Genomic DNA, 142,711 nt, shown 5'->3' with positions numbered 1-142,711 from the left:
TCGTTTCTTATCAAAAGATATAATTATCAGTTGAGAGTTATATTCTATCACAATGACTCAAGCTACAAGAATACTTGAGCTACAAGGACTCTCTACTCTACCTATATAAATACCAAACTATTTTTCATTCAGAACTACGTTCTTGAGACTTGATCCCATCGATAATTTGGGTACGTAGGCAACCGCAAGGTACAGTCTCATCATTCCCCCGATCACCATCATTTTTCTAATTACTTTTCTACGTTCTTCATCTCTTTTATCAACACTTGATGTTTTAATCATATCTGGTCGAAACATAATTGACGCCGTCCGCTGTTCTTATGCAAAACCGACGATCACGTTCTACAAAAGTTATGACGAATACTCGATGAGCCTAAGTTCTCGATGCACTTACTGACGATCATCACGAATGTCGCGGTTCAGTCAACTTGGCAGTATCGAACTACTCCCTCCTATTCCTTTTCAACATCCGATTGCATACGACCCGGCTACCGTTCCACCGATGCGCCAAATTATTCAGCACGAAGTTATTGCCTCTGACAATTCTTCGTCATCTGTTACGGATAATGTCAATCATATATCTCGAGGCATTCTTGTATTAAAAATATTATACTGGCCTTCTTTCATGCTGTCAGACATCTTAAGCTTATTTCAAAGAAGGAATAGTCAAAGTTTATACTTGTCGAATATCCGCTGTGCAAGTTTTTTCGCAACGTCTACGGATCGAGTCGCAGAATGAAAAAGTTACCTTAGCATTTACAACATTGTCTCTGACACTCATACAATTAAACAGAGACAAACTTTGGTTTCTCTAATGACTGATTTTCTTATTGATGATATTCCTATGTCTAAAGCATTACTCGATGAGGAAAACGTCGATCTCTAATTGTCATTACCTCCCGGGGGCGATGACTTGAAATATTTATCGAATATATCAGCTACTTGCTAGATTTACACCGATAGTTCGCATAATAAGTCTGCCTTCGGTCTTGTTTGTGTCATATTGAAGCTGAATGAAGACATAATTGAGAGGTCTCTACATTGGGGATTTGACGCGTCAAATAATATGGCCAAGTCCAAAACTGTCATTTGTGGTATACGCACAACTCTTCAGTTGGGGGCGACTAAGTTACGATTAATTATTCTAAGCTAGTCGTTAGCCAATTTGAATGATAATATGCGGCTCGCAATGATAGAATGGACGTTTATTTAGACTTCGTTAAACGAATTGCATGAAATTTTACATTTATCATTATTGCACAGTATCCGCGTTATGATGTAAGACATCCTGATTCTATTGCATACTTATCCGTAGAAAATCAAGTCGTCACTGTTATGACAACACTAGATTAACCACTTATGTTGTAAGATGATTCCAACGAGCTTGGCACTGATAATGTCTCGGTATCTACCGACGACTATCATGCAGCTGACGATGCTCAAGAATTCCTGATGACTAAAAAACTCTATCACAGCAGCACAAGTCTCAATCCTATCCTTCGTTGTTTGGGCAGAACGAACAATTTACTAGGCCTCGAAGGAATTCATTCAGGACTATGTGAACACCACTCCCGGGGGCGAAGTCTCGCTCACATAGAAATGACCCAATGGTATTGGTGGCCATACATGCCAAAGGATGTTAAGCGTTTGTCCGAGAAGTGTGTGCCTTGTCAAACACATGATATATGATATGGGTCAACTTCCCGACGGGTTACGTCATCCAATCCATAAACCTTGGTCATTTGCGAAATGGGGCTTTGACATTGTTGGTTTATTTCCGACAGCCCCTGACAGTGTTCGTTTCTTGCTCGTCGCAACAAATTATTTTACTAAGTGAGCGGACAAAATTAACAAGTTGGACGAGAAACCAGACAAAAATTTGTTAGTCTGTTTCTAGTTCAATAGTTTCTTTTCTGTTATCATCTTTGCACTTTTCAAGATTTGGTGATCAATAAAGTCTTTCTTTCACTTCAGTTATAATGGCATAATTTTGTTTCCATCGCAACATTATTATCGCTACGGACAAAATCTGACGAAGTTACCGCGTTTAGCTTCGTCAGTCTAAGTTTGAACGCTTTTACACTTGCTTAGTTCGTTACTATCTCTACGACAAAATCTGACGAAGTTACCACGTTTAATTTCATCAGTCTAAGTTGAACGCTTTTCCGTTCGCTTAGTCGTTACTATCGCTACAACAAAATCTGGCGAAATTATCACGTTTAGCTTCATCAGTCTAAGTTTGAACGCTTTTACGCTCGCTTAGTTCATTACTATCTCTACGACAAAATCTGACGAAGTTACCACGTTTAATTTCGTCAGTCTAAGTTGAACGCTTTTACGCTCGCTTTGTCGTTACTATCGCTACAACAAAATCTGGCGAAATTACCACGCGTTTAATTTAAATGGATCTAAAGATGAAGCGGAACGCTTTTACGCTCGCTTAGTCGTTACTATCACTACAACAAAATTTGGCGAAATTACCACGTTTAATTTCGTCAGTCTAAGTTTGAATGCTTTTACGCTCACTTAGTTCGTTACTATCGCTACAACAAAATCTGGCAAAATTATCACGTTTAATTTCGTCAGTCTAAGTTGAACGCTTTTACGCTCGCTTAGTTGTTACTATCGCTCCGACAAAATCTGACGAAATTACCACGTTTAATTTTGTCAGTCTAAGTTAAACGCTTTTATTCTCGCTTAGTCGTTACTATCGCTCCGACAAAATCTGACGAAATTACCACGTTTAATTTCGTCAGTCTAAATTGAACGCTTTTACGCTCGCTTAGTCGTTACTATCGCTCCGACAAAATCTGATGAAATTACCACGTTTAATTTTGTCAGTCTAAATAATTTCGTCAGTCTAAGTTGAACGCTTTTACGCTCGCTTAGTCGTTACTATCGCTCCGAGAAAATCTGGCGAAATTACCACGCGTTTAATTCGGGCCTAAGTTGAACGCCGTTACGCCGCTTAGTCGTTATTATCGTTATTTAAAAATCTGACGAACTTACCACATTTAATTTCGTCAGTCTAAATTGAACGATTTTACGCCGCTTAGTCGGGTTACTCGTGCTATGTCAACATCTGATGAAGTTACCCGCTTCGTTTCGTGGAGTCTCGCGTCGAGCATTTTTTCGCTCAATCTAATTTTGCAAGCTTAAAGTTAGTATTGGGGGAGTTTCATTCTATTTCGTGTCATCTATATAAATCAACAACATTGTCAGTTTTACACAGATATGTTATCAGACATTGCAACTATATTCAATTGCCAAAACATACTTTATTTTTATTTTTCATCAAAAGAAGTTTTAGCTTTATGGTATTACATTCACACAATTACCTAATCAATTGTCTTATGGTTGTTCGATTAAATCTTCATTTTCTTCTTCGAAATCTGCATTCGCTTCGCTTAGCGCTTTCGGTTAACTATTTTCCGCAGTCATTCTTTTTTCTAAGGAATTATGCCGATCTTTCTACGAAAAAATTTCCGAGCGAAAATTTTCGTCAGCGTCATATATTATTTTTTCTAAGGCATTCTGCCGATCTTTCTACGAGAAATTTACCAAGTGAAAAATTTTGACAACTTCATTATTTTTTCTAAGGCATTAACAACTTCATTATTTTTGACAACTTCATTACCAAGTGAAAATTTTTCGGGCTCAACTTTCTTCGGCTCAACTTTCAACCGTCATTTCCGCCGTTTCTCCTCATGCGGCAAAATTTGCTTTTACGCTAACTTTGTGTTTAAAACTTTATTCAGCTTATTTATTTATTTCTCTACGGCATTGTGATCTTTCCGTTCGAAATTTTTCGTCAATATCTTTTTCTCGTAATTCCGCCGTTTCAACCTACAAAGAAAATACAAATCTTTTATTTAATCTTTCAGACTTAACCAAAATTTGAAGCTAAATGGAAAAAAATACTGACATACCTGTTTCATGTTGTCGAAATTTTTTGCCACCGCTTTGTCATATTCTCCGAACTTTTCTCCGTCTTCTTCGGCAGCCCAAAATAACTCAATAATTGCGCAATTTCTTTGTTTAACGAAATTGCACTCCCGCAACTTAATTGTGAGTAAGTCGTTACTACTTCATTTTCTTCGATTTTCGTTTCAAATGCATACACTTCGTCCATCTCAAATCTCTCGAGTACTAGTATTTTCCGTAGTTCTTTAAGTGACCATCGCCGTGGCGTAGTGCGTTCGTTGTATCTGTCACATTCTTTCCACCTCACCAAATCTACGATCGTCATCGCGTCTTCTTCTTCTCAATTATATTTCGCCCGTATAGTACGGTCGTTTCTACCTACAAAAATAATAATAAAAAAATAAAAAATAAATAAAACACCGGGTCAGATTGTTCAAAAACCGGATTTATTAACTTCAGTGAACCGGGTTAGTTTAAAGCAAAACAGGTACGGTGCCCCCCCTTCCTGGCGCTGCACCGTATCTTGTTTGGTTGTAACATGAACTTCTGTATACTGGCGCCATTAGTATTGCCACCTCACCATCTTCTCCACCAGCCGATCTTCAGAGGGTCACTGCAAACAAACCAAAGTTAGTATTCTTTTTGTCGAGGAACTTGTGTATACACGCCTGTCACATCTTGCTGTTTCAGGCAAAAAGCATTTGAGTTTTAGACTTCCAGCTGGTTCGGCAGCACCACCAAAGAGTAATTCCCCAAGTGTCTTGAAGGGGTTTACTTCATCTGGTCCTAGTTCTTCTATGTTAGAAAAGCAATGTTAAGCCAATTTTCGGAAGCCGGTCACAGTATTTCAAATCCTACCATATCAATATCAGATCCTGTTCCAGATACTTTGATCAAACTCATGGAATATGGGAATGACAATGATGACCCCGAAGAAGAATCACAGAAAAGCAATGTTAAGTCTGAAGATTCGGAAGATGATGTGACTTTGTCGTCAAAGTTCCATTTGAAGTCCGGTGCAGGTGCAGGTGCATCTGTTAAGAAGCCATATGATTCTGATGAAGATAAACCTTTATCTTCTAAAAATCAGCAAAATGGCTACTGCTGCTATCTGCATCACCAACGACTGTCGTCAACTCACCACATCGATCAAGCTCCGAGACTTTACAGTAACCCTCCTGAAAATACTGCCAAAAATCGATACTTAAATATAGTTGAAAACGTCCAGTTCATATTTGTGCAGTTCTTATCCAGTTAGGAAAACGGTCCAGTTCATATTTGACGTACCAATTCTTATCCAGTTATCCAAAACAATTTAACGTACCGTGGGAGACTCGCTGGTTTATCTGTTATCTAATTCTTTTATCCTCATCTTCCAATTTCTCTCTTCAACGTGTAAGTCCAAAATTCTAGGGGCCCATATTCTAGTCATGTGTCTTTCCTATTCAAATCCAACTTCTTTTGGACAATAGCGCCATCTTTTTTACAATATGATAGTGAAAGTATATTTTGAGTAGTTTAGCATTTATTTAGCTGTTATTCATTCACGTGTGAATTCCACTTCCATGACTTTGCTGACCAACTTTACCGCTCTTAATTTTTCATTTCATACTATTGTTCGTCTACCGCTTTAAAATCATTCTGTTTGTCTACCGCTTTGCAAATCGTGTGTTCGTTCTTTTTTCTTACAATTTTTCTTTACATTTTTCTTCTCTTCTTTGCCATATGAACTTTGTTCGCATGTCAAAGAGGGGGCGGTGTTTCGACCCCCACCTACGTGGCGAACGTCCATTGGTAGGAATCTCCACTTTATTCGTTTAATCGACAGGGCTAAAGCCCAATTCGCAATACTATGAATCGATGTACAGGCCCATTAACTCATGTGTCTAAGGCTGAACCTTAGTCACATGGCTTGCCACTAATGTACGTTAATTTATGTCCAGATTCGTTTCTTATCAAAAGAGATAATTATCAGTTGAGAGTTATATTCTATCACAATGACTCAAGCTACAAGAATATTTGAGCTACAAGGACTCTCTACTCTACCTATATAAATACCAAACTATTTTTCATTCAGAACTACGTTCTTGAGACTTGATCCCATCGATGATTTGGGTACGTAGGCAACCGCAAGGTACAGTCTCATCATTCCCCCGATCACCATCATTTTTCTAATTACTTTTCTACGTTCTTCATCTCTTTTATCAACACTTGATGTTTTGATCATATCTGGTCGAAACAGATATCATGTACAATTATTATTCCTTTAGATTGTTTGAATGTGATGTTGAGATTATTCCACCCCAATTTCTAGGTATGTCCCGCCGAAAGGGAGTGTTGACATATATGAGTCTCTAATATATAAATAGAATTGACACTTCACATATATAAGTTTGGGTTTATGGAGAAATTGACAATTTAACATGGTATCAGAGTTTAGGTTTATAAGAGTTCTCGGGTTTAAGTCTTGCCAGGTGAAAGTTACACAAAAAATAAAAAAGTGCTCACCTACGCTGATGGAGAGTGTTGAGATTATTCCACCTCAATGTCCTGCCGAGAGGGATAAGTTCGAGTTTATGGAGAAATTGACAATTTAACATATGAGGCTTCTCTTTTTTAATATTAATACACCAAATAAATTAACTATATATCTTTATGAAATGGCTTATTTTTTCACACTGTAGTGGCAGGATGCAGCACCGGGATATCAATGGTGAGATGGGCCGGGTCAGCATAACACATAAGTCCGCGATCCACCAGATCGGGGTGACAGCGTGTGGTCGCGGTACGGAAACCCTACACATGGAGATAAGAGGACCGCGAGATGGAGGGACAGGTGGAGGGCTATGATGGATGAAAAGAAAGGTATAAAGAGAAATAGTGGGAGAGAGAAAAAAGGGGGTGGAGCCATTAACCTAAGAAAAAGAAGACCTAGGAAAGAAAAGGGGAGTGAGTAGGGCTGAGAAGGAGAATAGTGCTTAAGAGCTAGGGAATAGTGCTTGTAAGAGAAAAAGGGTTGTAACACACACTAATGTTGGCTGCAGGCTACATGCAATAATGACTTTCTAATTGAGCTTTCGATTGAGAAAACATTGGACTACATTTTGGTCCCTTTAATCATATAATTTTGAGCCCAATAAATCAACATACCCAAAAGTCATCTTTTGGCCATTAAATAAAGCAATCTCAGTCATGGGAAATGCAAATGCATTAAACTAACTTCAAAAATTAATTAAAAGGAAATCGGAAACTAGATAGAAATGCATTTAACTAACCTCAAAGAATAATTAAACTGTAAATCAAAAATTGGATGCAAATGCATTGAATTAACCTCAAAGAAGAATAATAAACGGAAAATCGGAAACTGGATACAAATACAGTGAATTAATCTCAAAGAAGAATAACTAACGGGAAACCGAAAAATGGATGCAACTGCACTGAACTAACTTGAAAAAATAATTAACGGGACATCGGAAACTAGATGCAAATACATTGAAATAACTCAAAAAAAATTAACAAGAAATTAGAAAATGGATGAAAATGCATTAAACTAACCTCAATGAATAATTAATAGGAAATTATAAACTGGATGCAAAAACATTGAACTAACTTAACTAAATAAATAACCATAAAAGACAAGTACTGATTTGGGGAACTTGGTAGCGAGATAACATAACCTACTTTGGTGATCCTGCGCTCCCTTTCTTTACCGTTTTAGTAAAAAAATAGTTGGTGAATAGCATATATCCTTTCAACATCCCGTTTTCCCTCCATTTCAGGAAACAAAAAAGCGATATCGAGCTCTTCACCTCTTCACAATTTTTGGTCTTTCCCGTGAAATCCCACTCCCTCCCTGAGTGCTGCTCGAAGAAGACCTTACGCTTAGCTTTCTCTGGCTGGAAAAATCCTCACTATATCACAGTATCAGTTCGCCCAAGACAGCTACCACTCTCTTTTGGTTTCCTTCACGGTAAAATCCTCCACTTCTAAAAGTGTGAGTTCACAAGGTAAATCCAGTGTAGCTTGGAGGTTCTAACCTTCCTTCCTGGGTTAAGAACTTATGGCTTCCTCAAGCAATCCGATACCCTCCTCAAAGTCGTACTAGTAATGGGGGACAAGAAACAACTCCCGGAGTTCATTGTTTGGTCGAAATGGTTTCGTTAAAATAAAACCACAGTGGCATTCAAATCTTTTTCACCTATCTTCATAGATGGTATAGCTCGGTTCCCCACGATCTCATTGAGCAAGGTATTAAACAAATGGGATGAGTATCTTGTTGGATATTTCCTAGACAAAAGGCTATCCTTTCTTACAAGAAAGGAAGTTCGAGAGAAAGAAGTGGAAATTAAAAGGCTCCTTTGATCTCACCACTGATAAGGAGCTCTTTTATATGAATTTTACGAGTTCCGAGGACCGACAGATGGTGTTAGATGAAGGACCAATCTTTATTGCGAACTGAGTGTTTGTGGTTAAACCATGGACAGTTGAGGTAGGGAATTACAAAAACAAGGTTGCTTCAATCCCTCTCTGGGTGAAGCTAATGGATGTGCCGAAGGAAATGTGGACATTTGATGGGTTTTCCTACCTTGCAAGCCTGGTTGGAGGGATGCCAATGTTTATGGACGACGCAACAGCGAAGAGGAAAAGATTATCCTTTGCAAGGTTCTATATCGAATTCCCTGTGAACTTTGAGTATAAAGACTCTTTAAAGGTTAAGGCTGGAAATCGAGAGGTTGAAATTCCACTTGAGTATCCATGGAAGCCTTTGTCCCTGCTCAAAATGTAATAAGTTTGGACATGCCATCGATAAGTGCTCTCGCGTAACAACGAGGATATGGCAAATGAGGGAGGAGAGAGCCAAATAGTGGTCTTTGAAGCACCTCCAAGTCAAGCAAATGAAGGCAGAGGGTCAAGGCATGCACAAGGGGACATTTCGAATCGAGAAGCAAGATCTTGAAGGAGCAAGCTGCTCTAGAGATAGCAACAGCAAGTGATGAGCAAGCGGTGACTATCGAATCGAAATCGAGAATGAGCTAGAAGCTTATAATAGTCGCAGAGGTTGGGCTACATAATCAATCAATCCAAGTGAGATGACTCATCATCAAGTATAACTCGGGTCTCCCCGGGCATATTGAGTGTAATTTTGATAATCTTAATCTTGAAGGAGCTCAAGCGGTTGTGCAAACACCTATTCAACAAATAAGACCAATGCACCCCGATGAAGGTAATTTTTGCATCGAAAGGAACATTTTCAAGGAGCTTGCAGATTTGGAAGATGATGATCTCTGATGTCGAGCTGAATCGTTTGGGGGACAAGGACTCCACTCCACGACCAATCGCTATAACCCGTGTGACTGATTCAAGTACAAACAAGAGCTCGAAGAGAAATGAGGCTGAATAGAAAAACAAATCCCGAGAAGAAAGGTAGGGGCCGACCAAAAAGGGAGTGGGAAGAAGAGGAGACGGTAACCAATTCCAATAATTAAAATAAGCAGTTGGAATGTTAGGGGGTTAAATGACTTCACAAAGGCAAAACAATTGAATAAATTTCTTGTTGAGAATAAGATTAGTTGTATGGGTATTTTGGAAACTAAAGTACGCATGGAGAAGTTTAGAACCATTGCAAGTTTGGTATGTCCTTCTTGGGCTACAGAGCATAATTACTCTTTTGATGAATATGGTAGAATCTGGATCATATGGGATAGAAATTTTTTGGAAGTTCAAAAGGAGGTGGAAGGGGATCAATTCATACATTGTAAGGTTACTAGTAGGCAGCATGGGTTTACCTTCCCGCTAACTTGGCCGGTTTATCACGAAGAATAGCGACCATGAAAGACTAATTATATGGGACGAGTTAAAAGCCTTAAGTGCAAGGATCTGTGGACCATGGTGTGTAATGGGAGACTTTAATAACATCTTGTACTCACATGAAAGAATTGGCGACACGGCAGTTCACCCTAGAGAGACGCAGCCTTTTGCAAGTTGCTTGAATGTAGCAGGGTTATTTGACCATTCGGCATCAGGGTGTTTTTTCACGTGGAACAGTGGAGGGGGAAATACTAGGAAATGGTCGAAAATTGACAGATGCCTTGTCAATGTAGCTTGGTCAGCTATTGTGTTGGCTACAAAAGTGGAAATCTTAACACAAGGATTTTCAGATCATTGTCCGCTGTTGATGACATTCCAAAGCTCCTTCAAACCCCCATTTCGATTTTGCAACTTCTGGTTGAAGCATCAAGATTTTGAAGAAACTCTTAAAGTGTGCTGGGACATAACAAATCATGGCATCCCCCGTATATGTTAACTAGAAAGCTGAAAATTTTGAAGCTAGTTTTGAAAGGTTGGGCAAGGAGTTTTTGCTATGATACTCAGAAAATAGTGACTGAAACGAGAGTACAATTGAAGCAAGTCCAAGAAACACTTCACCAGAACCCTCTGGATTGCTCCCTCAGTACAAAGGAGTTTGAGTTGAGAGAAAAGCTTTGTTGTTTGATAAAACTGGAGGAAGCTGATCTTTTCCATAGAACTGATATTGACTGGTTGTCGTTCGGGGATAAATGTAGTGCCTATTTCTTTAATGCACTAAAGGAAAAGAAGTCTCGAAGCCATGTATGGGATGTCATCGATGCGCATGGTATTCGAAGAAAGGGAAGAGAGCCAGTAGCTAATGCTTTTCTGCAGTACTACTCAAATTTACTGGGAGTCCCCTCTGTTGCCTCCTGTGACTCTGGGTTTTTCTATAATTTGCAAGTGAAGGAGATTAATTAGAGTACAAGCCGATTTCTAGAGTCTCCGATCACTGATATGGAGATAAAGGAAGCTCTCTTTGCCATGGAGGATAATAAGTCGCCTGGACCAAATGGCTTCAATGCATGTTTCTTCAAACACAGCTGGGCTACTATTGGGGCTGATTTCACCAGCTCAATCAAATACACATTTCTTCAGAAGAAAATGACAGGAGGGATAAATTCCACTCTTCTCTGTCTTGTGCCAAAAGAGAAGAATGCTACGACCGTGGGCTCTTTCAGGCCCATAGCATGCTGTAATATTGTCTACAAGTGTGTATCAAAGGTTCTAACCAAGAGAATGAAGACTTGTATATCCTCCTTAATCTCAAGTACACAATCAATTTTTATACCGGGGAGGTCGATTCAAGATAACCTGCTATTAGCTCATGAGCTACTAAGGGGGTATTCTAGGAAACATGGTCAGAAGAGATGTGCTATCAAGCTCGATATAAAGAAAGCATATGATTCGGTGTCTTGGCAAGCAGTAGAAGCTATTTTGCATGCTTTTAAGTTCCCCCTCTTGTTCATTGAATGGCTACAAATGTGCTATGCTTCTCCTTCGTACTCAGTACTGGTAAATGGGACTCCGAAAGGGTATTTTGAAGGGAAAAGAGGTCTCCGACAGGGCGACCCAGTCTCCCCTTATTTGTTTGTACTAGTCATGGAGATCTTGAGTGCTCTTCTCTACAAAGGGCTTAAGTAGAAAAAAAAAAATCAGTGCGCACTCCAAATGTAGGAAACTAGACATAACACATCTATGCTTTGCCGATGATGTCCTAATATTCTGCAAAGGTAATATGGAATCTATGTTGGCTATAAAAGACATCTTGCAGGACTTCTCTCAGGCTACAGGGCTTCAATTTAGCAATGAAAAGACTACTCTCCTAACGGGTAGCATGTCAGAAGAAGAAGGACGAGAATTAGCGGCAGTTATGGATATTTCTCTTGAAGCTCCCCCTGTTACTTATCTAGGGCTGCCTTTTACGGCCACTAGACTGGGTATAAGAGAATGTTTGCCTCTTATCGAAAAGATCACTAAGCGAATCTCAAATTGGAAGAATAAAGACCTAAACAGAGCCGGAAGAATACAATTGGTGAAGTCGGTTCTAGCATCGTTCCAAACCTATTGGGTGAAGACATTTGTGTTGCCAAGAACAGTGATTGAGAAGGTGGGGAAGCTGTGCAATAGGTTCATATGGGCAGGGCCAAATATGGAGAGCAGAATGCATCATGCTAGTCATGCTACTCTCAGATTTGACAAGGATCAGGGAGGGCTTGGTCTTGTGGATCCAAAAGTTTGGAATCAAGCTGCGTACTGTGGTTTGGTGTTTAAACTTGTGTAGAAATCAGATTGTTTGTGGGTTAGATGGGCATGGTAGCAACACATAAAGCACAAGCAGTTTTGAACGATGAAGGTGCCGAGGGATTGCTCCTGGGTGTGGAGAGGGATTTTGAAACATCGAGAAGTCGCATGGAAGTTTGTCCAATATTGTATAGCGAATGGCAATGGTACTAGTTTCTGGCATGATCCATGGTGTTCGGGGCCTCTATACCTGAACAACCAAGCTAGAAGCTTGTTAGGCAACATCGTCCCAGAGGATGCGAAGGTTTCTGCAGTTTTAAGAGAGGGGAGATGGTCAAGCTGTATCATTGATATGCCGGAGGGTGAGGTAAAGGAGTGGATTCTGGGAACTGAGATAAACTCCTACATCGATGAGGATCAGGTGACATGGACCCCAAGCAGTACAGGAAAATTCTCTACTTCCTCAGCCTACTCTGTACTGAAAAAAGTGAGAAGTAAGGTAAAATGGTTTAAGATTGTGTGGGGGAAATATTCAGTACCGAAGCACTCCTTTACCACTTGGCAGCTGTTTTTCGGGTGATCTCCCAACTCATAATAGGTTGATGGCCAAGAGGGTGATAGCGCAATCAAAGTGCTGCTTGTGTGGGTGTCACGAAGAGAGTTCAGCACACCTCTTCTTTGATTGTCCGTTCTCAAAACTGGTCTGGCAGAATTTCAAGATAGCCATGGGACTGCCAGAGATGGTGCGAGCATCGCATATTGAATGGTATTACTTGATGAGACTTTGCAGAGCGAACACATTAACCACGGCGATAAGAGCCTTTACTGTCGCGGCAAATCAAACCATTTGGAATGAGCTAAAACCGAGGTTTGAAGAAAGACAGATTTTGGTCAGCAGATGTTGTGAGCCAGAAAATCTTGAGCAGCATGAAGATCTATATGGGTAAAACACTGGAGCAGGTAAAGGAGGAGAAGGCTGCAAAAGTGCTGCTAGCAAAACTGGGAATAGGAGTTACTCTAAAGCAAAAAGATGAGGTATGGGTAAAATGGAGTAAACCACCTGATGGGTTAGTAGTACTGAACTCAGATGGATCGGTACAAAAGGAAAGGGACAGCTATGGTGGAGCGGTAAGGGATTGGAATGGAGATGCTCTAATGGCATATAATGGCAGCTCAACGAGAATGTCAGTTATGTACCATGAGTTATTGGGAGTTCAAAAAGGGCTAGAAGGTGCAGCAAATATGAGGATTAGCAGAATTCAAGTGCAGTCGGATTCTCTAAGGGCGATGCGGATTTTGGCGAAGGAGGAAGAGGTGCCATGGCACTGCCGGAACATAGCTGCTCATATACAAGCGGAGATTTTGAAGTTCGAGATGGTCACTTTTAAGCATGTTTTTCGCGAGGGTAACCAAGTCGCAGATTATCTATCTAAGCTAAGTAGGAACTTTTGTAATGAGTGTGTGTACTTTATACCACCGCTGGATCACAAACTTAATGATTTGATCTTGGCGGATAAGGTAGGGAAGATGTATCTGTGAGTTTCTTAGTCCCATATATAAAGGTTGGGGAGTCCAAAACCCCCTAGATATTTCAAAAAATAAATAAATAACCATAAATCATAAACTATATGCAAATGCATGAAAATTTGCATAGAACTAACATCAAAGAAAAATAATTAACGGGAAATTGGAACTGGATGCAAATGCATTGAATAATCTCAAAGAAAACTAATTAACGGGAAATTGAAAACTGGATGCAACTATATTGAGCTAACCTCAACAAAATAATTAACGGAAAATTAAAAATTGGATGCAAATGTATTGAACTAATATAAAAGAATAATTAACAGGAAATTAAAAACTGGATGCAAATGCAGTTTTTAATTTCCCGTTAATTAGTTTTCTTTGAGATTATTCAATGCATTTGCATCCAGTTCCAATTTCCCATTAATTATTTTTCTTTGAGGTTAGTTCTATGCAAATTTTTGCTTAACAACAAAAATAAGGATTGAACTAACTTCAAAGAATAATTAATGGGAAATAGAAAACTAGATGCAAATGCATTAAACTAATCTCAAATAATAAGTAACGAGAAATCGAAAATTGGATAGAAATGCATTTAACTAACCTTAAAGTATAGTTGTATTATATGTAGTGAGAATGTCTCGACAAACATAGTTTTACATTTAAAATGGTGTTTATCATATATCTTTTCGTATGATTGGAAATGTCTTGCTATTCAAGTAGTTTCAATATGAACTTTGCCTTATTGGGCATTCTCACAAAATTTCAATCAAACTTCTATTCTTAATAACAAAAATAAGTCGAAGGGTTTTATCAAAGAGAGGTGCTTTCTTTTTATGGAGAGTGGGGTTTTCACATTGCAAGAAATTTGGATGAATAATCAATTATAATATTAATATCTCATAGCTAAGCACAGTTGCAAATATTTTTTAAAATAATTTAATATAATAGCACCGTTCATTGGACAGGTTTGATAATTCAAACAGGAAAACAAGTATCATCAGGTAAACTAGTCCAAGTATCATCAGGTAAACTAGTCAAATCAAGTTCTTCGTGATTGTTCGTCAAATTCTTCGTCAGACTCCATTTGATTTTATAAGAGTAGGGTTGGACATGAGATGAAGACTGCTTTCCATTTTAAGTGATCAGAGATAAATGGGACTCTTTCCTCGGTTAAAAAGTTTTTCAAGAAAATCTAGGGGAAGGTTGCAAAGGGTTTGGAATCAAGATCTTGTTGTGAAACTACAAGAATAGTAATAACCAAGCAGTCACCAATACCACATAGATCAAAGGACAACTGCATCATTTGGACTCCGAAGTCAGGACTATAAAGTGTGCATACTTTGGCAATATCTCAGACATCCGAATTTAGAAACCAACTGCACATTTTGTTACACACCTCAAACTAAATATTCAACGGCATGCTGAAACAAAACCAAGGACTACATTCGAGGAATTCAACTTGGGCACAAAAGATGACCCTCTCAAAATACATGCAGCGAGTACTAGGACTGTAATGGTAATAACAATAGTGTAAAGGTGTGATATGGTTTTCCCTTACAAACAGTCTTTAGGGGACTGGAAATAGATAATTGGATGAGACCGAGTTCGACTTGAGAGCGAACTGCCTACGTATCTTACTCTGGGTTCCAAGGGGGAGAGTAGAATCATGTCTGGCGTAGTTCATAGGAGAGGTATTTATAGAGATTGAGCGTGTATCCTTGCTCTCCACGTGTAAAGGGTGTCCTAAACGTGAGGTGGAGATTAGGATGGCATGTGAGAACTGTTCTCATAGGTCTGCTGTAATGATGTGGAGTGGCAATCTGTACAAGTAGCTTGCGGCCGTGATCAGTGGTTGACGGTCAAGATATGTATAAGTACTCTTTAGTCATGATTGTTTATGGATAGGGGATCTGTGTCACTTCCTAGCGTAGTTCGCCTGATATTGCGATCTGGCTATAGCGTTCTACTGGCTCATGGATGCGACCTGTCTCCATAGGTCGATGTGTTATTTCCACCATGTTAAGCGTCTTTGGATAGAGAATATCACTCCCCTACACAGCCCCCTCTCAGTAGGTTGTGATAACGACCTGCTGAGAGAGATCGGTAGCGCGCGTGGACTATGTGAGAGGTGGAAATCTCCCACGATCTGTGAGGAACGGCTCGTGTTAACCATGTGAGCTAGTGGGTGCGAACGTTTGACGTGTCGCGGCCGCGTGGCGAGGATCTGGCGATTCTTGAGAGAAAGAAAACGTATTCGTTTTCTGGGATGTGAAAAGACAGGACAGTTGGTTGGAAGTCGTGGGCAGCTAGGGCTAGGGTGTAATCATGATGCCTTGGAAACTGGAGGGGCGGTTGCTCAAAAATTTTACTTGCTCTGTTGAGACTTCATTTAGCTGCTTCGTCTGGTAGACAGAACTTCATTACCGCATCATCCTTCAGGTTAGTTCTCTGCCATTTTTGAACCTCTTCTTCTTGTGTGGTGCTACGCCTCTGTGTTAGAGTTGTTAGGATCTGTTTGTTAGATACTAGTAGCTAGATTTGTTAGGTTTAGAAGAGAAAATGTCGACTCCGATGACACTTTCGATCTAATGAGGTTAAGTGAAGTGTCTCTTGGTTGGGATAATGAAAGGTGATGATAAAGATGAAGTCCGTGTGTGTGGATGGATGGGTGAGTGATAATGAAGGCGCGCAGGCTGAAAAAAGGGGTCGGTAGTGAGGAAGATGTGGCTCGATCTGCATCTGTAGCTGCTGAAGCTAGCACTTCAGGTCGCGGTGAGGGGTCGTCTTCTTCAAGCGGTCCGCCGCCTAGGGCTGTGGATAGACATGCTGTTAGGGCGTTCCCATATCTGCGAAAGAAATATGGGATAACCATAAGCGATCTGGAGATCCATGAGCCTGATCGGAACGCTCTGGTTTTTAGCGAGAGGTATACCCCCCCCCACATAATGGGGTGATCATCTGTGAGGGACAGCTGAGGGCGCACATGACGATACCGTTCTCCAAGCTGGTTTGCGAGTTCCTGAACCGTTGTGGCAAGGCGCCTGTTCAGTTTGTGGGGAACACATGGCGACTATTTAAGGTTTTTGATCTCTTGAACGCCAGTGGTGAGTACCGGATCGAGGTCGCTGATGTAATCGAGCACTACCTCGTAAAGCGATCTAGGTCGCTGAATTTTAGCCCCGCAAAACACGAAGCTACTGTTGTCGGGCGTTCTGGACGGTAAGAGTAACGAGTCGTGGGACAAACGACCGCTGCTCCTTGTAGGACGCTACTGTGCTAGCGGGTTTAGTGTGAACCATAAAGTATGCAACTTTACTGGTGGGTGGAAGCGCGTTGTCTGATTAGGCTAACTTGATTTCGTAGAACTTTTACTAAATCTGTTGTCTTGTTGGTTATGCAAATATTCGCCTAAAAAATGAGTCAAGTCGACAAGTGATCGAGAAGTTCGCTTGCTTTTCGCGAGACGAAAAACAGGCTAAGCTACCAGAAGTTGCGCATTTCTTTGAAGAGTGTGGAGGACCTGCCATCCGGGAAAAAAGAGTAGAACAGAAAGCCCGAGCGCGGGGTAACTTGAGTGGGAATCCGTCGAAGAAAGCTGTGATGGAGAAGCGTAAGAGCGATCTGGTGACGCGGGAAGACAGGCAACGGAGCCGTACTAGGGTGAAGTGACCCACTGGGAGTGTTGGGGCTTCCGGGTCTGGAGCAGGGAAGGGGCGAGAGGACGCTCCTTTCGATCTGGATGACGCTCTCTTTGACATCCCAGAGTATCGACCTGCGAAAGCTGCTCGGGTGGCTGAGACCGCACTGGGTGGTGAAGTCCGAATTGGGGGAAGGGCAGCTCACAACCCGAGGGCGAGGCCGATGCCGACCAGCGTCCCTAGGTGAGGGCGCCCACGGTTGCCCCGAGGTCTTCGACCGAGGGTTGTTGGAGATCCCTCTGGCAAGATGAAGGGAAAGGTTAGTTAGCGAGAGAGGCGGTAAAGGCGATCCGATCTTGGGAAGGACGAGCTGGCCGCAACTTGATGTACATTGATGAGGTATCCGGGAAGAAACGCGTTATGTGAGGAGGTCCGATTGCAGCTACAAGTCCGCCCTATAGTTGCTTTTGCTGTTTAGAGGGATGACCACTAGACGCGGTGATAGGAAAGACTTGGATCTGCGAAGAAGCCGGAGTCGAACCTCGAAGGGGATGGACAAGGCGATGTGCCTAGTAAGTATGTTTTGCGCTCTTCTTGACTGTGTTATTCATGCTGATTGCTGTTGTTTGATAATGATCTGATGTATGGTGCGATCATCCGCAGTTGATCGCCGGGGTACCAAGTGAAGACGGTACTTATTTCTTGAGATAGCTGAATTGGAGAAGGCGGACGTTGAGTCACCGAGGGACGAAATCCGAATCTGCCGGGAAATTTGCAAGAGGTAGAAAAAGGCCAAAGCCGATGATCTTGTGAGGCCTCGGCTCCGCTCGACTCGGAGAAGACCTCTGCGGTGAAACGAAATCGATCGAGTTGAAGCATGAGGTGGAGGTGTTGAGGGGCAACTAGCCGCAATGGCTTAACGCTTATCTTTGAGAGCGGTAAGACTTCCACTCTACAAACCAAAGAGGCCTATCTACGCCATCCGTCTTTGAGGTGGAGAGCTGGAAAGGAAAATGGGCGACTGCGGGAGGCCGAAACGCCGGATTCGAGGCGAAGCTCGAAGGTAAATTGGCTGAAGCGGCCGCCCCCTATTCCTACGCAGTCGTGTCACCCTCCCTCATTTGGTTTGCCGAGTGAAGCAGCCGAGGGTCCAGCCCGATCTCCCCCGTGGTTGGTCTTGTGATCACGGTTGTAAAATCCTCCGTTGGTGCAAGCTCGTAATGCATTTTGAATGTGATTCTTGGAGAAGGTTTAGGCGAAAATGTTTAAGATACCTGTTTATTACATGCTGTTGTAATGGGCCTCTGGCCGTAAACAATAAAGTTGGTTTCCTGGGTTGACCTGGGCAGCTCGCTTGTCTTCGTTGTTATTGACTGTGATACTGAATGTTTAATTGTCTTTGGATTTCACGAGTATTCTCGGACCGCAGTTAATCTGTGAACTGGGGTGTTCTTGTTGTTCGTTAGGTCGCTACCTGTTTCAATGTGAATCTTGTTGCTCTTTCATTTTATGCCTTGTCTTGTGTATGAGAGGAATATTTATATTTGTAAGCGTGTGCCTGCTATTATGAACTAAATGGTGCAGGTCGTTCATATCGATGAGGACGCCGGACGTTCTGTACTCTGGAGCGGCCTGAACTGCATTGCGTGCGTGGCACGTGTCGGAATATGGGCGGTCAGGGGGTGTGAAATGATGGCTGCCAGGTTGGCTGGCGTTTGGTGTCTCGATGCCATAATGGTGTGCATTGGGAAGAGACGTTTCGTGAGTTTAAATACGACCGGTCTAGGGAGAGCAACGGCATTTGCTTCTTCTTGTTCTTCCTACTGCTGCTGCTCTTCTTCCTACCTACTTCGGCTTCTCTCTGCTTTCCCTTTACTCAGGTACGTTTTTCTGGCTTTCGTTTAGATTGTGACGTAGAAACTACTGGCTGCTCTAAGCGTCTTTGTGTTGTTTTCTGTGTGTAGCATTCATTATGGCTCGGTGTGTGCCGTACGTCAGAGGAGAAGGGAGTGTAAGAGCGAGTTCCCCTCTGCTCATGGAGGAGATGGAGTTCCGTCCTCATGTGCATGGGGACCGTGGTAAGAGGAAAGTTGTTGTATCTGGTGGCAAGAGGAGCAAACGATCCAAGGGGTCGGGTCGCTCGACGGGCGGCATTGTGTTTAGGTCGCCGCAGCGAGCGGAAGGCTCCCCTCGGGCTGCTCATGGAAGTGATGACCTGGAGCAAGGTCGTCACGTCGCTAGTGAGAGTTCGCTCCCTCGCGTCGGGGACGTAAGGAGTGAGTTCTACTACGTTGGGAGGACGGGGAAGAAGCGTGCTGTGAAACGTTCTGATTGCAGCTTCCACTCGGCGCCCATAGCGACTAGCTTGCTGAAGGGGATCGTGTTAGATGGGGACCGAGCTGAGGTCGAAGATGAAGACATGGACACGCTGCTGGGGACTATGGATATGGCGAGTTGTTTGGTGAGTATCTCTCTATCAGCTTTCGCTTTGTTTCTTAAGTGATTCTGATTATGACTCGTCCTTGTAGTTTCGGGGGGTATGATAAAAGCAAGGACGCCGCAAACATGCCGATCTTGATGTCAACTCCCCGGGTCGAAAGGGATGCTTGCAAGCTGCACAATAGAGGCGACAAGAGGAAACTGGAAGCGATGACTGCGAAGCACCGTCGGCTTTCGCGGAGGATGAGAACGCTAGGGACCGGTCGCCATGATGGCTGAGCTACGAGATGGAAGTGGCGGAAGTCACCGAGTATGCTAAGCGATGTCGGTGGGTTGCTTTCATAAAGCTCAAAGCGCGTACTACGGCTGTAGTGAGTATGCCAAATTTGGGCCGTATTATTGTCGGTGACTAAAGCGGATGGGGCTCAAGGGACGGGTTATCGCAGCGTTGTTAGCGAGTCTGCGAGGCATGTTCCTTCGACTATGCACTCTCCGGGACAAACATGTGGTTGATGCTCGTGATGTTGATTCTGCTTTTGGTAAGGAATTTTGTTAGTGTTTGTAATGATCCCCTTGTTCTTTTGCCCCCACGAGGGTTAAACATTAAGAATCTTTCGGGCTTGCCACGAAAGCGGTTCGCTTTTTTCTGAAGAGAACCGGTTTCCACGAAAGTGGTAGTTCGTTAATTTTTCTTACTTTGTTCCACGGTCCGATCTGGATTTCACAGGTGCACCCGCCAGATCGGTGGGTTTGAACCGTTATCTGAAACCCCTGTATATCTCCATGGTAATTGTAAGCTAATGTTTTCCTTTTGCTTGATTGGATCGCGGACTAGTGCTAGCTTATTTAGTTTATTGGGCTTGTCTGCGGGATGTGTTCTCATTAAAGCGTTATACTTGGTAACTCTTGTTGGAAGAAGCGATCTAGGAGTATAGGTTCACAACGAAGTAACACTTTCGAGGGCGAGGAGCCCCAGACGCCTCTGGCGTTACGCTTCGCGTGAGGCGTGTATAGCCCCCGAGGGCGTCTTTGCTCTCGAGGCGTTCTCACGAAGTTGATCCTAGAAGTATAGGTCCTCAACTTAGCGAGATTCGAGGCGATGAGCTGGCTAGCCTCTGAGGCGTTAGAGCTTCTCGCCTAGAAGTATAGGATGAGAGGCGTGTATAGCCCCCCTCGAGGGCGTCTTTGCTCTGAGAGGCGTTCTCGCTGAGTTTATCCTAGAAGTATAGGTCCTCAACTTAGCGAGATTCGGAGAGGCGATGAGCCCCCAGAGGGCTCTGAGCGTTACGCTTTCGCATGAGGCGTGTATAGCCCCCGAGGCGTCTTTGCTCTGAGCGTTCTCACTAAGTTTATCCTAGAAGTATAGGTCCTCAACTTAGCGAGATTTGGAGAGGCGATGAGCCTGTAGGCTCCTGAGAGCGTTCTGCTCGCATGAGAGCGTGTATAGCCCCTGAGGGCGTGCTGCTCCTGAGAGCGTTCTCGCTGAGTTGACCCTAGAAGTATAGGTCCTCAACTTAGCGAGATTCGGAGAGGCGATGAGCCTGTAGGCTCCTGAGAGCGTTCTGCTCGCATGAGAGCGTGTATAGCCCCTGAGGGCGTGCTGCTCCTGAGAGCGTTCTCGCTGAGTTGATCCTAGAAGTATAGGTCCTCAACTTAGCGAGATTCGGAGAGGCGATGAGCCTGTAAGCTCCCGGAGCGCGTTACGCATTCATGAGGCGTGTATATAGCCCCGAGGCGTGATGCTTTTGGTGCGATTGGTTTAGCTTGGAGACTTGAGTAAACAAAAACCGCAGTTTATGATGACAATCTTCAGTAGCTTACACTTGAACTTGTAGTACATGTGGACATGAATTACAATAGATAATGCCGTTATTGGTAAAACTGTTTTAGTAAGTATGTGTTCCAAGGTCGTGGCAGCAACTTCCCTTCCTGGGTTTTAATCCAATACGCTCCATTGCCAACGACGCGTTCTACCATGTAAGGGCCTTCCCACGTAGGCTCTAGCTTTGAGTCATCTTGAGTTTTCTTCAAAACTAGATCTCCCGGTTGAAAAGATCGGGGGTGCACTCTTTTGTTGTAGGAGCGCTTTAGGACTTGTTGGTAGGATGCTACTCTGATAGCTGCTAGATCACGCCGTTCCTTGAGGATGTCAACCTCTCGAGCTAACACTGAGTCGTTAAGGCCTGACTCGACAAGCTCAGATCGGGTTGTCGTGATTGTTAGCTCAGTGGGGATGACGGCTTTTGTGCCATAGCATAAGGAAAATGGCGATTCGCCGGTGCTGGAGCGAGCTGTGGTGCGGTGAGCCCATAGTATGTTTTCGAGCTGATTTGGCCATTGGCTCTTGTTCTTTTCAATCTTTTTCTTCAAATTCTCTAGAATAGCTTTGTTGCTGGCCTCAACCTGACCATTGCTTTGAGCGTACTGGGGAGTGGAAAATGCGTGAACTATCTTCCACTTGGCCAGGAACTCTCTGACCGTTTTGCCTTTGAACTGGGAGTCGTTGTCCATCACTAGTGTGTGTGGTAAGCTGAATTTGGTGATGATATGAGTCCAAATGAAATTCCTGACATGTGACTCTTTGACGTGTGCCAACGGAATTGCTTCGACCCACTTAGTGAAATAATCTGTGGCAGCAAGAACGAAGCGGAAGCCGGTGCTCTTCTGAGGGATGAATGGTCCCATAATGTCCATGCCCCACATGTGGAACGGCCAAAGGCTCGCGATGTTGATCAATTCGCGGGCCGGCTGTATAATGTTAATGACCAAATGTTTGACATTTGACACGCGAGGACATACGATTTGGCATCAATCTGCATACGGGGCCAGAAGTATCCTTGGGAGATCGCTTTGTGGGCCAGTGAGCGACCTCCGACATGATTGCCACATTCTCCTTCATGGATCTCGGCGAAGATTAACGACCTTTTGTTCGGTGATGCACCTCGGATGAGTCCTCCTGCGGACTTTCGGAATAACGGTTATTCAACGGACAATAGCTACGTGCACGGTGTGGGACCTTCTACGGCTTTGATACGCTCATCCGGAAGTGTCGCGTCTTTGGATGTATTGTATAATAGGCTGCATCCATGTTTGACACCTCGATCTTGAGAGTGGAGCGCAATTCATGATTGCCAAGACATGGTTTTGCTTGGTAAGGTGGTCGATCGACCAACTTCAATAGTCGATTGTCTAGGGGCACAATTCGATTATGCGAGTGGCTAAGTATGACGGATCACTTGGTGCAACGTGGACGGTACGGCCTGCATCTGATGTATCCACCGTCGTCCTAGAATGGCGTTGTAGGACGACTTGGTATCTAGGACGCTGAAGCGCGTGTTGAAGCTGACTTTGTCTTCCCGGGAACCCACTGAGACTGGGAGTATGATGTCTCCTATTGGATCGGCCCTGGAGCCATTGAATCCGAAGAGGGGTGCGATGGGGTCTATGAAGACCGACTTTGGCAAGTTCATCTCTTGGATCGTGTGGTAGAACAAAATATCGCAAGAGCTGCCGGGATCGATCAAAACTCGCTTGACGGTCCAGTCACTGATTTTGACGTGGACCACTAGTGCGTCGTTATGCGGGAGGCAAACCTTGTTGAGGTCGGCTTCTGAGAAGGTGATGTCTCCTGTTCTACGCCCTGAACTGCGTGGCGCGGGTGCGGCTTGTGAAGAAAAGTTGTACACTTCATGGAGGGCACCGACGCGCCTTCTTTTTTCCCGCGAACTCGAGACGGAATCATCCTGGAGTGTGATCATGTGGATGGTTCTGTCGTGCTCGCGACCTCTTGATGGCTGACGGCGATCTTGACGGACGCGTTCTCTGGAACGTCCTCTGCTGTGAGGGCGACTTTGAGACCGCAGATCGCTCCGTCGGGGTGGGGACCTGCTTCGTATTCTGCGGGCCATGAGTTTGTGGCGCAGGTCGCCGTCAGGTATATTGGTGTACTGCTTGATGTGCCCAGCTTCGACCAGGTCTTGCAAGTAATGCTTGAGCCCCCAGCACACGTCGGTCTCATGGCAATTGGCGCGATGGAACGCGCAGTAGGGCTGGTCGGGGCGATCTGCCGGCTGCCTTATCTCCGGTCGGTAAAAGGCAGCTCGCTTGATCTTCTCTAGTATGTAACTAGGAGATCTGGTGAGCACGGCGAATTCTCGATCATTTCTTGGTTTGGGTTTGGAGGGTTGCCCTTGTTGTCGGGGTCGTTTCCTAGAGGATGATGCTACCTCGTAAACCTCTCCTTCTTCTATTTGTTCTTCTTCTTGGTTCTGCATTTGCAGCCCCTCTTGCAGCTTGATGTATTTATCAACTCGAGCGTACAGCTCGGCCAGCGTTTCTGGCTGGTCTTTCAGGAGCGATCTGGTTAGGTCGGTATTGCGGGTGCGACAAGCGGTTGTGAAAGCCACTGCGGCAAATGATTCTTTGAGGCCACTTTCCATGTCCAAGAGTTCTGTTTTGAATCGGCTTAGGAAGGAGCTGTACGTTTCCTCCTTGCCAAGAGCGAGCTGGAAGAGTGAATTGAGATCACCCTTCTTACGTCTGTTGTGTACGTACTGGCTTGCGAACAGGTCGGTGAGCTGTTCGAAGCTTTTTATGGAGTCTGCCTCGAGGGAGAAGAACCAATCGAGTGGGCCATCTTTTAGACTCGCCGGAAACAGTCTGCAACGGAGATGGTCGAACTCTGGTGCGCTGTAGAGTGCAAGACTTTGAGCATATCGTGCTATATGCTGGCCTGGGCATGTGCGGCCGTCGTACATCGGGAACCGTGGTTGGACAAAGTCTGGAGGAGAGACTTTGTGAAGTACTTCAGCAGCAAATGGAGATGCGCGGTAGGTTTTCAACATCTTTTGCACTATCTGGGTGGAATCTTTCTTGACCGCATTTTTGTCGAGCCTTTGGTTCAGCTCGGTGATCTGTTGACTGACGTTGATGACGTCGTCCTCTGCGGTGACTCCTAGTGGGTTCTGTGTGTCCACCTGTGCGCGGAGCGTGATGTTTTCTTGCCGGAGCTCAGCTATTTGCTCGTTCACTGTCCCTAGTTGGCCTGCTAGATGGTGGAGTTGAGCTTCGAGGCTTGCCATGCTTCGTGGGCTTGAGAATTTTGGTTATAAGTTTGTTTGGAAATGGTTTGGTTACTCAAGTGATCGAGACCACAGACGGCGCCAATGTAAAGGTGTGATATGGTTTTCCCTTACAAACAGTCTTTAGGGGACTGGAAATAGATAATTGGATGAGACCAAGTTCGACTTGAGAGCGAACTGCCTACGTATCTTACTCTGGGTTCCAAGGGGGAGAGTAGAATCAGGTCTTGCGTAGTTCATAGGAGAGGTATTTATAGAGATTGAGCGTGTATCCTTGCCTCCACGTGTAAAGGGTGTCCTAAACGTGAGGTGGAGATTAGGATGGCATGTGAGAACTGTTCTCATAGGTCTGCTGTAATGATGTGGAGTGGCAGTCTGTACAAGTAGCTTGCGGCCATGATCATTGGCTGACGGTCAAGATATGTACAAGTACTCTTTAGTCATGATTGCTTATGGATAGGGGATCTGTGTCACTTCCTAGCGTAGTTCGCCTGATATTGCGATCTGGCTGTAAGCGTTCATCGGCTCATGGATCGAATTGTCTCCATAGGTCGATGTGTTATTTCCACCATGTTAAGCGCGTGCTGGATAGAGAATATCACTCCCCTACAAATAGTAAAAGAGAAAATGACACATCTTTGATCAACCAATGCTGAGCCTTATGTGGCTTTATTTGCAATTTCATCTGTTTCTTCGCTATCATCAGAATGTTCACAATTGTCTATCTGTTTTGCCACGCTGCCTTCCTTTTCCCTATTATAAATACATAGATAATCCAGCAGCCTGTCAATATCATCAGTTGACATATGACTGGGATCCCCAAGTACTCACAAACTCCTCTGTTTTCTCAGCATCTCCCTGCTGTTTCAAGTATTCCAAACAAGCAGTCAAAGTATCACGATTTGGCGTCCACCTTGGCCGTCTTGCCAGGAATGCTGATTCCATAGCCTTCAATGCCTTGGGAAACTGATTAGCCTCAACATAACAAGTTGCCAAATAATCCCATGAATTTGCGAAAGGCTTCTTCCCTTTCTCAACCGTCATGTTTATAAGCTTTTCAGCCTTCTCTACAAGTCCATATTTGCAATAAGCAACAATGAGCAAGTTGGGAACCCGGATATCATAGAAAGTGTTTCCAGATTCCCATTCCTCTAGAAACTTTTCTGCACCAGCAATGTCATCCTACTTCAGAAGCGAGCCTATCATTTGAAGAAAAGCTACGTTACTAGGTTTCCATGATGACTTGTAGAGTTTCCAAATTCTGTACAAATCCTCTTTGCTCCTAGCACCTACATACCCCGTAAGAAGAGAAACATATGCTACTCTCCGTTGTTTCATTGTGATCAATTTCTCTGATTTCTTCAGAATTTCTAAAGCCTTGCCAATAAGTCCAACTTTGATGTAGCCATTGGCAGCAATGACATAACAATTCCAGTCTATAACGATATTGGGATCAACTTCCATACTCTGAAAAGCTTTCTCCAGCCCCTCAATGTTGGAATTGGCTACATAAGCAGACATCCGTATGCCAAGTGTGAACTTGTTGGCGTGCACACCCTTCCGTTTCATTTCTTCCAATAGGGTGTCTAGTTTCTCATACTGTCTGTAGGGGAGTGATATTCTCTATCCAGCACGCGCCTAACATGGTGGGAATGACACATCGACCTGTGGATCCAGGTCGCATCCATGAGCTAGTAGAACGCTATGCTGCATCGCAGATCACGGTATCCGCGAACTACACGAGGAAGTGACACGGATTCCTATCCGAAGCAATCATGACTAAAGGTGTACTTACACATATCTTGACCGTCAGCCACTGATCACGGCCGCAAGCTACTTGTACAGACTGCCACTCCACATCATTACAGCAGGCCTAGGAGGGCAGTTCTCACATGTGATCCTAATCTCCACCCCTCATTTGGGACATCCTTTACACGTGGTGAGCAAGGATACACTCTGAATCTCTATAAATACCCCTCCTATGAACTACGCCAGACCTGATTCTACTCTCCCCCATACAACCTAGAGTAAGATACGTAGGCAGTTCGCTCTCAAGTCGAACTCGGTCTCATCAAATAACCTATTCCAGTCCCCCAGTGACTGTTTGTAAGGGAAAACCATATCACACCTTTACATTGGTGCCGTCTGTGGTCTCGATTACTTGAGAAACCAGACCATTTCCAAACAAATCTGTAGCCAAAACTCTCAAGCCCACGAAGCATGGCAAGCCTCGAAGCTCAACTCCACCTTATAGCAGGCCAACTAGGGACAGTGAACGAGCAAATAGCTGAGCTCAGCAGGCAAGAAAACATCACACTCCGTGCACAGGTAGATACACAGAACCCACTAGGAGTCACCGCAGAGGATGACGTCATCAACGTCAGTCAACAGATCACCGAGCTGAACCAAAGGCTCGACAAAAACGCGGTAAAGAAAGATTCCACCCAGATAGTGCAAAAGATGCTGAAAACCTACCGCGCATCTCCATTTGCTGCTGAAATACTTCACAAAGTCTCTCCTCCAGACTTTGTCCAACCACGGTTCCCGATGTACGACGGCCGCACATGCCCAGGCCAGCATATAGTCCGATATGTTCAAAGTTTTGCACTCTACAGTGCACCAGAGTTCGACCATCTCCATTGCAGACTATTTCCGGCGAATCTAAAAGACGGCCCACTCGACTGGTTCTTCTCCCTCGAGGTAGACTCAATAAAAAGCTTCGAACGACTCACCGACTGATTCGCAAGCTTCAATACGCCCACAACAGATGTAAGAAGGGTGATCTCAATTCACTCTTCCAGCTCGCTCTTGGTAAGGAGGAAACCTATAGCTCCTTCCTAAGCCGGTTCAAAACAGAACTCTTGGACATGGAAAGCGGCCTTAAAGAGTCATTTGCCGCAGTGGCTTTCACAACCGCCTGCCGAACCCGCAATACCGCACTAACCAGATCGCTCCTGAAAGACCAGCCAGAAACGCTGGCCGAGCTGTACGCTCGAGTTGATAAATACATCAAGCTGCAAGAAGGCTTGAAAGATCAGAACCAATAAGAAGAAGAAACAGAATAAGGAGAAGTTTACGAGGTAACATCATCCTCTAAAAAGCGACCCCGACAACAAGGGCAATCCTCCAAACCCAAACCAAGCAATAACCGAGAATTCGCCGTGCTCACCAGATCTCCTAGCTACATACTAGAGAAGATCAAGCGAGCTGCCTTCTACCGACCGGAGATAAGGCAGCCAGCAGATCGCCCCGACCAGCCCTACTGCGCGTTTCACCGTGCTAGATGCCATGAGACCGACGTGTGCTGGGGGCTCAAGCATTATTTGCAGGACCTGGTTGAAGCCGGACACATCAAGCAATACACCAATATACCCGACGGCGACCTGCGTCACAAGCTCATGGCCCGCAGAATACGAAGCAGATCCCCACCCCGACGGAGCGATCCGCGGTCCCAAAGTCGTCCTCACAGCAGAGGACGTTCCAGAGAACGCTCCCCTCAAGATCGCCGTCAGCCATCAAGAGGTCGCGAGCATGACAGAACCATCCACATGATCACACTTCAGGATGATTCCGTCTCAAGTTCGCGAGAAAAGAGAAGGCGCGTTGGCACCCTTCATGAAGTTTACAACTTTTCTTCACAAGTCGCACCCGCGCCACGCAGTTTAGGACGTAGGACAGGAGACATCACCTTCTCAGAGGCCGACCTCAACAAGGTTTGCCTCCCGCACAACGACGCACTCATGGTCCACGTCAAAATCAGCGACTGGACCGTCAAGCGAGTTTTGATCGATCCTGGCAGCTCCTGCGATATTTTGTTCTACCATACGATCCAAGAGATGAACCTACCAAAGTCGGTCTTCATAGACCCAATCGCACCCCTCTTCGGATTCAATGGCTCCAGGGCCGACCCAATAGGAGACATCATACTCCCGATCTCGATGGGCTCCCGAAGACAAGGTCGCCTTCAACACGCCGCTTTCAAAGATCCTCGATACCAAGTCGTTTTACAACGCCATTTTGACGACGACGGTGGATCCATCAAATGCAGTGCGATCAGCCCACTTTGCACCAAGTGATCCGTTTTCCGGGCCCAAGGGGAATGATGGAGCTTCGAAACAACCAGCTCGAGGCCTATCGTTGTAACCAGATCATCGCAGCAAACAAGATCGCCGAATCTACCATCACCGTCAACAACGAGTCCACCAGCTATAGAATGGCCAAAGACTTGGTGGCCGAGATGAGAGCCAGCACACCAAAACAGAACGCTGGGGGCTCCAACAAGAACTTCCTCTCACCAGCCCGGATCCCAACCTCCACCAAGGCAGCTGTCGTACCAGCATTACAAATCCTTGAGGTCCCCCCACTGGAGAACGTCACGTGCAAACAAAACCTCGAGATCGCCCCACCAGCTCTCATACAACCAAATGGAGTTAAAGCAAACCACCCGGCCGTTGTCACGGCGCAAGTAATCACCTTCGACTGTTGTTGTCGTGAACCACGTAAGACGGCTCCAGCTACTACGGCTACTCCAAACCCCATCATCAAAGACAAAGATCGCAAAGTGCAATCCTCCAGAGAGCACTCAAAACGCACAGAACCAAGCACCGACTCAAGAAAAGCAGCAAGTGAATCTGGGAACCGAAGACGACCCTAAACTCGTCTATGTCGGGGCTAACCTCGACCCCACACTTAAGGCTCATCTTGTAAATTTTCTGTCCATGAATAAAGATGTGTTCACTTGGTCGATATCGACGCGTTCGGTATAGACCCTAGCGTTGCATGTCACCGGTTAAACGTCAACCCGGGCGCCAAACCAGTTCGACAACGACCTAGAAGATTGTCATTACGTTTTCAAAAAGCAGTCAACGATGAGGTCGATAAACTCAAACAAGTAGGTTTCATCCGGAAGGTCGATTACAAAGATTGGATAGCAAACATAGTGGTCGTTCCAGAAAAGAATGGTACAGTCCGCCTGTGTGTCGACTTCACCAACGTCAACCAAGAAACTCCAAAGGATAGCTTCCCACTACCCAGAATCGACCAACTTGTCGACCAGACTTGTGGGCACGAGCTGCTATCATTCATGGATGCATATAGTGGGTACAACCAAATACCACTCGCTGAAGAAGATCAGGAGAAGACCTCATTCATCACTTTGCAAGGAATTTATTGTTACAATGTTCTCCCGTTCGGACTGAAGAATGCAGGGGCGACATATCAACGACTAGTAACTGACATCTTCCAGGACATGTTAGGAGATACCATGGAGGTCTACATCGATGATATGGTTGTCAAAAGCAAGAAAGCAGGCGACCACCTTACTCACCTCGAGCAAGCGTTCTCCAGACTACGACGAACCGGCATGAAGCTGAACCCGAGAAGTGCCTTTTGGAGCCGCCCTCCGAAAATTTCGGTTATCAGGTCTCGCAAACGAGGTATCGGGTTTAATCCGGACCAAATTCGGGCGTTCTTAGACATGCCCGACCCACAAACAAAGAAACAGATACAAAAGTTGTTAGGCATGGTCGCTGCACTCAACCGATTCATATCGAGAGCATCAGATAAATGCCGACCATTCTTACAGATATTAAAAAAAGGCGAGCAGTTTTCATGGAACGATCAATGCCACCAAGCATTCTCCACTCTTAAGGAATACCTCACAACACCCCCCGTCTTAGCTAAGCCGACAAACAGAGAAACTCTGGGGCTTTATCTGGCAGTATCGGACTTCGCCATCAATTCGGTCCTATTCAAAGAGATACACAATTCAGAAAAGCCGATCTACTTAACAAGTAAGACACTTACTCCAGTAGAGATGAATTACTCCTACGTAGAGAGAGCAGTCCTTGCTTTGTTATACTCGGCAAGAAAATTCAGACCTTACTTCCAAGCCCATCCAATCAAAGTACTTAGAGATCTCCCGTTGAAGAGGATCCTTCACAAGGAAAATAAGACCACTAGGATGGCAATATGGGCCGAAGAATTGGGCGAGCACCACATAGACTTCGTCCCCGCGATGTCAAAGACGTCGGTCGTCGTCGTCGGTCGTCCGCAGATTTTCCAGTCGACGACCCCAATTGGGAGTCAGAAATAGAGGTCGCACCCACAAAAGTGAACATAAAAACAGTTTGGTCCCTCTACGTCGATGGTTCCAGCAACCCCGGAGGCAGTGGCATCGGAATCATTTTAGTATCCCCGAGGGAGCTATGATAGAGAAAGTACCGCGATAGACTTCGCGAACTTCCAATAACGGCAGAGTAACGGCACTAATAATGGGAATGTGTGGCAATCCAGCTCGGTGTAAGGGAGATCCAAATCTTTAGTGACTCGCAACTGGTCAATCGCCAGATCGCAAAAGAGTACACTACCAGCGAAGGTAACCTTTCCAAGTACCTTCAAGTTGTTAATGATTTGCTTCCTTCTTTTAGCAGAGCTACGGTACACCATTTTTGCGTGATGAGAACCGTCACGCAGATAGCTTAGCATACCTAGCCACTCAGACACTAAATTGTGCCCCTAGACAACTGACCTTTGAAGTGGTCGATCGACCAGCTTACCAAGCGGACCATGTCTTGGCAATCACGACTGCGGCTCCACTCTCTCAAGATCGGATGAGTCAAACATGGATGCAGCCTATTATACAATACATCCAGCACGGCACACTCCCAGATGAGCGTACCAAAGCCAGAAAGGTTCCACACCAGGCACGTAGCTATTGTTTGGTAAATGACAGGTTATTCCGCAAGTCCATGAGGGGACCTCATCCGAGGTGCATCACCCGCAGCAAGGTCGGTTAATTTTCACCGAGATCCATGAAGGAGAGTGTGGCAATCATGCCGAGGTCGCTCATGGCCCACAAAGCGATCTTCCAAGGATACTTCGCCCCGTGATACGATTGATGCCAAATCGTGATGTCCTCAAGTGTGTCAAATGTCAAACATTTGGTCACAACATCATACTGCCAGCCCGCGAACCGATCAACATCGCGAGCCCTCGCCGCTCCACATGTGGGGCATGGACATTATGGGACCATTCATCCCCTCGAAAAAAGTACCGACTTCCGTTTTGTCTTAGCCGCCACGATTACTTCACTAAGTGGGTCGGAAGCAGTTCCGTTGGCACACGCCAAAGAGTCACATGTCGAATTTCATTTGGACTCATATCATCACCAGATTCGCTTACCACACACACTAGTGATGGACAACGGTTCCCGTTCAAAGGCAAAACGATCGAGATTTCCGCCAAGTGGAAGATCGTTTTCATGCATTCTCCACTCCCCAGTACGCTCAAAGCAATGGACAGGTAGAGGCCAGCAACAAAGCCATTCTAGAGAATTTGAAGAAAAAGATTGAAAAGAACAAGAGCCAATGGCCAAATCAGCTCGAGAACATACTATGGGCTCACCGCACGGCTTCGCTCCAAAGACCGCTTAATCACCATTTTCCTTATGCTATGGCACAGAAGTCGTCATCCCCACTGAGCTGACAATCACAACAACCCGATCTGAGCTTGTCGAGTCAGGTCATAATGACTCAGTATTAGCTCGAGAGGTCGACCTCCTCGAAGAACGGCGCGATCTAGCAGCTATCCGAGTAGCATCCTACCAACAAATCCTAAGGCGATCATATAACAAACGAGTACATCCTCGATCTTTTCAACCTGGCGATCTAGTTTTGAAAAAAACTCAAGATGACTCTAAGCTAGCGCCAACGTGGGAAGGCCCTTACATAGTGGAACGCATAGTTGGAAATGGAGCGTATTGGATTAAAACCCAGGAAGGGAAGTTATTGCCACGACCTTGGAACACATGACATTTGCTAAAAAGCAGTTCTACCAAGAGTTGCATTATGTATTGTAATTCATATTTCCATTTACTACAAGCTCAAGTGTAAGATACTCAAGATTGTTATCATAAACTGAGGTTTTTACTCGCATCTCCAAGCCACGCCACTCGTACCACAAGCACCATCTACACACGCTCTCAAGCGAGCAGAATGCTCTCAGGAGCCTACAGGCTCATCGCCTCTCCGAATCTCGCTAAGTTGAGGACCTATACTCCTAGGATCAACTCAGCGAGAACGCTCTCAGGAGTAGCACGCCCTCAGGGGCTACACACGCTCTCAAGCGAAAGCGTAACGCCTCGAGGGAGCCTACTGGGCTCATCGCCTCCAATCTCGCTAAGTTGAGGACCTATACTCCTAGGATCAACTTCGCGAGAGAACGCCTCAGAGCAAAGACGCCTCAAGGGCTACACACGCTCTCAAGCGGAAGCGAGAACGCTCTCGGGAGCCCTGGGGCTCATCATCTCCTCAATCTCGCTAAGTTGAGGACCTATACTCCTAGGATCAACTCGGCGAGAACGCTCCGGGAGCAAAGACGCCCTCGGGGGCTACACACGCCTCGCGGAAAGCGTAACGCCTCGGGGAGCCTACTGGGGCTCATCGCCTCTCTGAATCTCGCTAAGTTGAGGACCTATACTCCTAGGATCAACTCAGCGAGAACGCTCTCAGGAGCAGCACACCCTCAGGGGCTACACACGCTCTCAAGCGAATAGAACACTCTCAGGAGCTTACAAGCTCATCGCCTTTCCGAATCTCGCTAAGTTGAGGACCTACACTTCTAGGATCAACTCAGCGAGAACGCTCTCAGGAGCAGCCCGCCCTCAGGGGCTACACACGCCCTCGAAAGCGTAACGCTTTCAAGAGCCGCATGGGCTCATCGCCTCCGAAGTCTCACTCGTTGAGAACCTATACTCCTAGAATCAACTACGTAAGAACGCTCTAAGCGAACAACACGCCCTCGGGAAATCACAGGGCCACGAGCCCCCTAAGTCTACACTAATCGGACACCTACATCTCCTAGATCGCTCTCCCGAGCAATACTACACAAGCATAACGCTTTACGAGAGTACATCTCCGAAACAAACCAAATGAACAGAGTAAAAGAGTATTAGCTACAAACAGTCAAGCAAAAGTTAAACATTAAGCATAAAGTTACCACGTAGCATTATGACCAGTTGCAGGTAATCAGTTCAAACCCACCGATCTGCTGGGTTTACCCAGGAAATCCAGATCGGATCGATGAACAACAAAAAAAAAGGGGCGAACTGCTCAGGCAAGCCTGAAAACGCAGCTCTAATGTTTAACCCTCGTAGGGGCAAAGAACAAGCATGATCATTACAAACACATGTTTGTCCTGAGGAGCAGTGCTGGTCGAAGGAACATGCCTCGCAGCCCACAGAACAACGCGCATACCCGTCCCTTGAGCCCCATATGCCTTTGTCAGCTGACAATACTTCTCGCCCGCCTTTGGCATACTCGCCAGGTGCCGTGGTATATGTGCTTTTGAGCTTTATGAGCAACCTACCGACATCGCTTTAGCGTACTTCGGTGACTTCGCTACCTCCATTTGCAGCTCACCATCGCAAATGACCCCCTTAGCGTTTCATCAACAAGAAGACGGTGCTTCGCCGTCATCGCGTCAAGTTTCCTCTTGTCAGCCCCCCAGGCAGCTCGCAAGCATCCCATCTTAACCCGGGAGTTGACATCAGTATCAGCACGTTGCACAACGTTCTTGAGTTTATCATACCCAGCCAAAAACTACAAGGACAAAGTCATAATCAAAATCACTTAAGAAACAAAATGACAAAGCTGACAGAGAAATACTCACCAAACAACTAGCCATGTCCATGGTCCCCAGCAGCGTGTCCATGTCCTCATCCTCGACTTCAGCTCGGTCCCCATCTAACACGATCCCCTTCAGCAGGCTAGTCGCTATGGGCGCCGAGTGAAAGCTGCAATCAGAACATTTTACAGCACGCTTCTTCCCCGTTCTCCCCACGTAGTAGAATTCGCTCCCCACGTCCCCAACACGAGGGAGCGAACTCTCACTAGCGACGTGACGACCTTGCCCTGTGTCGCCGCTTCCATCGTTGACCCGATGGGAGCATTCCGCCACGCGCGGCGATCTGGAACACAATTCCGCCCGTCGGTTTAACGATCCTTTGATCGTTTGCTCTTCTTGCCACCAGACACAACAGCTTTCCTCTTACCACGGTCCCCATGCACATGAGGATGGAACTCCATCTCCTCCATCAGTAGAGGGGAACTCGCTCTTACACTCCCTTCTCCTCTGACGTAGGGCAAACACCGAGCCATAATGAAAGCTGCACACAGAATACAAAACAAAGATGGTCAGAGCGGCCAATAACTTTTACGTTCACAATCTAAACGAAAGAAAGAAAACGCACTCGAGTAAAAAGGGAAAGCGAGAGAAGCAAGAGCAAGTAGGAAGGAGAGCACCGGAAGAGGGAAGAACAAGAAGAGCAAATGTCGTTGCTCTACCAAGACCGGTCGTATTTATACCCACGAAACGTCTCTTCCCAAGGCACACCATTATGGCATCGAGACACCAAACGCCAGCCAACCTGGCAGCCATCATTTCATACCCCCGACCGCCATTATCCCGACCGTGCCGACGCGACTATAACTCGAGGCCGCGCCAGTACGAAACGCCCGGGCCCTCACCGAGATGAACGACCTGCACCATTTAGTTCATAACAGCATGCACACGCTTACAAATATAAACATTCCTCTCATACACAAGGCCAGGTATAAAGGGAAAAAGCAACAAGATTCACATTCATACAAGGAGCGACCTAACGACAAGAAGGACGCCCAGTTCATTGGTGATTAACCGTTGCCGAGAATACTCGTGAAATCCAAAGACAATTAAACATCCAGTATCATAATCAATAACAAGGAAGAAAAGCGAGCTGCCCAGGTCAACCTAGGAAACCAGCTCTATTGTTTACGGCCAGAGGCCCATTACAACCGCATGTAATAAACAAATGTTCTAAACATTTTCGCCTAAATCTTCTCCAAGAGTGACATTCAAAACAGAGACGGAGCTTGGATCACCGGAAGACGCCACAACTGCCTCAGCACCAACCACATGGAGATCGCTGGACCCCTAAAGCTACTCACTCATCAGACCAGCGAGGGAAGGTGACACGACTGCAGGAACAGGGGCGGCATCTTCAGGCAGTTCGCCTTCGAGCTCGCCCGAAGTCCGGCATTCCCGCTCCTCCTGCAGGTTGTCCATCTTCCTTTCCAGCTCTTCCACCTCAGCACGGATGGCGAGATAGGCCTCTTTTGCTTGCAGAGTGGAAGTCTTTCATTATTCAGCATAAGTGTTCGCCGTGGCTAGTTGGCCCCTCAACGCCTCCACCTCATGCTTCAAATCGATCGACTCGTTCACAGCAGAGGTCTTCTCGAGTCGGGGGCTGAGCCGAGGCCTCGGCCAAGATCGATTCGGCCTTCTTCGCCCCTCTTGCACCTTCGCAGATTCGACAAATTTCGTCTTTAGTGACTCAACGTCCGCCTTCTCGGTTCAGCCGTCCGCAAGAGCCGTCTTCAAAACCCGGTACCCGATCACCGCGGCAGTCACCACAACATATCACATTATTACCAAACAAACAGCATGTAACGCGATGACACAGTCAAGTAGCACAAAAGGGTTACTCACCAGGCACATCGCTTTGTCCATCCCCCTCAGGTTCGACTCCAGCTCCTTCGAATCCAGGTCCTTCCTATCACCGTCCAGGGTCATCCCCTCCAACAAGCAAGCAGCTATGGGTGCAGACTTGTAGCTGCAGTCCGACCTCTTCACATAGCGCTTCTTCCCAGTTACATCATCGATGTACATCAGGTTGCGCTCCAGCTCGTCTTTTCCAGCACTGGAGTGCCCCTTACCAGTCTCTCTTGCACCAACCTTTCCCTTCATCTTGCCAGAGGGATCTCCAACAACCTTGGGTCGAGCGACCTCCGGGGCGTCCTCACCTAGGATGCTGAAGTCGGGCATCGGCCTCACCCTCGAGCTGCGAGCCGCCCCTCCCCCAGTTCGCACTTCACCACCCAGTGCGGTCTCAGCCACCCTCGCAGCCTTCGCAGGTCAATACTCTGGAATGTCGAAGAGAACGTCGTCCACATCAAAAGGAGCGTCCTCTCGACCCTTCCCCGCTCCAGACCCAGAGGCCCCAGCACTTCCAACGGGTCGCTTCACCCCAGTACGGCCTCGTTGCCTGTCTTCCCGCGTCACCAGATCACTCTTACGCTTCTCCATCACAGCTTTCTTCGACGTATTCCCACTCAAGTTACCCCGCGCTCGGGACTTCTGCTCTACTCTTTTTTCCCTAATTGCAGGTCCTCCGCGCTCTTCAAAGAAATGCGCAACTTCCGGTAGCTTGGCCTGTTTTTCAGCTCGCGACAGGCTAGCGAACTTCTCGATCACCTGTCGACTTGACTCCTTTTTCAGGCGGATATATGCATAGGCAATAAGACAACAGTTTCAGTAAAAGTTCAACAAAACCAAGTTGACCTAATCAGACAACGCGCTGCTACCCACCAGTAAAGTTGCATATTTTATGGTTCACACTGAACCCGCTAGCACAGTAGCGTCCTACAAGGAGCAGCGGTCGTTTGTCCCACGACTTCGTTACTCTTTACCATCCGTAGCGCCCGGACAACAGAGCTCGAGTTTGCAGGCTAAAGTTCAGCGACCTAGATCACTTTACAAGGTAGTGCTCGATAACATCAACGACCTCAATTCGGTACTCACCACTGGCGTTCAAGAGATCAAAAACCTTGAATAATCGCCACGTGTTACCCACAAACTGAACAGGCGCCTTGCCACAATGGTTCAGGAACTCGCAAACCAGCTTGGAGAACGGTATCGGTATCGTCAATAAGCCACCGGTCCCTCATAGATGATCACCCCATGATTTGGTGGGGTGTACCTATCACTAAAAACCCGAGCATTCTGATCAGGCTCATGGATCTCCAGATCGCTTATGGTTATCCCATATTTCTTTCTCAGATATGGGAACGCCCTCAAAGCATGTCTATCTATCCAATTCTAGGTGGCGGGCGCTTTGAAGACGCGGCGACCCTCACCGCGACTGAAGTGCTAGCTTCAGCAGCTACAGACGCAGATCGAGCCACATCTTCCTCACTGCTAGCCCCTTCAGCCGCCTCGCCTTCATCATCACTCTCAACCATCTCACACACAGACTCATCCTTTTCATCACCCGCTGTCATCTCAGCCAAAAGAAACTTCGCGAACCTCATTAGATCGAGTGTCATCGGAGTCCGACATTTTCTCTTCTAACCCTAACAAGTCTAGCTACTAGTATCTAACAGGGTATCCTAACAACTCTAGAACAGAGGCTTAGCACCAAACAAGAAGAAGATGTTCAAAAATGGCAGAGAACTAACCTGAAGGATGATGCGGTAATGAAGTTCTGTCTACCAGACGAAGCAGCCAAATGAAGTCTCAACAGAGCAAGTGAAATTTTTGAGCAACCGCCCCTCCAGTTTCCAAGGCATCATGATTACACCCTAGCCCTAGCTGCCCACGACTTCCAACCAACTGTCATGTCTTTTCACATCCCGAAAAAACGGGGCGCCACATTTTCTTCTCTCGCAGAATCGCCTTTCGGATCTCATCACGTCGCGACACGCGTCAAACGTTCGCACCCACTAGCTCACATGGTTAACATGAGCCATTCCTCACAGGTCGTTGGAGATTTACACCTCTCACATAGTCCACGCGCGCTACCGATCTCTCTCAGCAGGTCGTTCTCACAACCTACTGAGAGGGGGCTGTGTAGGGGAGTGATATTCTCTATCCAGCACGCGCCTAACATGGTGGGAATGACATCATCGACACGTGGATCCGTGTCCATCCATGAGCTAGTAGAACGCTACAGACAGATCGCAGTATCACGCGAACTACACGAGGAAGTGACACGGATTCCCTATCTAGAAGCAATCATGACTAAAGGTGTACTTACACATATCTTGACCGTCAGCCACTGATCACGGCCGCAAGCTACTTGTACAGACTGCCACTCCACATCATTACAGCAGACCTAGGAGGGCAGTTCTCACATGTGATCCTAATCTCCACCCCTCATTTGGGACATCCTTTACACGTGGTGAGCAAGGATACACTCTGAATCTCTATAAATACCCCTCCTATGAACTACGCCAGACCTGATTCTATTCTCCCCCATACAACCCAGAGTAAGATACGTAGGCAGTTCGCTCTCAAGTCGAACTCGATTTCATCCAATAACCTATTCCAGTCCCCCAGTGACTGTTTATAAGGGAAAACCATATCACACCTTTACACTGTCCAACCTTAGAGTAGAAGCTTAACAGTGCATTGTAGGGACTTGGTGACGTCGCAAACCCCAACTGCATCATCTGCTGCATTAAAGCCTCAGCTTTTTCAATGGATTTCGTATTGGAATAGCAATCGAGAAGGTTATGGTAGACTGGGAACTTTTTTACGTTCTCTGAAAGGTTACTAAAATACTTTTCTGCTTTTTCAATGTCGTAAACCCTTGAAATCAGTTCAAGCCTGACTAGCAATGTCAACTACTGAAAGAGGAATGTACATTTTCTCGCTCATCCACTGAGATATCTGAAATAAAAGACAAAGAAAAGTGTAACAAGATCTGCTGCTGCTGCTGCTACTACCACTACTACTACTATTATTATTATTATTATAAATTCTAACATCTTCATGGTTGCGGTGCAGTACCTCAATCAAATAAGATTCAGACTGTGTTGCAGAAATAATATGTCCACACTCAACGCAAACTGCAAGGTGGACTGAATTGACATGGACTCGATCCCAGATTATAAAGATAGCTATTCGTAACAGCATGACTAAACATACATAGAATAAATGAACTAATCTAAAGCATCCTACCATCCATCTAGATCCAATAATATGTTCCCAAATCAAACTTAAACGGAATAAATACCATTTCAACCCACTATATTCGAGTCACATGCATCTCTTTGTATTACTTTTGATAATCCCATCACTATGGTAGTCTAAAATGGCCAAATCTGGGCTTCCTAAGACCACCAAGTTTGGCCTAGTTCAACCTTTGTTAGCTTTTGTTAAGACCTGTTTGTTTTGTTAGATTTGGGCAACGAGAAAGTGGGGAAGATGGAGGACAGACACGGTCATATACAAAGAAAAATGTTTTTTCCTCTCCTAATCAATGAGACCTACCATAGATAATTATGTTTCTTCTTCCAATTCAAACAGTGAACCGATCTTGTAGGCTTGTTCAAAGTACTCCATTCTCCATCTCTACCAGGTCTTCTTGCTTGCCCATCATAAGGAGTAGCCAACAGAGCTTGGTACACCAAAACAATTAACGATGATGGGATCGAAAAGCGTCACGCAGTGTGGTTCAATTGTTAACACAAAATTGCACAACCGACCATGAAATTTGAATTTCAGGCTCATCTATTTTGTTGGGGGAAACTGGAAATACGGAGAAGATAAGAAAGATGCACATTTGTTGTTTCGATCCATATCACCTAACAAAAGTCCACTTTCATGATTCCAAGGTTGTTTTTAAACCAGCATTGTGAATGTGAACTCCCTCCAAATTTGCATGTTCATCTCCCTTTTGCTCCAAATCACATGTTATGCTTTTGTGGGTGTTATCAGAATTTTGGTCTTTTCCAGATAAAAGCTTTACAGATGCAAGAGGTTGAGCATGATGTGCCTTGCAATGTCATGCAGTAAAAGCTTGATAAGGCTTCTTTCCAAGTTCCAACATGAGCAATCTGTTTTGGGTTATCACGGGTAAGGTGGTCTCTATGGGGCATTCCATGTGGTTGCCACTTCTCTGCCCTTACATAAAAATCAGGTTTAGGAAGTTCGTAAACCTGATGTTTTCTTTCATCGCAAGGCAGGGGATTGTTTTGGTTGGTGTAGCTAGTGCTACAAACACGGATACAACAAGATGCTTCACAAGCCCTACTTTCTTGATTTCAATGAGCAGCATATAAACCATCATGGTTCCCTTGCAAACTGTGAAGAACGCATAAGGATCTATTAATGTCTTCAGTAAAACTATATTATTGCTACTGCAGAAGAAAGTCTGGAGAGAACGAAAAGTGAGAAAACGTATATGACCTTAATTATATTCGGCCTTCTTTTAGACTCTCATACATCTTTACTTAGAAAAATAGCTATGTAACATGGAGATGCCATATTTTGAAAATAATCCGTGTCAGACAAATATTCTATATGATATACTTCAACTTTTGAAAATTCCCCGTGTCACGGACCCGTGTCAGTATAACTTATAAAAAAAGTAGGGTTTACATCATAGAAACATAAAAAATGTCCCAATTTGCCCCTTGGAACAGTAACACCTTCCTTCTCCATGCAATTTTCAAGAACAATCGATGATTTGCATTGGGCTGCGAAAGCTCCACCTACCAGGAGGGACTTTGGGCTGAAAAAGCTCCACCACAGCCTAGGGGTTGACACGAATCCACAAGCTCTCCATGAATTCATCATGACAATTCAACCAAGAAGGAAGTAAGCTATGATACCAAATTGATGTATATTGTTGATGAAAACTTCAATAGTTAAGAACACCAATGAAATAATTAATCGAAGTTTGGAGGTCTCTTAGGATTAGGGGGGAAAATAACAAAGATGGTTGTCCATCATCAAACATTTGACCTGTCACAACCCCCACCCTTTCTCCTTCCTCTTCTTCTCTCATCTCCAATCTTATAATTTGGCAGAAATTAACAGAAAACCTCTCTAATCTTCCTCTCACTCTCCCTTCCCCAATTTTTGATCACCAGCCAACCAACCAACCACCAAATCCCCTATCCCTTTCTTCTTATTCTTCATCTTTAATAGAAGGAAGAGAGTGCACGCCCCTTCTCATTCAATGGACAGTATCCACTGTTTGTACAGATTGTTTCTAATTTGTTTCTAAATCTCTACTCACATGTATAGTAACAATATATATGGATTGATAGATTTAGGAACTTGTAAACTCTATATATACCATTGTGTACTCTCTGTAAAAAAAAAAAAAAAAAAAAAGTAATATATTCTCTTCATTCTATTCTCATTCTATCATGGTATCAGCCTAACTACGATCCAACACCCTAACCATAACCTCTCACAACTTCCGCCTCTTAATGGCCGAATTCATCAACACCAATACCAATGCTAACTCCTCTCCAGGATCCAATGATCCCTTTTATCCCTTCTTTGTGCACCATTCCGATAGTCCCACGACTGTTCTGGTGTCCCCTATGTTATCGGGTGACAATTATCCTACATGGTTGCGATCTATCTCTAGAGCAATTCGAGCAGAGAATAAATTTGGTTTTGTCGATGGCTCTATCTCGCCACCCTCTACTCCCAAAGAGAAAGCAAAGTGGTCACGATGTGATGATCTCGTTGCTTCCTGGATTCTCAATTATATTACTCCAGACATCCGTGGAAACATTCTCTATGCCGACTCTGCATTCGAAATCTGAAAGGATCTCGGTGACCCTTTCTCACAGACTAACGCACCCAAGGTCTTTCAACTGAAGGACTCAGTCACTCTACTCAAACAAAACAACCGTCCGGTATCCGTGTATTTCACTCTACTTAAATCTTTATGGGATTAATTAAGTTCACCGTCTACTATTCCTGCTTGCACTTGTGGTCATGCATCCATTTCTGCCAAAGAGATTGAAGATGGTCGTTCCATGAAATTCATGCAAGGCCTCAATGGCCGTTTTAAATCCATTTGCAGTCAGATTCTCTTAATGGATCCCTTTTCTCGTATGTCAAAAATTTATTCTTTGATTCGACAAGAAGAAAAACAACAAGAAATCCATGCACGATCTCTTCCTTCTGCTCCAGACGCTACTGCCCTGAGTACTCACTTTAAAAAGCCCAACTAGACCTCTTCTACAAAACCTGGGCAGTACAATTCTCGGCCAAGCAATAGTGGTACGAAACTCACTAAGGGGCGCACACCCTATAATTCAGCACAACTCAAGGGCGCACGCCCCTTCTCTCCAACCAATCTTCTTCCACATTCATCTCCACCACCCACAACATTAGCACCTCCTCCGACACCACCTGCACCTTTGGAACCTTCTCAGGCACCACCACTTCATCCTCCTACATCCCCTCAATCTACTAGAGTGCAAAATCCTCCACCACTTCTTATCAAGGATTATCATTGTCCTACTCTCACTAAAACAACCAAAGTCCCTCGTTCGTCCAACCTCATCCAATCGGACTCTAAGATAACATTGTCTTCCACTCCATATCCTATGACTTTATATGTTTCTGACACTAATTTTTCTACTTGTCATAAATTTTTTTTTATCTAAAGTGTCTTCTTCAGTAGTTTCTACACTTTTTTCTTAAGCTGTCAAAATCCCAGAATAGCGAGCTGCTATGGCTGCTGAAATTGCAGCCTTGGAAAAGAATAACACATGGACTCTTGTTTCACTATCTTCTCATCATAAATCTATTGGTTGTAAATGGATTTTCAAGATTAAATATCATTCATATGGCTCCATTGAACGTTACAAAGCTCGTCTTGTTGCTAAAGGTTACAATCAGATTGAAGGATGTGACTACCATGACACTTTTGCTCCTGTTGCAAAACTAGTCAATGTCAGATTACTTCTCTCCATTGCTGCTATCAGAAATTGGTCCCTTCATCAATTGGACATTCACAATGCTTTCCTCCAAGGTGATTTAGATGAAACTGTCTACATGACTTTACCTCTTGGCTTCGCCAAACAGGGGGAGCACAGGGTATGTCGCCTCAATAAGTCCTTATATGGACTTAAGCAGGCTTCTCGGCAATGGTTTGTCAAACTATCTACCACTCTTATCACTGCAGGATTCACTCAGTCCAAGTCTGATTATTCACAAATATTCGTGGTTCTAATTCTACATTTGTTCTTGTTTATGTGGATGACATACTGATCACCGGTAACAATCCATCTATCATTCAAAACTTGAATCAATTTTTAGAAGCAAAGTTCTATATCAAGGACTTGGGACGTCTCAAATATTTATTGGGTATCGAAGTGGCTCGCTCTAAAGAGGGATTATTCCTTACGCAACGCAAATGTCTCTTGGACATTCTATCGGATTGTGGTACCACTGGTAGTCGTATTTCGGAGTTCCCTATAGAACAAAACATCAATCTCAATATAGACGATGGAACATTACTTCAGGATCCTACAGTCTATTGTCGCCTGATTGGGCGCTTACTATATCTCACGATTACGCGACCAGATATAACCTATTATGTTCATTATCTCAGCCGTTTCATACAGTCCCCACGGACTCCCCATCTAGATGCTACTCATCGTATACTCCGATATCTTAAAAGTTCAATCAACAAAGGGATTTTATTACCAGCTGCTAGCTCTTTACACATCTCTGGCTTCTGTGACTCTAATTAAGCTGGCTGCCCTATACTCGTCGTTCTACTAGTGGCTATTGTACTTTCCTTGGTTCTAGTCTTATATCGTGGAAAACAAAGAAACAAAGCACAATGTCACGCTTTTCCGCTGAAGCAGAATATAGATCCGTGGCGACCCTTGCCTGTGAACTTGAACGGTTGAAGTATCTTCTGAATGACTTAGGTATATCTCACTCCTCTTCGATGACAATGTTCTGCAACAATCAAGCAGCTCTTCATATCTCTTAGAATCCAATTTTTCATAAACAAACAAAGCATATCGAATTGGACTGTCATTTCTTACGCAAAAAGATACAAGCCCGTTTATTATCTCCTAAGTTTGTTCCATCCTCACATCAAGTTGCTGACACATTCACTAAGCCTCTGGGCAAGGACAACTTCTTAAGATTAATTCACAAGTTGGGAGTTCTTAGCATTCACTCTCCATTTTGAGGGGGAGTAATAGAAGTAAGGGGGCACACTCCCTATAATTCAGCACAACTCGAGGGCGCACGCCCCTTCTCATTCAATGGACAGTATCCACCGTTTGTACAGATTGTTTCTAATTTGTTTCTAAATCTCTACTCACATGTATAGTAACAATATATATGGATTGATAGATTTAGGAACTTGTCAATTAAACTCTAGATATACCATTGTGCACTCTGTAGAAATAAAAAAAAGTAATATATTCTCTTCATTCTATTCTCATTCTATCAATCTTCCCAACGTCTAATTTCCCAACGTCGTCGGTGTTCTATTTATATTATATAATACCTAAATCAACCTTGAAATATAAGTATAATTCTCTCAAAGAATATTAATTTAATCAATAACAACCCTCTAACAATAAAAGCTTACCTTCAAAATAATAAAACAACTACTAAATCAAAAATAAAATTAATAAGTCCAAGAGCATGCTTAGTTGGAAAAGTAATAAGAAAGATAAAATATTACCTCAAGAGCATGCTTGAATCGTTTGAAGCCTCTGAGTTGCTTAATAATAGCAACAAGTTCATCTTTTATGACACTGTTTCCTTCTTCCCGCCATTGTTCAAGAATTGGAACCATTGAAACACTGTTTCCTTTTATAACACTGTTTCTGTAAAGATGATGGGCTTTAAGGCTTTATATGCCAAATAGCCCATCACTCAATGGGCTTGATTTGGGCCACCGTTCAAAATGAAACAAAATTAAGGTCTAGATTTTAATAAACAAAAGGTGATCAACAAACAAACGTCAATACGTGTTACGAGTTAGGAACTTTTAAGACTGTAATAGTAATAACAATAGAAAAATGAAGAATATGCATCTTTGATCAACCAATGCTCAACCGTATGTGGCTTCATTTGCAAGCAATCTCAGAATGTTCACAGTCGTCCATCTCATTTGCCGTACTAACTGTTAGGGACATAAAGTGTAGTAGGAACTATACACAGAAACTGCTAACTCTGAAACTTATTATGTTTCACTGATAATGTATGCTCTTTCTGCTTTTTTTTTTTTTTCGATGCAATACTACTAAGCTTATATAAAACCACCTAAAGGTGAACAGGAACACATAGAGCGTCAACCATACACTTCAGAAGATCAGAACTACCCAGCTGATGGTTAGCCCATTTTGCTAGGGAGTCTACATCCCCATTTGAAATCCTACTGATCCAGTTAAAGTTACATGAACTAAAATTCATAACTAAAGAGTTTATGGAGGTCTTCAACATTTCCAGAGGCCATGGACAATCTGATCCTTGGAGCACTTTCATCACTTCCAAATTGTCACCCTCCAAAACATAATAGTCATAGCTGAGCTGCCTTGCCAACAGAGCTGCCACTTTAGCTGCTCCTATTTCTGCTTCCCCAATTTCCTGAGCCCTGAATCTCCGAACTGCTGCTCCAATAATGTCCCATTCACTATTGCTTGCAATTGCTCCAGCTCCAGCCCACCCTGAGTTCCTGTTGAAAGATGCGTCAAATCTAATCACAATACTATCATTTGGGATTTCAGGAAATATATTATCCATTAGATTATTAAAGAAGTTAATTGAAGCTCGAGAGGTTAAGGAATCTTCTCTGAAAGCAGCATAACACTTGTCTGCCAATCCTTTGCTCTGCCTGATGATACGGTCCCTATTAGCCTTCCTTTTTTCAAATTTGATCTCATTTCTAGACCTCCATATGTGCTGGATCAGGTACATAATGTGAGTCCCAGCCAAACATAGGTCACTATCCTTGCTATAGCACCAAGACAGGAATAGGTCAAGTCTTTCCCTCAAGCTGTGAAGCTGCTGTTTTGGATTAATTCTCAGCCCCACTTGGGAGCTAAACCATATTGCTCTAGTCCAATCACAGGTGAAGAATAGGTGTTCAACTGTTTCCAGTTCTCTATTGCAAAAGGGCATGAGAAGTCCCCTTTCATTTTCTTTTCTGCTAGCCTATCTCCCAGAGGCAGCACATGCATGTATACTTTCCAAATAAACATCTGCATATAGGAAGGCAAAAGGGTTGCCCACAACTGCTTTATAGTTTTATAGTTCACACTAGAACTTTGTCCCATCTCAGTGTTCTTTTTTTTAAAGAAAATCATATGCAGACTTAACAGTAAGCTTCCCAAACCTTTCCATTGCCCATATCATTTTGTCAGCTGAGGTAGAAGCAGGTCTAACAACTATCTCCTGCATCAGCTGATTTATGAAAAGGTGGAACCAATGATTAAGCTTTGCTGGATCCCAGCTACTTCCATATGTCAGAAAGAGGTCTGATACATGAAGATTATTCAAAGAGTCATCCACCACCCCCAATTCTTCTAGAGTCACAGGTTTATTTAAACACTTGATCCAGGGATCCTTCAGAATGGAGATGGTGGTTCCCTTTCCTATTCTCCAAATAATACCCCCACTAATGGAATTGAAGACATTGTGAGTACCCTTCCAGAAATAGGAAGCTTGGTTAAGTGGTTTAAATACATCACCTATCCAATTCTTGCCATATATACTAAACATGGTTCTAGTCCACAAAGAATGGACATCAGTAGCTGCCTTCTAGGGGAGCTTGGCTAACATAGTCATATTCATGTCTCTTGTTTTCCTGAGACCCAATCCTCCTTCTTGTTTGCTCTTGCAAATCTATTCCCACCCTATGGTGTGAACACTTTTTGATTATTTTGTATCATTCCACCAGAAATCCCTACATGCCTTGTCTATCTTATTGCATGTTGTCACTGGCAGCAAATAAGTCGACATGACATATAGGGGGGTGGCTTGAATCACAGCTTGGATAAGAGTAGTTCTCCCAGCCTTAGATAAAACCTTAGCTTTCCACCTTTTAACTTTTATGTGGATTCTATCTACTAGATAGTCAAAGTCCTCTGACTTCTTTCTAGAGAGCATGATAGGAACCCCTAGATACTTTTCTTTTGGATCAAAATTTTTCATTTTCCAGAACCTTTTGAGTTTTATTTTCTGTCTATATTTGACATTCCTACTAAATAGCACACTAGATTTCTCAAAATTAATTTTCTACCCAGAGGCACTACAATAATCATCCAGAATTTTCTTAAGCTGTCCACTTTCAGCAAGGTTTGCTTTGGTGAACAGGATCAAGTCATCTACATAGAGCAGATGAGTAAGAGCAGGAGAATTCCTCCTTATCTTGACCCCATGCATCTCCTCCTAGAGCTTAGCTTTTGCAATCATCCTAGAGAGAGCCTCTGAGACCAAAATGAAAAGATATGGGGATAAGGGATCTCTTTGTCTCAGCCCTCTCTCAGGGATAAACTTCTCCAAAGGAGAGCCATTGAGCATGACTTGGAAAGAAACTGTGGAGAGACATTGGTGAATCATGTGTCTCCACTTATTGTTGAAACCAAGCTTTTCAAAAATGTTATCTACAAAAGCCCATTCCACCTTGTCATAGGCCTTGGCCATGTCCATCTTAAGGGCACACCAACCCTCATTCTTAGATTTCATGTTTTTCATATTATGGAACACCTCACAAGCAAGACCTACATTGTCCCCAATGCTTCTCCCTTTGATAAAAACTCCTTGAAAAGGGAATATAATCCTATTCATTAGACCTTTCAGTCTATTCGCAAAAATTTTAGATACAACTTTGTACCCAAAGTTGCATAGACTGATAGGTCAAAACTTATAAGCATGATTAGAATTCACCACCTTGGGAATCAGGGCAATGTAGGTCTCATTGAACTAGGGATTAAGATACCCATTGTTGAAAAAGTCTTGCACAAAGGAAACCACAGCAGGCCCAACAATATCCCAACATTTCTTATAAAAAACACTTTGAAAACCATCTGGACCAGGGGATTTAAAATTGCCCATCTTGTTAACAACCTTCCAAATATCCTCCTTGTTAGGGATACTAGTGAGAATCTCATTCTCCCTCTCACTTACAATACTGTTAAACAAATCCATAATCTAATCATCCCTTTCAAGTTGATAAGAAGTGAAAATCTCAGTAAAGTAGTGATTAAGAAAAGTTCCCACATCAGTTCTACCTTCTTTCCAGTTCCCTTCATCATCATTTATCTTATCTATTTTGTTTTTCCTCCTTCTATAAATAGTGGAAAGATGGTAGAATCTGATATTTTTTCCCCCATCTTTGATCCAATCAGAGGAGGATTTTTCCAAAAATCCTCCTACTTATCATACCACCCCAGCAAAATACCTTTCACTTCTTTTGCTTTGTTATAGTTCTCTATGGAGAAAGGTTAAGCCAAGACTCTATCCAAATCCTTATAAGCAGCCTTGATGTTTGTAAAAATGTTCCCAAAAACAAACTTGTTCCATAGCGTAAGGTCAGTTCTAGTTTTATGCATTTTTTGGATGAGATTACTATCAGGAAGATCATGGGTAATAGCATTTCAGTCATTCTCAATCACAGGTCTACAAGCATCATTAGTAAACCATATATTAAAGAATTTGAACGATCTAAAATTATTCTCCTCATTATCCAGTTTGATGATTAAAAAAATATGGTCAGAGGAGGCATTAGCAAAAGTTTGCACAAGGGCATGAGGGAACAGAGATATCCACTCAGCATAGGCCAGAGCTCTGTCCAACCTTTCAAGCACATGATCAGTTGATCTCCGATTATTGCTCCAGGTGAACTTTGGGCCTTTAAAACCCAAGTCCACCAAACCAAGATCATTTATCATGTTATTAAACTCATGCATATTTTTCATGATTTTGCTTCTCCCTCCAATCTTCTCATTTAACTGAGTAATAGCATTAAAATCACCAAACAAATACCAAGGTTCATGAATCAAAGGGACTAATCCCCTCAATTCATTCCAGACTTTATTTCTATTGTGGGCAGCAGGTTCTCCATACACAAAAGAAAAGAACCAATCATCTGTACTGAAATAATTTGCAATTTTACCTGTGACTTGATTTCTAGAAACCCCAAGAATCTCCAGTTCCACGCCTTCTTTCCAAAGCATTGCCAGACCTCCACTGAGACTTTGAGCTGGAACCGCAAAATGTCCATTAAGCTTGAGCTTCTTACTGAGATAGCCAACTCTCTCCTTACTAACTTTAGTTTCTGCCAAACATACTATATCTACATTAAACCTACCAATCAGGTCCTTTAGTTGTTAAATTGCCGTGGTAGTGCCTATCCCCCGACAATTCCAGGCGTGGATCCTCATGGATACCAAGGCAACTGTGATGGGACAGCTACCGCGAATCCTGGAGGAGAAGACAGACCCCCACTGTAATGATCCCCACTGTTATGACCCCATATGTTGTATTCTTCATCAAATCTCTGTTGCAACTCTGAAGAGCTTTGCCCAACATTCTCCTGATTCTTCTTTCATTCTTGTTTCTCTTGAAAGGCACTACGATCCACACTTGAATCATCCATAGCCAGCGGTGGTGGTTGATATGTTGGTTGTTCCCCATCTGCCTCATAACCCACTAGTTCACTGTGGTTCTGGTTCTCTGTGTCATTTACCATCTCATCCTCATCATCCGAGAAGTATACCTCCATTGGTGCCTGATGCTCTCCATTCAGTTCTTCTAAGACCCCAGATTCATTTGATGTTGAATCATTTGTACCTTCAGATTCTGTTGGAGTTGGATTCATAGTTGAAACTATGTCTATGTGTTCCTCCGAAGAAGTGGATGCTGCTGAATCACTGGATAGTTGCACTATGTGTGCATTCCTTGGTATCAGAAGATGCCTTTTTCCTTGACTCCTCATTTCAACGACCATTTGTTTGGCTTTCTTTGATCTTTGTTCAACCACTCGTTTACTTCTTCGTACCCATCCATCTCCCTCATTCATCACCATCTCGCCTTCTTTCTCTTCATCGATCGACCGAGTTTCGAAGTTTTTTCCTTTCCCCCCTTTGAAATTGATCTCCTTGCTCCCTATTATCACTTCCCAGCCTAGTTTTGATCTCAGCTCTAGAACCCTTATCTCTTCTACCTCGGGAAGCCATGACTTTAAAGCCTCTTCCACGTGTAGGCTTGTTATGGATTTGACTCCCAGGATTTGCTTGGTACTCTCTCTGTGATATCTTGTGGGTTAGCTCAATTCTTGTGTGGCTCGAGACACCATTGGAACCTGAAATTTCTTTTGTGGTTGTTGGAGATTCAAGCTGGGTGATAGTCTGATCGCAGCTTCTAGGAGCCTCTGACCTACTAATAAGACACCTGTCATTCATCCCCTCATCTTGATGAGATTTCTTGTGGTTGTTCGAGATGTTAGTGGGATTATCAATATACACTTCCATCTCAGTATCCCATATATTTTCAAACACCACTAGGCCCAACTCATCACTGTTATCCACCATAGCCAGGTCTAGACCAACTCGTTATCAGTTGGGCTTTTTTTTGTCTTTTGCCCAGGTTCCTTTTCTAGTTCCGACCCATACCCCATCTCGTCTGATCCTTGGGCCTGAGGACTAGACTCTTGTTCCTCAATTGGGCTTGGTGTTTCCAACTCAGAGACCGTTTGAAATCTTACCGTTAGAGTAGTCGTTGTGTCTGATACTGTGGGCTATACTCCAGTCCCCACCTCTGCTTTCTTGTTTTTGTCCCTATGCTCTCCTTCCTCTGCTGACGTGGAGCCATCCCATCTATTCTGTCTTGCTCATAAATGTGCTTTCTGGCTTCCATCCGCCCATTTCTCCCTTTCCGGCAGCGGAGTTTCTTCAAAACAAAGCTTTGAGGGTGTGTCTGCTATGGTATAAGCAACCCCATTGTAGAACTTGTTAGCTTTCATCTGACTAGTGAAGTTAGGCTTAATATCCTTTATTGTTCCTCCACATTTGATTAGATCATAGCAGTACTGGTTCCGTATCCGACAAGCAAGATGGTCGTGGCCAATGACACCACAGAAGTAGCAAAACACCTCCAATTTTTCATACTTGAGTCTGACCACTAGCTCTTCCCCAGTCTCTAGCTTGATCTGTTGATCCTTTTTTAGTCTTTCCTTAACATCCATTTCTACGCGAACACGAGCGACCGGTCGGTTAAACTCAGGTGGACAAGATATATCAGCTTCCATAACCATCCCCAATTCCGCATCAATCTTCCAAACATTTGCTTTGTTAATCCTGTCTTTTGGGAGATCCCATATCTGTACCCAGAACTTAACGAGATCAAATCTGTACTCTTCCAGCCTTTTGCCTCTCATCCATTCCTTTACTGAGAAAATATACCCTCCCAACATCCAAGGTCCATTAGTAATCACATGTTTACATTCCTGGATGTTTTCAAATCTTATTTTAACATGGTCTCTATCGAGTCGCTCAAGTTCTATTCTTCCTTTCGTTTGCCATATTCTGTGTACATCCTTTCCAGCTTCCTCCAACTTTAGAAGATATCCTCCATGCATCTTCCCAACCAGAGTGAGCTCATCATTTATAGTTTCTTCTATATTGAGACAATTGATCTCTATGATCGGATTCTTTGTCCCAAAGAACAATTTTTTCATATTCGGTTGTAGGTCCTCGATCTGGCTCTTATTGCTGCTGGCTTCCTGCTGAGCTCTCTCAATATCTGTGGATCCTTGCATTATTCCTATCTCAACTAGACTCTGGGATCCAACGCCCAAGGTGAACCAGGGTAGCTGAAACCAAAAGCGAGTGAGAATAGGTGGTGAGGGTTAGAGGAGGTGGGGGGTACATCTAGACCACTACTTACTTACTTTGACTCAACATAAAAATGATCAATGACCCTTCCACTTCCTAGATTCATGAATACTTAGATACATCAATACATGCTCAAGGACTTTCTAGAAAATGACAAATTATTATCGAACAATTTCTGAAAAAGCTCAACTTCTCCACTGAAACTGCTTTGATGAAGATATATGCAAATAGATCATTTCTGTTGACATATTCCATTTTAACTTCTCCATTTTTTACCAAAGCCCGAATGAAATGATACCTTAACTCAATGTGACGCGAGCGACTATGAAAGACAACAATGAAGAATTGTTGGATTGTCTTGTTTTTGCTGCATGTAAGAGAGTATTCTCCTTAGCCAAACTGCTTCACAAGCTCCATCTCTGGTTGCAATATACTCCGCTTCTGCTGAAGACAATGCAATTTGTCTTTTGCTTCTTTAATGACCAAAAACACCTTAGCCCAAGCAAAACACATGGCCGGATGTACTCTTTTGATCATCAAGTGAACCTGCCCAATCACTATTTGAGTATTTGTGAAACCAACCAGCTTATTGTCTTCTTCTTTGACATATATCAGCCCAAAGTTTTTCGTGCCTTGTAAATAACACAATATACGCTTAGCTGCCGCAAAGTGGAGCTTACTTGGGTTATGCATAAACCTTGAAAGAAAGCTAACTGAATGGACTATATTAGGCCTTGTGTTTGTTAGATATATCAACGAACCAACCAAACTTTGATAAGTCCTTGGTGCACCATCATACAGCTGCAACTTTTCATTCATCGCCAATGGTGTAGATATTGGCTTGCAATTAGCCATATTAAACTTGTTGAGCATATCAGAAATGTATTTTTCTTGAGAGATACAGATCTCCCCTTCTGATTGTCGAACTCTCATCCCAAGAAAATATTTCCTAAGTCCCAAATCAGACATCTCGTACTCCTTCATCCTTGCATTTTTGAATTCCTGCACCATATTTCTATTCGTGCCTGTGTAGATTAGATCATCTACATAAAGGCAAACAATAAGAAAAACACGTCCTTGCTTCTTCACATAAGGATGGCTCACTTTCACTTGTTTGAAAGCCATTTTGCCGAAAATACCTGTCAATCTTGTTATTCCAAGCTCGAGGCGCTTGTTTTATGCCCTACAAAGCTTTGCTCAATCTGTAGACTTTATCTTCCTGCCCTTTCTTAACATAGCCTTGAGGTTGCTCCATGTACACTTCTTCATTCAATTTCTCCATTCAGAAAAGTTGATTTCACATCAAGCTGAAAAACCTCCAACTCCAGTTGAGCGGCTAATGCTAAAACAGTTCTGATTGTTTGCATAGAAACAACGGCTGCAAAGGTTTCAGTGAAATCAATACTGGGCTGTTAAGAATAGCCTTTTGCAACTAAATGAGCTTTGTGTTTCTTAACAGATTCATCTTCATGGAATTTGGTCTTATAGATCCACTTCAAACCTATGATGCCTTTGGGAGGATCAACAAGTTCCCAAGTATGATTCCTTCTAATGGTTGCAAACTCATGCATTGCTTTTCGCCAAATTTCTTCCTTTGCAGCTTGTTCATAATTCTGAGGCTCAATGGAAAAAAATGCAAACTCACATGATTCATAGATGTCCTGTATATAAAAGCATCTTTCTTGGCTGTGACTCAGAGTCTGAAAGATCTTTACTTTCCGACCTCTCATTGGATGGTGGCATTTCTTCTTCATATCCAGATTCAAAGAATTCATTTGAGCTCGGCCTTTGACTAGATCTTTCATCCCAACTCCATGTGGACTGCTCATCAAATACCACATCTCTTGAGATCACAAGTTTGTCCAAGTCGGGATTATAAAGCAGGTATCCCTTGGACTCATCACTATAGCCAATCAAAATGAATTTTTCTCCCAAGTTGCTGAAATTGTAAACCAAATCAAAAGTCTCAGCGACACAATTCAAGATGAAAGGATTGTTGAAAAATTACTGAGAAGTTTGCCTACTAAATTTGATCATGTGGTTGCTGCAATAGGAGAAGCCAAAGATTTATCTACACTTACCTTACACGAACTAATGCGGTCACTTGAAGCACATGAGCAGAGAATGAGCAAGTTCTCAAGTCTGCCGCTGGAGCAATTTACTATACACAGAAAGTCATGTATACATAAAATCCAGCAGCCTCTCAATATTGTCCGTGAACATATGAGCTGGAGCCCCAAGGAATCTCACAAATTCCTCTGTTCTCTCAACATCTCCCTGCTGTCTCAAGTATTCCAAACAAGCACTCAGAGTATCACGACTTGGCAGCCACCTTCGCCGTCTTGCCAGGAATGCTGATTCCAAAGCCTTCAATGCCATTGGAAACTGATTAGCCTCAACATCACCAGTTGCCAAATGATCCCATGAACTTGGTAAAGGCTTCTTCCCTTTTTCAATTATCCGGTTTATAAACATTTCAGCCTTCTTTACAAGTCCATTTTTGCAATAAGCTGCAATGAGCAAATTTGGAACCCGGAGGTCGTAAGAAGTGTCACCGGATTCCCATTCTGCAAGGATGTTTTCTGCACCAGCAATGTCATCAAACTTCAGCAGCGAGCGTATCATGCAAAGATAAGCTGTGTTGTTGAGTTTCTCTGATGACTTGTAGAGTTTCCAAATCCTGTTCAAATCCTCTTTGCTCCCTGCGCCTGCATACAATGTAAGAAGGAAATCATATGCAACCCTCTGTCGTTTCCCGCTGATAAATTTCTCTGAACTCTTCAGCATTTCTAAAGCCTTGTCAATAAGCCCAACTTTGATGTACCCTTTTGCAGCAATGGCGTAAGCATTCCAGTCCATGACGATCTCTGGATCAACTTCCATACTCTGTAAAATTTTATCCATCCCATCAATGTCTGAGTTAGCTGCATAAGCAGCCATCCATATGCTAAGTGTGAACTTGTCTGCACGCACACTATTATCTTTCATTTCTTCAATTAGGATGTCTAATTTCTCATACTGTCCTACCTTCGAGTAGAGGCTTAGCAATGCATTGTAAGAGAGTGGTGATTTCGCAAGCCCCAACTGCTTCATCTGCTGCATGAAAGCCTCAGCTTTTTCAATGGATTTCGCATTGACATAGCAATAGAGAAGTGCATTGTAGACTGGGAACTTTTTTACTTTCACTGGAATACTATCAAAATACTTTTCTGCTTTTTCAACGCCCTGGACCTTTGCAATCAGGTCCAGCCTGCCAGCAACGTCAACTGCCGAAAGGGGAATGTAGCTTTGCTCGGTCATCCACTGCGATATCTGAAATGAAACTCAAGTGTAACAAAATTAATTATTATCTTATATATAATGCCAAAACTTGCTTTTTGGATTAGTTCCCATATTTCTGGTTTTAAGCAAAAGTTTTAAATCGAAAGGGTACCGGAAAGTTGGGCAACCACTTTCTTTTTGTTCTTCACTAAAAAAGGTAAATTTGTCATTATGAGTGTCTTGGAAAAAACTAGAAAACTAACACGAAGTAAACCGCGCCGTTTTGACTACTTCTCTTGCCCACTCCAAAAGACCAAAACAAATTCCAGAGAGACGAAATTTAGAAAAACTATTTCTATCAAAACCGCTTCGCCACCATCATTGAACTTGCATTAAAAGGTTAGTATGTATTTTTCTTTTCCCTTCCTAGTTTCTTAATTCAAACTCAATTCTCAATTCCCTTCAATCACTTAATTTCAGCGCTGCTTTGCTTTAGTATTCTACATTTAATTTTTTTTGGTTTGTTGTTGCGTGCACTGCAACATTCAAGTGGCAATTCATTGTGCGCTCCTCTTCATTGTCAGAGGTGCTTTCGGTTTGTTTATTATTTAATGTATGTTTTTCTGCTTCATACTCAATAATCGATAAGCTGCGTTAGCATTTCCTATTTACAAAATCATTTTTCCGATCATAACCCTGAAGATTTAAACGTAAGTAGATCAGAATAGCGACCCAAAAACAGGCGTAGGAGAAGAGTTCCTGAAAATGCTCAACAAAGACAGCGTCATTGTTTCAATGCTACAAAGCATACGTTAATGAAGGTTCGTATCAAAAATCATTTTATAGAATTAATTTTTAAATTTTCAGATTTATTCTTTTGAAGTGATTGGGTAGCCTGTTTTAATTTAATAAAATTTCTTTGTCTCAGAGTCCCATGAACAGTCTGTTCAAATGAACACACGCCCACCAGTTACAAGAATATCTAAGTTCAAGAACGTTCCTCACAGTTGTGTAAACTTAGGTGACGTTTACTGCGTGCGATCTTTCTAGACAATTTTTTTTACATTTTTTGTTCTGCATTTAATTTTTCTTTTACACATCCTCTTTCTGTTGTATGAGGTCATGCATGAAACTTGGTGCAAATTTTTTCATAGATTATCCATAAGCAAAATCACTCCCTGTGGTTTGAAGTATAGCATTTAAATTACCATTGCCTGCACTACTGGAGTCCATTTTACCAAGCGCCGAACTCATTCAATTACTTTAATTTCATATTCGTTTGCATGGCTTAAGTTTTGTATATTGAGTGATTCAATTTTGAGTTGCACTGCTTCCCATGGTTATGATATTAGTAAATGATCAACAGCAATTGATTTATGTGTGATGAACAATATGGGTAGAAACTTCTATCGAACTTATTTGTACAATTTTAGATTTCGCACCAAAACACAGTTTCCACTATAACCGACCCTTGCAGTTTCTTTTTGAAACATCACCCTCAATTTTTCTAAAATGCTTATGCACAAACTTCTTCATTATCTTTGCCTTAGGAACGACAATGCCTTTCAATGTTTATTATTGATTAAAGAGAAAGCAATGAAATAACTTTTTTATGGTAAATAATTCATCTTCATTGGATTTTCGTCAAGCTTTGGAACCATTTTACCAAGTCCAAAACTCGTTCAATAAATTACATTGGTACTTCATTTTCAGTTTCTCATTTTCATCCTTCTGTGACAACCAATCTAATATTTACTGTTGTTGTTCCAATTTCTATTATCAGTTTTGTTAGTTCATTTGTTTGTTCTATTTTTTTCAATGTTTTTTGGTGGATTAGGCACGTAGGTGTGACTCTTTATGCTTGATAGAAAGTCTCATTAGGTATGTCAATTCATACTCTCGATTTGGGCATGGGGCAAAAAGGGTGTTTCTGTACGTATCCATAAGAAAGTGCCCGGACTAACTTTCTTACTTTTGTTTCTAATTCGGCGTCTAAATTGGGAAGGTATTCCCGGTACATTTCTACTTGGATGAAAGGGTATGTAAAGTTCTGACACTTCTGAAAATTTCTCTCTCATGTTTTTCTTTCAAGTGTTGGACATTAGACTTCTCAATTATCCATAGCAGATAATACAAAGATTGGTTTATGGTTTTCAAATCCAATCGATCATACGTTTGATTTCCAATGAAATTTAAGATCACTATTTTTTGGATTCTCCACAATCGTATTCTAAAGTAATTATCGTTCCAAAGATAACTGGAAGGTTTCCATAATGGAAAGACATTTACTCATAGTTTCATTTCCTATCTATAGTTCCTTTGAGTGGGATTGCCTTTATGCATTACCTTCGCCTGTTTTTATATCTCTCCGGTCATGTGGACTACTTTTGTTATGCAATTTTGCTTTCGAGGCACGTTTTGTACTCTTTTTTATACATATTTGAATGCACCTTTCTTAATAGGTAACGAGCTTCACATTTTTATTAAATTCATATTACGTTAGGCAAAAAACAACGGAGGAAGAAAAATCCCCTAACTAACTTAAGTTATCTAAGATTGCCATTGGTTTGATTGTCTGAACTTTGAATTCCACTTGCAGTATGCATGAGGGAATTGCTATGCCTTCAAAAACTTACTGATTTAACACACAAAAATGTAGGTTATGAAACAAGGATAATCATCCCTGTATTGACATTTTAGTTTCCATTTTCAGGTTATTGTTTTTATTGATATCGAAAACGAATCCGTTAATTGTGATACCCAGTCTTGCTTTGTCAGTCTCAAGCCTAGAGAAATGGAGAGATGAGTGGTGGTAACAATGTTGTATGAATGAGTCGAAGTGCTTCATTGTATTTGACGTCAAACGAGCTACTGTGATAGGTAATGATAGTACTTTTACTTCCAGTCTTATACCTTTTTCTAATATTTTAGTTTTGTCGATACGTCATATTCTTCAAATCGTATACGAACTATAGATGAAGAACAAAATTTTATGCACTAAGGTGGAAGAGGTTTGAACCTATCTATTTGTTTATGTTCCTTAAGTATCTACTTCTCCATATTTGTAGGACCCTTTTGTTTAGAGATGAACTATGTTCTTTGTGATTCTTAGGCACGTCACCTAATGGGAAAAGTAAAGATTCATCAGAGTTAAACTCAATTTGGAAACGAGGTGGATATTTAATTTTCACCAGATAGTCACCAAGGCAGCAAACCTACTATTGACATCCTTTAGAGAAACTCTTTTCACATTGGACACGATATCGTTAAGGAACGTATGATCTATCATTTTATTCGTTTTGCTTTGGTGCTGGGCTTAGAGTATCTACTACTACATTTTCCACACAGGATATGATCTGTTAGTGATGGTAAACAAAGTTCAAGATATCACAAAAAGGAAAATGAGATTATTTTTGTGACTCTCAGGATTGCTACCTAAAGGAATATCGGCTTCTACAGGTAGGACTTGTGCACAGTTCAAGGGATCTTGGATTCTTACCAATTTTGATGTATATAGTTTTGTTAATTTAGATACTCATGGATGACCTAGAATGCATACTCTGTTGTACACTTGCAATGCTGTAAAGGCACAAAAGTTTGTTTTAGAATTTCTGTTTAGAAGACTGTTTCAGTGTTTTAGAATAGAAGGCCCCTCAACCAAGTAACACCGTTTGGTCAAAATATTAATGAAGACTTTGTGTTTATTTCCATAGGTTCTGAATACCATCTAATTTTATAGTGTACTGCTATCTGGATGTTTACACCTGATGCTTATACAAGTATTACAAAGCAAAGATTTGCTCCATTTGAGTACACCTAACTGACAAAGCCACATTCGTGTGTATATATATTCTTTAAGGGGCCGCAGCTTCTACAAGTAAGACTTATACACAGTTCAAGGTAATCTTGAATTCTTAGCCATATTAGCGGATTTTTTTTTTTTTGTACAACATACATGCCTGAAGCTTTTTATTCTTATGATGTAGGACTTTTATTCGAGTGTCTCAAATGCTAGCAGCATCTTTAGCAGATTAAGCAGCGAGTTGTTCACCGAAACATTCTTCACATTGAATTCATTGTCACCAGGGCGAGCCTCCTAGAGAGATTAATGTGGGCATCTCAACCCTTAATGTGATCAATCCCACAGTAACTTCTCACAACATTACCAACAATGTGAAATTCTTTTTCTATATGGCTATGCCAATGTCTTTTACGTAATTAGCAGATTAAGCATTAAACTGTAGTTTATTTGCAAGAATTTGCATGAGCATACTAGATTTCAATGTAAATGCAAATCTTTGTGGTTTTGGTAAGAAATGCAAATCTTTCTTTGTATTTTTTAAAGCCGTAAACTATATGATTATGCTCAAAATTTTCTTGAGCATACTGGATTTTAGTGTAATTAAAGGATGAGTAAGCAAAGAACATGTGTTTGTTCCCATTAGATTAGTGTTTGTTCTACAATAGTTTGGTGTAATTTTTATGTTTGTGGCTAACATATAATATCATTCCCATTCTTCTTCCCAAATAAAAATTCATTATCTTTGTAACACGTGCCCGTTTACTAGTATATTTAATAGAATTACTATACTACTAAAAGTTTAAAACTACTACTACTACTACTCCTATTGTTATTATTATTGTTACTATGTTAAGTTGGATTGGTCATAATGTCTTCATGGTTGCAAGTTGCAAGGCAGTAACCTTAATATAATAAGATTCAGATTGGGTAGCAGAAATAATTTGTCAACAACTCAACACAAGACACAAGCTGGACTTAGTTGAAATGGACTCGATCTCAGATCATTATCAAGCTAGCCTTTCATAGTAGCATCTGTAATAATCTAAAATATAACTTATTTTAAGAAAAATATGAACGCATTTAACATATGTTTTATGGACATGCCGTATTTTAAAAATAATCTGTGTCGGACAATATATCTCAATATTTAATATTTCACTGCACGTGTTTGACATTTTTACATTTGGTAAAGCAGAGGGAAACCCAATCGAACCTAACTTAAATCAACAACAAAACAATATATCTAGATTTTGATAGGCAACATAGATTTATCTTTTGATCACGATAAAACAGCATTAATTACTCATCACCAACTGTAAATTGTCTTCTTAAGAAACTAGCAGAACCCAAAGAGGAAAAAAGGGAGGGGGCAAAGGGTGGTTATGTAACAGGATCACGGATAGGAAAGCAGTCTAATATCCAATGCTGACATAAGATTGATAAAACCAGCATTTAGATGGATTTGTGACATGGATCAATTAATTTGCAATAGCAGATGCATCAAACTCTTAAAACAAACCCCACAAAATTTTTTGAAACCCAGGGAAAAAGAAAAGGAAATGAACATTTACCTCAAGAGCATGCTTGAATCGTTTGAAGACTCTAAGTTCTTTAATAATAGCAACAAGTTCATGCTTCCTGAAAAATCTACCTTCTTCCCGCCATTGTTCAAGAATTGAAATCATTGAAACTTTTTGACCAGCCAATGGAACAATTCTTTTGTACAGAGTTTCTGTGTTAGACTTGGGTGTTGTAGTTTGGATTTTTGTTGTATCAGTTGAGTAGAAACGAGGGTTTTACTGGGGTTTATGGCTGACAGTCAAGTTGGGCTGGGCTGGATTTGGGCCTTTTTCATCTATGGTTTGACTTTTACTAGGTTTAAGGCAAATGTCTGATGATTTAATGGGCTTTATTTATGCCAAAAGCCCGAAATTAGTGTTCATAAACCAATTCAAGAACTCACCATAACTGGACATAGAAGAAAGGACAACTATATTAGGCAACCCTTAGTCCTTAGACCTTAGTGACAAAGATTAAAAACTGTGCGCTTTCGCAAAATTACATTAAAATTCAGAAACCACGGCACATTTTGTCACAGCCCTCAAAGTAAAGATTCAATGGCATAGTGATAATAATGGAAAAGTTATGAACAACTCGGCAATGTTATGGTAGGAAGATACTGCAGCTTTGATCAACCAATGCTGAGCCTTAAGTAGCTTCATTTGCAATCTCAACAGTTTCCCCATTGTCAGAACTTTTAATGTCGTCAACCTCTTTCACCATACCGACTTCTGCTTCTGCATTGTGAATATATATATAATCCAGCAGCCTCTCAATATCGTCTGTTGACATATGACCTGGAGCACCAAGTAACCTCACAAACTCTTCTGTTTTCTCAGCATCTCCTTGCTGTTTCAAGTATTCCAAACAAGCACTCAGAGTATCACAATTCGGTGTCCACTTTGGCCATCTTGCCAAGAATGCCGATTCCAGAGCCTTCAATGCCTTAGGAAACTGATTAGCCTCGACATAACTGGTAGCTAAATGATCCCATGAACTTAAAAAGGGTTTCTCCCCTTTCTCAATCGTCATGTTTATAAGTTTTTCAGCCTTCTCCAGATGTCCATTTTTGCAATAAGCTGCAATGAGCAAGTTTGGAACCCGGAAATCGAAGTAAGTGTGTTCGGATTCCCATTCCTTTAGAATCTTTTCTGCACCATCAATGTCATCCAACTCCAATAGCGAGCTTATCATGGAAAGAAAAGATGTGTTGTTGAGTTTCTCAGACGACTTGTAGAGTTTCCAAATCCTGTACAAATCCTCTTTGCTACTGCTTGCACCTGCATACATTGTAAGAAGAAAATCGTATGCAACCCTCCCTTGTTTCCCTACGATCAATTTCTCTAAACTCTTCAGCATTTGTAAAGCCTTTTCAATAAGCCCAACTTTGATGTACCCTTTTGCAGCAGTGGCATAGGATTTCCAGTCCATAATGATCTCAGGATTAACTTCCATACTCTGTAAGATCTTCTCCATCCCATCAATGTTGGAGTTGGCTGCATAAGCAGCCATCTGTATGCTCATTGTTAACTTGTTTGCACGCACACCATTCTCTTTCATTTCTTCCAATAAGGTTTCTAACTTGTCATATTGTCCAACCTTAGAATAGAGGTTTAGCAATACATTGTAAGAGGCTGGTGACCTCGCAAAGCCCAACTGCTTCATCTGCTGCATCAAAGCCTCAGCTTTTTCAATGGATTTAGCACTGGCGTAGGAATGGAGAAGGTCATTGTATACTGGGAACTTTTTAAATTGCATTGAGATAGTATCAAAATACTTTTCTGCTTGTTCAAGACCATGAACCTTTGCAATCAAGTCCAGCCTGGCAGCAACATCAAGTGCTGAAAAAGGAATGTACCTTTGCTCGGTCATCCACTGAGATATCTGAAATAAAACTCAATGAAAGTGTAACAGGATTATTCATTGTTATTTTTACTAGTATTATTATACTACTGCTATTACAATTAGTCTATTATTAATTTAAGTGGGATGGATTATGATATCTCAATGGTTGCCAGGGTGGGGTTGCAGAAATAATTTGTCAACAAATTAAAAAAAAAAAAAAAAAAAAATGACAATTACCTCGAGAGCATGCCTGAAACGTTTGTAGAATCTAAGAGTATTAATAATATATATGAGGTCATCTTTGGTAGCATTTCTTCCTTCTTTCAGCCATTGGTCAAGAACTGGAACAATTGAAACACTTTGATCCCGTACTGGATCAATTCGATCGTATAAATCATACCTTAGGGGCGTTGTATCATTTGTATAGAACAAAGCCCTGGATAGCCTAGGTAATAATACCTTAGGGTTTGTTAAAGATTTGAATCTATTTGAAATGAGATAAAGCTTCATTTCTTCTTTAGTGACCACACAAGGTTTAAGAAGGGTGGGTTTTAGACTTTTAGCAAAGAGATGTAGGATATGATTTAATGGGCCTTGTTCCAAAAGCCTAAAATGATGAGCTGGATATGGGCCTTTTCTATTCCCTGGTTTTTTGAGCTATACTTAATAACTGCAAGACAAGACAGTGGGAGCGTGAGCATAGGTGGAGAGAGATGAGTTTGTAGTAGGGAAAGAGAGAGTTGGGCTTAGTTGAGAAAGGAGGGAGAGGGGGAGGGAGAGGAAGAAGAGGAGGAAGAGTGAAAAAGGGAGATTGATGACAAACATAAACCTACCAAACTACTTTTTGTCCCACGTACCCCCCTCAGCCTAGATCGTTCGCTCGGCTCACTTGATTAGATAAATTGTCTTTCGCAAGATTACAGAGAATCAGAAACCACGGCACATTTAGTCACAGCCCTCAAAGTAAACAGTCGATGGCATAGTGATACTAAATCAAGGACAAGTTCGAACAATTCAGGAATGTCATGGTGATAAATAGAAACGATAGTAAATGGAAGATAATGCATCTTTGATCAACCAATGCTGAGCCTTAAGTAGCTTCATTTGCAATCTCATCAGTTTCCTCATTGTCAGAACGTTTAATGTCGTCAACCTCTTTCTCCATGCTGACTTCTGCTTCTGCATTGTGAATATATATATAATCCAGCAGCCTCTCAATATTGTCTGTTGACACATGACCTGGAGCTCCAAGTAGCCTCACAAACTCTTCTGTTTTCTCAGCATCTCCTTGCTGTTTCAAGTATTCCAAACAAGCACTCAGAGTATCACGATTCAGCATCCACTTTGGCCGTCTTGCCAATAATGCCGATTCCATAGCCTTCAACGCCTTAGGAAATTCATTAGCCGCCACATAACCGGTAGCCAAATAACCCCATGTACTTGATAAAGGCTTCTTCCCTTTCTCAACTGTCTTGTTTAAAAGCATTTCAGCCTTTTCCACAAGACCATTTTTGCAATAAGCTGCAATGAGCAAGTTTGGAACCCGAAATCGTAGGAAGTGTGTCCGGATCCCCATTCCTCTAGAATCTTTTCTGCACCATCAATGTCATCTAACTTCAGAAGCGAGCCTATCATGCAAAGAAAAGATGTGTTATTGAGTTTCTCGGACGACTTGTAGAGTTTCCAAATCCTGTACAAATCCTCTTTACTTCTTGCACCTGCATACATTGTAAGAAGAAAATCGTATGCAACCCTCCGTTGTTTCCCTGTGATCAATTTCTCTGAATTCTTCAGCATTTGTAAAGCCTTGTCAATGCACCCAATTTTGATGTACCCATTTGCAGCAATGGCATAGGAGTTCCAGTCCATAATGATCTTAGGATTAACTTCCATACTCTGCAAAATCTTCTCCATCCCATCAATGTTGGAGTTGGCTGCATAAGCAGCCATCTGTATGCTCATTGTGAACTTGTCTGCATGCACACCATTCACTTTCATTTCTTCCACTAAAGATTCTAACTTCTCATATCGTCCAACCTTAGAGTAGAGGCTTAGCAATACATTATAAGAATGTGGTGACCTCGCATAGCCCAACTGCTTCATCTGCTGCATGAAAGCCTCAGCTTTTTCAATGGATTTAGCACTGGCATAGCAATAGAGAAGGGTATTGTAGACTGGGAACTTTTTTATTTGCAGTGAGATACTATCGAAATACTTTTCTGCTAGTTCAAGACCATGAACCTTTGCAATCAAGTCCAGCCTGCCAGCAACATCAACTGCTGAAAGAGGAATGTAATTTTGCTCGGTCATCCACTGAGATATCTGAAATAAAACTCCGGAAAAGTGTAACAGGATTATTCATTGTTTATGTTATACTACTACTATCAGTAGTTTACTATAATAGCCATTATTATTGTCGTTAGGTTAAGTGGGATGGATCAGATATCTTCATGGTTACCAGGCAGTAACCTCAATCAAATTAGAATTAAAATGGGTTGCAGAAATAATTTGTCAACAACCCAACACAAAACGCAAGTTGGACTAGTTAAAAATGGACTCAATCTCAGATCACTATCAAGATAGCCATTCATAATAGCAAATGTAACAATCTCATAAATCTATTTAATAATTACATTAAACCATCTTAGAGTCATTTTCTATCGGTACTTACATCATTTTTAAGTTAAGTACATTGGGTTTTACTCCCTCTCTGTGTCCAATAAAATGCTTTCATATCAAACTGGAACAGAATAACTACCATTTCAAGAAGAAATTGAATAGAGTAGGAAGAATGTGTTTATCCATTCCCAACAATAAATACCTATCAAGAATGAAGGAAAAAAAGCCTCTATTGGAGCATTGAAGACGGAAAAAAGAAAAGTGCCATTCAAGAAGTTTAAAACGACTGAACCACAAAGATAGACACAATCGAATCTAACTCGAATTAACAGCAAACAAATATTTCTCGATTTTGATAGGAAACTTTGATCCCATGTCAGGGGCGTTTAGGGATCTGGTTATGTATTGGTCAGGGGAGATCTTGGGTCAATGAGTGGTTTACATGTAAGGGGCATCTGTCTGTATTGGGCAGATATGAAGCTTTGAAAGACGAACTCACCCACTATTGTACTTTCATATCTCACCCTTTGTACGTTTCTATTATGCTTATGCACTTATCCTCAATAAAAATAACTTATCAAACAAAAAAATAACTTTGATCCCATGTTTTGGTTGAAACACAGCAAGTGCATCAGGTATTCATCACCAATTGTGAATTGTCTTCTTAACAAACTAGCCAAACCTGAAGAAGAAAAAGGAACCGGGGGGGAGGGGGATAATGGTGGTCATATAACAGGATTACTGATATGAACGCAGACTACTAGCTCACATAAAAAGACTCGTATAAACCACCATTTAGTTTGATTAGTGATAAGTAGGATCACCCAATATTAGTATATTACCACCAAATATATAGGTAGAAGATGCATTGAGAAGTGAGTGAGACATGTGGATTCTAGTAATACGGGATGTATCAAGATATTCAAGTCGAGGAATTCACCCAAATTCATCTTCACCAGTCACAACACATTTTCATTTTTTATTTTGTAAGGAACTAAGGATGTATTTGCGAACCCCAATACCTTTATTCTACATCAAATGGGTCTGCCAAAATATGTAATCGACTAATTGAGCATCTCAAAAACAAAACACTAATAATAACAAAATAACAAATAAGCCTACATTTGGTAAAACCTATAAGAATGTGTTTGGGGCTTAAATTTACTGATCCATTTATCATAACAAGACAAACACGCTAACCAAATCATACAAGTATGAACTCTAACAAAAAAATTGAACTAATTAAAAAAGAAATGACATTTTTTTTTTTTTTTTTTTTACCTCAAGGGCATGCTTGTAACGCCTGTAAACTCTAAGTTCTTTAATAATAGAAATAAGTTCGTCTCTATTAACACTTTTCCCTTCTTCAGCCCATTTTTCAAGAACTGGAACCATGGAAACATTTGGGTCACCTAATGGAGCAATTCTATGGTATAAGTTATCTCTGCTATTGCTTTGGTACTTAGGCTTTGCACCTATTGGGGTTCTAGTTCTACTACTACTTGTTTCAGTTGTGTAGAATAAAGCATTAAAAACCCTAGATAATTTAGGGTTTCGTAATGATTTGAGTCCATTTGAAAGGAGATGCAGCTTCATTTTTTTTTTTTTTTTTGTTCTCTGAAATGAGTGAAAGGGTTTAAGAAGAAAAGGGTTTTAACTTTTAAGCGTGATTAAAATGGCTATGGCATTTTGACGACATGTCGTGAAATATTGAGGAACGTAGCGATATCTTCCGGTTATCAAATACTAGTTGGCGTCTCACTGTCTGCCACGTGTCCAGGCTTTCTAGAGAGGTTATTACTTGCAAGTTGCAACTGAAATAATAGATGAAAAACCAAATAAAAAAAATCTGCTATTCTAGTTTATGTTACTAGATTTTGGACCCGCCCGGGATCTATTAAATATTTTATGTGCTTAAAAGGCTTTACAAAATATCACATGCAAATTTTCGAATCAAAATATATTTTTATTGAAAATAAACCAAAATACGTTAATGAGCAGCGATTATGGTGCATAAGTACTTGAGAACTAAGGGATCAAATTGGGATAGTCTCTTCACTTTGTGGTTTAGGATATTAATCCATAATTTTCAAATATAATTATCTCAAACTTGATCTAGTTTGTATAATAATTTTCTTAGATTTATAGTAATTTAGTGTCAAATTTTCGAATCAAAATAGATTTTTATTAAAAATAAACTGAAATACGTTAATGAGCAGCGATTATGGTGCATAAGTACTTGGAAACTAAGGGATTGAATTGAGATAGCCTCTTTACTTTGTGGTTTAGGATATTAATCCGTAATTTTCAAATAGAATTATCTTAAACTCGATCTAACTTGTATAATAGTTTTCTTAGATTTATGGTGAGTTAGCGACAAATTTTCAAATCAGGATATATTTTTATTGAAAATAAGCCGAAATACGTAAATGAGTAGCGATTATGGTGTATAAGTACTTGGAAACTAAGGGATCAAATTGAGATAGCCTCTTCACTTTGTGGTTTAGGATATTAATCCGTAATTTTCAGATGGAATTATCTTAAACTCGATCTAGCTTGGATAATAGTTTTATTAGATTTATGGTGATTTAACGGTAAATTATCACCGCTCGGCTTACGTACTAATGTGTACAAATCTCTAAAACAGATTGATTGTTTCCATATCCTCAAATAATACACTACTCCTACTTGAAAAGATTTATCACATGAACGTGTCCTACGAACGGGTGTCGTTATATTAAATTATTCTAAAAAATATTAGCAACTATGCATAGTTATGAGATATGAAAATTATATTAATTACTCATTTAAATTTCTTGCACCACTTTCTATAAAAAGAAAGCATCAAACCTTGATAAAATTCATCGACTTCTTTTTATTGTTAGGTTTAACAATTGAAGTTTTGTGAGAATATCTATTGTGGCGAAGATAATATTGAAGCTACTTAAATAGCAAGACATTCCCAATCACAATAAAAGAATTAAGATAAACACTACTTAAAATGTAAAACTATATTTGTCGAGATATTTATTTCCCCTACATATAATATAAATATATTTTAGGGTTATTAGTTCAATGCATTTGCATCAAGTTTTTTTATTTTCCATTAATTATTCTTTGAGGTTAATTTAATGTAATACGTTGCATCCAATTTTCAATTTCTCATTAATTATTCTTTGAGGTTAATTCAATGCAGTTGCATCAAGTTTTCGATTTTCCGTTAATTATTATTTGAGGTTAGTTCAGTGCAATTGCATCCACTTTATGATTTTATGTTAGTTATTCATTAAAGTTAATTCAGTACAGTTGCATCCAGTTTTCAATGTTTCGTTAATTAGTATTTGAGATTAGTTCATTGCATTTGCATTCAGGTTCCAATCTCCCGTTAATTACTCTTTAAGGTTAGTTCAATACATCTGCATCCAGTTTCTGATTTATTGTCAATTATTTTTATAGGTTAGTTCGATAGTTTACAATTTCTACACAGTTTGCATACATGTAAGAGTCTGTTTTTATAAACTCACTTTCATTTTGGGTTCCTAATTACTCGTATTTATGTTTTGAGGTCAGTGCGATGCAGTTACATTCGACTTCCGATTTCCAGTTAACTATTTTTTTAGGTTATTTCAATGCATTTGCATCCAATTTCTAATTTCCCATTAGTTAATATCTGATTTTAGTTTAATGCAGTTGCACTCAGTTTTTGGTTTTCCGTTAATTATTTTTTGAGGTTAGTTCAATGCAATTTCATCCAATTTTCGATTTTATATTAATTGTTCTTTGAGGTTAGTTCAATGCATTTGCATCAAGTTTTCGATTTCCCGTTAATTATTTTTTGAGATTAGTTCAATGCAGTTACATCAAATTTATAATTTCCCGTTAATTATTCATTTAGGTTAGTTCAATGCAGTTTCATTCATTTTTCAATGTTTCGTTAATTAGTCTTTGAGATTAATTAGTTAATTGCATTTGGGTCCATTTTCCGATTTTCCATTAATAACTCTTTAAGGTTAGTTTAATACATCTACATCTAGTTTCTGATTATTTATGCTTTGAGGTTAGTTTGATGCAATTATATTTGGTTTCTGATTTCCCGCTAATTATTCTTTGAGATTATTTCAATGCATTTGCATTTAGTTTCCGATTTCCCACCAATTATTCTATGAGGTTAGTTCAATGCAATTGCATTCGGTTTTTGATGTTATGTTAATTATTTTTTGAGTTTCGTTTAATGCATTTGCATCCAGCTTTCGATTTCCCATTAATTATTATATGAGGTTTGTTTGATGTATTTGCATACCGTTTCCGATTTCCCATTAGTTATCTGACGTTAGTTTAATACAATTGCATTTAGTTTCCGATTTTTAGTTTATTTCTTTTTGAGTTTAGTTTATTGCATTTGCATAAAGTTTCCGATTTTTCGTTAATTACTCTTTGAGCTCAGTTATGTATTTGAATCTAGATTCCGATTTTATTTTAATTATCCAATGTGGTGTGTAATACCAACTTCTACTGATCTATCTGTAGTGCACAAACATAACATAAAAAGTAAATTATGCTTGATTTACTATGTGAGATCATCAAAGATTATCCAGTTCCCGATTTTCCATTAATTATTCTTTAAATTATGCATGACTCACTATGTGAAATCTTCAAAGATTATCTACGAACGGGTGTTGTTATATTAATTATTCTGAAAAAATATTTGCAAATATGCATAACTATTATATATTAATATTATATTAATCACTCAACCAAATTTCTTATAACGTGAAAACCTTACTCTCAATTAAAAAAAAACACACACACACTTTTGATAAACCTTTCAACTTCATTTTGTTATTTATAATTAATAAAATAAGTTTGATTGAAGTTTTGTGAGATTGCCTAATAAGGTGAAATTCATATATATTGAAGCTACTTGAATAGCAATGAGTTTTAAATCATACGGAAAGAGATAAGATAAACATTATTTTAAATGCAAAACTATACTTATTGAAACATTCCCACAACATATAACCCAACTATGTTTTGAGGTTAGTTCAATGCATTTGCATCCAGTTTATTTTTTGAGATTAGTTCAGTGCAGTTGCATCCGGTTTCCGATTTCCCATTAATTATTTTTTTAAGATTAACTCCACGCATTTGTATCATATTCTAATTTATAATTAATTTTTTTTTTTAGGTTAGTTAAATGCAGTTGCATCCAATTTCTGATTTTTCTATTAATTTAATCTTTGAGGGTTAACTCAATGTATTTGCATCCAGTTTCCGATTTTTCGACAATTATTTTTTTTATGTTAGTTTGATATATTTGCATCCAAGTTTTGATTTTCCTTTAATTATTATTTGAGGTTAGTTTAATGCAGTTGTATCCATATTCCAATTTTCTATTAATTATTTTTTAAGATTAGTTTAATGCTTGCATTTGCATCCAATTTTCAATTTCCCGTTAAATATTATTTGAGGTTAGTTTGATGCATTTACATCCAGTTTTCGGTTCCCTATTAATTGGTTTTTTACGTTAGTTTCATTCAGTATTATATATTTTTTAAAATATTTGTCATTATTGCTTTGTTGTTTTTTTTTTTTTTTTTTTTTTTTTTTTTTTTTTTTTTTTTTTTTATTTTCTATTATATATTTTGTGATGTTATTTTTTGTATAATTGTTTTTAACTATGTTTTGAGGCTATGTTAAGGATATATTTGAAATAAGTCGTTGCTTTATCATAGACACTAAAATTGTATGATTTGTAATAGGGAATTAGTTTATACAAATCACATATTTTTTAGCAATTTTTTTATTTGATTAAATATATAAAAATTGGAACACTAAAAGTGTTTGATTCGTTATAGGAAATTACCTTTTACAAATCACCTATTTTTTAGCAATTTTTTTTTATTTTATCAATTATATAAAAATTGGAAATACACTCAAACTCTCCAAATATAAGAATTAGAAATATACTCAAACTCTCCAAACTCCAAAGACGTTCTATGTATGTAGGATTGTACACTATTAGAAAAGATTATCTTTCATATTATAGTGCCACATAGGAAAGAACAAAAAACTAACTCTCATATTAGAGTGCCGGAGAGAGAGAAAATCTTCCATTAGAGGTCTCTGTTTTAGTATATAGACTAGATTTTGGACCCGGACATACGCCCGGGATCTATTAAATATTTTGTGGGCTGAAAATGCTTTACAAAATGTCTCACACACATTTTCGAATAAGAATATATTTTTATTGAAAATAAACCGAAATACATTAATGACCAACGATTATGGTACATAAGTACTTGGAAACTAATTAAGAGATCAAATTAAGATAGCCTCATCACTTTGTGGTTTAGGATATTAATCTGTAATTTTCAAATAGAATTATCTTAAACTCGATCTATCTTGTATAATAGTTTTATTATATTTATGGTGATTTAGCGGCAAATTTTTGAATTATAATATATTTTTATTAAAAATAAACCGAAATACGTTAATGAGCAGCGATTATGATGTATAAGTACTTGGAAACTAAGGGATCAAATTGAGATAGCCTATTCACTTTGTGGTTTAGGATATTAATCCATAATCAAATAGAATTATATTAAATTCGATCTAGCTTGTATAATAGTTTTCTTAGATTTATGGTGATTTAGCGGCAAATTTTTGAATCAGAATATATTTTTATTGAAAATAAACCGAAATACGTTAATGAACAGCGATTATGCTGTTCATGGTGCATAAGTACTTGAAAACTAAGGGATCAAATTGAGATAGTCTATTCACTTTGTGGTTTATAATATTAATCTGTAATTTTCAAATAAAATTATTTTAAACTCGATCTAGCTTGTATAATAGTTTTATTAGATTTATGGTGATTTAGCGGTAAATCATCACCGTTCGGCTTACGTACTAATGTATACAAATCACTAAAACAGATTGATTATTTCCATATCCTCAAATAATACAATACTCCCACTTGAAAAGATTTATCATATGAGCGTGTCCTCTGAGCGGGTGCCGTTATATTAAATTATTCTAAAAATATTAGCAACTATGCATAGTTATGAGATATGAAAATTATATTAATTACTCATTTAAATTTATTGCACCACTCTCTATAAAAAATGAAGCACCAAATCTTGATAAAACTAATTTTTTTTTTTTTTTTTTTTTTTTATTGTTAGGTTTAATAATTAAAGTTTTGTGAGAATGCCCAATCTTGTGAAGATAATATTGAAGATACTTGAATAGCAATGTATTCCCAATCACAATAAAAATAATTATAATAAACACTGCTTAAAATGCAAAACTATATTTGTCGAGACATTTATTCTCCTACATAAAATACAAATATGTTTTAGGGTTATTAATTCAATGCATTTGCACCAAGTTTATGATTTTCCATTAATTATTCTTTTTGAGGTTAGTTTAATATAGTATGTTGCATCCGTTTCTAATTTCTCATTAATTATTCTTTGAAGTTAGTACAATGCGAATGCATCAAGTTTTCGATTTTCCGTTAATTATTATTTGAGGTTAGTCACGGTGCAATTACATCCACTTTATGATTTCCCATTAGTTATTCATTAAAGTTAATTTAAATGCGCATAGTTGCATCCAGTTTTTGATGTTTAGTTAATTAGTCTTTGAGATTAGTTCATTGCATTTGCATCCGTGTTCCAATCTCCGTTAATTACTCTTTGAGGTTAGTTCAATATATTTGCATCCGGTTTCTAATTTTATTGTTAATTGTTTTTCTAGGTTAGTTCGATAGTTTACAATTTCTATACGGTTTGCATACATGTAAGAGTCTGTTTTATAAACTCACTTTTATTTTGGGTTCATAATTACTTGTAATTATTCATATGAGAAGGCTAAAAAGTGGATATTTATGCCTTGAGGTCGGTCGCGATGCAGTTACATCCGACTTCGATTTCTAGTTAACCATTTTTTATGTTATTTCAATGCATTTGCATCAATTTTGATTTCCGTTAGTTAATCTCGATTTTAGTTTAATGCGGTTGCATCCGGTTTTAGTTTTCCGTTAATTATTCTTTTAGATTAGTTCAATGCAATTTCATATAATTTTAGATTTTATGTTAATTGTTCTTTGAGGTTAGTTCAATGCATTTGCATCAAGTTTCGATTTCGGTTAATTATTTTTTGAGGTTAGTTCAATGCGGTTACATCAAATTTATAATTTCCGTTAATTATTCATTTAGGTTAGTTCGGTCACGGAGTTTCATCCATTTTTAATGTTTCATTAATTAGTCTTTGAGATTAGTTCATTACATTTGGATCCAGTTTCCGATTTCCCGTTAATAACTCTTTAAGGTTAGTTTAATACATCTGCATCTAGTTTCTGATTATTTATGCTTTGAGGTTAGTTCGATATAATTATATATATCCAGTTTTTTATTTTTCGTTAACTAATTTTTGAGGTTATTTCAATGCATTTGCATTTAGTTTTCGATTTCCCACCAATTATTTTATGAGGTTAGTTCAATGCAGTTGCATTCGGTTTTTGATTTTATGTTAATTATTTTTTGAGTAAAGTTCAATGCATTCGCATTCAGTTTCCGGTTTCTCATTAATTATTATTTGAGGTTTGTTTGATGTATTTGCATACCGTTTCCAATTTTCCGATAAATATTTTTTAAGGATTTGCATTCAATTTCTAATTATCCTTTAGTTACTTTCTTCGTCATTAGTTTAATGCAATTTGCAAAACTTTATGATTTCCCATTAATTACTCCTTGAGCTCGGTTATGTATTTGAATCAATTTTCCAATTTCCTTATAATTATCAATGTGGTGTGTAATACCAACTTCTATTGATCCATCTGTAGTGTCCTTGAAAACATGACATAAAAAGTAAATTATGCTTAATTTACTATGTGGGATCATCGAAGATTATCTAGTTTCCGATTTCTCGTTAATTATTCTTTAAATTATACATGACTCACTATGTGGAATCTTTAAAAATTATCTACGAATGGGTGTTGTTATATTAATTATTCTAAAAAATATTTGCAAATATGCATAACTATTATATATTAATATTATATTGATCACTCAACCAAATTTCTTATAACGTGAAAACCTCACTCTCCATTAAAAAAAAAACTCACCTTTGATAAAATTCATCAACTTCATTTGTTTTGTTTAATAATAAAAGTTTAATTGAATTTTTGTGAAATTGCCTAATAAGGCGAAGTTCATATATATTGAAGCTACTTGGATAGCAAGAAGTTCCTAATCATACGGAAAGAGATAAGATAAACATCATTTTAAATGCAAAACTATACTTATCGAAACATTCCCACAACATATAACCCAACTATGTTTTGAGGTTAGTTTAATGCATTTGCATCTAGTTTCTGATTTTTCGTTATTTATATTTTGAGGTTAGTTCAATGCGGTTGCATCCAATTTTCAATTCCCATTATTTATTTTTTGAGATCGGTTCATTAAGGTTGCATCAGTTTTGATTGATCGTTAATTATTCTTTTAGGTTAGTTCAATACATTTGCATCAAATTCCCAATTTTCTATTAATTGTTCTTTGAGGTTAGTTCAATGCATTTGCATCAGGTTTCGATTTCCGTTAATTATTACGTGAGATTAGTTTAATGTATTTGCATCAAGTTTTCGATTTCTGTTTGTTTATTATTTGATAAAGTTGCATTTGCATTTAGTTTCCGATTTCCGTTAATTATTGTTTGAGGTTAGTTCAATGAGTTTGCATCGGTTTCGATTTCCGTTAATTATTTCTTGAGGTTTTGCATCCAATATATTTTTGAGATTAGTTCAATGCACGGTTCATCGAGGTTTCGATTTCCGTTAATTATTTTTTAAGATTAGTTTCGCATTTGCATTATGTTCCCAATTTATAATTAATTTTTTCTTTGAGGTTAGTTCAATATGATTGCATCCAGTTTTCGATTTCTGATTAATTTAATCTTTGAGGGTTAGCTCAATGCATTTGCATCAGGTTCGATTTTCCAACAATTATTTTTTGATGTTAGTTTGATGTATTTGTATCCAAGTTTTGATTTTCTGTTAATTATTCTTTGAGATTAGTTTAATGCGGTTGTATCCATATTTTGATTTTCTATTAATTACTTTTTAAGATTAGTTTAATGCTTGCATTTGCATCCGATTTTTTCGATTTTCCGTTAAATATTATTTGAGGTTAGTTCGATGCATTTGCATCCAGTTTTCCGTTCCCCATTAATTGTTTTTTTGTCGTTAGTTTCATTCAATATTATATATATTTTAAAATATTTATCATTATTGCTTTGCGTTATTTTTTTTTTTCATTTTCTTTTTATATATTTTGTATAATTGTTTTAACTATGTTTTAAGCCATGTTAAGGATATATTGAAATAAAGTCGGTGTTTTATCATAGATACTAAAATTGTATGATTTGTAATAGGAAATTAGTTTATACAAATCACCTATTTTTAGTATTTTTTTATTTGATCAAATATATAAGAATTGGAACACTAAAAGTGTTTGATTTATAGGAAATTTCTACAAATCACCTATTTTTTTTTAGTAATTTTTTTTATTTGATCAAATATATAAGAATTGAAAATACACTTAAACTCTCAAAATATAAGAATTAGAAATACACTCAAACTCTCCAAAAGAGTTCCATGTATGTATGTAGGAGACTATTAGAAAATATTATCTTTCATATTAGAGTGCCACATAAGATAGAAAAAAAAACTAACTCTCATATTAGAGTGCCACATAGGAGAGAGAAAATCCTTCTTTAAAGGTCTCTGTTTTAGTATATAGATAGTAGATAGTAGATTTTATACACTTCTATAATTTACACTAGACCAATTCCTTGCAGTCTGCCATTTTCTTTGTTTAACACTGTACTTGGCTGGATAGAATGATAGAGCATCTTGAAGTGCTCAAAGCAAGTTCATTTTTCATCTATTGTTGTTGTGAATTAGACTTTTGGCCCTCAGGGATCTCTCAGCAGCCCATCGCATACGTTGTTCTTACTTAACAAATTCATTGCTGAACATCTATATTGTTCTTAGATATCCATATCACCCATATCACTGACATAGGACAGGATCAAAACTTCACATCTTAGCCCCAAAACACCTTTTTTTTTTTCCTTCGAGAGAGAGGATCAAGGAGTGTATCAAGTCCTTAATGTCTGAAAAACACAATGCAGTCCATCTTAAATGTTGCTATATTCCCTACCAAAACATCTCCATCTGTTGGTGATAATCGATTGTGTTAAGACTTAAGAGACAGACAACACGTACAGTATCTCTGTCCATTAGATTTTAGAATCCTTCCAAACTTAAAAAGGAAAACGATAACACAGTTATCGTACACTACTTGTGGCTCCTATATGCCAAATAGCTTGTTAGACTCCCCCTAATTATATAATATATGTTTGACGAACTTTCCATGACCATAGGAGCTCACTTCTAGTTGTATTCCTAATGCGCAATTGGGAAGTCACCCCTTCACCACTGACCACTGTAAGGAATAGACAAGATTTTTAAGTTTACTGAAATTTTGAAGAGACCCAAAAGCTACAAGATTTATCGGGATTTTGACAAATTCTGGCAAAACATTGTCAGAAACGGTTGTATATCGGTGTCAAAGTTTTGTCACAGTGGGGATTCCTACGAAGTCTACTTCCATGGTGGAAGAACGCAACGTCATATCTCACAAGTTCATTTCTTTATTACTACTAGATAAGTAGGTTTGTCATGCATCCAGAATTCTCATACAGCAGGTTAAGTGAGTGATTTGCTAGCTTTATGACAGCACAATCGTAGAAATATATAAGATCATAACCAATATAATAACTACTAAAACATTACTTTCTTCCACCTACGCATATAATGATAGTGACCAATAGGTTCTCAAAGGGTTACAAACTAAACCAACCAAAAGAGAAAACAACGTAAAAGAATCAAACCTACACCCATCTACAACTAAACCATCTAAGGTAGTACTGACAGACTAGTTAGTTTCTCCATGGAACTGGGGTAAACCAAAATGAAGGCGGCCACACTGGTTTAGAATCAATTGGATAGATTTCTTTGACACTTTTGTCTTCTAAGCTGAAAATGCCTATATCATGGCGTATAGGTTCAGGCATGTAATCATACGGCACCATACTGTCTGTGAAGTATATGGAATTTGGTTTGCAACCCAAGAAATCAGACACTGAAACAGAGAAAGAGCTGTTACAACCCCCCACGAAGAACGCATTATCCCCTATGCTTTCAACCTTTTGCCATGCTTCAAGATTATTACAACCAGGACAGTTTCTGAACTTAAATACTTTAAATCGAACTGTTCTATAACACCTTAACGATTCAAGTAAGTCAGAACCATCAGATTCATCACTCTGATCACTTTCATTATCAACTTCATCATTGTAATCATCGTCGTTTTGGCTCTGCCCACCTAGAACCTCCTCACCGTCACCACCAGCAACACCAAAAAAATAATCATAATCATCACTATCACTCCTATAAGTATTATCTGAATCAAACTTACAGGTCCTTCTAAGTTGGAACAACTCGCCTTTTGATTCTACCAGGTACCGACTCTGCCAAAAAAATTCACCGGGTGGTGTAGGAGCATAGTCAGTCATTGTTGGGTGATCAGGATCAGCAAAATCAATAGTTACAATTCCTCCAGGGTTATAGACAGCAAAAAACTTCCCTTTGTAGTATATGGCATCTACATGCTCTCGGGGTACTTCAAATTCTATAGAAGTCCATGCTTCATCTCCAGGTTTGCAATAGGCCAATCTTAATCCACCACATATGGTTAAAACGATTGTCCGATAGGACGTCGAGCGACTAGGAGCACAGGACAAGATGGCTTTACTGACGCTGTACTTGCCAAAATTTCTAAAGCTTGGCCTTGATGGAGGGAGGGTGGTTGATGAGGGGAGTTGGATTTTCTCTCCGGAAATTGGATCAAGCAACTGCATATCCAAACTTTCATCAACCAGCACCAGCCAGCCAAAACTAGCTCCGCAGCAATAGTAACGATGAGGCACTGATAAGTTCAGTGGAGCTCTGTTACTATTCTTGTAGTCACATTGAAGTGGTTCAAAGAGACGCCGCGTTTCACTGTCCATGGTTACTCCAGAAGCAATAAGTCCAACAAATTGGTGTGGTAGGTAACGCCCTTCTTCAATGGCAACTAATCTCCAAGATGAACATACGGAACTAAATCCCAAATGATCAGAAGGAAATAATCTTCTGTAAATCAATTCTAACAGCGGCTGCGGTAATTGAGACCAATCTGCAGTCATCATAGTTTTTACTTTTACTGGAGGATGTTTCAGAGAGATATGAGTTGTGAAAAATTGAGCTAGAGAGTTCATACTGTTTTTCCTGATAAAACAAGAAAAGAAAATATAAAACCAATAGTAATTCCAATATAATATGACGACAAATAATGGTTTTCTGTTGCCATATGTGGTTGAGTATAAACATATTTCATCAAAACCCAAATTACTAATTCATCAATTAATCTTCACATTTATAAAAAAAAAAAAAAAAACTAGTTTAATTTACAACTCAACTTTAAATGATCAAGAAGAAATATATAAAAAAAATACATATGTAGGGTTACTTACTTGCTCTCTCCTCTAAAGTCTAAACAAGCGTCAAGACTCAAGAATGTCCGAAAAAGGACGGGCCCTCATATTTTATTTATAACATCGCACGTGCGTTTCACGCGGGAAAACATTTTCTCGAGTGTCCCACTTAACCTCATTTTCTGATTTCTACACTCTCAAAACCTTCAAACTTGTCCAGCAATGAATAAACTGAGAGCTGTATTTAGCAAGGCCCAAAATTTCGATATCGGTTAATATATCGGTGTACCCAAAAACCGAGATATATCGGATATATCGGATATCTCGGTCTTTTGGTGATTTTCAAAGTTTCTAAAATATCGGATATTCATCGATATCGGATATCTCGGATCTCTCGCCGAAACTCGGATATATAGGATATTTCAAACAATATTAAATTATTAATAATTGGTCAAAAAGTCAACCGATATATATCGATTATGAAATAATTATCTCGGCGATATAAACTTTCATATCGGAAATTCCGATATATCTCGGAAAAAAGGGGTTCAATATTCTGGATATATTCGATATCGGTGTACCAATTTACCGAGATATATCGGCGAGATATCGGATATCTCGGCGATATTTTGGGCCCTGGTATTTAGTGGAATGCCTCAAAAGAAACCAACTTTGTATTCAAGAATTAGTCCACTTGGTAATCCTAGAATTAATCTTGTTCCTGTACTTGATAAATGGGTTCAAGAAGGTAACAAAGTTCGTTATACAGAGCTTCAAAACCTTCTTAGAAATCTTCGTAAACGAAGGCGATACACCCATGCTTTACAGGTATGTTTTTATTATTTATCCTATTAATTTACTGGTTTTATTTTGAGTTTACATTTTTAATGGTGTTATGTAAATGTGGGTGGCGTGTTGATTGTGAAATTGGGTTTTATTTGTTGGGGATTGAAATAATGTTGTTTTTTTGGTGTTATGTTTGTGATTTTGAGTGGGTATATGGTGTCGTAAATGTTCTATAGTAATCCAAGTAATGTTGCGCTTTGGTAATATTCCCATCACTCCTTGGGACCTAGGCACTTGTCTCCATATACCATAGGTAATCGACAAGTTTAACCATGCAACTAGCTAGGCCCTTTCATCTTTTGCTTCAGCATACAGCCTACACAAAGGAAACCAAGTAGGAAAAGATTGCTAGTCAAAATATATGGAAGACACGCTTAACTTTGTCATGTTAAATCAACAATATCTTTACAGGGAGGAGATTGAGGGTATAAGGGTGTGGTTATGTCATCGTCTATATCTCAACCCAAAGGTACGGTATGGTTTTACTGGTGTGTATAATAAGCGCGTGTATGGCTCTCTGCTAGGAACTCTAGTGAAGTTTTGATGAACAAACCTAGGTTTACATTAGGTCTCTCTATGAGTACGACCATATATTGCACAAAGAATGTTGGGATTGGTCAGGGCCTCTGCTGATAATTAAAAACCCATTTTCAATTAAGTTAGAAATAGTTCTAAAAACATCAACCTTTAAAAATGGCTCTTCTTGTACTAATTTCTTTTCGCCAAAGGTGTAAAGAGCAATTTTTCTGGTTGTGGATACTTTTCTTCTTTTCTCATTTATATGTTTTGAAGTAATATTTCTTTGACCTCTTTCCATATACTTTACTTTGCAGATTTCTGAGTGGATGGGTACGACAGGTGTTTGCACGTTTTCATCAAGCGAACATGCTGTCCAGTTGGATCTGATTGGTAGAGTACATGGGCTAGAGTCTGCTGAGAGCTACTTCAATAGTCTGAGTGACGAAGACAAAAGTGAAAAAACTTATGGTGCGCTCTTGAATTGTTATGTTAGAGAAGGACTAACAGGTAAATCCCTGTCACATATGCAGAAGATGAAAGAAAAGGGTATGGTTTCAACTGCTCTCACCTACAATGATCTCATGTGCCTCTACATTAAAACTAGTGAGTATGAAAAGGTCCCTGGCTTGTTAAACGAAATGAAGGAGAACGGTGTCACTCCTGACAACTTCAGTTACAAGATGTGCATCAATTCATATGGGAAGAGATCCAGTATTGATGAAATGGAGAAGGTTCTCGAAGAAATGGAAAACCAATCCCACATCTCAATGGATTGGAACACATATGCCACAATAGCCCACATATATATGAAAGTGGGTCTCACTGACAAGGCAGTTGCCACCTTGAAGAAATCAGAGAAAAGGCTAACTAAGAAAGATGGGGTTGGGTACAACTACCTCATCTCACTATTCGCAAGTATTGGGAATAAAACTGAGGTGACAAGGTTGTGGGAGCTTAAGAAGACTGCTTGTAAGAAAATTATTAATATGGACTACATGACTATGCTTGGTTCACTTGTGAAGCTTAAAGAGTTGGAAGACGCAAAGAAGCTGTTGAAGGAATGGGAGTCATCTGGAAATATTTATGATTTCCGTGTACCAAATGTCCTCCTCGGTGCTTATACTAAGAGTGGTTGTACCGAGAAGGCCGAAGCAATGCTTGAAGATCTAACTAACAATGGGAAGGTTCCGATTCCGAATAGTTGGGGGATATTGGCTGCAGGATATGTGGAAAAGGATGAGATGGAAAAGGCACTGGGGTGTATGAAGAAGGCTTTCTCAGTTAATAAAAGTGATGGAGGTTGGAAACCAAATTCTACAGTAATTTCTAGCTTATTGCATTGGCTTGGTGATACATGTGAAGTTAAAGAGGTGGAAGATTTTGTCAGGTCGTTGAAGGATTTAATCCCCATTAATAAAGACGTGTATTATGCGTTGATCAAGGCAAATGTTAGAGAAGGGAAAGATGTGGACGGCATTTTGGAAAGCATGAAAGCTAATAAAATAGATCTAGATGAAGAGAATGGGAAGGTTCTGAGCTTGAAAGAAGAGGGAGCTGAATATATTGCTGCTACTTAACTACTGTGAATCTGCATCTTTGTGAGTGGAAGTTTCATATCTTCTCTGCCAGTTAACTCTGATCTGCAAAGAACGGAAAAGAGGTAGTCCTGTGTCTCAGCATACTCTCTGGTACTGCAACTCATTTTCAACAGGTTGACGTATTAAACAATTTTTAACGTGTAATTTGTTTGTTTCTTTTATGAAGGTATAAGCACTTGTGCCTTTCCCCCTTTTAATAGTGTCTTGGCCAGAAATGTTTATGCTGATTGCCGCAATAGTGAGTATAGTTATTGTTTATAGTTCACAGTAAATGGCGAAGGAGAGAACACTTTCTCCATATGGCGAAGGACAGCAAATCTCCTACTTGCTAGTTGCTACTTGGGTGCAAGTGTGTTGCCTTAAAATTTTCGGAACCAAGTCTTTTAAACAGTGCACGATATGGAGGCCCTCTAAAAATTAAGCCTCAAATGGCAAGGCAGAAAAAGTTCAGTTTTTGTTTAGGGCGTTGTTGTCTGACTTGCCGGTTGCAAGATTCTAGCAAAAGTTCCACCCAGTTTGATTTGTTTAAGATGAAATTAGAGTTGCGTGCTTATCATCAGTTGTGCCCCTTGTGCAACAGCACATCGTTTGAAAATCATATATCTACATGGGTGATAGAAGAAAATTTCCTCATGGCGTGATTGCTTGTTTATGCTTTTTGCATCAGGAGTTTTCTTATCTAGACTTGAAAGGCATTTTGTCTATGCTTGTTTACCTATAAATATTTCGAGGTACTTTTAAAACACCACATGCGTCTAAGTGTGTTCAAAGGCACTTTGGGGATCGGAGTTCAAACTTCAAACTACACTCTATATTTATGAAAATTTTAAATCTGGCTTTCAGTTTGCAAGTATTTGGTGGGTGTTTCCCTATACCCTGGAAGCCTGTATTAAAAACCTCCATGCTGACCAAAATGCCAATGCTTAAAATCTCCGCATATACTGTATATATCAACAACTGTACAGACATTGCAAGTTTCAAGTTTCAACATAATAAATACCCAAACATAATTTTCAACCCCAATATCTCACTAACTCTGGCATAGCATAAACCCTAAAACTTAGTGGGTGTTTGGATCTTATCTTTTCTTAAAAAGTGCTTTTTTGAAAAAAAAAAAATCTAAAAGCAATTTTGAGTAAACATGTTTGGTTGAGAATTACAGTTTATCGGAAATCGACAAAATAAATAAAATAAAAAATAAAATTGATGCTTACACGTGCGTTACACGTTCTTGATTTTCTTTCAATTTTCATGTAATTATGTTTGCTGGGAAACATTTTCTAGTTTTTAACCCGGGAAAAGAGAGTCCCGCTTACTTGTACTCACCTACACTCTCAAAACCATCAAACTTGTCCAGCAATGAATAAACTGATAGCAATATTTAGTGGAATCCAACCAAAGAAACCAACTTTGTATTCAAGAATTAGTCCACTTGGTAGCCCCAGTATTAATCTTGTTCCTGTACTTGATAAATGGGTAGAAGAAGGTAACAAAGTTCATGTTGCAGACCTTCAAATCATTCTTAAAGATCTTCGCAAACATAGGCGGTACGCCCATGGTCTGTTTTTACATATTGATGTTGGTTTCGTTTGTGAAATTGGATTTTACTTGTTTGGTTGAAAGGGTTTCTTTTACAATGTTGTTATTATTATTTTTTTTTTGTGCTAATAAGTATATGGTGTTTTTAATCCCTAGTGGCAAATGCTCTAGTGAGATATAGGAACTAGAATACCATACATGGTGTGGTGAAGAAACTTATGACTGAGGAGAAATGTGAGGGGGAAAGACACAGTTGTATACCAACACAGACTGAAAATTGAGTGGTGAAGACGGAGAATTTACGGATGAAGTTGAAGAATGGAGTGGGGATGATGAAGAAGGGGACAAGCACAGTCTGGACGCAAATTTGTTAATGGCGGAAACGGTCAGTGAGATTGTTTCTCTAGTGGGTGAATACTGTAAAATCATAAAAAATCATTCTATGTTAGCATGTGTCTTTTAGATTTTGTATGTGATTTACATAATGTATCATTAGTTGTCTATTGCCATTTATGGGCTTGTAATCTCATTATCTATCTGATCTCCTACCCACACATTGTTGCGGTTGATAAGAAATTCACTCGGACAGTCTTGATAAGAAATTTATCAGTATGGTTCTCTGCTTGGAAGTCTAGTGATATTTTGACAAACAAACCTAGGTTTACGTTAGGTCTTTCTCTGAGTATGACAATAAATTGCACATAGAATGTTGGGATTGGTCAGGGCCTCTGCTGATAATTAAAAACCCATTTTCAATTAAGTTAGAAATAGTTCTAAAAGCATCAGCCTTAAAAAATGGCTCTTCTTGTACTAATTTCTTTTCGCCAAAGGTGTAAAGAGCAATTTTTCTGGTTGCGGATACTTTTCTTCTTTCCTCATTTATATGTTTTAAAATAAGATTTCTTTCGCCTCTTTCCATATGCTTTACTTTGCAGATTTCAGAGTGGATGAATACGACTCAGATTTGCACATTTTCATCAAGCAACCATGCTGTCCAGTTGGATCTGATTGGTAGAGTACGTGGGTTGGAATCTGCTGAGAGCTACTTCAATAGTCTGAGTGACAAAGACAAAAGCGAAAAAACTTATGGTGCGCTCCTGAATTGTTATGTCAAAGAAAGACTAACAGATAAATCCCTGTCACATATGCAGAAGATGAAAGAAATGGGTATGGTTTCAACTTCTCTCGGCTACAGTGACCTCATGGGCCTCTACATTAACACTGGTGAGTATGAAAAGGTCCCTGGCCTGTTAAACGAAATGAAGGAGAACGGTGTCAGTCCTGACAACTTCAGTTACAGGATGTGCATCTATTCATATGGAAAGAGATCTTGTATTGATGAAATGGAGAAGGTTCTCGAAGAAATGGAAAACCAATCCCACATCTCAATGGATTGGAACACACATACCACAATGGCCCACATATATATAAAAGCGGGTCTCACTGACAAGGCATTTGCCACCTCGAAGAAATCAGAGGAAAAGCTAACTAAGAAAGACGGGGTTGGATACAACTACCTCATCTCACTATTTGCAAGTCTTGGGAATAAGACTGAGGTGGCAAGGTTGTGGGGACTTAAGAAGACTGCTTGTAAGAAAATTATGAATATGGATTACATAGCTATGCTTGGTTCACTTGTGAAGCTTCAAGAGTTAGATGATGCAGAGAAGCTGTTGAAGGAATGGGAGTCATCTGGAAATCATTACGATTTCCGTGTGCCAAATGTCCTCCTTATTGCTTACACTAAGAGGGGTTGTACCGAGAAGGCCGAAGCAATGCTTGAAGATCTAATTAACAATGGGAAGGTTCCGAACCCGAATAGTTGGGGGATAATGGCTGCAGGATATGTGGAAAAGGATGAGATGGAAAAGGCACTGGGGTGTATGAGGAAGGCTTTCTCAGTTAATAAAAGTGATGGAGGTTGGAAACCAAATTCTACAGTAATTTCTAGCTTATTGCATTGGCTTGGTGATACATGTGAAGTAAAAGATGTGGAAGATTTTGTCAGGTCGTTGAAGGATTTAATCCCCATTAATAAAGACGTGTATTATGCGTTGATCAAGGCAAATGTTAGAGAAGGGAAAGATGTGGACGGCATTTTGGAAAGCATGAAAGCTAATAAAATAGATCTAGATGAAGAGAATGGGAAGGTTCTGAGCTTGAAAGAAGAGGGAGCTGAATATATTGCTGCTACTTAACTACTGTGAATCTGCATCTTTGTGAATGGAAGTTTCATATCTTCTCTGCCAGTTAACTCTGATCCGCAAAGAATGGAAAAGAGGTAGTCCTGTGTCTCAGCATACTCTCTGGTACTGCAACTCATTTTCAGCAGGTTGATGTATTAAATAATATTTTATGTGTAATTTGTTCGTTTCTTTTATTAAGGTATATTCGTTTTACCTACTATACGTCTATACGATAGCAAGTGGAATTTAGTGGTTGCTTACTTCAAATTATCCGTTTTTGTTTCTACGCTGTCTTGTGTAATCTAGCTCATGCCAAATATTTGCCTTCAAAGTCAACAGCTTATCGAGTAGAAAAGCAAATCAAGATTATCAACAATAACGGCAAAACAATATCGATCATAATCTCAAATGCCCAACTGGAGTTTTGTAACTTCGGATTTTTACCCAGATTGTCTAAATTTTAGCTAAAGGGTTATTTGTGGAAAGAAAAATGGATTAGGAAAAAAGAGACCGGTACCCTACATTTTTTTTTTTTTTTTTTTATTGGCAAATCTGTTTTAAATGAGATCCTATTTTAAATGGATCAGGAAAAAAAAGACCCGCACCATACATATTCACTTGTATATATATTGGGATTCACTTGTATATATGTTGAGATTCACTTGTTTTCAAAGGGCAGTAGAAGGAGGGGGGGGTGGTATTATAAAGAAATACCATCAAATATATACATACGAAAAATGAACCGCATTGCTTTGGTTTATATACACTTATACAGAATATTGTGAAGTTGAATAACTAAGACAGTGTTCAAGTTTTGTACCAATTACAGTTTATCGCCTATAAGCAATCTAGACCTTATTCCATCAAAATTGAGCTACCTTGTCAACCAAACTTAAAACTTCCAAACCCGGCATCTCGTGGCATATATCACGCAATTCCATGGCATTTTGCAACCAAGTATAAACCCTAATAAAACCTTCATTTCTTCGAAACACTCTCAAAACAACAAGAATAAAAAAATGAAGTCAAAGTTTCTGTCGATCATGAAACGTTTGAACATATCATCAACTCTCGAATCAAATATCAAACCATTTGAAAATTTCGTGACAATATCAAGTAGGTCAGTATACACTGGGAAATTTCGTAAGAAAAATCTGTATTCAAAACTTAGCCCCCTTGGTGACCCGGGTATTAATCTTGGTCCTGAACTTGATAAATGGGTTGAAGAAGGGAAACATATTAGATTTGTTGAACTTAAACGCATTATTCAAGATTTTCGTAAACGAAGAAGGTTTACACAAGCTTTACAGGTTTTTTTTTTTTTAATTTTTTATCAAATGATGTTTTAGTTCTTTCTCGTTTTGATTGGTAAATCTAATATTCTCATTTAGTATATAAAAATACAGTAAAATGACATTGATGCTCTTCCTGGTGTATGTGATTCCCATCACCTCATGGAACCTAGATGTAAGGGATCCCCAAGTACAGAGTTTGCTAATCGAAATGGATATAAAGATAAAGTATTTTGGCTGATTTGGTTGTCTAGAACTCTAGATAAGTTAAAGTCACCAATTGATTGAAAATAAAAAGCAGTTGTCCTAACAGAAACTAGATAAGTTAGTAGCTATACTATGGTTTTCTTGTTTAATTATTCATTTGATATGTTTTGAATTACTTTTAGCATGACCTTTTCGCATGGTTACATTGTTCCTCAGGTTTCTGAATGGATGGAAAAGAAAGTTGAGTGCACATTTTCATCAGGGGAACGTGCTGTGCAGTTAGATCTGATTGGAAGAGTACGAGGTTTGGATTCTGCTGAGAGCTACTTCAATAGTTTGAGCGATGAAGACAAAATTGATAAAACTTATGGCGCGCTCTTGAATTGTTATGTCAGAGCAGGCCTAACTGATAAATCTGTGTTCCATCTGCAGAAAATGAAAGAAAATGGTTTTGCTTCAACTCCTCTCTGCTACAATGACCTCATGTGTCTCTACACAAACACTGGTGAGTATGAAAAGGTCCCTGGCCTGTTAAATGAAATGAAGGAAAATGGTGTCGTCCCAGACAACTTCAGTTACAGAATATGCATCAATTCTTATGGGGCGAGATCTAATATTGATGAAATGGAGAAAGTTCTTGTAGAAATGGAGAGTCAATCTCATATCTCAATGGACTGGAGCACATATGCTACAGTGGCCAATTTCTATATTAAAGCTGGTCTCACCGACAAAGCAGTTGCCACCTTGAAGAAATCAGAGGAGAACCTGTTTAAAAGAGATGGGCTTGCATACAACTACCTCATCTCACTGTACGCAAGTCTTGGGAATAAGGCTGAGGTGACAAGGTTGTGGGAGCGTAAGAAGATTGCTTGTAAGAAGTATATTAACGTTGATTATATTACCATGCTTGGTTCTCTTGTCAAGCTTGGAGAGTTAGAAGTTGCAGAGAAGCTGTTGAAGGAATGGGAGTCATCTGGCAATAGTTATGATTTTCGTGTGCCAAATGTCATCCTTATAGCTTATTCTAAGAGTGGTTTGACTGAGAAGGCCGAAGCAATGCTTGAAGACCTAACTGAGAAAGGGAAGATTCCCATCCCAAATAGTTGGGGGATAGTGGCTGCAGGATATGTGCAAAAGAATGAGATGGAGAAGGCCGTGAGGTGCATAAAGATGGCTTTCTCTGTTAATGAGAATGGAGGCTGGAAACCCAATCCCAAGGTAATTTCTAGCATTTTGAGTTGGCTTGGTGATACATGTGAGGTTGAAGAGGTGGAAGCTTTTGTAGGTTTGTTGAAGGATTTCGTCCCCATGAATAAAAACATGTATCATGCCTTGATCAAGGCAAAAGTCAGAGCCGGGAAAGATGTGGATGGGCTTTTGGATAGCATGAAAACGGATAAAATAGATGAAGATGAGGAGACAAAGAAAATCCTAAGCTTAAAAGAAGACAAAGCGGAATGATTGAGCGGTTAGTTGGCTACTGTTTATCTGCATTTTTTGGACTAAGAACTTCAATATCTTCTCTGATGTGCCTTTGCCATGCAATTTAGAAAGGCAAGTTTGTATTGCTTAGACGGGATCATTATGTGAAGAAAGTTCAAGATTAAAGCGCTTTCACTCAAAAAAACAAGAAACTGCCTTCTTAATTCTCGTGCCTCAGCATACTCCTTGAGTACCTTGCATTTCAGCTGGTTAAGGGAATAAAATCTTTTGAAATGTCGTTTTATAATTTGTGGTGGCTTAACCACCTCCTTCTTCTTGTTCTGTATTCCTTGTATTCCTTGTGCTGGTTGGCGTGGTACTCTAAATACCGATTGTCTAATTGTTTAGTTTACAATAAGGGTTGTTTAGGGTTTGGCCCTACTTATTTAGGGGTATTTAGGTTTTAGTTCTAAAATTATCGATTATTAGGCTTTAGTCCTATTTCTATCTATTGCCTTTGAGTCGTCTCAGTTGACTGTGGTCAAATTATTTTATAATAATATGTTTTTCGTTTTTTTTAAATGGCCAAACTACCCTTCATCAGCGTATCAAAAATTTGAAGCATTGTTCCAATGGCCAAAATTAGAGAGTTGTTGGAAGTTGTCTCTTTGCTGTACTATAAGAGAATGCTACAACACTCACACTCTTCACTCAACAACCTGAACACTTCAAATTTGTTGATCACTGAAACAAAAACATGGGTGGAGCTCCTATTCGAACTTTCATTGTACCAAAATTATTTCATCAACTTAAATTTACCAAAGGTATTTCACGAATTTAAATTCAAACTCTTTAATGGCAGAAAAGTAGGACCAAAACCTAATTAACTCAAATACATGAGGGGTTAAATCTTAAAAGACTAATTCTATGTTGTATCAAATTCTAATTTTTTTTTAACTTGGTTTATTGACACTGTCAGCTATGTGAGCAAGAAGGCCACACTGCTCCAACTTGTCCCTACTTTAATAGGAGATGCAGGGAGGATAATTGCAAGGGCATCATGTATTTGGTCAAGAGTTAGGATAAAACAACAGACAAAGTCGTTGGAATGTGATTGCAATGCGATTGGGTTGGATCATTTAGTAGGGAGATGCAATACATTGACTGCAACTAACATATGCTGCCTACTGAAAACAAGACTACACTTGTCCTAGATTGTAATGCATGTGGCAATGAGTGTTGTTGTGTTATTGAATAGGGTATCCCAAGTGAGATTCTATCTAATATAAGGCTTAATTTAAAAGGATTCAAATAAAGGTTCTTGGTTCTGACATGCCTACACTATATATTGATTACCTACAACAATTCAAATCTTAAACTCAGCAATGTCAGTCAGACAATATTCATAAGGGTACTAAAACAATGTCAGCATCTGATAACAATCCAAAGAAAGGACCGCATACATAACCTGACCCAAAATGAACAACATCATATAGACCATTTCTCAAGTATATATATGTAACACAAAATAACAAAATATTCACTAACAAGCCCCAAAAGGATTCAAATTTACGAACCAACTATTGTGTAAGTGGCTCTCCTGCTCTCTGATTTGCATTCACTGGAGGAGTTGATGGAGTTTCTACATTGTCATCACCAAACAACAAGCCATACAAGCCATAGAAATCTTCCTTCCCTTTCCCTTCCATTCCCTCATCTTCCTGTTTTGCCTCCTCTTGGCCTTCCTCTCCCTCCCCTGCCTGGAGCTTGTGGTTCTTGCACTGGGGCTCCTCTTCCTCTTCCTCTCCCTCCTCTACCTGGAGCTTGTGGTTCTTGTACTGGAGCTACCTCTTGCACTGGGGCTCCTCTTCCTCTCCCTCCCCTACATGGGGGTTGTTCTGCTTGTGGTTCTTGCATTCGAGTTGTCTTTTGCAATGTTCCTCCTCTTCCTTTCCCTCCCTTGCCTCTCCTTCCCCTACCTTGTGTTGGTGCCTCTTGTTGTTGTTGTACTTGGGGTGGTGGCTGTTGCTGACTTACTTCTTGCTCTGTTTGGGCACCTTCTCACTTATTGAATTAGTATTTGCATAAGGTAAGGTTTATGCAGTCATGCACTAACCATACTCATGCATTTTGCTTTCAATATTCAACTAACATACCTTTACTTTTCTTCCCTTTCCTTTGCTGCATTGGAGGTGCATCTTCTTGCATTGGAGGAGCTTGTTGTTGCATTTAAGGTCCATCTTGCACTTGGGTTGCTGTGACATCATGAGTACCATTAGACATATGAAGGATATATCACATTAGAACCAACTGTTATTATACCTTTTATTTTCTTCTTCTTGCCAAATTCCCCTTTTTTCCTTGCATCACATGATCTAGAATTGTGACCTTCTTTTTGACACTTTGCACATTTCTTCTTTGACTGAGGCATTTCATCATCTGCCCTAATTCTCTGCTTCCTTGGTCTCCCTGGTTGTGTGGTGAGTTCAGGAGGCAGTACCAATTCTTTGTCCAAGGTCTGTTAAGAAAAATACATTATATTACAAATTACATACAAATAAAACAAATTACTAAATAACAAAAGTATTAGGAAAGGGGCATCACTCACTATATATTTATGACCAATCCTCTATATTATCAAGCGGATACAAATAACCTGCGTAAGTTGCTTTGAAGGCCTCAACATTAAAATAAGGACTACAATATCTGCCATATAATGAAAAAAATGTAAAGAAAGTACCCAAGAAACTAATACACATATAGACATATATAAACACAAGTGATTTACCTAGACCATATATGGTTCCCTCCTTGATCTGAGTACTGCAATTGCATGCACACAGGGCACTCCTGACATTTGCCACTCAATGCAAGAGCATTCTAGCTTTTGGATTTCCGGCCACATTATATTTCTTCCCAGTTAGGTGGCTCATTGCTAAATACTGAGTCTCAGTTACACCTCTGATCTCATAATTGTAATACCTCTCCTCTCTCTTCTTAATCATGTACAAAACATTTGGAACAACACCATGTTCAAATGAATCCATTGACAACATTCTCCTATCATAGATGGACTTCAACAAAAGCAGGTTATACATGTCTATAAACTGGACCAAAGGTTTATCTCTTATTTTCAAAATCCATGAGTTGAAAGACTCACTGAAATTGTTAGTCAACTCATCACACTTTGATGTCCAATCAAAGTGTGCTCTAGCCCAACACTCCCTTGGCTCACTATCTAACCAATCTAATGCTGCACTATCAGTTTTGTTTATGGTTCCTAAGATCCTAGTCAATTCTGGTAGCTTGTATGTTATTGCAGCTTCCTAAGCAAGACTTTCCCATAGTTCACCAGGAAACTTAGCTTTAAAATCTTTATACATATGTCAGAAACAAAATCTACAACAAGAAATACATGTACAACATTAGATGTGGAATCTGGCCTATAGTAAATATTGACAAAAATGCATAAGTTAAAACCTAAGCAGTTAAAATCGGTTTTCGAAACTAATTGGTCGATGAGCGATATGCGATTAATTGGTTAATCGGTGATTTAATCGGTTATATCGGATGTATATATTTGATATTTTCAAAATATATATTAGTATAATCATACCAAATATTTCTAAACAGTGATTCGAGATACAACAAAAAATATCAAATTCTCATAATCACATCTAAAGCTCAATTTTGGAGTACTACAGATATGTCAAACACAAAAATTATGTTAAATATTTAAAGGAATAAGGGGATCGAGAAGCGATAATATTTATTGGAGAGATAATACAATAATTTGTATATTTAACTTTCGTTAAGGAGGGAAAAATAAGTAAACTCTTAGCTTTGTGTATTGATTGGGTTCTATTATTATTAATACGGTTTAAGAATCTAATTCGTTAATTTTATGTATTTTTTTGGATGGGAAACCGATATTTTCAATAATTTTTTTCTCGGTTTAGCAAGAAATCGGTCATCTCGGCCGATTAATCGGTCAATTCGGTGATTAAATCGGTTCGGTGAGAAAAAGTTAAAAAATCGATAAAAACTAATCGGTTTACGAGCGATACACGATTAATCGGCCTATTAATCCGATATTGATATCATAGGTTAAAACAACAACATGTGATTGGAATCTGGAAAGTATTCTGCAACAGCTGGTACCAATCTCTTCTGTCTGTCACTAATGAATGTCAACTTTTCCTTGTGCTTGATGAGATGTGGCTTCAATTCAAACAAAAAAGGCCTCCATGTATCCTTGTTCTCACCTTTGCACACATAAAAACTAATAAGGAAAAGCCCATTCATGGCATCCAGTCCTATAGCAGTCAAACAACACCCACCATACTTACCTTTGAAAAAAAATAGTCATCAAGCCCAATCACTGGTCTACACCCATTCACCCACCCATCTAGTGAACCCTTGAATGCAATGACTACACCAACAAATGTTTGATTGCTATCTTTCACAAACCATTTAACAAGGCTACCAGGATTGGACTTCTCTATCTGTCTACACATCTCTGGGACTACTACATACCCAACTTCATAATTTCCATTAATTTTTTCTAGCATCAAAACTCTACTAGACCAGGCAGTCCAATAAGATATACTAACTCCAAACTCATAAAAAATCTCTTTCTGTATATCCCTTGGTTTGTAATCAGGATGATCTCTCATTTTGTCAACAAGTGTTTTAGTTACCCATGGTGATGTAGCCTGTGCATACTTGTTTTCATCATATGTCTCACATGTATGCTGGTCCAAAAGCTTACTAAGAATGAATGTGTGATTGTCTCTTTTGGTAACAGAGGCACTTACTTTCCACTGACAATTGAAATCTTTACATTCTAAAATGAGCCTCGATCTCCTTGTCATTCTTCAGATGTCTATAGCTAAACTTCTTTCTAATGGCCAAATTTCTGAAAAAATCCCTACAAGCCTCAACTGTTGGCCAACACATTTTAGGCTTCAAGTCACACATAAAAACATTTTCAACTTTTGGTCCTGCAAGTTTATCCATCTCCTCTGCCTCAAATATGTTTGTATTGACGACCTTCACAACATTAGACAAGTCACTACCTTGTAGCTCTTCTTCTAAATTTTGTACTTCTTCTTCCAACACCATTGGTTCTATGTCATCCAAGGCCTCATCATCAGTACCACATACTGAGTAGTCACTATCTGAAGGATTGTAGTTGTAATCTTCTTCATCCTCATCTTCAGCACTCCACTCATCATTATTTGTGACAGTCTCAAAAACTGGTCCAAAACTGTAATCATATTCATACATCTTGTCACCTTCATCATCACTTCTAATCTCCCTGTTATCTAATGCATCACCATCACCATATGTAAATGTCTCACCTAAAGTAACCTCATCAAATGTTTCTGGATCAAGTGAACCCAATACATGTTCCCAGTCATCCACAACATCATTGACAGTGTAAGCAACTTCAGGTTCTCTATTTTTAACATGCTCAACTTCAAATATTTCCTCAACTTCATCATCAGAAGAAGACACAAGGTCCAACATCAAAGTCTCTCCATTAGAGCCTACAAGTGGTTTCAACTTTTGCAGCCTACCTGACCTTCTTAAAGGTTTTTCTTGCTTTTTGGTTGGGTGTTTCACAGTAGGGGGTTTCTCAGTAGGTTGGACATTATTTGAAGAACTTTGTTTGTATACAGATGAATCTGGGGGATCTTCTAAATCTAACTGCCTCACTCATTTTTATACTTTTGTTGGGGGCTGTTGGAAGTACAGAAGTGGTGGTATAAGACTTGGTGGTGGTATAGGAGTGGTGGGAGTAAATCTGGGGGATTTTCTAACACTCTCACTTACTTGGACACTTTTCTTTTTGGGGATAGTGGGTAATGGGTGGGCCTTAATTTACTGGTGTGGACTTAACTGGTTGGGCCTTTACTGGTATGGACTTAACTGGTTGGGCCTTTACTGGTGACTTCATTGGTGGGAGACTGTTGTCAGAAGCAGTGGTGGGGATTACAGGAGCTCTAGTGGGTTTAGAACTTGTTGGAGCTGGAAAGACATACATGTGGTATTTTTTGTCTCTATCAGGTTTAAGCTCATACCACATATGTAATAGGTGTTCATTTTTTGTTAACCTGCAAATATACCCTTGAATGATACTTGCCATTTGAAATTCAACTCCCACACCAACCAAGTTTTGCACATCTTTTTTCAAATCAAACATACATAATTCATCCCCATCACATTCCATAGTAATGCTTCTCCTACCACCTTTGTAATCACTACCCTTAATCTTCCCAGAGGTAGTTGTCCCCCAAAAACCACCATAATGTACAACAAACTGTTTCACACCTAGCACCGAGCTGGCCATAGTACTGGACATAACAAAGCAACAAAAAATGCTGACATTATACACTTATCAACAATAAAATCGTTCTACTTTTAAGAACATTCAATAACAAGAGTACCCTAAGAACAAAATACATGCATATATATCCACCCAACCACCCACACAGCAGTCTTCCTATAAAAAATGTTTTTTAAACATAGGGTTCAATCGATACAAACAAATAATGGAATTAATGGAATAAAAACACAATTTTTATAAACACACCTAAAGATCCATTTACACTTAAAAATGCATGCTTTGACGTGTAAACATACAAAGTTTGAACTGACTTACAATGAGCAACTCCGAAAAAATCCACGACCACCACAAGAGAGATCTCCACGAACAAAATTCGACGACCAGCTAGCTAACACTCATAATTCCAGTTGAAGTTTTTTCAAAGATTCGTGACTGAAGGTTAAGTGTTTGGTAGCAATCTTCAAGTTATCATTTTTAATGGAGAAGATTAAGTGTTTAGTTTGATTAAGAGAAGACGAACTGTCGTAGTGTAAGTGAACAAAATGGGGGAGTGCGAAGATTTTTCCCTCCCTATCTCACCTATTTCCTCGAGATACGAATAAGAAATGATCGAATGGCTTATATAATTTCATCTCTCACAGTTTGACACGTGGTGTTCCAAAAACAATTCAACATAAAGTAGCTTGTCAAGCACGCTAAAGGGTAGTTTGACCATTTTCATAAAAAATGAAAAATATATTATTATAAAATAGTTTGACCACGGTCAACTGAGACGACTCAAAGTCAATAGATAGAAGTAGGACTAAAATAGTCGATAATTTTAATTAGGACTAAACCTAAATAGTACCTAAATAGTAAACCCTAAATAACCCTTCCGGAAAGAGAACGTTTTGTTGAGTCACTTGGTTATTTTTCTGTGGCTGTTCATAGTAATGCTCCGACGTAATTTTCCTACTTGCAAGTTGCTAACTTCATGTGCAGCAGTGCTGTCGCACATCTTTTTTTGCCAATTCAAAACCAAGGAGGTATTTGTTATCTTGGTTGTGCTGGTTAGAGAGCTGATTACTATTAACCATCTGATGTTGTTTCAAACTTATTAACTCCATTTAACAGATTTCTTCTCAGAAATATTAATACCTTGACAAAAGTACACATGAAAACTGGTCTTTTTAATGTAGCAAGACTACCAGAGACCTATTCCAAAAAATAAATGAATAGACCAGACAAGTCCAAACTCCAAAGTCACTTAGTGACTGCAGGTGTTGAACCATCTTATCAGAGCCATGTTACGTTGAGATGGTGAGGCTGGACGGTGAAAATATGGTTTTTGGTTTCAATGATGGTGAGAACTTGACTCGACAACAATACGAAGTTCCTTCAAAGTTATAAAAGGTTCTTAAATTATTTACAAGAATTGGCCGTGTATGACCAAGAACAAACGAGAAGAAAGTCTAGAACTGATTGAGAATCATCTCCATCAGTTCATGACTTGGTAAGCCAAAAAATCATCAAAGCAAGAATTGAGTTAACAGTCTAGGACTCTAGGGCATAGAGAGGGAATATGGGAACGTCGACCAAGAACCTCATTTTTTTAGCATGAGGGTGGTGTGCTAAACCAGCTTGTCGATTGCCCAACTTCTGTAATATATAGTTCCTACGTAAATTGATATTTGTTAGGATGAGATTAGACTATTTGGCTTCAGTTGCCACTTCGTGTGCAATGCATCCTTGTACGTATGAAAATTCAGGACCATACAAAATTTCCTCATTACTTCATAATAATACGGAAACATCACTATATCAAAGATCATGCGTTGAAGGCACTTAAACACTAATGAAGATGTAAAACACAGGCAAAACTTTAAAGTATGTAGTATATCATTCAAGTCCAACTTGACACAGACGCGTGACACTAATAAAATCAAAGTCGCACAAACATTATTTAAGAAAACTATCTCTGCTTGGGGAGTCCCCAAAAGGCCTACTCAGCAAGGCTAGATTTGAGCTCGCCGCTGTTTTTTAGCTCTAATACAATATCACAACCTCCTACCAACTCTCCATTATGGTAAAGCTGAGGAAAGGTTGGCCAGTTTGAATACGTCTTCAAGCCCTGCCTCACTTCTTCGTCGCTTAGAATGTCGAACGACCCAAATTCCACACCATCCTCTCTCAGAGCATTCACAACCTTAGAGCTAAAACCACATCGTGGAGCATCTGGAGTACCCTTCATGAACAACATTGTTGGTGAAGAAGAGACCAGTTTCTTTAACCTGTCCTCAAGGGTCTCTTCTGGCAAAATCCCTTTCTCAATTAAAACTCTTTTGAGCTCTCCACTCTTCTGCATCTCCAACACTATATCGGATCCTCCTATCAGTTCACCTTTGATATATAGCTGAGGGTAACTGGACCAGTTCGAGTAAACCTTGAGACCTTGTCGTACTTCGTCGTCCTCAAGAATGTTAAAGCTCCCAAAACTTACATTCTCCTGTCGAAGGATCTCAACAATTTTGCTGCTAAATCCACACTTGGGTTCCTCTGGTTTACCCTTCATGAACAGCATGACAGGGCTCGAACTGGCAAGGGTTGCTAGACGAGAGCTCAAGAGCTCACTCAAGCCAGTGGCGTCAGAGATTCCACCCTTCCCAGATGAGAGATCAATGGCTGAAACTTTCCCTGGTTCAGTCTCTTCGGACTTTGTAAGAACCCCATAGTCACTAAAGACTTCCTTTAGTTCACCACTCTCATGCATAGCAACTGCGATATCACATCCTCCAAGAAGTTCTCCCTTGCAGTAAAGCTGGGGAAAGGTTGGCCAGTTGGAGAACTTTTTCAACCCTTCACGGACCTCATTATCTGATAGAATATCAAAGCTTCCAAACTCAACTCCTTCTCCCTTCAATATATCGACCACCTTCTGACTGAAGCCACATTGGGGATTTTTAGGATTTCCCTTCATGAAGAGCATCACTGGATGAGAGCTCACAAGCTGTTCTAGACGCTCCTTTAGTGAACCCCCAGAACCAGAAGAAGATATACTCTCCTTTTGGGAAGAACCATTTCCCTTTGCAAGCTCTTTGACAGTTTCGAGGACAGCAGGTCCAGCAGCCATCCCAAGGCTAGCAGGAGCAGCAGACTCCTCAGAGTTGATGGGCCCTGCAACTTTTGCAACTTTGTCTGCTAAACTTGATGGGTTTGCTCCTTCTAATGTATCCGTTACTTTACCATCCTGAAACAAGAAGTCCAAAAATGTTGGAATGAATGATACTAAGAGCAGGCCGCGACCCAAATCACTTCCACCAAATTCTGGGAATCCATGGCAAGTCCAAAGTTAGCTTAGAAATTAAATCAATTCTGACTATTTCTTCTACTTTTTTGGAACACACAATAAAACCGACACCACCAGAAATTCCATCAGATTGGGTACGCAATAAACAAAAAAAAATCCTTAAAAACTATACATACATTTTCCATGGACCTGCACCACCCCGCTCCCACACCTCCCCCCCAAAATGAATAGTAATAATAGTAACAACAATAATACTATAATGGTAATAACAACAGTAATAATAATAAAGAAATCTAAGGAAAAAAAAGAAAGAAAGAAAGAAAAAATGTGCAATCAAATAACTCAAATATACAAGTTCACACTCTGAAAACATATGCTGCCACAGTTTGCCAATATACAAAAACAAACAGATGTGTATATCGTGGAAGCAAGTAAGCATCTGCATTTCTGTTTGGGTTACTAAATAGAAACTTTTGTGTACCGTCCATTACTAAAAGAGTTAAGAAGATGGCACAAGCCAAAACACACACTTTGATTTCCTCCCTCTCCCACACCCCAAAATTGTGCCCGAGTTAAAGGTGATTTCTAGAACACATCTACTAATTTGCATAAATAGACAAACACCTTATGCAGGATTACCCTCCCTAGTAGCATGAACATGAATCACTGCCTATTTGAAAATTCTATTATTCCTGCAGCAATGTGACTTGCCTACTACTGCTAACCAAATAGCGTAGTCATAGTCTCTATGTTTCTAAAAAACGTTAGTGAATGATAGTCCAGTACCAGTAGATGTATATTGTTGTCCACAGATATAATTCCCACAAAAGTATGTACTTATTTGTGAGGTGATATTTCTAATAGTTTATGTATTTCAGTTAATGAAAGGCTTACATTTGTATGGAAGTTATTTTTTTTCACACACTTGGCAGTATCTCACAGTTTACTTCAAATTACAATATCGTCCACCATTATGCAATCATAATTGCAGAAAAATTAATACAACATGGAGACTACTGATCCTCATAGTAATTACTTAAGGTAACAGCAATTATCCAATACAAAACGATCATGAGTTCAGTATACTGAGTTGTCCTATTAAAGCACAATGAAGGACCAGGTAGAGGTGTAGTTTTCAATTTGTCATGTGGATACTTTTTTATGTGCATGGAGCTTAACGAGTTTCTACTCTTAAAACACATATGGGAAAAAAGAAACATAATAAAGTCAATTAATTTTTTACCTTCAAAAAGACAAAGTAAGGCACTGCAGCAACTGAATAAGCTTCAGAAATCTCTGGTTGCTCCTCAGCTTCTACCTGCAGAAATTGTTACATATGGTGTTAAAATTGCTTCGGCATCTAACATCTGAAATTACTGGTGCGGAAAAAGCAACATGAAGGAATATTTGGATTGCCACTTTGCTGTGAATTTGTAGTTTCAAAAGCTTTTACACTATGAAACACAACTGTTGGGAAGAAAAAAGACATTTTGGGGTAAAACATACATATGGGTTCAGATTTGCCATCCTTAATGGCATAGTTAGTTAACATGACGCATGTAAAAAGTACAAGTTTATAAACTTAGAGAGGGAGGGAGGGAGCAATATGCACACATGGTGAAGATAAAAGAGTCAATTTTCAACAAAAGCACTGAGAAGGAGAGAGAGAATATGCGCACATCAAGATAGATGGGGCACAAAAACAAAAATACTCGGAATGTGTATTTCAAAACTTTTTAAACAAGACAAATCTAATAACCAAATACTAGGAATCCATCATACAAAATTAAAAAGGACATAAATATGATCTTTATTACTCAATGTCGAAAGCACATAACGCACCAGGCACACCAAAATGTGCTAAATTTTTATGGTAAGGCTGTAAGCTTGTACAAAGCTCCGTCTCTTGGAAAATTGCTTGTAGAGGTATGTGTGTATGTATAGATGTATACCCCAATAACTTTTGAAGGATGATGATATGAGTTATTGATACCATCTCTTAGAATATATGTATGCAATACATGGAATTACCATATAATAAAAGACACAAATTCACAGGGTCGACAGGGAGAAGATGGCTGATTTTGGATGGAGATGGAGATCGATGTAACAAAAAAAATTAAAAACAGCTCACTCAAGCATGCCTCACCTTGCCAAAAGAGGGCCAAAAATTCTGGACCGCTAGATAAATCCAATACATGGAAACAACTTTTGACAAGGTAGGACAGTTCAAAATGAACTTAATTTTGGTGAAGATCCATGGTGTAGAGATGATGTTATGTGTCGAAGGTGGTCCACAGACCACGCTTTCACCAACTATCTTTTATTAAAGTTTTCATTTGAATTTTGTATTTCAAAAGAGGATTAGGGTTTGAGAAAACGTTTTAGTAGCTACAAACATAAGGTCCCTGGTCAGCAAGAAACCATTTCAATAAATTAGCATGGGAGCCTTTTTTGTGATGTTATTTCAGCTTTGAGCTTATGAATAAAAGTTTAGCCTTGTGTGTTTCTTTGAGTGTGATGCTGAAACCCTAAATTTGGGTTACTATAATGCTGGTGCTGTAATTGTGAGAAGTCCATCAATCAAATCAACCAAATTACAAGGCACCATTAAAATAAACACAAATCTAGGATTGTAGCATCTGACACAAAGAAAACACATAAAAACTAAACTTTTATTTGAGAACTCACTGAAATAACCTGATTATAAAGGGGCTCCCTGAGGCAATAGCGCAATTCACATCACTCCCATACCTTATTTATTGAAAGGGTTTCTTGATAGACAAGAAAGCTTATTTCAGCAACTACTTAAAAATTTCATTAAACCCTAAAACACTTCTAAACAGAAATGTAACATTAAAACAATAATAAAAGATGTCTGGAGTTCGTGGACCACCATTGACACATATACACCAAGAAATCATCTCTACCTCTCCACGATAAGACCATTTTCACCATGGACAAACTAGCCTTTGCACAGCAGTGGATAAAGTTTTACCTCTGAGTGGGGTTAGAATTACAGAACACCCCACACACACACATACACACCATTAATATAGACAACAATCACATGTGTGAAGAGGGAGCACAAAACAATTAGCATTTACATTAATGTTCCAGAAAGAAAATTTTGTTGGTTTAATACATATATAAATACATATTAACACACACGCTACAATATATATAACAAAATCACGATATCTGTTTTTATATATCAAGATACACGATATGTTAGCGATATATTACAATAATACTGGTATTTTAAGGTCTCTTGGTATCAATATTATCCTAAATATCAGTTCTTGTATTTTTAAAATTACCCATATATTCCCCAAAACGGTATTTTGTACTGTGCATACACACATATCAAATTGTTTTGGCTCCGGATACAAAAGTGTTTGAAAATATAAGTATGTACTGTGCTTGAAAATTTGGGGCTCAGACTGTGTAACTGTGTATACAGCATTAGCTTTGAAAGTGGTGTTGGTATTTGCTCTCCCAATTGAAAACAAAAATAAGCATGTCAAAGGAAGAGTCAACATCCCACTCAACAAAAATCTTACGGTCTAAAACTATATGCAGTTACAGGTGCAAACACTGGCTATGTGTACGGGGTGAGTCTAGAGCCTAGGCGAGCTGTTAGACGACCTTCTCTTTCGTGTACAACAGCCGTCTCTATCTATCTAATAAAAAGGAATGGTGTGGGGCCCGCAGGACCTCCATCTTGCGGCTCATATATCGTTTCTCAAGTTGTGACATGGCACTTTAAAGTGAGCTAAAGTAGACTGCTGCATCTCTGCGCTGCAAACGGTTCCATTGTATCCCTTTTCTCTAATTTAGGGTAAAGAGAGAAATTTCCTTCATTCTCCACCGAGATCAGATCTGACGCCTCTCTCTCTATCAGGTATGATTCACTCTAATGGCTACTTTCTCCTACTTTTATTTTTCTCTTCTTTTTCACTAACTTGCTAAGGTTGGTGAAGTATGTACCTTTAGTGGAATTGCTAATGTTGTTTGATTATATCCTCTAGGTTTGCTTCGTTGTACCGAAAATATCTATTATTGCTGCCATTTTGTAGGTTGCCATGAGTATGCCACTGCTGATCGAGTTTTGAAAAATGTGGCTTCAAGATATGTGCTTTTTACCAAGGGAAAACAAATATCCGTACGTATTTCTAATTATTTAAGTCCATAGTGTATATAGATGTTTGTCCTGTCCACTTTGAGATTGGTGTTGTATAAATTAGTGTTAGTTTTTTCAGGTGTTCATGTTAATTGATCTATCCGCTCTGAGATTGGTTACACATGATTCTTCTTATATGTTTTGTTTTTAAATTAATTACTTTCTCATACAACTTTCAGATTGTCAGCTCATAATTCTGTTGGCATGTCATTTGCGTCCTATTTTATTTAGGGGCACCATTAAGTGTGACGAGGTATACAAAATCTTTTTAAAATATATTATGTATAAGTAATTTGTTGGGAAGTATGTGTGTATGTGATTGAGTGTTCAAGCAAGTAGGGGGTTTTAGTGGTTTTGCACCACAATATGTTTCTCTCCTTCTAGCTTTTCAATCAAATGGTTTTCTTGGTGCATCTCTGTCAAATGTTTGTTGTGCTACATTTTATATAAGCAAATCTTTTTTACGATTTTTTTGGATTTTGCTGCATGGACTTGGTTTACCTATAGCAGTACTTCTCATAATATGATTCATTTTTTGTATAAACGGATTTCATTGGCTATTCTGACTCTCACTTGGTTGGAATTGGTTGTAGTTTCTTCTTTCTTCCTACCATAAAAATGAAATCCACTAGATATTTGCAGTGTGCATATATTTTTTTACATTATATTGTCTATGCATGTGTCCAAGTCATGAAAGATTCCAGATGTGTGTAAAATTGTTTTTGCATTAATGATTTAATGTGGGGTTTTTTTTTCTGTGATTTGAAGGAATGTAATTGGAATTATTACCAAACGAATGGGGTATAACCCTACCTTATTATCTTCGTGGAAATGTGTTCATCTAAGTTTTGATTCATAGATGGAACTGTAATTATTTTTTTGAGGATTTGTGGGTGTACTCTGATGGGGTATGAATTCAATGTGTTGGACTATGAATTGTGTCTGCTTACCCTATTATATAAAAACCAAATAGATCTTATATGACCCTATTATTTGTAGAATTGTGTTCGCTACCATATTTAGTCGTAATAGTATTCATTTTCGCATTGGATCATATTAATCAAAATTTTGCTATTTGATAGGTTCAACAATGTGTCGAGGACCAAAAGATAGTGGCATCCACAATCATCTATTCCCTGCATTAGGAAGCCGCGATGACTTCAATTTTTTATTTGCTTTCGCGTGTATTGTCCCTATTCTTATTGGGATTAAGGTCTTGTACTGCGGTTTATGAAAACTTAATGGCCATGAACAATTTTTTGTACTTTCGGCATTCTTTTGTTTAATTTTTATTCAGGTCTTACAGATCTTACATTTGTGGTTTGCTCTTAGAGAATCTCCCCTCAACATTTATAATTTCAACAATTGAAAAACTTATTTTGGGTGTCTACTTTGTCGTAATGTTATAAATTACTATTATACAATTTTGTGCATGCTAATGGAGTCTGATGACAGGTATAGTGATCTTTAGTTGTCTTACCAAGCATGACATAAAAAAACAGGGGATACACTGCTAACACAGGGGATGCCGAGCCGCCGAAAGCGTGGCGAGTTTATCTGTGCCAGAAGGCACGGGCATATACCCTAGTTATTATAACAAAACTTAGTAGGTTCTTGCAACAAAAATACTCTTACAAGACAGGCAGTGCCTTTGTTTTCCATCATGTTACTAACTTTGTAAGTGTTAGGCGCATCCCTGCTCCTAAAAGTACATATCCTACATTTTACATTTGCATGTGCTATTAAAGTGACAATATTATAAGATAGATTATAAAAATACTCTAACTAAAGAGACAGTTTTGTGATAGACCCTTTGAGTGCTTTGCTAGGATTTTATGCCACAGTAGATTTTATCTGTCTTTATGTAAAAACCATGTAAAAGGAAAAACAAGCTATGAGACAATACAGCAAAAGAAATATGCACCTTGGCAGAAAGAGCTTTCACATAAGAAATGAAGATAATATGTACTCACCATATTCTTCTTTAAGAAAAGGAAAAATAAAATGAAAATGAAATACATGACAGACTTCAAATGTCATTTCAGAAGAGTTGTCGATATCCATTAGATGGCAGTGGCACCGATGTTAAATAAGTTAATATTATTTAACAAAAAGGTATGGGGTGAGCCAGAGCACAAGCTATGTATGTCAAGAAGATCATCATAGGTGTTTCACAAGGTGCATGTTTTATTCCCCAAATATAGATACAGAATGCAAGGTAGGACTTTCGTGAGGCACAATAGCATGAATTAATATTGGTGAACAATTAACTGACTTACTGATATTGGCAAAGCACTTAAGTGTGTGTGTGTGACTACATGTTCTGGCTGAACAAATTTAGTGGTGGTTGAGATAAAAAATAAATAACTAAAAGATAAATAAATAAACTAAGTGGAGAATTCACACTAACACGTGTGTGTGACATGTTAAAGCAGTAAAGTTAACATACAATGTTTTCATCGAATTTGAATAGGGTTAAGAGTTGTATAAAAAACAAAGAGATTTATCAGTATTTTTTATTTTGGAAAAGATGTCTTCACAAGCTACACCATAACCAAACAATTTTAAGAATTTCTATTCTTAAGACTGTCTCCAACCATAACAATAATCATATGTTATCCCCCTAATTTTTTTTTCAAATACAGATAACAGTATAACAATTTTGTCTACAACCGAAAGAAAGTCCATACTCCAACTCACATGGAGTGTGAAACATGTAAACACCACACTCCAACTCATGTGGAGTTTGATTATTTCCTTTACAACTATACCTATCAAAAGGGCAAATCAGTAATTGGAGAAATAGTGATTTGCGGGTGTGTATTTTGGAGTTCACATTTCACATCATGTGGAGGTTGACAGACTCGTGTGGAGTGTGTTGTTGCCTTCCATAACATATGGAGTGTGAACACTATGCTATTCTGTCAAAACTGGTCGCATATATGAGAATGATTATAACAATATTACATGTTTCAGATTGACAGGATGACTAGTTGCCGCACGGTTGGAGATCGGTTGCCGCATCTATAGAAATTAGATACACAGTTGGAGTTAGTCTAAGACTATCTCCAACAGTCCACCAAATTGTTTTATTTGGTGGAACCTCTCCAACTGTGCGGCAAAATGTCGTCCTGTCGACCTCAAGCATATGGCACTGCCATAATTGTTCTCTCTGGCCAATTTTGACAATATAGCAAAGTGTTCACACTCCATATTATATGGAGAGTAACACCTGATGTGGAATGTGAGACTCTCAACCTCCATATGACCTGGAGTGTGAAATCCATACGACCTGGAGGGCAACACCACACTCCACATGATGTGGAGTTGGTGGTTTACATAACAATTCATTTCGGTTGTAGACAAAATTGCTATACTATTATCTGTATTTGAAAATTTTGAGGGAATAGCATCCAATTACGGCTACGACTGGAGACAATCTAAGAAAAGGGTTATTTATAATTTACAAACACACGAAACAGAGCCAAAAAATATCAAAATAACATGAACTAGTGCATCATTGATAAAAATATACTGTAGTACCCAAGGCATGCAGACCAACTAATAATTTACTTAGGCTAAGTCCAATGGTTTGGTGCGCCATCCCGCCAAACCACAATAGCATAGTGTATACAGTTAGCGGCTTAGCGTTTCCCAACCCAATGGTTATTTTCACAACCGCCAATGCCTATGGCGGATAGATTTTTTTTTTTTTTTTTTGGGACTCTCCAACCGCCATTCCCACAGGCGTGTGGGAAAAAAAAATAAAAAAATGTTTTTTTTTTTAGGACTCTTAACCGCCAGTGCCTATGGCGGGTAGGATTTTTTTTTTTTTTGGGACTCTCCAACCGCCATTCCCACAGGCGTGTGGGGAAAAAAAATCAAAAAAAGATTTTTTTTTTTTTGGACTCTCCAGCCGCCATTCTCAAAGGCGTGTGGTTTAGATTTCTTTTACCCGCCACTTTGAGTGGCATGTAAACTTGACGCTATCTCGTTAAAACCTGGCGCTATATATAAGTAAACTTATACCGATAGCGTTGGCGGGTTAGCGTTTTGACGCACCATTGGATCAAAATGTCCGTGATATTTGGTGTTTTGCCGCACCATTGGACTTAGCCTTAGTGCCTATCAACAAGCACAAGTCAATATGACAATATGAAAAAGTAACAAGTGCATATAGATTGATGTCAAGTCTCTAACATGCAAATTACAGTATACTATTCTAACATGGCACGACACTAATATTAAACATAGAGATGAATAGGACAAATATGATATATTTTTTCGCATAAAAATTGAAACTTGAGAGAAAAGAACAAACCCTGAAGAAAAGGGTGTGTGGGAAATCAGTAGAGAGATGGGAAAAAACTTGATCCATCTGTTTAGAAGCTTCACACCATGATGCCCAGAAGTTAAGTATAACAGCGCCACCATGATGACTAACAGTCTTATCCAGCTCTTCTTTTGATACTACGTCTTTCACTGTACCACCCATTTTTCTTCTTCTCCTTCTCCTTCTTTCTCTCTCTCTCTCTTTCTCGTTCTTGTTACAAATTTTGAGGGGAAGACTGGCAATGAGAGTTTTTTTTTTTTCTTTTGTTTCTTAATTTGTATGAACCGTCCTTTGGTCTTATCGGAATCTATTCTTTTCTCGGTATATATATGTATGTAGTTTATGAGAGTCGACATATTACGATATTTCATAGAAACTCTACATGACGAAATTAGGCCGTACAGGCACTACCGCAATTGAGCTTGGGCAAATTACAAAACTTCAAAAAAAAATTTGACAGTATACACGAAAAATTTACAGTTCACAGTTTGGGGCGTAGGTTGTTTGATATAGAACTATAAATACATGGTTTATTGTACTAGGGATAATTATTCTATTATAAAATCTTTTTGGGTTTTTGTATTTTTGAAAACATATATAATGCAGAAAAGTCTAACATGCATGCGTGATTATGATTACACTAAAAAATTAGAAATGTAAAGTATGTAAACAACTATCTATACATACACATATGAAATGTGTGTGGGTGTTTTTTTTTTTTTTTTTTTGTTAGAGTAAATATTTTTCTCAATTTAAATGTATCTCTAACCATATAGAGGTTTTAATAAGAAGATAAAATTATACGTGAATTCGGTATCATTTTAGTTACTCCGAGGCGTATAATTTTCATTTTTATATCCTCTAGTTTTGAAAACTATAGAGAGATGTTTTAAGATACTCATACTAAAAAGAGTTGTGATTCTTAATGCTAGTTTTTTAAAACAAACCGTAATTGATGATCTCAGGCAACTTTCGTGTCGGCTCTTTATTGAACCCAGTCCTAGTCAAACTGTGTGGCCGGTTATGTGTGTTGGGGTACTTGTGCAAGACGACATAACTGAAGGGTTTAGCTGATTGGACACTAGTGGGTGGTGGAACTATATAGGTCTCTTTAGTGGATTTTAGTAGTCCTGGTTAAAATGGGATGGGAACCAATACTCTGTTATGATTGTTGTAAGTATGTTGTCATTGTCTGAATGTATTTGATGATTGACGTGATGATATGTTGGTGAGCAAAGGACAATTGGTATTTACGTGGTTTAAATTGAGACAGAAAGTGCATAGTGATATGGGAAACATTTAGTAACACATAACTGATCCTCAAACCGCCTTTAGAAAAATGGAGATTGCGTACTTCTAAGGGTTGGTCTATGTGGAATCTATTGCCCGTTTTGTTTTTGGAAAAATCACTTAACTATTGATGTATCGAGAATCATTTATTATAAGTGCGGTAAAAACAACAATTTTATTAAATAAATAAATAAACATTTGTTTTTGGCTTTTTGGTTTTTATGTTCCTAAATTATTATGACAGAAAAATATAAACTATAAAACTACTAAGAAAAATCACTATGACGAAAGTGATCCTCCTAATAGAAGATGTTTGAAATTAAGTGATTCTAATTGAGAACTTGCATGGGGTTTGGTTTGCCCTAGATTGTGCACTTTTTATTTGTTTTGCAAGAAAGCGAATCTAGTAAAAAGGACTAGCTCTATTGCTAGGTAATCTAGTATCTCCTCTTCTAATCTCTAGTGAGCCCTATTTTGTAGCTATTCCAACCAGAGAGAGACGAAGTTCGAAACAATTAGAAATCACCCATAGAAAGAAAAAAAAATCAAAATCAATGGCTCCAGCTGCCAACCATACATCCCACGGTATGGCATGCCTATGGAAAACAAGACATGCTAAACAACCATGAGAGACAACCATAAGACACCTTCACTCAATCCCCATCGCCCTCTCTGCTTTGTTTCACATCTCTTCTTTATAGAGGAAAGACTACTTAACGTCAAAGGTGAAGATTGAAAGAAAAATGCTTATGTAAGACAGAAAACATAAAAATAGAAAGCAAAGAAATTCAAATAAAAATAGGAATTGTAAATGACAGGAATAGAAAAGCTATTATAAAAAGAAATGTAAAATAAATAAAATAAAAATTATATACTTGCTCTATAGGGGTACACTACTCAAACTATGAGTAAAAGTGCTAACGTTGAATGTGTAAGATATAATGTGGACTTAAGACTCCGGCACTTACAACCACACCCTCCAAGTGGAGAGGTCTGGTTACCTTAATGATGGAATGCATCGAGAAAACATAACGTGAATAGTTTATAGTCAGATATTCAAGACTATATGTGCGGGGTCGTTTTAAGTCAGATTCCCCAAGACTATGCATAAGATGGATAATATATTGTTAACTATATACTAATAGTCTAAACAGTTGGGGATCTTTATTGAAAAAATATATAAAAACATACACCCCCAAACAGAATGAAATGATGTATTTGGAGTGTAAAATACAAAATGATAGAAAAATGTTTGTGTAACCCATCATGGAACTTATGCAATAACCCGTCATAGTTAAATTATCTAAATTTGTGAGAGGTTGGTAGTAGTTGTCCTTCATGAGGCTCAAATGATGGGGAATATGACATACCCGGTTTCTTGACTACTAAAATGATGGACTCTTGTGTTTGTTTATTGGGCAAAGTCTCTTTACTGGGAAGATTTAGAAAATTATAAATGATCTCAAAGGCAATTGGCATAAGTGTGAATTTGAGGTTTATTTGAAATGATTTTATGGTGAGGTCCTCAAAAATTGGTGGATTTTTTATGAATAGAGGTTGGATTTCAAGAGGTGTTATTTTGGGATGGTGATGGCTGGGTGGTGGTTCTTCACATGATCTCGAGAACTCAGAGAATTCTTCATCTAGTTTTGGCATTTCCACAATATTGTGGTTCATATCTGCAATAGTAAGGATGTGACAAATTTGTTCCATCGATAAGTATTTAACGACCAAACTAAATTGAATTCCACTTTCCACCATAGATTATACTCCCTATTTTCTAAGCACTTTATTTTCTTTGTCCTATCTTCCTAGAACTTCATAAATTTTCTCAATGTCATTTTCCAAGTGTGTCGAGTCCAATACATGTTCTTGAGTTTCTTCTGCCAGAGTTTTCTCATTTATGGGTGATGATGCATTAAGGCATGTGAGAGAAAATGTGATTTCGGGCATATAGTCATTGTCATAAAATCTGGAATTCTCACGATGTGGAGGTTGATAGGGATTTGATTAGTCATGAGTATCAGGATGGGCTTTAGCAATTGGCTTTGTTATAGCAACATCTTGTTTCTCTTGTTGGATGGGTTCTGGACTGGTGGAAAGAATATTAGTCTCAGATGTGGTTCTTTTGAATCGGATTGGAGAAAACACAAGGTAGTTGCTATTTGCTGAGTTAATATTGTTTGCTTGACCATTTCTTGGTAGAGTTGGCCTGTGATGGATGGTGTACTAGAATATAAATTTGATATGGATGGTGATGTGAATGGTAATGGGTTTTAGGTGAAACTGTACTCTAACTGACCATATGGATACATTAATGGTGGTTGAATATTTGTGGTAGAACTCCATGAATTGTTGACATGACTGTAAAACAGTGTATTGGGTACTCGGGAAGTTTGAAAATTGAAGTTCATCATTGAAAAGATTTCCCGTAGTAGACTGGAATTCGGTATATGATGGACAATGAGATAACCAATGATAAGGACTACCTCAGAAAGAACAAGATTATGGGTTTGCATTATAATCCCATGATGGTTGCGATACATATTCCTAAAACATGAATGCTCAATCAATGATGATGCACAAACAGTAGAAATTTATTTGTTTGGATTTTTGTAAAAAAATTTGCTTGGTTTATAGATTACTATGCCCTGTTCAAGGGAACAATTGGGCGCGAGACTAGGATGTCTCTACTACACGTCTCAGAAGAGTAGGCAGTCACTTCATCAAATGGTGTACCACCAAAAATCTCACTCACGATGAATTTGTGCGGAGGGAAGTTAGGAAAGGTAGTTGGTCTACCGGAATCTAGTAACTGATTACTCTAAATCCTCGTGGCTATATATTTTGTACTTTTCTGGAGGAGCGTGACTACTTTGGGCTTTAGTTGATTGATTTTAATTATTTTTTTTAGTCTAAGGCTTTAAGAATCAAGCAACGTCCAATTTACCTACACTGGGGAATGACTTCCCAATGGTTGTTATGTGGCTCGGGTTCAGCCTTATGCGCGAATTGCAGTGTGAAAATTAAATTTTAAACAATCATGTAAGCATGCTTAAACACACAAGGTATCCTCTTACTTGGGCTTCGAGGAGGTTTAAAATTTACCTCTCAAGCCGTGCTTACACGCTGCTTGAGGAGAAGGGTACTTCGGTTGGTGCCTGATCGATCTAAGTATCAGGCCCAACCTTTCGAGCTTTACCCTGTTTTAAGTTACAATAAAGTCCCATTTAAAAGCCCACAAGTTGGGCTTTTGATAATTTAGACAACTTTGCCTTCAAGGGCCCAAAACTTAAAATTAAATAATACTATACTAATCTACTAGATTAATCTAATATATTAACTAGTTAAGATTGATCACCTAGATTAACTAGAGTCAAATAGACTTAGAGTGTTGATTACCAAGTTGATTCAAAGTATGTGAGTTATGATTCACAACTTGCCTCACACACTTGAACTTTTCAAGGCAATGAAAACTTTAATCCCTTGGTAAGTATACAACTTAAACCAAGTTTAACTCATGTTCATCATAATGAATCAATAAAAACTCATATTTTCTATTTTCTATTTTTTTTTTTCATTTTTCTTATTTATCTTTAACTATTACAAACAAGATCCACTGATTATACTACTTTATTACAAAATTTGAGCCTGGTGTTCAACTATTCATCAAAAAGCAACTAAACTGCCAAAAAACTGAACCCCTTGTGCAGGAAGGTGGTAGGTCGCCAAGGTGTCACCCTCAAACTCTAGTAAAGTTTGGTCGATCTTTTAATTTTGTAACCCGACTCCTCTCCAGCTTGTTGGTCCCGAACCCTGATTTGCAAGAAAGTAAATCATTACTAAAAAATAACAAAATAAAGCAACAAAAATTAAAAAATATAAATGGAAAGATGAGAATGGTACTTCCTCTTTCTATTCTCAACCAAGCACTCTTGCTCCTTCAATCCTTGGCAGCGGTGCCATTTGAAATTGTGTAAGTGGTGTGTAACTTCAAAAGAGTAGTGTAAGAAGTGAGATTTATCCTAAATTGTTTAGAGTTTGAGTGTGGGAGGTAAGAAGAAGAAAGGTAGACTATTGGTAAAAATTTGTTTAGTTTAAGCTAATGAAAACATAAAAACTCAAGTTGTTGGTATGTAAATGACATGAAAACATTGAAATAAGCATTGATTGAAGATTGAAACAAGAACAACAAAATAAGATTGATTGAAATAAACAAAGCAAAATAACAAGATTTAAATAAAAAGAAATGAATAACAATAAAGTAAAAGACTTGAATTAAAAAACAAGACTAATTCCTACAAACCAAATAGTTTGGACCCTAAAACAATGGATGTCTTATCTCTCCCTAGTTTTTATATTATATACCCCTACTTTTGCCTTTTACTGATTTGCCCTCCTCTATAACTTTTGAGACACCTCACACTTCACTTTTGCTTTTGATTTTTCTTTTGCTTTTTGATTTCTTCTTGACCAAGGTAGGTTTTTGAGAATGTCATATTTTCAGATAAGGGCCTCCATCTTTGGTCTAATGAGTTGAGGGCTTTGACATTTGACTTTGATCGTTGACTTTGACTTTTTCATCACTTTTTCATAGCAGCTTCTGGTCTTCATAATAAGCGTGATTAAGCCTCCTTTAGGTGCTAAGACGCAACTTTTATGATAAGTGGTATGAAATTCTCCGTAACCTAAAAAAAAAAAAAACTATGAGTTGTCTTTTCATTAAAGGTAAGATGTGATGTAATGCAATAATATAAGGGTAATAAAACGCATATTTGGGAGTTGATCAACATGACATTAAGATTAGGAGATATGCTCCACCTATTGCACATTTGCTATATGCAGATGACTTGCTTTTGTTCACTAAAGCTTTCCTGAATGAAACTGGTACTCTTAAAACCATCCTACATGATTATTGTAAGGCTTATGGACAAAAAATTAATTTTGATAAATTCAGTATGTTTTTTAGTAAAAATGTTCATCCTAAGCATATGAAGATTCTCAAAAGATTCTGGGGTATGAAGGAATTCGCCAATAATGATAAATACCTTGGGGGTTCCTATTGCCCTATTAGAAAGTAAGAGATATGATTTTGACTATCTAGTAGATAGAGTACACAAGAAAATAAAAGGTTGGAGAGCCAAATTGCTTTCCCAGGCTAGCAAAACTATGCTTATTCAAGTTGTAGCCCAAGCTACTCCCCTCTATGTCATGACATTATATTCCCTGCCTACCTCTGTATGTGATAGTATGGACAAAGTCTGCAGGGATTACTGGTGGCATAGGCATGAGGAATCTAAAAGTATTCACACTATTGAGTAGGATAAACTTTGCAAACCCAAGTGCCTGGGTGGACTAGGATTTAGGAAATTTTCTGACATGAAAAAGGTTTTGCTTGCTGATCTAGCTGTAAAACAGCGGTCGGGTTTGTCATTTCGTTCACATTTCAATAAAATTGCAAAATATTTCATCTCAATGATTTTAATAAGTTTTGTTGTTTGATAAGTTCATTTTATTCTTCCTATAACTCATAGACAAGTCTAATAGAAGAAAACTTGATCCCTAACATGTATGGCCCATCTCTAAGCTCATACATGCTAGCAAGTGGAACCAAAGCAATGACTTATCTCTAAGCTCATCACTTTGATCCCTAACTAGAAACTACACCAACTATCATTTTGGGATAGGATGTAGGTCTAGTTGTTCTTCCGAAACAACTTACCAAACCAACAACGAAGATTTTCCCTCACATGAGTTTTATTAACTCCCCAAACGGATATAATTCTCACTCGAGGCAGAGTTTCCGCTCTGAAATCACATAACTAAAGTTTTATTCTAATTAACTAAAAATAAAACTGAATTAAAACATTTTAATTAAATATTGGAAATTAAATTCTTCATTACACTAGGAAAGCGGTAAACTACTCTACTCCTACGATGGAATGCTAACCATTCCATGAGAAAAACTAAAACTAGACCACTTCTATTTATAGTTGAATGGGCCGGTCGTGATCGAATCTCGAAAATCTGATCCCACGTGAGATTTGATCACTATTCACTTTTTGACTTTAAGGAATAATAATCACTATTTGACACTATTCAACATTATTTGACACTATTCGAACTATTCATCTTTTGACTTTACAAAAGTTAAATAATAAAAATCTAAAATATCTACGTCGTCTTCGATGAATAGTGGCGTGCTTGGCTTTATCTCTGATTTCAAACCATCGTCCATTTTGTAAAAGCAATATACCGTTGTGTAGAGTTTTTCATGCTGATCATTTTGACAGTCATATGCTTCAATCGGAGTTAGGAGGCGAAAGATGTCACCATTTGAACTTTCTATTTTTTTGATTTGGTACAAGTCGGTTTGACCAAGTCTTGACCGAACATGACTCCTTTGGCTAGCTTCGGGAACTCAAGTTTGGATTCTTCAACTTGTTTCATGGTTCTCGGAGTTCATGAGCTTTCTTTGGCAGATTGGAGCTTTAAATGAAATCTTGAAGATTTCAAGTCCAAGCTTTATTCGGATGTATTTCATGCTAAAACCAGTTACGTATTGTATTTTATTGTTGTCTGTTGAAACATGAAAATACAATTAATTTATATTTATTAAACACATAATTGACCCAAATTTAATGTCTCTACGGGGTTGAAAATACAGTTTTGGGTACTTATCAACTACCCCAAACAACACTTTGCTTGTCCTCGAGCAAAGAAGAGACACTAAAATAGATAAGTGGCCAAAATGTGTAGCCCTAAGCTAATTCTTATTTCGGCAGAGTCGCGATTGCATTGAGTATATGCAACAAGGCCTTAAACCACTAGGAATTCCCTAGTGGGCCGAGTTTTAGCATCGTGAGAGTTTTCCAGAGAAGATACCCACAAACTTCAGCTATACTACAATGACTCAGTAACAAAGGTTTGTTCCCTAAATTAGATATCAGATATCTATACGTCTCACTAGCGGGGAACGCAGATTAATTCATTTGAAACCTACGTTAATAAATGTACAATAATCAAAACATCTACATATGAATATGTATGCAGTGAAATTTACAATGAAATGTACAAGCAGGGCCGTTTCTGGATCCTTTGGAGAGCGTCCTTAAGTAGGTTCTCACAAGTATGTGTCGAAACACAAATTCTCTCATATTTTTCTCTCAAGTTTTGCTTACTCCAGTGTGCAGTGGGCACACGTTTCCTCACATTCTCAATGACGTCGGAAGCCGAGGTCGATCAATCACGTCTACCACTTACTATCGCACTAACCTATCCTAATTGAGCTAGAGGACTTTTATTAGGTATGGCGGACTTAGGAAATGGTTTAGAAGGAATGGAATGGATAACAAAACAATGAGTTAGAGAAAATATGGTCTTCAAATAATTCTTGGAGAAAACCTAGTGTTCTTACGTTTCAAAACTGTTCCATACTTAAGCCCTTTTGGCTTTTCTACTCCATTTGATTTTATTTTTTGGAGTTTATAACTTTGATTCTTTCATTGAATTTACTTTTTCTTGGTTTTGACACGACTAACTAGATTCATCAATCTACCAACCGATAGAGCGAAATTTTCAGTATTTGTATAGGTCTTTCTCTCTTCTTTTATGCTCTTCATCATATTTCTCGAACTTCATCGGATATGGATATGGGAAAGGAAATAATGGATGAAAAATAAAATGGATAATATAAAGGCTCGATGGGGAAAACTAGGGAAAATATAGTTTTGGGTTTGTATATATTTTTTTTATTTGGCTATATCGGTCAAAAGAATGCCTAAATTCTCGCTTTAGGATATGGTATAGTGATCAAGCAAGTGGGCGTGTGATTTTTTCTTCGAATTGCTTCATCCTTGGGTCATTACTTTCGAGGATACACTTATGTTGAGGCTTTTTGGCTAGATTCTCCTTTGGATTTGGAATTTAAGTATTCTAACCATGAGTCCCAAAAATTACTACCATGTACGGTCATTGACACTGTTTTGCATGAATATTCATGAAAAGATATAAAACTATTAGCGTGCATTATTAACATAAGTTTCTAAGAACCAATCCTAATTCTAATGCTAATGTGAGATTTCTAGACAATTTTCATCATATAAAAGGAAACAAGACCTTTATTACTAAATAAGACTAACTATTTTTTTTATTTTTTATTTTTTTAAATTTTTTAGAAAGAAAAAAAAAATGAATAACTTGAAAGTTCTAATTTTTGCAAAATGTTTATCTCCCCCAAACAGGATGGATGCTTTGTCCTCAAAGTATCAAAGAGATAGGAAAGAAATTACGAGAAGCGTGAGCAAAAAATTTATTTGAATCTCTATAACAAAAATTACATAATGCATGCAATAAGAAAATTGAAAATAGCACACCCATCAAGAAAAACAACCAAAATACACACACATATATAGACATAATAATTTAGGTCGTTTATAGATTGATTCCTAAGACTTTTATCAAATATAAGGGTTTGTAGAAACCCTTGACATTCGCACGAGAAGGTGGAATGATTTAGCAAATACTGATTATTAAGCTAATATGTTGAACAAATAAACTCAGCGTCGTTGATAAACATTACCTTGCCACCCATCGGGTACTAAATTGGAATACCACGATTTATTTGGATGAAGGAACTGACGGTGACAACTATCCTCCAAATAGAAGGCGCGAGTACCTTATTATGGCATTACTTGAATGCTGTGAAAATGAGTCATTTAAAGTCGATTCTCAAGACTTTATATTGGGTATTTTAAGTCGATTCAGAGACTAGGTGCGTGGGGTCTTTTACGTCGATTCCCTAGAATATGCACACCCCAAACGAGGATGGCGGGGTGTCATATTTCTATATCAACTATTAGGTAATAGTTGAAAGATTTGGGGGTTTAAAGTACCCCTAAAAATGGTATTTTTACTCTCGTGTCGAGAAAAAATTGCATTAGAAAGTGTCCTTCATGAAGCTTAGATATGTAAAATAGGACAGATCAGCAATTTTTTTTTTTTTTTTTTTTTTTTTTTAGATACTCATTCGAAAGATTGGTCTCAACAACGGAAATAATTGATTTATCTCTTGTATGCAAGGGTAAAGGTTTGTTACTCATAGGTTGGTCTACATTTTGATTTACCGTGATGGTAGATTTTTTTTTTTGCGTGCGAGCATTCCATAAAAGTATGTTTCAGGTACCCAATATAAATGCATGCATGTGTTTAAAGTTGATCAGGTTTGCAAAATTATTAAGCATTCCTAAAATTTGAATTCTAATCATGTTTGCTAATCATACGTTATAAACATGCATTAACGTTAAATCACAATTCTAAACATGCTATCATATCATTTCCAAAAGGCTAAAATTGATTTTCGTTTAAGTAGCCTAATCATGTGTGGAAATGACATATAACCCTTTGACAGGAGATTCAAGGGAGAGATAAAAGAAAACGTACCTTCCCAAGTTGTGCTTACACACACTTGGGTCAAAGATGACTTGAGTGGTCATTGACCTGTTTGACAGGTCGGGGTCAATACCACTCATCTGTTTTAGAAAATTATATACAAACATATAGAAGCCCACAACTAGGCCGAAATTATGGCACAAGGCCAATAAGTTACAGAGTTTGCCTTCGAGGGCTTGATTACATGAATATATTTAAAAAATAAAAACAACAAAATTACAAATAAAATAAATAAAATAATAATCTAATAATTCTACATTCTAATTTATTATTATTATTATATATATTTTTTAAATGTGTGGTGCTTGGATGATGAAAATCAGGGTCCACAGTTTTGTGCGGTCAACACAATCAAATGTGAGAGGAGGCATTAGGATCAGGCGAAAAGGCATTAAGTCTGAAGTCCGAAGTCCATTTTTCGTTAGTCCATTAGGTATTGTCCAATGTCCTCAATGTTTAAATCCTAAGCACACACAAAAAATATTTATTATTATTATTATTATTATTATTTATTATTTATTATTATTATTATTATTATTATTATTATTATATATATATATTTTTTAGTAGTATGTGCGCACATCCCTCGTGCAGCATGCACACAAACAGGACTCAACTCATTACATTCGACAATCTCACAGTTAGAGTAATTGCTTTGGTTAGGTGAGAGGCACATCAATCTCACTAAACACAGAGTCAAAACTCACTATAAATCAACAACTACCTACACCGACTATTAATCACTTATTCAACACAACACGACACTCACACAACACCTTCAAGTCAGAACACAGTTACCACTCTTATCATATCAATCAAAAATGAACCGACATATTTCAGTCAACCCTCTCAGTAGGACATTTTCAGCTTCTGCACAACTCCACTGCCAATCATCAGTTCGCATATCAGCCGAAAAACAAAATTTGTGACAACAAAAGTCCTGACTTGCAAACTGTTCCACGACAACAACACAGAAACAGAGGCATCATCAAGAACACAATAGCACTGCCACTCGCAGATGGCAGACACGCAGCAGCACCATCTGCTATAAACACCACGTCAACTCCACCATTTACTCAAACCACCAATCATCATAAACAACCACCATCAGTCACCCCCAACAACACCATCTCCAGGCATCCATCTCGACACAACCAACAGCACCATCGAACAACACATCCACCAGCACCGAAACCTTCTAGCTTACCTCAAGCCACCATCACTCGAACTGACCTCAAGCCACCAGCCACGCAACGCCGGCCACCTTCACTTCACCATATACCTTGCACGACCAGACACCACTGTCTCAATCCAGCATCACCGATCTCCACCTTCCTCAAGCAGCACGACCGTCACACCACTAGCATCATCCCAGCAGCTCCTTCACCAGTACATCCATCTCGACACAACCAACAGCACCAAATCACCATCAGCTTCTCACATGAATAACCACCATCTTCATTCATCAATCAGCACAGCACCACCGTCCACCGTCTTCTTTGTTATTTACCATCGCAACAACCCAACTCCAATCCAGTTGCAGCAGTAGCACCTTCAACAAAAGGAAATATAGATGAGAAGCAAGGAATTAATGGGTAAGAGAAGAGAATTTAAGAAAACACAAGGAAATTTAGGGGCGAGATGAAGTTTAGTTTAGTAGAAGAAGAAGAAGAAGGAGTTTGTCAGAGAAGAAAAGGAGGGGAAGAAGAGAAGAAAGAGTGGGTGCGTGTTTTTTTTTTTAGGAGAAGGAAAGGCCCAAAAGTAGGCCCATAACCACAAAATGGCAGATTTTGAGGGTTATTTTTTTTTTATTATTTTATTATTATTTTTTTGAATTATTGTTAGAGGAAAATGAAAAATTGTGGAGGGAATAGAAATGATTATGGAGTGTTGTGACCAAATTAATTTATTTTGCAAATTTTACGGAAAACGCATCGGCGCCATTGATCTAGCTGTAAAACAGCGGTCGGGTTTGTCATTTCGTTCACATTTCAATAAAATTGCAAAATATTTCATCTCAATGATTTTAATAAGTTTTGTTGTTTGATAAGTTCATTTTATTCTTCTTATAACTCATAGACAAGTCTAATAGAAGAAAACTTGATCCCTAACATGTATGGCCCATCTCTAAGCTTATACATGCTAGCAAGTGGAACCAAAACAATGACTTATCTCTAAGCTCATCACTTTGATCCCTAACTTAGAAACTACACCAACTATCATTTTGGGATAGGATGTAGGTCTAGTTGTTCTTCCAAAACAACTTACCAAACCAACAACGAAGATTTTCCCTCACGTGAGTTTTATTAACTCCCCAAACGGATATAATTCTCTTTCGGAGAGTTTAAAAGCTCTGAGATCACATAACTAAAGTTTTATTCTAATTAACTAAAAATAAAACTGAATTAAAACATTTTAATTAAATATTGGAAATTAAATTCTTCATTACACTAGGAAAGCAATAAACTACTCTACTTTCCTCCGATGGAATGCTAACCATTCCATGAGAAAAACTAAAACTAGACCCTTCTATTTATAGTTGAATGGATGATTCGTGATCGAATCTCGTAAATCTGATCCCACGACCGAGATTTGATCACTATTCAACTTTTTGACTTTAAGGAATAATAATCACTATTTGACACTATTCAACATTATTTGACACTATTCGAACTATTCATCTTTTTTGACTTTACAAAAAGTTAAATAATAAAAATCTAAAATATCTACGTCGTCTTGATGAATAGTGGCGTCTTGGCTTTATCTCTGATTTCAAACCATACGTCCATTTTGTAAAAGCAATATACCGTTGTGTAGAGTTTTCTCGCATACGATCATTTTGACAGGTCATATGCTTCAATCGGAGTTAGGAGGCGAAAGATGTCACCATTTGAACTTTCTCGCGATTTTGGTTGGTACAAGTCGGTTTGACCAAGTCTTGACCGAACATGACTCCTTTGGCTAGCTCGGGAACTCAAGTTTGGATTCTTCAACTTGTTTCATGGTTTCGGAGTTCATGAGCTTTTTGGCAGATTGGAGCTTTAAATGAGCCGATCTTGAAGATTTCAAGTCCAAGCTTTATTCGGATGTATTTCATGCTAAAACCGGGTTACGTATTGTATTTTATTGTTGTCTGTTGAAACATGAAAATACAATTAATTTATATTTATTAAACACATAATTGACCCAAATTTAATGTCTCTACAGGGTTGAAAATACAGTTTTGGGTACTTATCAACTACCCCCAAACAACACTTTGCTTGTCCTCAAGCAAAGAAGAGACACTAAAAATAGATAAGTGGCCAAAAATGTGTAGCCCTAAGCTAATTCTTATTTCGCAGAGTGCGATTGCATTGAGTATATGCAACAAGGCCTTAAACCACTAGGAATTCCCTAGTGGACGAGTTTTAGCATCGTGAGAGTTTTCCAGAGAAGATACCCACAAACTTCAGCTATACTACAATGACTCAGTAACAAAGGTTTGTTCCCTAAATTAGATATCAGATATCTATACGTCTCACTAGCGGGGAACGCAGATTAATTCATTTGAAACCTACGTTAATAAATGTACAATAATCAAAACATCTACATATGAATATGTATGCAGTGAAATTTACAATGAAATGTACAAGCAGGGCCGTTTCTGGATCCTTTGGAGAGCGTCCTTAAGTAGGTTCTCACAAGTATGTGTCGAAACACAAATTCTCTCATATTTTTCTCTCAAGTTTTGCTTACTCCGATTGTGCGGTGGGCACACGTTTCCTCACATTCTCAATGGCGTCGGGCGAGGGTCGATCAATCACGTCTACCACTTACTATCGCACTAACCTATCCTAATTGAGCTAGAGGACTTTTATTAGGTATGACGGAGCTTAGGAAATGGTTTAGAAGGAATGGAATGGATAACAAAACAATGAGTTAGAGAAAATATGGTCTTCAAATAATTCTTGGAAAACCTAGTGTTCTTACGTTTCAAAACCTGTTCCATACTTAGCCACTTTTTGGCTTTTCTACTCCATTTGATTTTATTTTTGGAGTTTATAACTTTGATTCTTTCATTGAATTTACTTTTTTCTTGGTTTTGACACAGCTAACTAGATTCATCAATCTAAATTAACCGATAGAGCGAATTTTCGTATTTGTATAGGTCTTTTCTCTTCTTTTATGCTCTTCATCATATTTCTCGAACTCATCGGATATGGATATGGGAAAGGAAATAATGGATGAAAAATAAAATGGATAATATAAAGGCTCAATGGGGAAAACTAGGGAAAATATAGTTTTTGGGTTTGTATATATTTTTTATTTGGCTATATCGGTCCAAAGAATGCCTAAATTCTCGCTAGGATATGGTATAGTGATCAAGCAAGTGGGCGTGTGATTTTTTTTCTACTCGAGAATTGCTTCATCCTTGGGTCATTACTCGGATACACTTATGTTGAGGCTTTTGGCTAGATTCTCACCGGATTTGGAATTTAAGTATTCTAACCATGAGTCCCAAAAATTACTACCATGTCTGATCATTGACACTCACTTTGCATGAATATTCATGAAAAGATATAAAACTATTAGCGTGCGATATTAACATAAGTTTCTAAGAACCAATCCTAATTCTAATGCTAATGTGAGATTTCTAGACAATTTTCATCATATAAAAGGAAACAAGACCTTTATTACTAAATAAGACTAACTATTTTTTTTTTTATTTTTTATTTTTTAAATTTTTTAGAAAGAAAGAAAAATGAATAACTTGAAAGTTCCTAATTTTTGCAAAATGTTTATCTCCCACCCCCAAACAGATGGATGCTTTGTCCTCAAAGTATCAAAAGAGATAGGGAAAGAAATTACCTGAGAAACGTGAGCAAAAATTTAGCTGAATCTCTATAACAAAAATTACATAATGCATGCAATAAGAAAATTGAAAATAGCACACCCATCAAGAAAAACAACCAAAATACACACACATATATAGACATAATAATTTAGGTCGTTTATAGTCAGATTCCTAAGACTTTTATCAAATATAAGGGTTTGTAGAAACCCTTGACATTCGCACCCGGAAGGTGGAATGATTTAGCAAATCTGATTATTAAGCTAATATGTTGAACAAATAAACTTCGCGCCGTTGATAAACATTACCTTGCCACCCATCGTACTAAATTGGAATACACGATTTATTTGGATGAAGAACTGACAACGACAACTATCCCTCCAAAATAGAAGGCGAGAAGTACCTTATTATGGCATTACTTGAATGCAACGAAAATGGAGTCATTTAAAGTCAGATTCTCAAGACTTTATATTGGGTATTTTTAAGTCAGATTCCCGAGACTAGGTACGTGGGGTCTTTTTACGTCAGATTCCCCTAGAATATGCACACCCCCAAACAGGATGAAACTGGGGTGTCATATTTCTATATCAACTATTAGGTAATAGTTGAAAGATTTGGGGGTTTAGCGAGTACCCCCCTAAAAAATGGTATTTTTACACTCCTGTGTCGAGAAAAAATTGCATTAGAAAGTGTCCTTCATGAAGCTTAGATATGTAAAATAGGACAGATCAGCAATTTTTTTTTTTTTTTTAGATACTCATTCGAAAGATTGGTCTCAACAACGGAAATAATTGATTTATCTCTTGTATGCAAGGGTAAAGGTTTGTTACTCATAGGTTGGTCTACATTTTGATTTACCGTGATGGTAGATTTTTTTTTTTTTTGTACGTAGCAGATTCCATAAAAGTATGTTTCAGGTACCCAATATAAATGCATGCATGTGTTTAAAGTTGATCAGGTTTGCAAAATTATTAAGCATTCCTAAAATTTGAATTCTAATCATGTTTGCTAATCATACGTTATAAACATGCATTAACGTTAAATCACAATTCTAAACATGCTATCATATCATTTCCAAAAGGCTAAAATTGATTTTCGTTTAAGTAGCCTAATCATGTGTGGAAATGACATATAACCCTTTGACAGGAGATTCAAGGGAGATAAAAGCGTACCTTCCCAAGTTGTGGCTTACACACACTTGGGTCAAAGATGACTTGAGTGGTCATTGACTGTTTGGCCAGTCGGGGTCAATACCACTCATCTGTTTTAGAAAATTATATACAAACATATAGAAGCCCACAACTAGGCCGAAATTATGGCACAAGGCCAATAAGTTCTGAGAGTTTGCCTCGAGGGGCTTGATTACATGAATATATTTAAAAAATAAAAACAACAAAATTACAAATAAAATAAATAAAATAATAATCTAATAATTCTACATTCTAATTTATTATTATTATTATATATATTTTTAAATGTGTGGTGCTTGGATGATGAAAATCGGGGTCCAGTTTTGTCTTGGTCAACACAATCAAATGTGAGAGGAGGCATTAGGATCGGTGAAAAGGCATTAAGTCGAAGTCCGAAGTCCATTTTTCGTTAGTCCATTAGGTATTGTCCAATGTCCTCAATGTTTAAATCCTAAGCACACACAAAAAATATTTATTATTATTATTATTATTATTATTTATTATTTATTATTATTATTATTATTATTATTATTATTATATATATATATTTTTAGTAGTATGTGCGCACATCCCTCGTGCAGCATGCACACAAACAGGACTCAACTCATTACATTCGACAATCTCACAGTTAGAGTAATTGCTTTGGTTAGGTGAGAGGCACATCAATCTCACTAAACACAGAGTCAAAACTCACTATAAATCAACAACTACCTACACCGACTATTAATCACTTATTCAACACAACACGACACTCACACAACACCTTCAAGTCAGAACACAGTTACCACTCTTATCATATCAATCAAAAATGAACCGACATATTTCAGTCAACCCTCTCAGTAGGACATTTTCAGCTTCTGCACAACTCCACTGCCAATCATCAGTTCGCATATCAGCCGAAAACAAAATTTGTGACAACAAAAGTCCTGACTTGCAAACTGTTCCACGACAACAACACAGAAACAGAGGCATCATCAAGAACACAATAGCACTGCCACTCGCAGATGGCAGACACGCAGCAGCACCATCTGCTATAAACACCACGTCAACTCCACCATTTACTCAAACCACCAATCATCATAAACAACCACCATCAGTCACCCCCAACAACACCATCTCCAGGCATCCATCTCGACACAACCAACAGCACCATCGAACAACACATCCACCAGCACCGAAACCTTCTAGCTTACCTCAAGCCACCATCACTCGAACTGACCTCAAGCCACCAGCCACGCAACGCCGGCCACCTTCACTTCACCATATACCTTGCACGACCAGACACCACTGTCTCAATCCAGCATCACCGATCTCCACCTTCCTCAAGCAGCACGACCGTCACACCACTAGCATCATCCCAGCAGCTCCTTCACCAGTACATCCATCTCGACACAACCAACAGCACCAAATCACCATCAGCTTCTCACATGAATAACCACCATCTTCATTCATCAATCAGCACAGCACCACCGTCCACCGTCTTCTTTGTTATTTACCATCGCAACAACCCAACTCCAATCCAGTTGCAGCAGTAGCACCTTCAACAAAAGGAAATATAGATGAGAAGCAAGGAATTAATGGGTAAGAGAAGAGAATTTAAGAAAACACAAGGAAATTTAGGGGCGAGATGAAGTTTAGTTTAGTAGAAGAAGAAGAAGAAGGAGTTTGTCAGAGAAGAAAAGGAGGGGAAGAAGAGAAGAAAGAGTGGGTGCGTGTTTTTTTTTTTAGGAGAAGGAAAGGCCCAAAAGTAGGCCCATAACCACAAAATGGCAGATTTTGAGGGTTATTTTTTTTTTATTATTTTATTATTATTTTTTTGAATTATTGTTAGAGGAAAATGAAAAATTGTGGAGGGAATAGAAATGATTATGGAGTGTTGTGACCAAATTAATTTATTTTGCAAATTTTACGAGAAAACGATCGGCCATTGATCTAAATTGTAAAAAAATGGTCGGGTTTGTCATTTCGCTCACATTTCAATAAAATTGCAAAATATTTCATCTCAATGATTTTAATAAGTTTTGTTGTTTGATAAGTTCATTTTATTCTTCTTATAACTCATGGAACAAGTCTAATAGAAAAAACTTGATCCCTAACATGTATGGCCCATCTCTAAGCTTATACACGTCTTGTGAAGTGGAACCAAAACAATGACTTATCTCTAAAGCTCATCACTTTGATCCCTAACTGTAAACTACACCAACTATCATTTTTGGGATAGGATGTAGGTCTAGTTGTTCTTCCAAACAACTTACCAAACCAACAGCGAAGATTTTCCCTCACATGAGTTTTATTAACTCCCCAAGCGGATATAATTCTCACCGGGGTAGAGTTTCCGCTCTGAGATCACATAACTAAAGTTTTATTCTAATTAACTAAAAATAAAACTGAATTAAAAACATTTTAATTAAATATTGGAAATTAAATTCTTCATTACACTAGGAAGCGATAAACTACTCTACTCCCTAACGATGGAATGCTAACCATTCCATGAGAAAAACTAAAACTAGACCCTTCTATTTATAGTTGAATGGACGGTCGTGATCGAATCTCAGAAATCTGATCCCACGACTGAGATTTGATCACTATTCAACTTTTTGACTTTAAGGAATAATAATCACTATTTGACACTATTCAACATTATTTGACACTATTCGGAACTATTCATCTTTTGACTTTACAAAAAGTTAAATAATAAAAAATCTAAAATATCTACGTCGTCTTCGATGAATAGTGGCGTGCTTTGGCTTTATCTCTCGATTTCAAACCATACGTCCATTTTGTAAAAAGCAATATACCGTTGTGTAGAGTTTTCTGCCGATCATTTTGGATGGTCATATGCTTCAATCGGAGTTAGGAGCGAAAGATGTCACCATTTGAACTTTTCTTGATTTTTTGATTTGGTACAAGTCGGTTTGACCAAGTCTTGACCCGAACATGACTCCTTTGGCTAGCTCGGGGAACTCAAGTTTGGATTCTTCAACTTGTTTCATGGTTCTCGGAGTTCATGAGCTTTCTCGGCAGATTGGAGCTTTAAATGAGGCGTCTTGAAGATTTCAAGTCCAAGCTTTATTGAGGATGTATTTCATGCTAAAACCCTGTGTTACGTGTGTATTTTATTGTTGTCTGTTGAAACATGAAAATACAATTAATTTATATTTATTAAACACATAATTGACCCAAATTTAATGTCTCTACAGGGTTTAAAATACAGTTTTGGGTACTTATCACCATAGCAGCTCCAGCTCCTTCCCTAGTTCTTTTGTTGAAAGCAGCATCAAACCTAATATTTACATAGTCCAAAGGTTGAGTTAGTTGTAGTCTCCTAGCTAGAGATCGATGTTGGTAGACATATTTTGAAGTAGAGGCATGCAAGTTTGCATTATCATTGCTATTCACATTAAGACATGAACTATATGTTTGTTTATTACTATTTCTATGTTTACTTCGATCTACAGCAGTATTAACAAAGTTAAAAATATAGTTAGGAATCTCCCTGTCAAAAGCCTTGAGCCTTCTCTCCCATTGTATATTTGTTGTTGTCAAAATGTTCTCTCTTGTTGCTACTCCTTTGTCAAATTTATGTAAGTTCCTATTATCCCATATAATCTGGAGCAGAGTGTATGCATACACTCCTAGGCTGGTGATAAGAATGACTTAGAATAAATTGATGAACAGTAGAATTATGAGATGCGTGAACAATAAATTATGATGGAAAATAGTAGATAAATACTCTCAAAATCATATGATAACTAGGAGTAGTCGTGTTTGCCAAACTCTAGTTGTACACTACTTGGATGCGAGTTTAAATTAAAAGCATGTTTCACTAAGGAAAGTCAAAACAGTAGATATGAGGTGAAAATAGTGAATTTAAATGATGAATAAAGATATTAAAAGAGGTTTAATCCGCCATGCGATTCAATTGACTAATAGTTAGTATTGAATCGCTTATATTAATCTCTAGTGAAAACCAAGTCCTCTCGGATCGAAGTTTCACTAGCATGAGAGTGTAGCTCCACCACAAATCTCTTTGGTGGTGGCTATATACTCTAGTTCTCCATTATGAGCTCTATCTATAGGTACTCATAATGAAGAACTTGACGTTCTTTTATGCAACACAATAAAGACTAATGGTGAATCACCTCACATGGCTTCATAAACCTCCTCTAATAGAGGTTTAGCTTTGTGTCATAGGAATCATTATACTAAAGCAATAATAAAGAGACATAATTGAAAAGACAATTGAATTGAAAATTAAACTAAAGCTTTTGATTGATGAGAAATAATGAATGCTACAAACTAAATTATTCTAACTCTAAAGAAAGTAAAACTAATTAAAACTAAACTAAACTAATTATTAACTAAGGAGGAGAAGCTAGAAGAGGTGTGAAAGTGTTTAGCATTAACCTTCTTTATATAGGAGAGGGTTAGGGTTACATTTTCGTGCATGGGCCAAAAAGGGAGACTTTGGGCCTCTAAAGTGAGCCCAAAGTCTATTAGGTCAAGTTTAAAAGGGCCAATTCTATTCTAACTTATTTCAGTGCCTTTTTCGTCCACTTTTACAATTTTGATTAGGGCAAGACCGGGTCCATTGGAAAGCTTATTCCGAGCTGGTCGTTTTGACATAAAGTAGGTCCAATTACAAGGCCCGAGTCCAAAGATTCGGCATATTGAAGTTTTGTTGACTTTTATGTCATTTTTATACCCGGATTGACTTTGACTTTCCAGCTTTGAATGGGCTTCAAAAAGGCTTTTCTCCATGATTCTTGGGCTTTAAATATAGAACTTTCTTGGCAATCATCTTTACTCGTTTTCCATGCAAAAGTGGTGCCTTTAGTCACCTAATCAACTTCAACTCCTAAAATGCACAAAAATACGTAAACAGTATTAACTCTTATTTATTATAAATATAATTGGCTAAGTAAAGTCCTATTAAGGGGTTTAAACTACACTTTTGGGTACTTTGTCACTAAAAATATGTAGCATACAACGCTGGAAAGTATCAGGTGCATTACAAAGGCCAAATGACATTCTTTTATATGTATATTTATCGAAGGGACATGTGAATGTAATCTTCTCTTGGTCATCAGGGTCAATAATAATCTGGAAATAGCCAAAGTATAGTAGCTGTCTAAAAAACAATAGTAGGCATGGCCGGCTAGACGTTCAAGCATTTGGTCGACAAAGGGTAAAGGAAAGTGATCCTTATATGTCATAGCATTAAGCTTCCTATAATCAATACAAATCCGCCATGTTATAGAAATTCGGGTGGAAACTAACTCTCCATCAGTATTACGAATGACTGTAACACCTGATTTCTTAGAGACTACATGAACTGGGCTCACCCATTCACTATCTGAGATGGGGTATATAATGCCAGTATCGAGTAATCTCAAAACTTCCACTCTAACTACCTCTTTCATGGTAGGGTTCCAACGACGTTGTGGCTCACGAGAGGTTTTCGCATTATCTTCCAAATGAATGCGATGTTTGCATACGCTAGGGACCCTTAATATCGTCTAAAGACCACCCAATTGCAGAACGATGTTCACGAATAACCCTAATCAAATTTGCTTATTCAGTAGCAGATAACTGAGATGATATAATAATCGGATGAGTGCCATCCGGATCAAGATGAATGTATTTTAACTCAGTGGGAATGAGGGATTCAGGAGGGTCTTCCTCCTCTACAACGCAGATTTGTTTAGGAATGAGTTCTTCAAACTCAAGAGCTAGATCATGGGTAGGAGTAGATTCTAAGAGGGCATATACTTCTTGGATGTAAGAATCCTCAGTATTGCCGAAGGAAAGAAATTGGTGCATCTTATTATCTACAAAAGTTTTGTTAAAATAATCTTGAGTAAGACTTTCTATCATGCTAATTTTGCCATATATAGTCGTGCATGTCTGGTGTGTGTTGCATCATTTTAAAAACATTTCCCTCAACAACAAGATTTCCAAAGGAAATGGACATCGAACTATCGCGACAATTAATGAGGGCATTAACAGTTGCCAAGAAAGGATGCCCTAAGATGATAGGAATAGAGTCGTGGGAGAATTTTATGTCTAGAATGACAAAATCGGCTGGATAATAGAAGTCTTGTACTTTAACAAGAATATTCTCAATTACGCCCTTATGATACTTAATCGAACGATAGGCTAACTGCAAAGTCATTTTAGTCGATTTTAGATCGTGCATACCTAGTTGTTTATAAATTAAAGGTAAAACGGGAGTAAGTTAACACTTGCCCCTTGATCTAGAAGAGCAATTGTTATGAAAGTATCGCCTAAGGTACAATATACAGTGGGACGACCAGGGTCATTGTACTTAACAATTTTGGTGTGCTTAGTTAAAAAGGGAAATTATTCTGTTAAAAAGGCTTCTTTAGGTATGTTTGTTTTCCTCTTTGTGGTGCACAAATCTTTAAGAAACTTAGCGTGTGTTGGAAGACATTTTATGGCTTGGAGGAAAGGTAAGTTTATAGTTAAATTTTTAAAAACTTTCCTAATCTTGTCAAAATTATCGTCCTTCTTTAGCATAGCTAGTATCTGGGGAAACGGTGATTTTTCTCTATATCTAGCATAAGGGTCAATAGGAGTATTGTCCTTTTCTTTAACTATTGTCAGTTTCTCCTTAAGTTGAAGTTTAACTGGTACTTCTACAGTAGTAGGATCTTTAGTTTCAACTATGGTATCTAGTAAGTTTTCTTTATCATGTTGTGGGGAATTCTCAGGCATTATTACTTTGTTGTCAACCACTTTCCCTGAACGGAGAGTAGTTATGACCTTTAATTTTCCTTGTATTATATTTTCATTACTAGAACTATTATTTAATTCAAAGGCTGTGTCTGTTGATTTTGAATTAGGTACGGGTTGACTTGGAAACACGCCTTTTTGTTGTGGTCTTTCATGGGCTAACTGTTGGATGGATTGTTGGATGGCTAATAATATCTGTTGTTGAGCTTGCATGTATACATCGAATCTATTAGCTTGGGATAGTTGAGTTGCCACGAGTTGTGTAACAGAAACTATCTCACGTTGATTATTAATGGGTGGATTTTGATAGTTGTTATTAATCGAGACTAAACTTCTATTATTATTATTATAATTATCTTGCCCCTATCCTTGCCTTGGTTGATATTGATTGTAGTTGTTGGTGGACCTAATATTTTGATTATTAAAACCTGGAGGCGCTATTTGTTGGTGATTATTACGCCAACTAAAATTAGGATTTTGTCTTGAAGGTGCGTTAGGTATATAATTAAAAGCACGGACATCTTTTGGCTGTGATTGTGGTTGTTCATAAGCAAGATGACAATAATGATCGGAATGCTCAAGACTATAATAGAAATTACAACGAAGAGAGTTTATATTCATGACGGGAGTTGGTTTCTCTTCTTGTCTTTTAACAAAAAGGGCATTTACCTTACGAGTGAGGGATTCAATTAATGTTTTAAGTTCATGATCTTGTTTAATCTCAAACATATTGGCTGCCTTAGCTGTAGAAGAAGAAATGGAGCGGGAGTAATCGTTATGTAACGCCCGTATTTTTTTATACGTATTTTTATAATTATTAATTATTTTAATTATTTATTTTCAAAATTCGTCGGATTGGACTCGGGATACGTGGGCCTGGTTTTTGGGCCCGAGTCGGTGTTGGGCTTGGGTTTCGGACCCAAGTATATAAACACATTTTTCTAGAAAATAGGGTTCAGAGAATAATAGAATATTAAAAATGGAGGCAGAGAGAAGCTGGTTTGCTGGAGGGGTGGAGCACGACGGCTCGGACTCGGAGAAATTCGTAGAAGCTATTCATACAGGTGAGTAGATTAGTTTCTATCTCACGAAATATGTTAACTATTCTGGCATTAATATTCGTCCTGTCAGTGGTAAAACTATCGTCCTTAAAACTGTTTAAAATCGGTTGAACTCCGAATGTTTGAGATTGAATCGAGAAGGTTGATTTGGGCTCATTAATGGAGCCTTGAGCCCACACACAAAACAATGGTCCTGTATATAAACGATGGTTCTGTACCGGTTTTGTAACTGTTTGTATTTTATTTATTTTCGGTTATACTCTTGGTGTCGATTGTATTAAACTGTTAAAGCTTTGGAAGCTTGAAGCTCGCGCATATAAATGGTATTTGGAGAACTCATGATAAACTCTTTTTGTGGACCGGTCATGGTTGGTTGTTGTATTGTTTGAAGTTGGGTTGTGTGGTGCGTGATGTCGGGGCAGTGAAGCCTTGAGGGAGGCGTTAATGGCGCCGGTGTTGGGCTGTTTTTTTGGGTTTAATTGGTTATTGGGTTTTGTGGATGAATGGGTTGATGTTTGGTTGTGAGGGGGGGTGTGTTTGAGGGTAGTGAGGGCGGTCGAATGGGGGCTGTTGGAAGCTCCCAAAACTCATTAATGGCGGCAGTAAAAATCGTGTAGATCTAGTTTTGGGTAAGGGTTGGATTGTAGGATTTGGGGTTTTTGTGTTTACAAATGTTGTTTGGTTTTGGATTTAGAGTAAAACCGCTTGGTTAGATTGGTGGTTGTGTGAGAGGTGGTGGCCGGTCGATTTTGGTGGTGGTGGAGGAAAATTGGGGAAGGAGAAGCACTGTTGACGGATTGGGCCTTGGGCCGAACCAATTAGCTACTTGGGCCAGTTCCTTTTTGTTTTAGTTTTGGGCCTTGGTTATTTTGTTTGGGCCCGATCTTATTTTGTTTTAAGTGGGCCGGACCACATCAGTTTTGTGTTGGACCAATTCTTTTTAGCCTTTGTTTTGTGGACCAGTTTATATTAAAGTTTTGGGTCAATCCACTTTAACCATTTTGGGCGTTCGGTATAAGTTTTGGGCGTTTCTGATATTGTTTGGGGCCAGTCCATTGGACTTAAAATAGATCTATTTGGGTTTTCCAATGTTTAGACTTTCGGGTTCTAAGGTTTGGGCTTGGCCAGTTGGGTCCGAACCATGACCTTGGTCATGAGCTCATGAGCCATGCACCCTTGACCTTATCCATGAACCATGGCTATGACCCTGAACCTGTCGAACATGGAAACGACAGTTTGACTTTGACTATCGACCGTTGACTTTGACGGTTGACTTTGACCTTTGACGATTGACTTTGACCTTTGACCATGGCATGTTGACTTTGACCGTTGACTTTGAAACGTTGACTTTTCCCGTTTTTCACATATTTGATTATATGGACACATATAGTAATAAAATATTGTCGATATTATATAACTTGGTGGGTCATTATCTAATTTAGATTTGACGTGAGTGGTGTGTAAAACATATATATATTAGGCTTTGATTGTGGATTGTGGACTGTTTATTTGTGCTACGTTTTATGTGTATATTATATGGACACATATAGTAATAAAATGCTGTGGAAGCTAGTATATATTTGGTTGTCTTTATCTAAGAAAGATTTGACATTGATGTTGTGTATTTTGGCACGTGACGATATTGAGATGTTAGGAGACATTATATTCCTAATACGTTATAATAAAAATGTATGCGATACGTTGAAGCATTATGACATGATATCATATGTTGGGATATATATATATTAATGCAATATCTTGGATAAATGTATATACACTCCATTATTTTATATGGGAGATGCTAATATAGTATTGGTGAATATTTGCCCACGGGATTGTGGCGTAGTGCAATAATATATTGGCACGTGAAAGAATGAAAGTAACTATGAGATATAATTGAGATATTTCTATATATTGTGGCTTAGTGCAATAAGACAATTGACCTGCACGTGATATAGTGGAATTATTATGAGTCATTAATGTATGACACCTGAATAAATTACGTAACGAAAATCCTAGAACCTGACTACCACAACTCATGTGATCTGCCCTGTGTGGGCGTATTTGATATATAAGATGTTGATATATAAGATGTTGTATATATATGAGATGTTGATTGACCCATGTGTTGGGCAATCGTTTAATAGTGGCTTGATATATAAGATGTTGATATATAAGATGTCAGATATATATGAGATGTTGATTGACCCATGTGTTGGGCAATCGAAGCCGAATAGTGGCTTGATATATAAGATGTTGATATATAAGATGTTGTATATATATGAGATGTTGATTGACCCATGTGTTGGGCAATCGTAAATTTAATAGTGGCTTGATATATAAGATGTTGATATATAAGATGTTGTATATATATGAGATGTTGATTGACCCATGTGTTGGGCAATCGTGAAGCGAATAGTGGCTTGATTATTCCGTTTGCAAAATAGAGCGATGATGCCAATATTTTATGCTTAGAATAGTGACATTACTTACATAATTGCTTTCGTGTGAGGATTTACGGTGTGCGGCATCCCGCCAGTGGTGGTTACATGCGAGTGGTACATTATATAAAGGGAGGCATGTGGATGTACATGTTCGTTGAGGTAGTAGCGATTGTAGTAGCCGGGGAAACTAGGTAAGACATAGATCTGACGTGATTTTAGGGACACACAAAGAAAGCCCTGAAATAATCTAATTATGGTAATATGTTTGGTTGGTTATTTGTTTAGTTAGAACCTAAAGGCTCGATGGAGGAACTACATGCCTTATTTATGATGTGTATAGTTTGTTGTGTGGTTAGTGGGAAGTTAAAGCCTCCGATTGGAGGAACTACCTGCCTAGATTATTGAACTTAAGGATGTTGTATTAGTCGTTAAAAGTTAAGGTGCCTCGGTGGAGGAACTAACTGCCTTGTGGATTGTGTATATATATGTATAAGTATATTTGTATTTTAGGGCTACTCACACGGCATTGTTTATAATGTTGACCGATTTGCATGTTTGTTTATCGGTGTGTTCATTCAATGAACATAGTTGATAAGTTTTGAGCCGAGGTTTAGTGTTGAAGAAGGTTGGGTTGCCGCTTGTGGTTTGCATTAGCGTTACATCTCCGGATACGTTTTGTTTTTCCCTTGAGGTGATATAGCTTTTCAGTCTAGACAATGTTTTTGTATTCTCACTTGTATATTTTAATTAAAGAGTTATTGAAAAGAGATTTGTAACCTAATCTTAATTGGGAATTTTTGTAATGAAGAGGACTTATGTATAATTGAAATTTTTATTGGTTTTAATTATCCATATTTTAAAGCTGTTTATGGGTTTTGGAAGTGGAAGTCGGCCACACCTCGGAGATCGAAGAGTCGAGGGGGACAAATAATGTTTTTCAGTCCGAAATTCGGGCGTGGATTTGGTATCAGAGCATTTGGTTAGCTTAGACTAGGGTGAGTCTAGGTGATTCTCGGATCGTGGTTTATGGGTAGTGTTTAAGAAGTAATATTTTCAAAACTATTTCCGCTAGTTGTTTTATTTTTACAAAGAAAATGAAAGAGATATAGAAATAAAAAAGGTCGATATATTTCTTGATTTGTTTGTACGTGTGAGGTGTATATTTATATTAGTTACTCTTGTGGAGTGCATATGAAATGCTTTTATTTTTCCTTATCATATGAGGAGTGGTTATATGTGTAATATGTTAATTATTAATGGATTTGATCAAGATGATGTGTGCTGTTACAATGTTGTTTTATTGTTTGTGTTCATTTTCACATGGATTATGGATTAAGTGCAATAACATGTCTGTGAACTTTGTATTTGAGTGTTATGTTATTATTCAAGAAATGATGAGATAGTTTGATCTATATTGAATGAGTTGTATTATCTGATGGCTTTGTGACGTACTGAGTAAGGAACTAATTGCCTCGGTGTTGGAGGAACTATCTCGCCTCACTTGTACACGTTAATGGATGAATAGTATTTTAAAGTATAAGAGATTAATCTGTTAGAAGTGATTAGTTAGAAATAGATTGAATATAATAATAAAATATACGTGTATTCTTTTGAGAGGCGTGTATACTTATGATACACGTGTATTCTTTGAGATGTGTATACTAACGTATACACGTTTTTATATTATTATATATAGGTGAAGTATTACCGTGCGTATATGATTGATTAATATCGTTAAATTAGTTTCACATGATTTTTGCATATTCGAGTATTTATTCCTAATTGTTTTGTTTCAGTCTATATGATTTTGATAGCTGGATATGAAAAATTATTTTTTGATCCGTGCTATATTTGATCCAGTTGCAAGTATGAATTAGGATTCAAGGGTTGTTTTAAATTTAATATTTCTGAGAGCATGACTAAAGTAATATAAAGTTTATTGTAGTATCAATGACATGAGTGACATTTTGTTTTAAGTGTATCAGGACACTAATTTTCTTTTATGCATGATAATGAAAGACTCCATAATGTTTTATACCGGGATGAACCTTCCCCATATCATTTATTAGTTAAGTAGAATATTAATTTTCGTAGAGTTTGCTACGTGTCAAGAAAATACATGCTAAAAAGATATGATATGTTTATCTTGCGTATAAGTGACAGTAATAATTTGTTTTAATATAGACAGCTAAACTGTAATAGGTTTTGTAATGGCATGAGGACATATATTCTGAAATTATTCAAAATAATTAATACCAATGTTACCTTGCTTAAGTTTAATCAACGTTCATTTTTGGGTATGTTCTTATAAAAATCAGAGAGCAGTCTCTCTGCTATTTCTTCACCCATTGCTACAAATGTAGTATTGGTGGGTGTAGGTGATGTGTGTATGTTGATTGGTGAATTTCTAGATAGGCGATTATTTCTGCGTCTATGATAAACTAATATGGTAGGTTTATGCATATCATATCTTAATCTCATGCAAGTGTTAAGTCTAATATGCAATTCCTAACGAGCATGTAAAAATAGATTGATTATTACTAGAAATAGAATCCTCTGATAGTAGATCCGAGGATGTATAGAGCTATTACCTAGAATGTCCTCGCTACGCTCATAAATAACGTCTTCAACAGCCTTGAAGCACGTCTATGTTACTTGAACAATTATACGAGTACTGGTCCTGGTACACAATGTGGATTGTGAAGTCCTGTAAAAAGATTAACCTTATTAGTTTTAAAAATTTTAAGAATTAGGAAAAGGCTTTTTACTATGGGCTTCGTGTTGGGCCTAAATGTCAGGCCTGTGAAACGGGCTTTGGTAGTGGGTGGGCTTTCTAATTAATATTTAATTTTTATTTATTTATTTATTTTGTATTTTTTATCAAACCAACGGCCAGGTCACTTAGGAATTTGAGGGAGGTTGTCCGTGCGCGCACGTTCTTTAATTAGAGAACCCCAAATTTTTTCAGTTTTCTAGACACCGTTTAGAAAGAAGAAAAATAATTTTTAAAAAATTTTGTAGTTGATAGCATACGAGTACCATACTGTACTCGTGAGATAAGATTGCAAATAATATTAAAAAAATAATTTAAGCTAATTAACCTAGGGCGCATGCGCCCTTAGAATTCAGTTATATTGGCGCGATGCGCGCTTAAGATGTAGAAGGCGAGTCGCGCTCAATGAAGGCAATTTGAGGGCGCACACCCGCACGTGAGTTAAAACTAGGGTTTCAAATTTTTAGTGTCAGGTCACAGGAGGGCAGGGAGTTGGCTGAGCAACTCGTATGCTCTCGAACAGTAGCAGAAAAATTCGAAGAAATTACGAACAGTGTTTTAGTGTGTGTTTTGTGAATAGTGAAAACAATGTTTTGTAATATAAACGTGCGTAATGTAAACGAACTAAATGGCAATCGGCGCCATTGATAAGAATGACTTAAAATAAATTGATGAACAATAGAATTATGAGATGCGTGAACAGTAAATTATGATGGAGAAATAGTAGATAAATACTCTCAAAAATCATGTTATAAAGAGGAGTAGTCATGTTTGCCTTGTACACTACGTGGATGCGAGTTTATATTAGAAGTATGCTTCACTAATGAGAGTCAAAACAGTAGATATGAGGTGAAAACAGTGAATTTAAATGATGAATAAAGATATTAGAAGGGATTTAATCCGCCATGCGATTCGATTGACTAATAGTTAGTATCGAATCGCTTGTATTGATCCCTAGTGAAGATTAAGTCCTCTCGGATCGAGGTTTCACTAGCATGAGAGTGTAACTCCACCACAAATCTCTTTGGTAGTGGCTCTATACTCTAGTTCTCCGTTATGAGCTCTATCTCTAGTTACTCATAACAAAGAACTTGACGTTCTTTTATGCAACACAATAAAGACTAATGGTGAATCATCCTCACATGGCTTCATAAACCTCCTCTAATAGAGGTTTAGCTTTGTGTCATAGGAATCATTATACTAAAGCAATAATAAAGAGACATAATTGAAAAGACAATTGAATTGAAAATTAAACTAAAGCTTTTGATTGATGAGAAATAATGAAGGCTACAAACTAAATTATTCTAACTCTAAAGAAAGTAAAACTAATTAAAACCAAACTAAACTAATTATTAACTAAGGAGGAGAAGCTAGAAGAGGTGTGAAAGTGTTTAGCCTTAACCCTCTTTATATAGGAGAGGGTTAGGGTTACATTTTCGTGCATGGGCCAAAAAGGGAGACTTTGGGCCTCTAAAGTGAGCCCAAAGTCCATTAGGTCAAGCCTAAAAGGGCCAATTCTATTATAACTTATTTCAGTGTCCTTTTCGTCCACTTTTACAACTCTGATTAGGGCAAGACTAGGTCCATTGGAAAACTTATTCCGAGCTGGTCGCTTTAACATAAAGTAGGTCCAATTACAAGGCCCGAGTCCAAAGATACGGCCTATTGAAGTTTTGTTGACTTTTATGTCCTTTTTCTACCCGGATTGACTTTGACTTTCCAGCTTTGACTGGGCTTCAAAAAGGCTTTTCTCCATGATTCTTGGGCTTTAAATGTAGAACTTTCTTGGTAATCATCTTGACTTGTTTTCTATGCAAAAGTGGTGCATTTAGTCACCTAATCAACTTCAAGTCCTGAAATGCACAAAAACACGTAAACAGTACTAACTCTTATTTATTATAAATATAATTGGCCTAAGTAGAGTACTTTTAAGGGATTTAAACTACACTTTGGGTGCTTATCAGCTGGCTATGATAGGGTCAGTATTGTTGCACCAATTAATAATCTCATCCAACCACCTTCTAGTATTCCACTTGTCATGTACTTCAGTCCTCAACCCAATGGTGAGGCCAACCAAATAGATCTTGCCCATTCACATTCAAAGAAAACATGTTCATGTGTTTCCAACCTTTGGTAGCAGAAAGAACAGCTAGTTTCCTTCTTTCTTATCATCTTTTGGATTCTTTCCCCAGTTTGTAATATATTCATGTACATCTTCCACAAGAAGATCTGTTCTCTGGCTATCACCTCTGCTCTCCAAATTCTTTTAATGGTTTTAAGCTGAAAAGTGGAGTCACAACCTCTCCACTCTTCAGCTTTGAGCATATGGAAAGCTGACTTGACTGAGAATTTTCCTTCAGGGCTAGGCTACCATGTTAGATAATTTGTTTCACCTTCCTAATGCCTTAGGCTAAGTCCAATGGTGCTGCAAAACACCAAATTTCACGTAAAATGTGATCCAATAGTACGTTAAAACGTTATACCGCCAACACTATCTTTATAAATTTCTCTATTTATGCAGTTAATTTTAACGTTATAGCGTATGCTATGTACGCCATAGCCAGTGGCGGCCCAAAAAAAATCCAAATAACTCTACACGCCATAGCCAGTGGCGGTTAGAAATTTGATTTAATTCAAATAATAACCTACACGCCATTCCCAATGGCGGTTAGAATTCAATTATTATTTTTCACCCGCCACTCACAATAGCAGTTAGAATTGATTCCTATTTTTTTGTTTTTTTAATAACTTAATTTATGCAATTACCATTCTATCCTACGTACCCTTTTAATTTTTTTTTGATTTAGTTGTATTTCTTTGTTATAATTTCAATTTTAAGATTAAATTTATTCCGATTTGCAACAACTTAATTAATTATTTAAATAAAACATTTATTGAAAAAAAAAAACAACAAATTAAAAGGAAATACATGCATCAAATACGTACGAAACATTTAAAATTCTTAATCAAATTAATCAATCGCTTTCTCCGTATTCTTCAAAGTGCAAATTTCTTGAAGGAGTCCGTGCATTCTTTTCCTTGCGTTTTTGTACCATTCTTTTCCTTGAGGTGTCATAGTCGATGTATTTGTGCTCATGATCTCCTTTTCCCATGCCAATGTCACGAAATTCTTTTTTTTCTGCAAGTTTAATCCTTGAAGGATTAGACGCTTCACTTTCATAGAATTTTTTCCCACGGTCAGTTGCTGCCTCAATGGTCTCCATCGCCCGTTGAGATTGGCGTGTTAATTCTTTGAGAGAAGTTTCGTTTTGACTGTCAACTTTTTTTTTTTTGTTTTGATATGTCTCTTCCACAATCCGGTCTTTTTGATGAACCAGGTCTTTGCATTTCAGAATCAGGTGTTCCCCCCATGCCATCTTGTTTGTTTAATGGAGCTGGAGACCCGTTATGAAAATTAGTTTGAGAGAAACCAGGTATAGTTGGAATTGAATGGCGCTACCATTTTTAAGTAGTCTTTCAAAATAAACCACGATGATCAAATTTGAAGGGTTTATTATCCAAGACACTGGTGACATATAACTTCTTTGCTTGCTCCATCCGTAAAAGACAAAAAAATAGTTTGAGTTTAATCAATTATATTCTATATATATATATATATATATATATATATATATATATATATATATATATATATATATATATATATATATATATATATATATATATATCTTACAATGTCCATTTCGTTAGTTCATGATCCGTTCATATCCTCAAACTTGATTCAAACATCCGCGAAATAAAGTAACCTGCTTTATTTATAAGTTGCCAACGACTTGTAACACTTCTCATAGTTAGTTATACGTAAAACCCCGTATCATCCTCTGATTTTCAAATTGTTCTTTAATTTTATCCCACAATATGTTGCCTGATTGATTTGTTCCGGTAATTGGATCAATTGAATTATCCAACCATGTTTGGCATAACATTGTGTCTTCATCAATGCTAAATGATGATCCCCTGCTTGACATTGTTACTGAAAGAGAGAGAGATAAATACAATATTATTGATAATACAAAAATAAAATATTACTGATGTTTGCGGGAATGTGCCTTTGAGAGAGGAAAAGACAGTCTTTTTATAGGGTCAGATTGAATTATTGGATTTTACTTTCTTGTGGTCTGTACGCTATTGATTAGGGTCATTGGGTTGTGGGCAAGATTGTAATGAATTATGTGAGGAATTATTGGGGTGTGTGCAAGATAAAGAATTGTGGGCAAGATTGAAATGAATCATGCATGCATGGAATCTATTTATTGGGGTGTGTGCAAGATAAAGAATTGTGTAAGAAATGCATGGAATCTATCTAGAGTACGATGTTTGCATGTGTACTCTCTCGCCCTCCACCAAAGCATATATAACATAACTCTCCATAAGAAATTAAACCAATTTGCTATCTCACACATTTTTAATATTTTCAATTTTTATTCCATAATTTATTTACTAGCAAAATGAATTTCGATAGTGATAATGATTATGATTCGATTCCCGAGAGAAGACGACGTATTGAAAGACACTTCATGCATGAACAAGAAGTGTTGACAAAGAAATGACTCGCGAATTCAAATGAATCTTGTTATAGTAGCTCATATCATTGAAAACTCTAATCAACCAACTCTCCGTATTGGGTTTGTCCCAGGACGCGCTTATAGGAACCGTAATAGGGCAACGGGAAATGCTCTCTTAAAGGCCGATTATTTCGGTGTCAATCCCACATATGATGAAGTTTTATTTCGAAGCTAAATGAATGGCGGTCACCTATTCTCGAGGATTAGGAGTGGTCTTAAGGAACATAGTGATTTATGGATGAAGAAATATGATGCAGCCAATAAACCCGGTTTGTCGTCACGCGGCAAAATAATGTGTGTGTTGCAAATGCTAGCAAACGGAAGCCCAGCTGATTCAATGGATCAGTATTTTCGTATTGCGCAGTCAACAACACTCTCCTTTGTTAACATGTTTTGCAAACATGTGGTGGAGAGATTTAGTGCACAATATTTGAGATCTCCAAATGAAGAAGACATTGCCAGATTGCTCCGTGTTGCTGAGTTAAGAGGTTTTCCTGGCATGCTTGGCAGTCTAGACTGTGTGCATTGGACGTGGCAAACATGTCCAATGGAATGGGCAGGACAGTATACTGGACGACATGGATCAACAACTCTTGTACTCGAGGCAGTTACTTCTTTCGACATGTGGAGATGGCATGCTTACTTCGGTTTACCAGGTACTAATAGATGTTAATGTTTTGTAGCGTTCTAATCTTTTTCACAAACTAACATTAGGTTTAACCCCTCCGGCAAACTATTCTCTCATGGGTAAGGACTATACTGTCGGTTATTACTTGGCTGACGGTATATATCCTCAGTTGTCTATACTAGTGAAGGCGAAAAGGAATCCTAAATCAAGAAGAGATAAAATTTTTACGCTGATGTAAGAATCTTATAGAAAAGACGTTGAACGAGCATTTGGGGTTCTTCAATCTTGTTTTGCAATTGTTAGAGGCAAAGCTCGCTTGTGGGACAAAGATGTGCTCCATGATGTTATGTCGGCGTGCATTATTTTGCATAACATGATTGTTGAAGAAGAACGACATAACTATTTGAATGCTTACGTTTATGGAGACTCTGAACCTATTATTAACCATGATTACTTTGAAAATCCTAATATAGCATAAATTGTTCCCGACCAATTCTGCTGAATTTCGTAGAGTCTTGCAACGCGTGGCATATGTGCATAATAGGCACGAGCATGTGGAATTAGAGCAGCGTCTAAGTAAACATGAACAACACTAGCTTGCACTTAAGAAATACAAGCAGCTTAAGAAATTAAGGATATTTTGCCTAGTGTAGTGGAACTGTTCCAAACTTCGAACTACGAGTGCTTGGAAAGAAGTCAGAGAATGCTGGGATACCCAGAAATAACTTGCTTATACCAACTTAGTACGTCTCTAGATATGTTAAAGGCTTCAAGCATCTCATTCTGTAAACAATGCACATTGCAAACATCGAGTAAGTATACAGTGTGTTTGACACTTTTGAACTACACAAGACACTCGTAAGTGCAGATGTGAAACATTAGAATAAGAGAGAATTCACATCAGGAAAGCCTTACACTCACCCTCAAAACACAATAGTACAAATTATGTAGGTCAGTGGTGGAGTCTGCTTCCTTCAAGCACTAATTAACTTCCTCATCAAATTCATTTACGTGATTATTTGCTTTGTCATTGACTGCATCTACATCATTATTAACGTCCTCCTCAGGTTCACTTAAATTGTCCTTGGCCTCTTCAATATACCCATT

At 38.6% G+C, this 142,711-nt stretch overlaps 13 protein-coding genes, 1 long non-coding RNA gene and 2 pseudogenes across 24 annotated transcripts; 7 read left to right on the top strand and 9 right to left on the bottom strand.

Annotated features, from left to right (window-relative positions):
- The first annotated feature begins 12,121 nt into the window (after positions 1-12,121).
- Positions 12,122-12,595, top strand: LOC147505135 (uncharacterized). The gene has a single exon (XM_086605475.1). It carries the CDS (start codon positions 12,122-12,124, stop codon positions 12,593-12,595), a length of 474 nt encoding a protein of 157 aa, XP_086461601.1.
- A 359-nt stretch (positions 12,596-12,954) lies between these two features.
- Positions 12,955-13,554, top strand: LOC147505134 (uncharacterized). Its single transcript, XM_086605474.1, has one exon. The coding sequence runs from the start codon at positions 12,955-12,957 to the stop codon at positions 13,552-13,554; it is 600 nt and encodes a 199-aa protein (XP_086461600.1).
- An 11,941-nt stretch (positions 13,555-25,495) lies between these two features.
- LOC147505133 (pentatricopeptide repeat-containing protein At2g20710, mitochondrial pseudogene) lies at positions 25,496-26,221 on the bottom strand (annotated as a pseudogene).
- Positions 26,222-45,568: 19,347 nt separating this feature from the next.
- On the bottom strand, positions 45,569-46,426 carry LOC147505132 (uncharacterized). The gene has a single exon (XM_086605473.1). The coding sequence runs from the start codon at positions 46,424-46,426 to the stop codon at positions 45,569-45,571; it is 858 nt and encodes a 285-aa protein (XP_086461599.1).
- Positions 45,576-61,057, bottom strand: LOC147505128 (pentatricopeptide repeat-containing protein At2g20710, mitochondrial-like). Of its 4 annotated transcripts, none has more exons than XR_015193206.1 (3): positions 60,775-61,057; positions 52,439-55,452; positions 45,576-45,980 (listed from the first exon to the last, which is right to left on the bottom strand). XR_015193206.1 is itself a non-coding variant. In XM_086557725.1 (2 exons), exons 1-2 carry the CDS (start codon positions 60,886-60,888, stop codon positions 54,316-54,318), a joined length of 1,251 nt encoding a protein of 416 aa, XP_086413851.1. In that variant the 5' UTR covers positions 60,889-61,057; the 3' UTR covers positions 52,215-54,315. The 4 variants fall into 4 exon arrangements, 1 of the variants encoding a protein (XP_086413851.1); XR_015193207.1 differs by having other exon boundaries at positions 54,222-55,452; XR_015193205.1 differs by lacking the exon at positions 45,576-45,980 and having other exon boundaries at positions 52,215-54,079; positions 54,222-55,452.
- LOC147505131 (uncharacterized) lies at positions 48,904-49,837 on the bottom strand. The gene is made up of 2 exons (XM_086605471.1): positions 49,722-49,837; positions 48,904-49,612 (listed from the first exon to the last, which is right to left on the bottom strand). The coding sequence occupies exons 1-2, from the start codon at positions 49,835-49,837 to the stop codon at positions 48,904-48,906; spliced, it is 825 nt and encodes a 274-aa protein (XP_086461597.1).
- Positions 51,138-52,064, bottom strand: LOC147505130 (uncharacterized). Its single transcript, XM_086605470.1, has one exon. It carries the CDS (start codon positions 52,062-52,064, stop codon positions 51,138-51,140), a length of 927 nt encoding a protein of 308 aa, XP_086461596.1.
- On the top strand, positions 55,459-59,718 carry LOC147505129 (uncharacterized). 4 transcript variants are annotated; one of them, XR_015193212.1, is made up of 5 exons: positions 55,459-56,222; positions 56,330-56,422; positions 58,115-58,281; positions 59,115-59,301; positions 59,388-59,718. It is a non-coding gene; the product is annotated as an uncharacterized LOC147505129 (long non-coding RNA). The 4 variants fall into 4 exon arrangements; XR_015193210.1 differs by having other exon boundaries at positions 58,750-59,301; XR_015193211.1 differs by having other exon boundaries at positions 58,115-58,860; positions 59,141-59,301.
- Positions 61,058-61,180: 123 nt separating the features above from the next.
- On the bottom strand, positions 61,181-63,422 carry LOC147505127 (pentatricopeptide repeat-containing protein At2g20710, mitochondrial-like). Its single transcript, XM_086557724.1, has 2 exons — positions 62,846-63,422; positions 61,181-62,647 (listed from the first exon to the last, which is right to left on the bottom strand). Exons 1-2 carry the CDS (start codon positions 63,116-63,118, stop codon positions 61,412-61,414), a joined length of 1,509 nt encoding a protein of 502 aa, XP_086413850.1. The 5' UTR covers positions 63,119-63,422; the 3' UTR covers positions 61,181-61,411.
- Positions 63,423-63,566: 144 nt separating this feature from the next.
- LOC147505126 (pentatricopeptide repeat-containing protein At2g20710, mitochondrial pseudogene) lies at positions 63,567-66,856 on the bottom strand (annotated as a pseudogene). The gene is made up of 2 exons (XR_015193208.1): positions 66,509-66,856; positions 63,567-64,930 (listed from the first exon to the last, which is right to left on the bottom strand). The product of XR_015193208.1 is annotated as a pentatricopeptide repeat-containing protein At2g20710, mitochondrial pseudogene (transcript).
- Positions 66,857-77,024: 10,168 nt separating this feature from the next.
- On the bottom strand, positions 77,025-79,026 carry LOC147505125 (F-box protein SKIP23-like). The gene is made up of 2 exons (XM_086557723.1): positions 78,872-79,026; positions 77,025-78,626 (listed from the first exon to the last, which is right to left on the bottom strand). Exon 2 carries the CDS (start codon positions 78,614-78,616, stop codon positions 77,237-77,239), a length of 1,380 nt encoding a protein of 459 aa, XP_086413849.1. The 5' UTR covers positions 78,617-78,626; positions 78,872-79,026; the 3' UTR covers positions 77,025-77,236.
- LOC147505124 (pentatricopeptide repeat-containing protein At4g21705, mitochondrial-like) lies at positions 78,948-81,978 on the top strand. Its single transcript, XM_086557718.1, has 3 exons — positions 78,948-79,080; positions 79,480-79,660; positions 80,512-81,978. Exons 1-3 carry the CDS (start codon positions 79,055-79,057, stop codon positions 81,772-81,774), a joined length of 1,470 nt encoding a protein of 489 aa, XP_086413844.1. The 5' UTR covers positions 78,948-79,054; the 3' UTR covers positions 81,775-81,978.
- Positions 81,979-82,991: 1,013 nt separating this feature from the next.
- LOC147505123 (pentatricopeptide repeat-containing protein At4g21705, mitochondrial-like) lies at positions 82,992-85,737 on the top strand. 3 transcript variants are annotated; one of them, XM_086557722.1, is made up of 2 exons: positions 82,992-83,342; positions 84,270-85,737. In XM_086557722.1, the coding sequence occupies exon 2, from the start codon at positions 84,282-84,284 to the stop codon at positions 85,530-85,532; it is 1,251 nt and encodes a 416-aa protein (XP_086413848.1). In that variant the 5' UTR covers positions 82,992-83,342; positions 84,270-84,281; the 3' UTR covers positions 85,533-85,737. The 3 variants fall into 3 exon arrangements, with proteins under 3 accessions (XP_086413848.1, XP_086413845.1, XP_086413847.1); XM_086557719.1 differs by having other exon boundaries at positions 83,152-83,353; XM_086557721.1 differs by lacking the exon at positions 82,992-83,342 and adding an exon at positions 83,417-83,719.
- Positions 85,738-86,500: 763 nt separating this feature from the next.
- LOC147505122 (pentatricopeptide repeat-containing protein At4g21705, mitochondrial-like) lies at positions 86,501-88,950 on the top strand. Of its 2 annotated transcripts, none has more exons than XM_086557716.1 (2): positions 86,501-86,830; positions 87,236-88,950. In XM_086557716.1, the coding sequence occupies exons 1-2, from the start codon at positions 86,540-86,542 to the stop codon at positions 88,478-88,480; spliced, it is 1,536 nt and encodes a 511-aa protein (XP_086413842.1). In that variant the 5' UTR covers positions 86,501-86,539; the 3' UTR covers positions 88,481-88,950. The 2 variants fall into 2 exon arrangements, with proteins under 2 accessions (XP_086413842.1, XP_086413843.1); XM_086557717.1 differs by having other exon boundaries at positions 86,506-86,640.
- Positions 88,951-96,649: 7,699 nt separating this feature from the next.
- GRXS17 (thioredoxin family protein) lies at positions 96,650-106,903 on the bottom strand. Its single transcript, XM_086557715.1, has 3 exons — positions 106,584-106,903; positions 99,323-99,397; positions 96,650-98,019 (listed from the first exon to the last, which is right to left on the bottom strand). The coding sequence occupies exons 1-3, from the start codon at positions 106,755-106,757 to the stop codon at positions 96,775-96,777; spliced, it is 1,494 nt and encodes a 497-aa protein (XP_086413841.1). The 5' UTR covers positions 106,758-106,903; the 3' UTR covers positions 96,650-96,774.
- Positions 106,904-141,268: 34,365 nt separating this feature from the next.
- Positions 141,269-142,082, top strand: LOC147505120 (uncharacterized). Its single transcript, XM_086605469.1, has 3 exons — positions 141,269-141,632; positions 141,691-141,838; positions 141,908-142,082. The coding sequence occupies exons 1-3, from the start codon at positions 141,269-141,271 to the stop codon at positions 142,080-142,082; spliced, it is 687 nt and encodes a 228-aa protein (XP_086461595.1).
- Positions 142,083-142,711: the final 629 nt, after the last annotated feature.

The sequence above is a fragment of the Coptis chinensis genome, chromosome 4 (assembly GCF_015680905.1).
Source record: "Coptis chinensis isolate HL-2020 chromosome 4, ASM1568090v1, whole genome shotgun sequence".
Lineage (NCBI taxonomy): Eukaryota > Viridiplantae > Streptophyta > Magnoliopsida > Ranunculales > Ranunculaceae > Coptis > Coptis chinensis.
The sequence above is the reverse complement of the archived record's forward strand: the minus strand, read 5'-3'. Positions and strand labels throughout refer to the sequence as shown.

What these genes read in the sequence shown, in the direction of transcription:
- LOC147505135 (XM_086605475.1), top strand. Translation starts at nt 12,122, where the DNA reads ATGAAGGTGCCGAGGGATTGCTCCTGGGTGTGGAGAGGGATTTTGAAA.
- LOC147505134 (XM_086605474.1), top strand. Translation starts at nt 12,955, where the DNA reads ATGGGTAAAACACTGGAGCAGGTAAAGGAGGAGAAGGCTGCAAAAGTG.
- LOC147505132 (XM_086605473.1), bottom strand. Translation starts at nt 46,426, where the DNA reads ATGCCCTTTTGCAATAGAGAACTGGAAACAGTTGAACACCTATTCTTC.
- LOC147505131 (XM_086605471.1), bottom strand. Translation starts at nt 49,837, where the DNA reads ATGTTGGGCAAAGCTCTTCAGAGTTGCAACAGAGATTTGATGAAGAAT. An exon ending in CTTCTCCTCCAGGATTCGCG is followed by an intron (nt 49,613 to 49,721) that starts GTAGCTGTCCCA and finishes CCTGATTGGTAG; the next exon opens with GTTTAATGTAGATATAGTAT.
- LOC147505130 (XM_086605470.1), bottom strand. Translation starts at nt 52,064, where the DNA reads ATGCAAGGATCCACAGATATTGAGAGAGCTCAGCAGGAAGCCAGCAGC.
- LOC147505128 (XM_086557725.1), bottom strand. Translation starts at nt 60,888, where the DNA reads ATGATTTCAATTCTTGAACAATGGCGGGAAGAAGGTAGATTTTTCAGG. An exon ending in GATTCAAGCATGCTCTTGAG is followed by an intron (nt 55,453 to 60,774) that starts GTAAATGTTCAT and finishes GTTTCATTTCAG; the next exon opens with ATATCGCAGTGGATGACCGA.
- LOC147505127 (XM_086557724.1), bottom strand. Translation starts at nt 63,118, where the DNA reads ATGAAGCTTTATCTCATTTCAAATAGATTCAAATCTTTAACAAACCCT. An exon ending in GTTTCAGGCATGCTCTCGAG is followed by an intron (nt 62,648 to 62,845) that starts GTAATTGTCATT and finishes GTTTTATTTCAG; the next exon opens with ATATCTCAGTGGATGACCGA.
- LOC147505125 (XM_086557723.1), bottom strand. Translation starts at nt 78,616, where the DNA reads ATGAACTCTCTAGCTCAATTTTTCACAACTCATATCTCTCTGAAACAT.
- LOC147505124 (XM_086557718.1), top strand. Translation starts at nt 79,055, where the DNA reads ATGAATAAACTGAGAGCTGTATTTAG. An exon ending in AAACTGAGAGCTGTATTTAG is followed by an intron (nt 79,081 to 79,479) that starts CAAGGCCCAAAA and finishes CCTGGTATTTAG; the next exon opens with TGGAATGCCTCAAAAGAAAC. An exon ending in GATACACCCATGCTTTACAG is followed by an intron (nt 79,661 to 80,511) that starts GTATGTTTTTAT and finishes TTTACTTTGCAG; the next exon opens with ATTTCTGAGTGGATGGGTAC.
- LOC147505123 (XM_086557719.1), top strand. Translation starts at nt 83,294, where the DNA reads ATGTTGCAGACCTTCAAATCATTCTTAAAGATCTTCGCAAACATAGGC. An exon ending in ACATAGGCGGTACGCCCATG is followed by an intron (nt 83,354 to 84,269) that starts GTCTGTTTTTAC and finishes TTTACTTTGCAG; the next exon opens with ATTTCAGAGTGGATGAATAC.
- LOC147505122 (XM_086557716.1), top strand. Translation starts at nt 86,540, where the DNA reads ATGAAGTCAAAGTTTCTGTCGATCATGAAACGTTTGAACATATCATCA. An exon ending in GGTTTACACAAGCTTTACAG is followed by an intron (nt 86,831 to 87,235) that starts GTTTTTTTTTTT and finishes ATTGTTCCTCAG; the next exon opens with GTTTCTGAATGGATGGAAAA.
- GRXS17 (XM_086557715.1), bottom strand. Translation starts at nt 106,757, where the DNA reads ATGGGTGGTACAGTGAAAGACGTAGTATCAAAAGAAGAGCTGGATAAG. An exon ending in CACACACCCTTTTCTTCAGG is followed by an intron (nt 99,398 to 106,583) that starts GTTTGTTCTTTT and finishes CAATTTCTGCAG; the next exon opens with GTAGAAGCTGAGGAGCAACC. An exon ending in CTTACTTTGTCTTTTTGAAG is followed by an intron (nt 98,020 to 99,322) that starts GTAAAAAATTAA and finishes TTCTTGTTTCAG; the next exon opens with GATGGTAAAGTAACGGATAC.
- LOC147505120 (XM_086605469.1), top strand. Translation starts at nt 141,269, where the DNA reads ATGTGTGTGTTGCAAATGCTAGCAAACGGAAGCCCAGCTGATTCAATG. An exon ending in TGCTTACTTCGGTTTACCAG is followed by an intron (nt 141,633 to 141,690) that starts GTACTAATAGAT and finishes AACTAACATTAG; the next exon opens with GTTTAACCCCTCCGGCAAAC. An exon ending in GATAAAATTTTTACGCTGAT is followed by an intron (nt 141,839 to 141,907) that starts GTAAGAATCTTA and finishes TGCAATTGTTAG; the next exon opens with AGGCAAAGCTCGCTTGTGGG.